The sequence below is a fragment of the Phocoena phocoena genome, chromosome 15 (genome assembly GCF_963924675.1).
Source record: "Phocoena phocoena chromosome 15, mPhoPho1.1, whole genome shotgun sequence".
NCBI lineage: Eukaryota > Metazoa > Chordata > Mammalia > Artiodactyla > Phocoenidae > Phocoena > Phocoena phocoena.
This window is the reverse complement of record NC_089233.1, coordinates 71,291,466-71,394,346: the sequence shown is the minus strand read 5'-3', so window position 1 is coordinate 71,394,346 and position 102,881 is coordinate 71,291,466. Positions and strand designations below refer to the sequence as shown.

Below are 102,881 nucleotides of genomic sequence, written 5' to 3'. Positions count from 1 at the left end.
TTTGGAGTCCTCTTCACCACGTGTTTAGCAGGTGATGCTCGTACAGGTTGGGACCTCTGGCTGTTGGCCAGAACATCTATACGTGGCATATCCACGTAGCCTATCCAGGTGGCCGCAGACTTGTATGGAGGCTCCGAGTGCCCCAAGTGAACCAGGCAGAAGCTGTATAGCCTTTTATGACCTAGCCTCAGAAGTCACAGTGTCAGTAACATAGTGCCAGATTGAGAGGGAGGGAACAGAGATCTCACCTCTCAATGGCAGGAGAACCAAAACCACAGTGTAAGAGAAGAGCACATGGGAAGGGAGGTAATTGTTGAGCACATTTTTGGAATGTATTCCAAATACATTTCCATGACACTCCCTGCTGTTCCACAGCTGCTTGTTCTCAGCTGGCCCCCAGGTCTGCCCTTTGAGCAAAGTGGCCTCCCCCATCCCTAACACTGTGTTCTGGCTTGGCTACTCTGAATAAGCCCTGCACTAGGGCTTCAGTGTCAGAGAATGGAAGCCTACAGAGCCTTAACATGAAAAAATCATTTGAAATTCAGGATGTGACTTGAGCCTTTCTCCCCAAGGTTTTAAATTTCCAAAAATGTATAAAATAGATAACTAATGAGAACCTACTATATAGCACAGGGAACTCTACTGAATGCTCTGTGGTGACCCAAATGGGAAGGAAATCTAAAAAAGAGGAGATATATGTATACGTATAAGTATTCACTTGGCTGTACAGCAGAAACTAACACAACACTGTAAAGCAACTAGACTCCAATACAAATTTCAAAAAATGAAATTCCAAAAATGTTAATTCCTCGACAGACTATTTTCCTGGCTTCAATTATCCAACTCCATGTGAACAACTCAGGTCTTGAGACTGGACACCTTTCCTAAGCCTTAGTTAGGTATTTCTAGCTATTTACTGGTTATTACCACTTGCACGTATTGCCAGTGTCTCAGCTCACGCTTCAGAATCCCCGTCTTCCAAAAACTCCACCACTGTCCCAGGCAGTCGGGCTCAAAATCTTGCCACCCTGACCTCTAACGCCCAGACCAAATCTATTTCAGAATGCCACCTCTCCTACAACAGCATCTTAAATCCGCACTCTCGTTACTTCCTCTTGGAGTTATATGACACTCCCCCTAAGGGCCTTCCTTCCAAAGTTCTATCTTTACAGAACCCACCAGCTAAGCTATTCCCATTGCACCATACCCCTTACACACTGGCAGTGGTTTTGCAATCTTCTATCTGGCTTTCAGGCTTTCCCCAAAGCTGGTTCTCAGTGTATCCAGTACATTTGCACAATGCACAAATGCTGTGCATTTCCACATCAACTGCTCCATTCAAGCAGGTACAGTCTCTCCCATTGTCCTCGGGACAGATGATCACATTTTGCCCTGCATTATAACCTAAAACGATGATAGAACTGAGTGGCAGGAGCTCAGAGGAGAGGGACAAAGTGTGGGTGAAGGCAACAGCCTCCAAATGGTTGTGCCTGTGTACAGCTGGGAGATGAAGGAGTGAGTAAGCTATGTAAAGAAGATACCTATCAACTATTTTACCTTTTTCATTAGGTACAGTGGGGCAAACAGACTGTGGGTTAAGTTTGTTTTCTATCCTTTTGAGCTAGTCCAAAAGCTGTACAGTATTCATAAGCTTGAGAGTTATTTATGCTTCTGATAAAAGAGACTCAAATCTAGAACTGGAGTCGAAAGAAAAGACTTCAATGAAAGACTGATGCATAAATTATAAAAATACAGATTCAAACAGATTTAATTTAAAAAATGGAACATGCCTTACAGAAGTTAGAAATGTTATCCCTCTCTGGGCACTACAGAAGATGCACAGACCTTCCACAGCTCATAGAAGAAAGACTGTATAGACAATTTTGATAAAGAATTGAGGGACAATTCAAAAAGAGTTTATAAAGAGAGAATCTGGAGGCAGAAAATGCTTGAAGAGGCTTGGTCCTCAGAAATTGTTCTGGAATGCCGTTTCACTTGTATCAATATCATGTTCCTGGATGAGGGAATAAGACAGAGAATTTTAGAATTTCAGTTCAAAACCTGAAATGTGAACTCTTTGTTGTTTTGGACTTTGATTAGAGATTCTAAATCATCATTGATTGGGACACACAGCTAATCTCTGGGCTTTAAGGCTAAATCCAGCCCGAGGATTAAGTTTTCACGACCAGGAGAAGGCTTTGACCACAGCCTACCACCCACCATGATGAATGGGGAGCAAATACATTTGAAGGTACTGATGCAGACACCACACCAGACTTCTTACCTTGGCCTTAGGGGCCTGACTCTGCCTTGCCACCAAGGTAAGTACTGCTGGGAATCTGCCTGGCCCCCACCCCACATTTCAGTGCTGAGCAAGGATACCAATACCTTGCCTCTGAGTTGCTTTCCTGGTACTGATCTCAGAGCACTCTAATTGCCCAAATGTTCCTGTCTCGCTCCACGTAGCTCAGGCAGACAGCAACGACAGCATTCACCGCCACAGCGCTGACATCTAGCACCAGGCCGGCACATACGAGGCATATATTATGAGTACACAGCAGAGCCAGCCCCCGCCAATAGTGGCTCAGATCCTAATCAGTCTTTCTGTTCAGCATCTAAAATCGTGTGTGTGTGTGTGTGTGTGTTGTGTGTGTATGAAAGATGGACATTCTCTTTATACTGTTTTATAGTCCTTTCCCCCCACCCCATTTACTGTATCATGAATGTCTTCCTAAATCCTTAAACATCCTTCTAAACATTCTTAATCTTATGGATGCACCCTAGGTACTTGTTCCCTACTGATGAAAGTTTTTCTTCAGTTAAAACAGTGCTTCACTGAGCATCCTGACTGGTAAATCTGCACACATTCAGGAATATGTATATATATTTTGGCCATGCCACATGGCATGCAGGATCTTAGTTCCCCGCCCAGGGATTGAATCTGTGCCCCCTGCAGTGGAAGTGTGGAGTCTTAGCCACTGGGCCACCAGGGAAATCCCAGGATTATATTATTAAGACAAATTCTAAGCATTAGAATTGCTGGGTCAAAGGTATATATATATATATATATATATATATATATATATATATATTTAGGGCTTCTGAACGATATTATAAAAAATATCTCCATAAAAGTGGAACCAGCTTATTCTCTCATCAGTAGTATATAAATGAATGCCCATTTACCAACCTTGGTTGGACATTTAATTTTAGAAATCCTGTCCAGGGATACACAAGATGAAGGCCAGGCATAATTTTTAAGTTCTTGGTCGTCAGCCCTGGGCAAGATGATTTCTAACATAAGGTGCTGACCTCACGTCCTGCTGCTCCATCCTTGGTTCAGTTATCTCCAGCCACACAGGCATTACTGCTGTCCCTCAAACAAGCCAGGCAGAGCCCAGCCTTAGGGACTCTGCACAGGTCTTCTCTCTGCCTGGGACACTTGTCCCCCAGCTATCTCCATGGCCAACTCCCTCAACACCTTCAAGTCTTTGCTCCCATGTCAGCTTTGTAGTGTGGCCTATCCTGACCACCCTATTTAATTTAATATCACCACATTCAGCACACTGATCCCTCTGACCCTGCTCTACTTTTTAATAGCGCTTATCATCTCCTAGCATCCTATGTGATTTACTTATATATTACGTTTATTGTTTACTGTCTCCTCCAGCTAGATATATGTCCCAGAAGTGCAGGGAACATCATCTGTTTTGTTCACCTAGTAGCTAGTGAAATGCCTGCAGAATGAATGGCATGGAACACGAGAAGTCCAGTTTATGGATGATATCACCACTGGAAGGACTCCCACTTGAGTGGGGCTTCTGGGTTCTGTACCTGGTTCAATTTCTTGAATTCCACCACTTGGAAGAAGATGTGCTCGAGGATATGTTTGGCATCTTGCTGGTCCTTTGGTAGTTTATTGGTGACTCCAAGGATGTCACCACACTTCCTGATGTAGAATTCCAGGTCTTCTTCAGTACCTAAGCACAGTTGGGGCGGTTAGGTTCACCCGTGACTCTGCCCTTCCCCAAGTACAGACTTACTGTGGTTTGGGTATCCCTGTCAGGTTCCTACATCTCTCAAGATCACTCACCTCTCCCTTGGGTAATGTGACCAAAGGACTTAAACAGTGACAAACTGTAGAGATCTCTGATGTGCTGTTTTTGTAAATTAGGACAAAAGTGTGACACTCCTAATTAGAATAAAGCTAGCCAGGTTCTGGCTCGCTATTACCAGATCTGGCATTCCTACATTACAAAGAACAGGAGCCACCGGCGGGGAATCAAAGTACCATTCTCTGATTGCCGCAAGGATCATTATGTGAAGGACATATGCGTATTTTATTTTATGTATATTATTTATTTAAAAAAATTTTTTTGGCCACACCACGCAGCTTGCAGGATCTCAGTTCCCTGACCAGGGATCAAACCCGCGCCCCCAGCAGTGGAAGCGTGGAGTCTTAACCACTGTATTGCCAGGGAAGTCCCAGGGGTATTTTAAATAGCATTTACTATAGCAATATTATAGGAAAGGAAATAAAAGAAACAAAAAATCATCCATAATTCTCTGTGTAACCATCCCCAGTCCTGTATCAAGGATGGACAGCCATTACTGCCCTACTTACACTATACTGTAATTTCTTTTCTTCCCCTCTGATTTGCATTTTTAAAGTTATGATAGAAGTGTTCTCTCACTCTAGCTCTACCCCCACCAATACTTCCTAAGGTAATTACTGCCATGTATGTCTACATGTCTACATATGTGTAAAAACAGGGGATCAAACTATAATAGTTCTGTAAGTTGCTGTCATCATTTAACGATGTAACATGGACATTCCAGTCAAAGCTTATGCTCCACATCTTTCTTTTAACAGATGTATAATATTCCACTTTGTCTCATATTTTTTTAAACCAATTCTCCTACTGATAGACTATTAGACTGTTGTTGTCTATTTTTTGAATGCTACAATTAATATCTCTATATCTTTTCTGTTATGCATTTCTACTAGGATTTCTGCAGGATAAACCGCTAGAAACAGAAACGCATGGTCAAAGGGTCTGATCCTTCACAGGTCTATTATTCCCACTGGACTAATTACTAGGTCTTGCTAATTTCTGATTGCCTAGCACCTACCACAATGCCTGGCATGGGACAGAGATGCAGTAAAGGTGTCTGACATTGAACTATTTTCATTTTTGCACATTCCTTTCTGGTCTTCGAGCACATACAGATGTTCACATAGTTGGGATCCTACTCTAAGTGCAGTTTTATATCTTGCTTTCTTCATTTAGGAATCTCAGTGTCACCCCCTGGCCTTCGTAAGCCTCTTTTATAATGACTACATATCGTCCCACTGATTGAATGTGGTGCAATTTACCACCATTTCCCTGTGAGTGAACACGAAGGCTATTCCCAACTGAATTTTATTTTTTAATAAGTAATGTCGTAGTCATCTGTGTACCTTCATTTACCTCCCTAGGTTAGATTCCCAGGAGTGGGGTCCCTGCCTCAATTTTCTGTCTCCGAATCCATGTGTGCAGGCCCACCTGCTGTGCTGGAGGAAGGGCATGTCAGGAGGAGCACGGGGCTGAGAGTCGGGAACACCACTCACCCTGCAGCTGTGCGGCCCGGAGCCTCATTTCCTCACCCACGGGTCAGGGTGGGCACACTTGACTCTCTCTAGAATCCCTTCCAATTTGAAGTCTCTGTAATTCTCTTGGCCCTGACTGAATTTTTTTATTCAACGGCTCCTGTGACCAATGGCCTAGGTTTGCTAAGAGGCAGCCAGAGTCAGAATTCATCCTGGGGTCACCCAACAGGTCAGAACTAAAGACACACAGGAATTAAAGCTGAGACCCTGGCCTCTGCCTGGCACCATGTTCTAGCTCACTGAGCTAACTGACCCCTAGGGAAACAAGCCACATCATTCACATGAAATAAACAAAAATTGTGCTTTTATACTTCCATTCATATTCTGTTCTCCCTAAACAAACTCTAAGCTTTCTTTCACGACAAATCTCAGAAATTCACAATTTAATAAAACTCACAAAAGAAAACAAACAAGAATTTGACCACACTCACACTTATTGGTGATCTGAGCAAGCCGGGCCTTCTCAGAGGAGAACGTCTCATCTAAGTCAAACAGCTCCAGCGGAGGGGGTGATAATTCCCTGAAACTAGGAGGGAAAACCTAAAAGGCAATAAAGTCTTTCATGAAAGAGCGCATCCAAAGCCATAACTGACGGTGATAAGATGTAAGGAAAATGAGACGAAGAACCGCCCAGCGCCCATCACCACCTTCCGTCCTAACCCATGAGGCCACAGCAAGCAAGACGGCGGCCCAGTGCAAGCAACCCAGTAGAACCAGCTCCAAGCACGCCGCCAAACTCGCCAAGCTGATGTACCAGCGTCCTTGCATGTACCAACTCATGCAAGGACACACAGCTTGGGGCTTATCTGGCTTATTTGCATTTTGTGCAAATTTGTGTTGAACACTTGATTGCATGAGTCGTTTCTCATCTGATGATGAGTTCTTCAGGGACAGAAACTGGGGAAACAGATGTAGATTAATGTAGAAAGTGCTGAACTTATAGCCAGAATTTGTGCAGGTATGAGGCAGTGGTGTGCTGATAAATGTTGAGCTATCACTCAAAACAAGAGGCCTCATCTGTAGCATTTGTCATTTCCTGTTTTGTAAACACTTCCGCTGTGGCCAATTTTCAGGTTACCAAGGTGAAGCCAACTGGCTCATAACCTTCCAGAATGTGGTGGGATAAGACAATTTTGAAGGCAAGTGGAGCTCACGCTGGACTGGAATGTTGAAAAATAACCTATAGACACATGACTGTCCCCTGGGCTCTTAGAACTGTGCTGTGAATCTGAATGCCCGTTGCCTGGAGAGCTCAAAGCTTTCTAGCACAAAGCTCTTCCTCCTTTTCAGCCAGGTGTTCTCATACATGCCCTTCAACCCCACAAGACAGGAAACGTTTAACAGCCAGAGAGGTCCACACCCGTGATTCCTCAGTTGGGAACTACACCAAATGGAAGTCCCTGTAGATACTAACAGGTTTGGTCTCTGTGCATGGTTTGAGCCAGAGAAACATGACCCCATGAGGAAGCCAGCCCCACACGAGGCCAGCTGGTGAGGGAGGGGCAAACAGCAGGGCTCCGCGGCAGGATGGCCCCCACACACCCACTGACCGCTGGCTGAAGGGCTGGCAGCGGCGTCTCAAACTGAGGTTGGATGAGCTGGAGAGGTTCATGTTTCACGTTTAGCTGTTCGTGAGCCCTGTGTTAAGAAGAAGATAAAAAAGCAGGAATCAAGATGAGACGCTGATGCAAAGCATGTCTAACTGATCTCACGGTGCTCGTCTCCAACGATCAGGAGGCTCAGCACTTTGGCAAAAAAATAAAAATCACACAAAATGTATTGTTACACGTAATGTAATGATCCTTTCAGGAATCTTCTCTACTGCAACAGACGGCATGACTTTATTGAGAACTGAAAGGGAAAGTTCATTCAAGTTTCCTATCGGGCTTCTCCTAAATAGGCTTTTAATTTGTACCCACTGGACACCGTGAATCTTGTAACTCACTGTGTTTCCTTATTTGTTTTCACCATCAAGAGACAGGAGTCAAATCTGAAGTCTGCTTCTGGCGACTGAACAGATCCACAGGATATGCACTTCTGTGTGCTCATTCACTCCACAAACATCTACTGAACACCTACTGTGTACCAGGCAGTTTTATCTGCCAGGAGTACGGCAGCAGGGGAGAAAAGAGACCAAGGCAGGCCCTCGTGGGACTGACATTCTAGCGGAAGAGAGACACACAATAAACAAAAGACAAGATGCCAGGGATTAATAAGCATTAGGAAGAAAAGCAAATCTGCAGAGAGGGACAGAGACAGGGAAGGGGCAGGGAGTGGGGCTTTGCCAGAGCAGCCCTGAGTGAGGGGAGGGGCAGGTCGGGCAGTCTCCCTCAGAGGCGTCCCAGGCAGAGGCCAGAGCAAGAAGAGGGAAAGGGGAGCGAGACATTTTCACGGAACAGCGGGGCAGCCAGAGCAGCTGTGGTGGAGTGAGGACGGCACGAAGGAGTTAATGGAGTCAAGGGCTGACCTTCCCCTACGGTAGTTTTTTTATTGCGGCTTCCCCTTTGCCTCCGTCCTCCCAAACCTTAATTTGACCTTCTGCATCGGGGTATAGATTGTACAAGCTCTGTGACCTCCTCTGGGAATGAGGCAAATTAAAATATACTCACTCACCCAACTTAAATTGTGTGCTCATTTGTGGCCTTTCAAAATTCATCTAAGCAAGCAAATGCCAAGGGATGTGGACAAAGTTCATGACTGTTTCTCTGTAGGGGTGCTTTGAGAAAGGAGACAGGTCTATGACCGCAGAAAGATGGCTAGCTGGGCTTCCCTGGTGGTGCAGTGGTTGAGAGTCTGCCTGCCGATGCAGGGGACACGGGTTCGTGCCTCAGTCCGGGAAGATCCCACATGCTGCGGAGCGGCTGGGCCCATGAGCCATGGCCGCTGAGCCTGCGCGTCCGGAGCCTGTGCTCCGCAACGGGAGAGGCCACAACAGTGAGAGGCCCGCGTACCGCAAAAAAAAAAAAAAAAAAAAAGAAAGATGGCTAGCTGAGCTTATGCCGTCACCACCTCCACTAGTCCAAGATGCTTGGGGAGCGTCTATCCTAGCAATGAGCAGATGATCCCCATGGAGAGAAGAGAAATAACTTTTCTTGAGCATCTACAACATGCCACATGCTGTACCTGACCCTGTACGAGGCACTTATTTAATGTAACCCTCAAAACAGCCCTGGACAGTGGGTGTAATCTCTTACAGAAGAGGAAACAGGTATAGAGTTGAAGTAGCTCCCCAAGGTCGTGTGCTTAGGAAGCAACAAAGGCAAGGTCAGAACTCAGACCTGGCTAATCCCTGCCAACCAGAAGCCCCGCGACTAAGTCTACTCAGATGGCAGAATTAGAGGCAGTTCTAAGCTAAAGGTTCTAGTACCCACACACAAAGAACCCTGATGCCAAGTCCTGGCCTTGGTCATTCTAGCCATGACATTCTGTTTTCTGTCCCTAGGTAGAGCTGACTGTGCTGGAGCCCTGTGTAAGTAATAAAATAAATTCCATTAAGCCTTCCCTTTCTCCACTCGGCTCACCACCTGCCCAAATCGTCCTCCTACTAGTAGCCAACATGTACTTGATGGGGGTGGGGAATGGGTGGAGAAACTAATCTTAAAAGCAAGCAAAACCTAATTCAGAAAGATGATCAATATGAGAAAAGGGCAAGAATAAATGCTATTGCTATACACAAATCTGTGAAATGGGGCTGCTCTATATTCCAGAATACTTTGGCCTGACCTTTGGTGGTGCATTTTCACCGCCCATGTCTCACTCTCCATCCCACCATGAACTCTGAGGGCAGGGACCGCCACACTGTTTATCTCTACCTCACACCCCACAGGCATCAATAAATACCCTGGACAAATGAAGTCACTTCAGAGCAATACCCTACAGCTGACATAAATATTTAATGACGAATGCAATTTTTATTCAAAAAGAGAAACTGCATTCAAAAGTTGTTACATGCGAATAAAAATACCTAAGAGCTCCATACAGAAACTGTAAACCAGTAACTCCTGCCCTTTGCTGTGGTATGAAAGACAAATACAATTAAAGGAGCCATCCAAGCCTCTGAAACATCCACCACCTGACTCTGCCGACACTAAAATAGCAGACAGTTCCAATCAGTCCCTCATTCAACACTGAAGAATGGTCGTGATGGCCTGGTTCACCTGCATCAGGAGAGAAGCAGGTCAAAACGGCAGAAGCCGGTCGGACTGGAAGCAGCCAGCGGAGCAGCCTGATGGAACTTTTGTTATCCTAAGAAAAGCCCTGAGTTAGAAGGAGAACATCAGAGCTCAAAACCAAAGTGCAAATGAAGAGCCAAATGTGCAGGCAGGATTTACAACCTGGCTGTCACCCGCAGGCTGCAGGTGGTGAGGGGGTGACAGAGATGCCCTGGCAGCTCTGGGGGTGTCAGTGTTGTCCTCTTTTTCAGAGACTCTCTAACTTCCTACAGTAATATATCTCCAGATAATTTCTTCCCAGGTTCAGGGTTAAGATTGGCTGGATTCAAATTCAGGTACCACCAAAAACTAGCCGTGTGACCTGAAGCAACTCACTTATTTTTTCTGTGCCTCAGTGTCCTCATATGTAAAACAGGGATAATAACTGTATTATGATTAGTACATGATAAAGCAACGTACATAAAAAAATTAACATGGTACTTGTTAAAGGAGTCAAGGCTAAATGCAGTTCAAATGGCAACTAGGAATGAACTTCCTTGCCTGGACATACCCTGCCTTTGCTCAGAAAGCAACCTTCCTGCAGAATGTTCTCTCCCAACACCCCAAACCATCTCCTGAAATCCTCTCACCCCTTAAAGTGTGCCATCCATCAGAGGGCCAAGTCACCCAGAAATGTTTTTTGAAATCCTCAATGCCTGGCTAAAATGGCCCCTCTTTCTTAAAGCCTTCCCTGCTTACCCCAGTCGGAATCGAATTCTCTTTCCTCATTATGCCATGGCCTCCAGTTTTACATTTCACATTTAGCATTGGATTAACCTTGCATCACAGCTTTTGTCTGTCTCCTCCCTACAACCATACACTTTAGATACGGCGCTCAGCACAGTCAGAGCTCTGTGAGTGCTTCATGACCTTGGACATAAGTACAGGGCCAGGACGCTAGACAATCATCTGTAGCTGTGCCTTCAGCCTTTGGTTTATCCAGATGTCGATCCTGTGCCAGGCCAGAGATGCTCAAAAATGTTAGGCCCTGCCCCTGTTGTTAGGGATGCAGAACACCACCAACAAAGCCGGCATGAAACAGAGTCAAGGACTGGCCTGAAAGACACTCAGGCCTGGCTTGAGATCCCTGCTCCCACCGTGGGAGAATCCTTTCCCTCTCTAAACCTGTTTCCTCAGCTGGAAGTGAGGCAGGTAACTCAGAGGACCACTGAAAGTATTAAATGAAGGCACAGTGTGGAGTGCTTACAGGGTGACTGCCCCCCTCGGTTTACTGAGGGGGGTCTCTGGGACGTGGGGCTCTCTGTGCTCAGACCAGGAATGTCCTGGGTAAACCGGACAAGCTGGTTTCTCTAAATGTCCAATACAGAGCCTGGAACACAGCAGGAACTGACAAGTGCTGGCAGTTCCCTCTGTACCGAGCCCCGCCCCGGACTCCCAGCTGTCTCGGCCAACCTCCTCACAGGTCTGAGAACACGTTCTGCACACCGCACTGGCCGTGCCCCTAACTCCCGCCCCCAGGCCAGTGTTTTCAAACCGAACACTCAATGGAGTGCAGAGCAGCTGAGAGAGCCGAGGTACTGACTTGATGACCTTGGGGAGGGAAGTGGTATCCAGCTGGTAGATGGACAGGTCGAAGAGGGTGGTGAAGTCCCGAGGGTTCTCATCGCCCTCCTGGAGACACACTCGCAGCCGCTCGGACAGGGTGGCCGTGTCGGGCAGCATCATGTAGTCGGAAATCTGAAAGCCACAAGAGGGTTCCTTTCAGCACAGCAGGGGCAAGAATTTACTCTGTCTGGTCTCCAGTGCCTCAGGTCTAAATCTGCGATATTTCTACTCTCTTGCTAAGACATCTCACTGTTCATGATCACTGACAACTAAAGCTTAAATAAGTCACTCTCGGTGGAAAGAAGGACAAAGGTCACCTGGGTAATCCCCAACGCTGACAAAACCCAGTTCTGCAATGATTCATGCTGGTCCGCACACAGCTGAATATGGCTGGAGAAACGCACAACCCTGCTGACTGGTCTCCTTTTCATTACACACTGATCTTGAGTGCTCAGCCATCAATTAAATTCTCAAGTTCATTCCCTTTTCCCATTCTCGTAGGCAACACTTTCCTTCTGTCACTTCAACCATCTAATATGATTTTCTATCTCTTAATTTTAGCTGATGACCTTATTTTCTACATCAGTGAGAAAACAGACACAATCATAAAAGAAAGTCCACAAGCTACCATTTCAACATCTATCCTCTCTCCACCCACTAGCATCTGGGCCGTACGCTCTGCTTTCTCTCCTGTCCTGTGTACGAACCACCTGTGACCCCAGCACAGACAACCCCTCCTTGGACACTAGACCCCAGCCCTTCTCACCTAGCCGAGGACATGCCTGCAGCACTGCTGAGAACCCTTAATGATGACATGTGCTGTCTGTTGGTAAAAGACTGGGAAAACCTAAATGACCATCAATAGGAGACTGGTTAAATATACCACAGTACAAATAATAGAAAATTCAGTTTTCAAAAAACAATCAAAAGAAAGCTCTTTATGAATAAGTATGGAAAAACCTCCAAGACATACTGGTAATTGTAAAAAGCAAGGTGCTAGACAGTGTGTATACAAAGCGTACATAGCACCATTTGGGTAAAACAAGGGGGAAGGAGAGCATACACATATGCATATTTGCTTATCTCTATATAAAATCTCTCTGGAAGAACATACAAGAAACTGCTAAGACTGCTGTCACTGGGGAAGGGAACCAAGTGGCTGGGCAAAGACAGAAGGAAGACTGTTCATTGCATATGCTTTTGAATTCCAAACTATGTGAAGGCATTACCTAGTCGAGCAATAAATTGAAGTTTAAATAAATGCATGCTGGCAACCAGGAGTCTGTGTATTCCTAATTTCCCTTTGAACTGCTTTTAGCCTTGACTTCTAACAAGGCCAACTTGGTGATAGTTTTAAAAACTGGTCTCTGAAGTCACCCACAACATACTGTTCCACATTCTCCAGAGCCAGAACTTGGGGAAACGTGCCTGAGCGTGACGGAAATGAGACGTCAAGACAAACAGGCTCACTTTTCCCTATATCCCAAGCGTCGAAAACTCCCCCAATTCTCAAAGTTTTTTTTTTAGACAAGAAACAGGAGAGAAGCATCAACAAATAAATGCCCTTCCTAGCACTATTTGGCTGTTGTAGAGGCTTCAACCCTCTAATAGGACAGGGATGAAGGTGAGAGCAGTAACAAGGGCGCTGACTATGGCAGAACATACACCTGGGTCACAGCACAGAGGTAAGTATGGGCCCAGCAGTCCCAAAGGTCCCGTGGCTAATTCTTAGCTCCGCACAGAAGCCTGCTACAAAATCCTAGTTCAGACAAGTAGCAAGGACTTAGATGTCCAGACAGAAACATAAAAAGAGCGCTCCCCAGGAGATCAGCTTGGTGCTTTGTGACCACCTAGAGGGGTGGGATAGGGAGGGTGGGAGGGAGATGCAAGAGGGAGGAGATATGGGGATATATGTATATGTATAGCTGAGTCACTTTGTTATAAAGCAGAAACTAACACACCATTGTAAAGCAATTATACTCCAATAAAGGTGTTAAAATAAATAAATAAATAAAAATAAATAAAAAGAGTGCTCCCAAGACCACGGGTTTTCATGACTTCCTGGCAGATTTTGAGGTTAAAACTTGTTATGTAAATTCCTTCAGCTCTTTATCAAACTATTATTTTATTAAATATCATTTGAAACTGGGCTACTGTCTGGGTTTGAAACCCATTCCAACATAATAAGATTTGACCTGAAATCACAGGAAGTTTAGATTTTCAGAATTTCTTACTGTACAATGTTACTGGGTCCAGTGTTTTACTTTCCAAAGCCTTACAATACAAAGAATGTTTTTCACCAGGTCTCACAACTGGAAGATATATGAAACTGCACGGTTTTCGAGAAAGGCCTTAACAACACTCCCCTCCTCTGGTTTCTACTGATGCTTCTTCCCTTTGGAACCAGCCCAATGTCACACGTGGTGGAGTGTGAACAACAGAGCAGTAGAAAAGGCTCAGGCTCCGGAATCAGCCTGAAGTGGGCGTTAAGAATGGCTTGAGCAGGTATTAATCGAAGTGGGAACCTTGGAGAATTTACTTACTTCAGCTTCCTCAGCTAGAAAACAGGAATGACAGAAACTTAGCAGGAGCAAAGCGGCCACACAGGACACGAGCAGATGCAGCACCTCTTAGCGCTGCTTCCCTCAACCCACGACACTCTAAGTAGGATTGGCGGCTGTCAAAGATGCCGTCCACTCAGAGTTGGGTCCTGTGAGACCTGAAAAGCGAATTCCTGGCTGTACCCCAATTCTTCTGTTTTGGGGGCGAACATCACTTTTCAGGAGAAATTTAAGCAAAATACCTCCACACTTAATGTTTCCATGTAAGGGAGTATTTTAGACATAGGGCTCTCGCGTTTGCTAACCCTAGTCAGGCCCTGGGTTTCCCAGAGAAGTCAGTCCTCAGCTGAGGGCAGAAGCAGTCAGTGGGCAGCCATTTCTGAGGGCCTCTGCCCACCTCCTGCTACCCATCGCCAAGAAATCATTTTCCTGACATTTCAGAGTTTAAGAAACACAGAACTAAAGGAAGAACGAGTAGACTTTGAATTAGGAGACCTGGGTTTGAGTCCCAGCTCTGTAATTGCTTGCTCTTTGGGCATATTACAATCCTGCAGAATTTCAGTTTCCTCATCTGTAAAATAAGAATAAGACCATCTACCTCCCAGGGCTGTGGTGAGGTTTAAACAGGATGATTTATGTGGAAGTACATGATATACAGTGCTTGGTAGATAAAAAATACAAGAATTTTTTTTAAAGTCTTGATAGATATATAGCCCTTTTTACAGCCTTTAGTTTAACAAGTAAATTTACATCTATTCATTTAGGCCTCACAATTATCCTGTGAGACAAAGAACACAGGTGTTAGTGTCCCCAAAACTAATGAGAAAACTAAGATGAAAAAGGTCCGAAATAACCTGCTTAAGGTCCCAGGGCTCATGGTGGAGCGGGACCTAGAATGTAGTTACTGGTTCCTAGTCCAGTGCTGGTCTCACCACTCTGATTTGTCTGATAAGTATTATCATAATGCCCTTAGGATTGTTATTCCTAAAGGCAACAAAATGATAGCTTGAAACTTAAATTCTGATGATCTTTGTTTCTTCATGAAAAAATTATTTTTATTATCATTCATATTTTTGAAAGAAGTATTTCTCTACAGATACTGACTCTGAAAGTTTGGGCCAGACAGCATACATTAAATTCCAATTATTACATATACAGAGAGCGGCTCCCACCCCACTGAACTCTACGACGAATTACATAACTCATTGATTATTTTTTTACAACATGGCCTTCGTCTCGCCAAAAAGCATCACTTCTTGGGCTTCCCTGGTGGCGCAGTGGTTGAGAATCTGCCTGCTAATGCAGGGGACATGGGTTCGAGCCCTGGTCTGGGATGATCCCACATGCCGTGGAGCAACTGGGCCTGTGAGCCACACCTACCGAGCCTGCGCGTCTGGAGCCTGTGCTCCACGAGAAAAGAGGCTGCGATAGTGAGTGGCCCCCGCTTGCCACAACTAGAGAAAGCCCTCGCACAGAAACGAAGACCCAACACAGCCAAAAATAAATAAATAAATTTAAAAAGCATCACTTCTTGCCATTTGTCTAACAGATAAAGTAAGAGATAGATATTCTTTTGGAACTGTTAGAAGTGGTGCTGAGAAGCTGGACCCATTTTTCATTTCAAAGTTTTTTTTTAATGATTCACAACCTCCTACCTCTGGGTCCTCAGCATCAATCTGGTTTAGGTGGATGTCTCCTGTTGTGAGCCACTGGAAAACAACATCCTAAATTTAAAAAAATAAACACAGAATTACCCATTTGGTTATTTGAGAAAGCTGAGGGCAGGACTAGAGAATAAAACCAATCAAGAAAAATGATAAAGGGAAAGAGAATACACACCAGTGATTTGAAAAAGGGTAGCCACCCTTATCTTGGTGAAATCATATGAAAACTGCAAAGTTTTCCTTACCCTAGTGCCATTTTTATTAATGGAAATTTATCATTTATCTTAGGGCACTCTAACCTTTAATCACCAGCCAGAATTTATTAAAATTTGTTCACTGTTCTGACACAATCCCTGTGTAATGTGCTGATGACAGTCTGGACTTAAAAAGTATAATATAGGGCTTCCCTGGTGGCGCAGTGGTTGAGAGTCCACCTGCCGATGTGGGGGACACGGGTTCGTGCCCCGGTCCGGGAAGATCCCACATGCTGCAGAGCGGCTAGGCCCGTGAGCCATGGCCGCTGAGCCTGCGCGTCCGGAGCCTGTGCTCCGCAACGGGAGAGGCCACAATAGTGAGAGGCCCGCGTACCAAAAAAAAAAAAAAAAGGTACAATATAACAAGATGCCCCCAGAATGTGATAAACATGTTGGAACTTTGTATAGATTCTACAGAAACAAGATCCTTTTTTTTTTTTTTTGGCCGCAGCTCTCAGCTTGTGGGATCTTAGTTCCCCAACCAGGGACTGAAACCAAGCCCTCGGCAGTGAAAGTGCAGAGTCCTAACCACTGGACCGCCAGGGAATTCCCGGAAACGAGATCTTAAATCAATCTCTCAATAAGACAATAATCCTTAAGGCTGAAGGAACTTACTTCATTAATGAGAAAGCTCAGCAGGACCTTCTCCCTCTGGTTGAGTGAGTCACCGGCATCACGCCAACATCCAGCTCTGGCCTGCACCCCATCACCCTTCACAGGACATGTTTCCTTTGCACTTACCATGCCTTATCCTCCTTCCCCGCCTCAATCAGGGACAGACCTATCATAACCCCTCCTAAATCCCACTCGTGCTGGCCAGCCCCTCCTCCCACTCACACCTTCCCTGCCTTCATTCAGGTCCTTGTTCCTTCTCTGCCAGCCTCCTAACTGGCTCCAGATTGCCCTCTCCCTTCCATCTTCTGCACTCACAGATCTGACTATGCCCAAGGCTGCTGGACCCTCTACAAGGGCTCTCCGTGGCTTTTCGAAGAAAGTTTGAGTTCCTAGGCTCTATACGGGAGGCCCTGCTTGGGTCTGCTCCTCCCCACTTCTCCAGGGTGGCTCCCAGCCCGGGGTGGTGTGCTTAGAAACGCTCGCCACGGCCTTCTGGATTTAATTCTCTGTCTCTCACATTCTGTCTCAGTGTCCTATATACTTTTTTAGAGCAGAGACTATGCCTGACTCATCTTTGTATCCTTAGTGCCTGGTGTATAACGGGTTCTGAATAGCTGGTTTTAAATGACTAGATGAACTCAGCAGTACTTTTTTTTTTTTTAATGACAGGAAAATCATACATATTATTCATTAGATAAAAGAGAAGAGGGCTTCCCTGGTGGCGCAGTGGTTGAGAGTCTGCCTGCCGATGCAGGGGACATGGGTTCGTGCCCCGGTCCGGGAAGATCCCACATGCCATGGAGCTGCTGGGCCCGTGAGCCATGGACGCTGAGCCTGCGCGTCCGGAGCCTGTGCTCCGCAACGGGAGAGGCCACAACAGTGAGAGGCCCACGTACCGCAAAAAAAAAAAAAAAAAAAAAAAAAGAGAAGAGCTTACCATGATTTTGCTGTTTTCTTCTTTATCCAAATATTGGTCACTGAACATGTGACATGAGCCAAGCACTGCCAGTTTCCCACCTTGGTTCTGTTGATGACAAAGCAGTGTCAGATATTCAGATCCCAAAATGTACCACGTGCATTTCAGTCCCCAAACACTTATCATTACAACCATGTGAGCAAATGTCTTATATACTGAGAAATGCCAATTCACATGGGTATTTTAATGGTCTAGAAATGTCAATTATGATAACAACTATATTCCAGCCTGCTTCTCAATTTAGACACTTCTATACCCTTCAATTTGACATTAATAGAAAGCAGTGTGAATTCATTCGACAGTATTTTCCCATTGTTAGTGAAATTCTAAATGAATATCATAATCTTAAAGGAAAAAACAGACAAATCCATAGATAATCTATAAAGATTTAGACATTTATGAATACCAAAAAACAGTATTTAAGATCCAAACAGAAAACTAAGCCACAAGCATGAAAAATTCACAAAAGAAACAACTGGTTAATAATAAAAAATTTAATATTAGTAATTTTTAAAAATCAAAACAAAGTATTTTTTCCTCAGATTAATAAGAAAAACATGACTACAAACAGTGTTGGTCAGGTTTAGTGAAGTAACTTCTTTGACACAACGCTGCTGAAACTGTCAACAAATGCAACAAAGCAGTATAAAATATACCAAACACTCTGCACAACTTTATAGTCATAATCACAAAAGATTAGAAACAAATCCAAATGTCCACCCACAGAAATATGGTTAAGAATAATGGAACCTCCCCCAGTTGTTAAATTATATATTAGAAAGGTTTCTCAATAATACGGGAAAATGCTTCTGTCATAACATTAGGCTAAAAGAAAAGTGTACCATCAGTTGTACAGCTATTGGAGTTTAAAGCCTGTGAGGCAAGTAAACAAAAATGAGGCACAAGCAAAAGTGGGAGAAAATGATCAAAACGTCAGCCTGGGCTGCCTCAGAGTACTGCATCTCTGCATTTAAAAATTTTCTGCAATGAGCATATATTATTTTTGTAATGAGAAAAAAAACAGTGCAATATTAAAAACACAAAATGAAATCAGATTTTCTAGCAACATCGCATACAGAGAACAGGCACAACTGCAACCACGCTGGGAAAGAATGACACCTAAGCAGAGTTGTTGAGCTACAAATGCACAAATTCTGTAAATAAAACAAAATTTGCAAAACAAACTCTGACCTGTCCCACATTAAAAGCAAATGCTTCAGAGGAAAAATAATACGATTACTATACCATAACCACTGCAAACAGATAGGTTACTGAGAATAGGAAGTGAATTGGGTGGAATTCTATAGAAATAGCCGGGACGTGACTAAATGAACTGGGCTGCGATTTGAATCCCTGTAGGTGAGTAAACACCTAGACCTCTACTCACAGTCAGATTTATAGTATCTTTTCCTTAGTATACAGTTGACCCTTGAACAACATGGGTTTGAACGGCATGGGCCACTTACTAGCGAATTTTTTCAATAGTAAAGAGTACTGTACCGCACATGGGTTTGAACTGCATGGGCCACTTACTAGCGAATATTTTCAATAGTAAAGAGTACTGTACCGCACAATCCGTGGCTGGTTGAACTCGCAGATGCACACCGCATATACAGAGGACTGACTCTGTAACACACGATTTTCCACTGTGCAGAGGGCTGGCACCTCAAACCCCTGCACTGCTCAAGAGTCAACTGTATTTTCTTTTCCCTACCTCATTTATTTCAAATAGATTATACATCGTCTTTTAATCCCTTTATTCTGTCCTGACTGATTCTACCATTGTCTTCAGCTTCCTTTACCAGCATCTGTCTATAATTTGTTCCAATTATTTAATTATAAGAGTATGTCTACTCAAGGACCAATTTGCTCCTTCAATGTTAATGAGTCTATCCCAGTAAACCAAAGACCTAGAAAGGACCATGATAAGCTCAAGGAAGGCAATGGCCCTGGGCAAGGAGGCAGAACGCCCCCCGGTGCTAGCCTGGCGCTGCTATGGGTTCCAGATGGAGCTTCTCCCTGGGATCACTGCTTCTTCTCACCAACAAGAGTGACAGGCAACAACCTCTCTGAAAGATTGTGTTTATAAGGCAGGACTGAAAGCCTATCAGGAGGAGAAAATGGGCTTTAAATAGCTAGGCAATGAGCACATGATAATCTCATGCATTCTAGAAGAATCACCACACTTAGCACAGAATTCTGTACCCAACAGATGCTCCATATAAATCCACTGATTAAGCCAGGTAAAATCTCTGTGCACAGTTAGAAAATCAAATAATTACAACAGTTCTAGTATTATACTGCCAGAGGCCCCTTAAGATGGTGTCTCATTACTTTTGTGCCTATAAACAGACATTTAATGTAAACAGTTATTTCCACGTCTTGAATCATTTAACAACACGTTAATTTGGTTTTTTTTGGCCGTGCCGTGGGGCATGCGGGATCTTAGTTCCCGGACCAGGGATCGAACCTGTGCCCCTTGCAGTGGAAGCACAGAGTCTTAATCACTAGACCACCAGGGAAGTCCAATAACAGTTTAATTTTAAAACAGTATTTCCTGCTGTTTAGGAGAGACTAACTACCATTAATAGCTATACCAATTTTGTCTAAATATCATCTTTCAAACACAGCATAGACATTTATTTACTTCCTAATAAAAATGACGTCAGAGCTTTTAAATATGAGAGGGAAAAGTAATACTTAGGTCCCACAAAGAAAAACAGAATCATGTGTAGCTAGAGACATGCAAGTCTCTGGAGAAAAACTGAGAGGTCAGCTGGTGAATTCCAAGTCTTGGTAGACAGATGAAGGTGAATTCAGCAAACATGAATTCAAAGGCCGTGGATACGTGGGGTGATAATGAGGATGGCTGTGTCCTCTGGGACCACCTGTTCCCACATTTTGTGGGGTTTCCAGGATGAGAACTGAACAACTAGTCTTCTGGTATGTCTTCCTGGGATGCACTAAAATACCAGCAGCACAATTCTGTGCACTGTGGTACAGTTGCTAACTCAACCTTTCTCTGAATGGATTCTCTTACACTGAGGGTGAGAGCTGGTAGTCAGAGACAGTTATACTACAGTGGCCTCATGCTACAGTGGAAAGGCTTTGGATCTAGAATAAGAGCTAGGTGTAGTCTTGATTCCATCAATGACTGGACAATCCACTGTTTCCCCATAAGTAAAACGTAGTTCATTGAAATCCTACTTCACAGGACTATTGTGAAGACCAATGAGAAAATATGGGAGTTCCCTGGTGGTCCAGTGTTTAGGACTCCAAGCTTCCACTGCAGGGGGCATGAGTTCAATAGCTGGTCGGGGAACTAAGATCCCACATAGTGGCGCAGCCAAAGAAAAAAAGAGAAAATATATGAAACCCCATGGAAACTAAAGTAGTTCTTACTATTTCAGTAATAAAAATTACATATCCACCCTTATCTAAGAAAGGCTGTACCTTCGAGTGATAGAAAGCCAGGATGGGTCTGTTAAGTGGGAAACAGACAGAGCCTGTGGACAGAACAGCCACTGCTGGTTTCATGACACTCAATGTGGCACCAAAAGGATAGACAAAGGTGAGAGCCCTGAAAGAAATAAAGAAATATTCAAGGTTTTTTTTTAATGAATAAAAATTTTTTGAAGGTAATCTCAGTGTTTCTTGAGCAAGTCACAAACAAACAGAAAATATTCTATAAGCTTTGGTTTGTTAACTTAAAATTAGTATCACTCTAGCTACAGGTTTAATAAAGCATTTTAAGAAATGTGAGTATAAATTAACAATTTACAATCGTACGTGTAAATGACTGTAACTAGAAGAACTAAAGTAGCCCCAACAGAGGAAGAGGAAGAAGAGGGGGCCTCATCTAAGAACTGAACCAGAGCTATACATGAGCCTGCCCTGTGTAACAATGTCTTAGATGTAAATACTTTCCTCTCCCTTATAAATTTGACTGATGTTATCTCTAAGAATGAGTATCTGTCATCAGAAGGGTATGCTACCTGTTGAGTGCTTCTATCAATAGAGGCATATATTTATCTCACATTGGACACTTTTACACAGACCTGCTTTGGAGTCCCTCCTCTACTCTCCACTGTCCTAGCAAAGACTGCGAGTGTCTTGAGTGAATCAGTACTTGGGGCAATGTACTCCTAGAAAGGGTGTGGGATGGAGGGGATAAGGGTGGGGTGCAGACCTAGAGGAGGTCAACCCCTGCAGGAGGGGCTAGGGTTTTAGTGAAAGAAAAATGGAGCTCTGCAAAGGTATTTGTTTGAAGGAAGTGTCCTCAGAAAGGAAAGAAACGAGAATCTTAAAACCAAAGCATACAACTGGAAACCAGGGCAGGGGGGAGGGGGAATGGGCAGAGGGAATACCCATGAAAAGTTCCTTATGAAGATTTTAATTTTCCTTTCTCTTAGACCATTCTTTTTAGCTTAAGTTTTAAATTATTTCCTTCCAGTGTTAGTTTTCCCCATCCCTTCAGTAAAGTCTCACCTACCGCTATGACTTCTGTGTCTCATCATGGTTGAGAAGTGGTACCTGCCCCATGTTCCCCATTCTCCTCCTTCCGCCCCTACCCCAGTAGTATCCCAGTAAGGGGGGTGCAGCCCATGATTTCCAGGACAAGAACAGAAAAAAATGAGCAATTGCCAAGGAGGAAGAAAAGGTAAGTGGGAGAAATAGTTCTGTGGATGTCAGGGCACATTCTTCCCCACACCTTCCCCAAATGCACTCAAGGGAGATAATTCTTAAGGAGGAAGGTAGAATGATTATATGACAGAAATTGTCAAGCTATTATTTACACTCCTCTATTTCTTTTATTATTACTAAGAAATCAATCAGACTGACATTTTGATAAGACTTTAAGCATAAGGTTAAACACCCACCCCCAAAACAAATACAGGAGTTTTTCTAACCAAGTGTGAGTGAGTAAGATTAGCTGGGAGAGTATATTCCTGGAAGAGGGAGCAGATATGTGAAGGCCCTAAGGTGAGACAGAGCTTGGCATACTTACGGAATTAGAACAAAGTCAGTGCGGCTACGGCTGAGTAAGAGAAGGAAAAAGGGACATGATAAAAAATGGGGCTAAATGAGAGCTTGAGACTCCATTAGGTCAAGATATTTCAAAGCACAAAGCAGGACTACTTATCCCACCTCAAAGCCTCCCAAGACACTGTGCTGCTTCCGGGATGACCCAGGAAATTAACAACCTGCCATCTGCCCTTCACGACAACTACTGAGGAAGTAATGATGGTCACATCACAGGTAAGGTACAATGCCCTCTACCTTACAGAGCACTTCCACACATACTGCCACACTGGAGTTTCCCAAGAACTTTGTAAGATTAATACTGTCCCCATTACACAGATATGGCAACTGAAGCTAAGAGTTACTTTGCCCTGGGTCACGCTGCAAGTAAGGCATGAAGTCAGGAACTTCTAAATCCTTCTAACTCCAAGTCCACAGTTCTTTCACTTATTCACCAAGAATCAGATTGTGATTCTTGAATGTCAAAAATGTCAACTTATGATATATGTTGCTATACATTTTCCTCTTTATGACTTTACCTTGGTTTCATACTAAGAAAGGTCTTTTGTACTCTAAGATTACAAAACATTCACCTATAGTTTCTTTTAGTGCTTTTTATGGTTTCATTTTTAATATTTAAAGATTTAATCCATCTGAAATATATTTTGGGGCGTGGCATGAAAATGGAAATGTTTTTCCAAATGATTAGCCAAAATTATACCAGGGCTTCCCTGGTGGCACAGTGGTTGAGAGTCCACCTGCCAATGCAGGGGACATGGGTTCGTGCCCCGGTCCGGGAAGATCCCACATGCTGCAGAGCGGCTGGGCCCGTGAGCCATGGCCACTGAGCCTGCGCGTCTGGAGCCTGTGCTCCGCAACAGGAAAGGCCACACAGTGAGAGGGCCACGTACAGCAAAAAAAAAAAAAAAAAAAAAAATCATTCATTCCCCAATAATTTGAAATGTCACTTTAACTATAAACTAATAACCCCTACCTTCCACATATTTTGGATCTGATTCTAATTTTTAAATTTATTTTTCACTATTTCTGTATTAGTATCACATTATTCTAACTACTAGAGCTTTGTAATATGCTTTAATTATACAAAAACATTCAACTTCTATGGGGCAAAATACCCCAAAGTAAAAAGGTAAACTGGGAAAAACATTTGCAACACATGGAGGTCTTATAAGTGAATAAGAAAGACAAACCACCAATAGAAAAACAGGCAAAAAAGCAGTGAGCAGGAAATTCACAGAATAAATACAATCAGCCAGTAGACTTTAAAAGCCATCCCGTTCATAATAATCAAAGAATTGGGGCTTCCCTGGTGGCGCAGTGGTTAAGAATCCGCCTGCCAACGCAGGGGACATGGGTTTGAGCCCTGGCCCAGGAAGATCCCACATACCGCGGAGCAACTAATCCCGTGCACCACAACTACTGAGCCTGCGCTCTAGAGCCCACGTGCCTAGAGCCTGTGCTCCCAACAAGAGAAGCCACCGCAATGAGAAGCCCGCGCACCGCAACGAAGAGTAGCCCCCGCTCTCCGCAACTAGAGAAAGCCCACGAACAGCAACGAAGACCCAACGTAGCCAAAAATAAAATAAATAAATGTATTAAAAAAAAGAAAAAAGAATTGCAAGTTAAAATAAAGTGGTATCATTTTCAACAGAATATTCCATGCTGGCAAGAGAGGGAAAAGGGGCACGTTCATAGGGACTGTAAATGTTACAAAAGCCTGGAGGGTGACTTGGCAATGCATCACATTTGGTAATGCTAAGAATCTGGCCTACTAAGATATTAGCATTAAGTGCACAAATTGTACATACAAAGACGTTCACTTTGTGCTTCGTTATTTATGATAATATAAAACTGTTTATAATAACAGTAAGGAAAAGAAGTTAAGAGTACAGGCCCTAGAGCAGACTGCCTAGGTTTGAAACTCAGTTCTGACACTTACTAGTCAAGTGAGCTTGGGCAATTAAACTGTTATCTTGTCAACAACCTTATAGGTTGTTGTGAGGATTAAATGAGGTAATAATACATGCCTGTGACACAGTAAGTGCTCAATGAATGTTAGGTGGTATTATTAAACCAAAATATTATAAACTACCTAAATGTTCAATAATAGGAGATTGAGTAGATTAGGATACATCTAGTTTAATCCAGTCATAAAAAGGATAAAGTACCTAACTCTATTTTTATATATGAAAAAAAATTTTTAAATCTGAATACCTTTTTTATTTTTTTGGCCACACAGTGCGGCATGCAGGATCTTAGTTCCCTGACCAGGGATTGAACTCATGCCCCCTGCAGTGGAAGCACGGAGTCCTAACCGCTGGACCGCCAGGGAATTCCCGAAAAAAATCTAAATACTGTTAAGAAGGATTATCTTTGGGGAGAGGGGCATGGATTTACGCCAGAGGACTTCTATTTTCTTCCTTTTGAACTGATCAATCTGGTTTTTGGTGAGAATTACTTTTGTAATGAGAAATGAAAATGCTTCGCTTTGAAAAAGAAAACTCTTCAAATGGCAAATACGTCCTCTTCAGGTGGCCTCAGAAAACACTCACTGGGCATTGTTTCCACTGCTCTCTTCTTCAATGATCCCAGGCACTGCCTTCCCTGCAGCTCGGCTAATTTCCCTTGAAGAAAAAAATTAAAATCTAGTAAACAAAAAAATTTAGGAATTTCACAATCCATTCATTAATAGTAACTATGAATTAGATAAAAGTACTGTGCAGACTTGTTCAAAATACCATTCTTAAAAATCAAATAAAGGTACTCCTACACACCTACAGCTCTTTTGGGAAGCCTGCAAAAGTGAACATGAAAATATAAGAATCAGTTCCTCTTTCTTGAGTCCTGAGGGAAAGGTCCATATATGTACTAGACCCGCATTCTAGTCCTGTGTTCTAGACTCTCTATCTTCAGACCGAGCAGAGTACCTGGCAAGTTCAAGTGTGGAATGAATCATTTGGAATATAGGGAAAAGCTCCCAGAAGGCCCCTGTTGTTGCCCCCTCATGCATTCATTTCTCACTTTCTCAAATCTCTTATGTATTAGGATCCAATGGATGAGAAAAAACTGACTTCATCCTAGGTTCCAGGGGTGGAGAATATGACATAACTGTGCCACCAGGGCATTCTATGCCTTCTGTCACAGCAAACCCCAGGTCTACTATTGCTGGGAATGCTGGGACCAAGGCATATGCTCTTGCCCTAAATGGTGTGGCATGAGGATACAGATTTGGGAACTGTTAAAACTAGTCAGCTCCCCCACAACAGGAGAGCAGAGCCAAGAGAACTGCAGAGAAATGGAACTGGAGCCCTGATGACCTTATGAATATTACAGTCAATCCATACCCAAAGCCTGCCCTAGTTCTCGACTTTTCAATGACATGAATCAATAAAGTCTCTGTATTGTTTAATCCCATCCAAATAGGGTTTTCTTTACTTGCAACTGAATATATCCTAATCGTCAAAAAGGTGATGTGGAGTAAGCTTTCAAAAGATAGGAGGAATGTAATTTGATGGATGAGAAGTAATATAATAAAATAAACTATGATATAATAAAATTTTTAGAAAAGGCAAGAAAGGAAAAAGGGCCAGAGAAAAGAATGTGTGAGAGGGAGAAGGGAAGAGTCATGTAGGAAAGGGGAGAGTCATTGGCAAAGTCATTTCTGTTTTCAATATGCTTACCTATTCAAGACTCCATTGGAAACTAGAGCTTCTTTAGGATGGAAATACTTATAATATACATTTCTAACCACAGCATCTTTAAGGGAAAAAGAGAGGAAGGCATTTCTTAGATTAGAAGTAAGTTTGATATTATAGACACATACAAATTTTGACCTGAAAGGAATCCTGGAACTATATTCCAATCTCTCTCATTTTATAAATGGAAGAAGCCTAGCACTAGAAAATTCAGACTGCCAGTGAGGCCAGAATCCTGGACCATGCACCCTCACAGCCCAGGGCTTTTTCCATTGTACTACTAGGCCCAGAGGACTACGATATAAATAATAAACAGGAAATTACTGCCTCTATTAAAACAACAATAATAATTACCGTTATTAACCATGATTCCATATTCTTCTAGGAGAAAGTTAATGTTGGTGTCAAATCTGGATTCCCCACCCTCTCCTAGCATTACAAGGATATCTCCACCGCCATCAAGGTACTTCTTCAGGACTTCAAACTACACAAAGAAAAAGAAACAATCTATGAATATACCTTGAAGACTCTTATCCAAACTACTATGAATAAGACCTTAACTAGGGACTTCCCTGGTGGCAGAGTGGTTAAGAATCTGCCTGCCAATGCAGGGGACACGGGTTCGAGCCCTGGTCCGAGAAGATCCCACATGCCACGGAGCAACTAAGCCCATGCGCCACAACTACTGACACCGCACGCCACGACTACTGAAGCCCGTGTACCCTAGAGCCCGTGCTCTGCAACAAGAGAAGCCACCGCAATGAGAAGCCTGTGCACCGCAATGAAGAGCAGCCCTCACCTGCTGCAACTAGAGAAAGCCCGCACGCAGCAACGAAGACCCAACACAGCCAAAAAAAAAAAAAAAGGCCTGGGCTTCCCTGGTGGCGCAGTGGTTGAGAATCTGCCTGCCGATGCAGGGGACACGGGTTCGAGCCCTGGTCCGGGAAGATCCCACATGCCGCGGAGCAACTGGGCCCGTGAGCCACAACTACTGAGCCTGCGCGTCTGGAGCTTGTGCTCCACAACAAGAGAGGCTGCGATAGTGAGAGGCCCGCGCACCGCGATGAAGAGTGGCCCCCGCTCGCCACAACTAGAGAAAGCCCGCGAAAAGAAACGAAGACCCAACACAGCCAAAAATAAATAAATAAAAATTAAAAAAAAAAAAAAAAAAGAAAGGCCTTAACTAGATGAAAAAGAAACAACTTCAAATCTATAAAGGCACTTAAACGTAAATCTATATTAAGATAATATAAAATTTACTCTCTGTGTAGGATTTCCACACTTGTCTTTAGTATAAAGCTCCAAAATACTCAAACTGAAATGACATTTTCCAAGTTGACTATCTGGACAGCAAACTAAAAGTGGAAAACTATTAGCTAAAGGAAGCTCACAGGTCTCCTCCAATCAGCAGCATCCCTGGTCTTTACCTACTAGATGCTAGTTGTACCTACCCTCTCTGGACAATCAAAAATGTCTCCAGATGTTGCCAAATGTCCCCGGGGGTTGGGGGAGGGGGTGTGAAGTGAGCAAAACCATCCCTGTTTGAAAACTACTGATAGAGATCATACCTCTTCCTCACTGCCAGCCAAGGATATCAGGATAAAGGCATTTCATACCATCTCTCAGGGACAAATTCTGTTCAAGTCACTGACTGATCAAACCACATAAGAAAGGCATGCTGTCTACCTATCTCTTGGAAAGCTCTCTTGCTTTCACAAAGCTGGGGAGAGAAGAAAATCTAGGGCTGATTTTGTTGACCTAGCCTAAGAACACCTGGGGTGGGCGGTCTAGACCAACAGTCTCTCAACTTTCTTCAAGCACCCCATTAGGAAAAAATTTGAATGTGCGCTCCAATATGTATAGAAAGTATGTATATTTATATCATTACAAAATACTCTCCCCAGGGAATTCCCTGGCAGTCCAGTGGTTAGGACTCGGCGCTTTCACTGCCGAGGGCCCAGGTTTAATCCCTGGTTGGGGAACTAAGATCTTGCAAGCCGCACGGCGTGGCCAAAAACAAAAACTCCCCAAAAGGACCTTTTTAAGGATGATAAAGATATGAATAATTTCCTTCTGGCACCCCAGTGGTTCATCACACGCATCCCACTTGGGAAACCACTGTCCCAAAGCAGCTCTGCTACAGCATGGCCCTCTTCCTCTTGCACACAACCTGGATTTGCTTCTCTCCCCCAACCCCCTAAATATAGAAAATACAGGGCAACAGTTAACATCGCCAAGATGGCTTGCTCCCAAATGAGACAAAACTTCACTGATTCTGGACTCCACACAACAGGCTGTCCCATTCATGGTGATTCTGTATACTTAGATTTACAGTTAGCCTTTGTTTCAAGATGGCAAATGTAAAGAAGTGTTCTAACTGTATGTAAGTTCAAGGATTAACACACTAAAACATACATATTCTTCTAGAGTATATATGCCCATACATTTACAATTTGAAATTCATATTTTTTTAAATAAATCATCTCCCTTTAATATAGTTAGAGCATCAACTTTTTTTTTAAACGGTGATGAGTTATATTATCTATGCTTTTCAATTCAGTATGATAAAGGGGCATTTGTAATAAGGTGGCCCTTGATCTGACGGGGTTGGGAAGCATGGCGTGGGCTGCTGGAGATAACTGAATACCACCACTAAGCGAGTGCGATGAGCCCGTGGAGGTGAGGTGGGAAACAGGGGAAGACTCTGAATTCAGCCTCGCCTCTAGCTTGATTCTTGCATCTAATGTCAGACATATGATGTCTGTCCTGTCACAGAAGTTTCTGGAGGACAACATCAAAGAGGGATTACATAGCCCTTGAGGTGTGAACTGACCCTTTACGAGTCCTCAGAGACCAGCAACGATAACCAGGAAAGCGGTGATCTCTGCCCTGGATGAAGACCTCTGCTGACCACTACAATCAGCCCAGTGGAAGCATAAAAACACAAGAGGATGTTTGTTCTTAGGCAGAAGCTAAACACTTTTCTCCCTTTCCTTCCCGCCTCACTCCAACTCGAAAGAGAAAACATGGTGCCGGGGCTGGTCTGGTGAGAGAACATTAGGCTAAAGTTCCAAAGAACAAAATCTGCCTCTCAAGGAACCCTTGTCTTTTGGAAGCCACTTCCCATCCCTGAAAGCCTGAAAAAAGGTTTGGCCTGGCGCTCATCTCCTCTTGGAAAAAGGCCCAGGCGTGGGTCTCTGGCCCTTTCTCTGGATGCCCCGGCTTTCCTGAGGCTGCTTGCTCCTTGGCCCAGATGGGGACACCTCTCTTTCCTCCCTAGCTGGAGAAGGGAGGTGGAAGAGAAACTATCAGAGTGTGGGACCAAAGCCCAACAGTATTCCTTTGCAGGCCACTGCCCGCTGTGTGTACTTTCCGAGGGGTCTCATGGGGTAGGAGTGGCTGGTCACCTCCACATTCCCGATGATAATCCCTGCTCCTCCTCTCAATTAACCTGATTAAATAGTTATGTCTCCCTCCATGCCCCTCCCAGATGAGAGGGTGGCCTTGCAGTCAGGTTGAGAAAAAAAAGGACGACAGGGGCTTCCCTGGTGGCGCAGTGGTTGAGAATCTGCCTGCTAATGCAGGGGACACGGGTTCGAGCCCTGGTCTGGGAAGATCCCGCATGCCGCAGAGCAACTAGGCCCGTGAGCCGCAACTACTGAGCCTGCGCATCTAGAGCCTGTGCTCTGCAACAAGAAAGGCCGCGATAGTGAGGGGCCCACGCACTGCGATGAAGAGTGGCCCCCGCTTGCCGCAACTAGAGAAAGCCCTCGCACAGAAACGAAGGCCCAACGCAGCAAAAATTAATTAATTAATTAATAAACTCCTACCCCCAACATCTAAAAAAAAAGGACAACAGGAATGCTCCCCTGTGGACCCCTCCCCGTGGCCTCACCCAAAGTAAGAGAAGGAGACCTTGGACACCTAAGTCTAAGGACCACACCGGCCCCACCCTGCCTCTACTCCCTCCGTCCTCCCCACAACCCTCCCTGAACACCAAGCACTTCCAAGTCTCTGTGAGAAAGGCTCTTGCTATGTTCCGGGTTTTCTGCTTTTTTAACTGTGGTAAAATATACATAATATACAATCTACCCTCTTAACTACTTTTAAGTGTACAGTTCAGTAAAGTTAAGTACATTCACAATGTTGTACAAACAATCTACAGAACTCTTCACCTTGCAAAACAAAACCTTCATACCCATTACAAAATAACTCCGTCTCCCTCCTCCCCCTAGGTCCTGGCAACTACCACTTTAACTTTCTATGAATTTGATTACCCTAGGTACACCATATGAATGGTACCATACAGCGTTTGCCCTTTTGTAACTGGCTTATTTCACTTTGCATAATGTCCTCAAGATTCATGCATGTCGCGGCAAGTACCGGAACTGCCTTCTTTCTTAAGACTGAATAATAATTCATTGACGTATTGATCCCATTTTATTTATCATCTGTTGGTGGACACCTGCGTTGCTTCTACCTTTTGGCTACTGTGAATAATGCTGTGATGAACATGGGTGTACAAACACCTCTTTGAGATGCTGCTTTCCATTCTTTTGACTATATATATCCAGAAGTGGGATTGCTGGATCATATAATTCTATTATTAATTTTTTGAGGAACCGCCATACTGTTTTCCATAGTGGCTGCACCATTTTACCTTTCCACCAATAGTGCACAAGGGTTCCCATTTCTCCACATCTTTGCCAATACTTGTTATTTATTTATTACTATTTTTGCGGTACACGGGCCTCTCACTGTTGTGGCCTCTTCCGTTGTGGAGCTGCTCCGCAGTATGTGGGATCTTCCCGGACCGGGGCACAAACCCGTGTCCCCTGCATCGGCAGGCGGACTCTCAGCCACTGCGCCATCAGGGAAGCCCAACACTTGTTATTTTTGTTTGGGTTTTACACTTAACGATTCTTTGTCTGTCCATGAAACAGAATAAAAAACAGTTTAATTTTAAATGGAATTTTCCTATTTTTAAAGCAAAAACATGGCAAAGAAGTATGGTTAATATTGAGTTAGCCTGCGCTATGTGTCTGGCACTTATCATGCATTAACTCAGTTAATCATCACAACTCCATGATGAAGAAAGAGATGAAGTGACCACCTTAAGGCAGTCAAGTGGTGAAGAGGGATTTAAGCCCGGGATTTCAGAGCCCATGCTCCTAACTACCTCACTACATTTCTTCTTTATGGATATTTCTTACCTCAGCTGCAGTAAATTTTTCCCTTGGCCCCGCTGTAATCCACAGCTTCACTCCAGTTAGCTTCTCAGATGTAATTTCATCTTTTAAGCTAGAAATATGATTTTAAAAGCAAGTGTTAGATCCATTATTTAAACCAATTTATAAGCTATTTTAGTGTCTAGACTGTATGGAATCAGAGGCACAGGAATGAAGGGATTTAGAGGTACCTGGTCTAGCCTCTCTCCCAAAGTGAGAATCCCCTCTAATAGGTCTGCCCCAGTCATCAGCCTGTGCTCAAGCACTACCTATAAGCCAAGGTGTCCAAATTAAACCACACTAGAGCATAAAGAAGTCCTCCAACTACTAATTCAATCAGCTCTACCATTAGCTTGTATGATTACACATCCTTTACCCATTAACAAAAACCACACACACACACACATACACGGATATTTTCATTTTTCCTTTCCCTAAACTAAAGTACTGACCCAAGTTAAAATATGGGGAAAGCCTCTAACCTCTTAAAAACTTGCATATGTATAACTGGAATAATTACTTGATTTGTGATTTGGGGGGACCACTTAATAATATGCTAATTGCCAATTTTTGAAAGATATGTTTTAATAATCATTTATTTTTTTCTGAACGACCTTTAAATGGAATTCCTCCCACCTAAACAATCTATTTTACATAAGAAAATAAGACGTTTCAGTGTTATAAGCAGGCTGTCATCATCACTTAGAAGGGAAAACAATTCACTCGATCACCTCTGAATCTTCCAATTACTCCGAAGTCTTTTCTGCATGGATTTATAGCCATTGCTGGTGGTAAATACTTCCTTTTTGTATGCATTGAAAAGAATGGTGCTCCGAAGCTCTTTCTCCATGGTCACCTTATGGAAAAAAGAAGGGATCAGAAAAAAGGGAAACAATAAACAATATTCCAAAAGAAAGACCCTAAAAGGAACCAACAGTCTACTTCTTATAATTCATTAAGAAAAGGTGGGCTTCCCTGGTGGCGCAGTGGTTAAGAATCCTCCTGCCAATGCAGGGAACACGGGTTCAAGCCCTGGTCTGGGAAGATCCCACATGCCGCGGAGCAACTAAGCCCATGCACCACAACTACTGAGCCTGTGCTCTAGAGCCTGCGAGCCACAACTACTGAAGCCCACGCGCCTAGAGCCCGTGCTCCACAACAAGAGAAGCCACCACAGTGAGAAACCCGCGCAACTCAACGAAGAGTAGCCCCTGCTCAGCTCAACTAGAGAAAGCCCGTGCACAGCAACGAAGACCCAACGGAGCCAAAAAATAAACAAATTAATTAATTAAATAAATGTATTTTTTAAAAAGGTACACTGCTGCAACTTAGCTACAATTTCCCTACAATTCAAAGGCTGAAAGTGAAATGAATAATCACGGCTGCAGAAACCCAAGGCAAACCCTGGGCTTCCCATCAGCCCACTTCCATGGCCCTGCCCTGCCATCACGCTACAATGTGGGGAACCATGTTTCCAACCTGATTCCTCACTGCTAACTACTGTTAAATGTGGGGTATAGTTTTCTAAATTCTTTTTATACATATGGTAACTTATAGTTTTATTTACTAAATAGGACCATATGCACTATTCTGCAACACACTTTTTTCACCTAACCGGGACCTTTCATATCTTTCCATGTCACTATACACGGATCTACCACTTTTCTTTTTAAACTGCTGCACAGCATTCCATTTTATGGATGTACTGAAATTTACATAACCACTCACATACCAATTGACATGTTTTTTCCCCCAAATTTTTGCTAGTAAAAGAATACTACAAACATCATCTTTGAACATGATGTTTTTGTGCACTTTGCATATCTATAAATTCTTACCTGTTGAATGACTAAGTAAATTATTTCCAAATTGCCCTCCAAAATATTGTACTAATTTTTACTTCCATTAATGCTAATATATTTCTGTTTCCACACAATCTTATTTTTAATTTTTTTAATCTTTGCTAATAAGATAGGCAAAAAAAATCCTTATTATTTTAATTTGCACTTTGAAATTAGTGAGATGGCCATCTTTCACTGTTTATATTGGCCACTTGTATTTTTTCTGTTTTTCTTGTTCATATACTCTGCTATTGGGTTTAAAATTTTTCTAATTGATCATTAAATAAAGACTTCCATAAGTTTATTTGTCTTTAGACTTAGCTGCTGGTAGTTTTGGTTTAGTTTGCTTGAATTTTGCAGGCCACACAGCAAGTTTTAAATTTTATAGAGTCGAAAGCATTAATCTTTTCCTTTCTGGCTTCTGGATTGCATGATATATTTAGAAGAGTTTTTATTTTTTTAATAAATTAATTAATTAATTAATTTATGGCTGCGTTGGGCCTTCGTTGCTGTACGCGGGCTTCCTCTAGTTGTGGCAAGTGGGGGCTACTCTTCGTTGCGGTGCGCCGGCTTCTCATTGCGGTGGCTTCTCTTGTTGCAGAGCATGAGCTCTAGGCACATGGGCTTCAGTAGTTGCAGCACATGAGCTCAGTAGTTGTGGCACATGGGCTTAGTTGCTCCACGGCATGTGGGATCTTCCCGGACCAGGGCTTGAACCTGTGTCCCCTGCATCGGCAGGCAGGTTCTTAACCACTGAGCCACCAGGGAAGCCCTTTAGAAGAGTTTTTACCATGCTAAGATTATAAATACATCCAACAATGCTTTCTCCTAGTACTTTTATGATGTCAAAATTTTTAAGACTTAAATTTTAGTCCATTTGGACTTTATTTTGGTGCTTTAATTTTGTTATTGTTTTAATTACTAGCAAGCTGCCTGACACCAATCCATCCCTTCTATGCTAATTTAAAATACCACCTTGCCTATATAATCCCTAAAAACTGAATTTTATCATGAATTCTATATATCCTATCTGCCTGTAAGTTCCTGCCCAGTTCCATACTATTTTAATTACTACAGGTTTATAATATGTATGTTATAATACTTGGTGGTGCTGATACGAGCTAATCTCTCTTATTCCTCTTAAGTTTTAGAATTTTTCTTGTTAGTCCCACATATTTATTTTTTAGGTTGAACTTTAAAATCATTTTGTCAGGTTAAAAAAAAAAAAATCCCCCCATGATCCCACCACAGCTATCTTTTCATGTTCCATTCCATCCATGTCTATGCTTATTTTCACAGTGTGTACATACAACATTGTATTCTGCCTTCTGATTAGGTTAGTGGTTGCGTGGTTATGCCATAATAAACTCAATCTTCATGAGCATCTTTTCAATTTTTTGCCATCGTAGATCCTACTGAAATGTACATATTTCTGCTTCTGCCATTAATCATTTTTGCCGTAGGACAGATTCCTAAGAGCAGGATTCCTAGAAAAAGGGGATGGAACTAGGATGTCACATTATGGTTTCTTGTCCAATGCTCTTTCATACTCAGCAGGATGACTAAACATCTCCCAGCCGAAGGCGAGTTAGATTCGAGCCCAGTCTGAGGTCCGGGATCCGGGGCTATATCTGCGCCCCCCACCCCCACTTTTATTTTACCCTAGCGCACCTCGATTTTCTCTAAGACAGGCCCAGCGGCCTCGCGGACAGTCCGTCGAGGCCCTCGCCAATTCCCAACACCTCGGCCGGCCCACCGCGGTCGGAGTCCGTCTTACCTGAAGCCCAGTGACCACCATCTTCACCTGACGCCGCCCAGCATCCTGCGGCCTGGTATCCAAGGCCGCTTAGCAACTGCGGAGGCGAAGCTGCGCGCTGCAAGGGCGTGGACCCGAGCGTGGAACTACCTCCGGAGCGACGTGATGACGACAGGACGGAAGAGGCCGATTTACCTAGCCAGCGAGGAGGGAGAAGTATGGGTGGGGGCAGGGGGCGGGACTAATGTGGGACTGTACCATTATTTTAGATGAGGGGTAAATCCAAATAGAATGTGGATTAACTTTAGGCCAAAGATAAACTCATTTCATTTTCTCCTTTAATACCCAGTCTCATTAAAGCCTGATAAAAATGATAGGCCCCAAGGGCCCAAACTTCGCCCCACCCTGAGGGAGGAGACTAGTGGAGGCTTCCGGCGGAGAGTGCGGAAGGCCCAGCCTTGATCCCAAGGGCGCAGGCGCAGAGCGGTGACCCGACGCGGGGCGGGGCTTTGCGGCTGAGGCTGCGGCTGCTCTTGTGGGTCGGTGTCACCCTTTTTAGAACGCGGGACTCTAGGCACGGCGCGCATTATAGGAGGGTTTCAGCGCCCTGGAAGACCGGGGAGGTCCAGACTGGAGGGTGGGCAGGTGTAGTGGTGAGGATGGGAATATGAGATAATTCTTTCTGTTTGATTAGCCCCGCATCTCTGAGCGCAACAGTGCCACGCCCAGGATGTGGCGGTGAACCAGCCTCTGGGCATCCCCTGGCGGCGAGTTAGACCTGACCAGATTCTACCAAAAAATAAAAATATAAACTGTTTTAAGGGAGCTGTGAGAGGCCGAAGCTGGGCAGACAGGGGTCCCCGTTGAGCAGAAAAGTGAGAGAAGAATGGTTCATTAAGGCAAGGGTTGGGGAAGGGCATTTGGGCAGAAGGAACTGCTTATGCGGAAGAGCCATCGCCAAGTACGGTCTGCCCTGCTGTCGCCGTGAAAATGAGAAACCAGACGCCGATAACCACAAACAGGCAACCCCTCTCCCCAGGGGAGGGCTCAGTGCCTGCCCTGAGGGAGCGTGGACGTGTGTGCAATGCAGCTGTCTCGCTGGCTCAAACCGATGTGAGCAGAGACTAGAATTTTTGTTAGTCTTCAACGGGTACAGAGTAGTCGGAGTTTTAGGGTCTTAAAACACACAAACTACTCCTGTTGCTTTTTCACAACTACTGTGACTGCAAAGTTAAAAAGTGAAGAAGAGGGTGATTGTGATTTCTCTTCCTGAGGATGCTGTCGTTTGGTACCAAATTGGGTGAATACAGTTTGCAGTCAGGCTTTGCCGGAAGACCAAAAAAGCTGCCCAGAGCACTTCTTCCACTATTGGAGGTTGTAGACAGAGCAAGGGCCTTAGAATCAGCTGCCACCAAGTTCAGTTCCTGGCTGTGCCTTGTACCATCTGGGTGACCTTGGGCAAGTTGCTTACTATCTCTGAGTGAAAGTTTCTTACCTGGAAAGTCAAGTTAATAACTTCTAAATGCTGGCTTATTGTGAGGATTGTAGATAATGCACATGTGGCTCAGAATGTGCTCAATAAACCGAGGTGTGAACATATCTGTTCTGATATTGAACAGATCAATTCAAGATTCATAATTTATCATTTTTATTTCCTCTCCTGGTGAAAATTTTGTGATTTTACAGTCTTAGAGCAGATAGAACCATTACGTGTTTCACAACCCATAGCAGGTTGTATACTTTGACAATACTATCACATTTCTGACAACTACGCTCTGTTGCTTTTTGCTTTGGGAAGTTGGGGGGATTTTGGCTTCGCCTTCATCACAGTTCACATTTGTCTATTAGCAGACGCTATTAAGATGGAAATCAAATCATAGTGTTTCGCTCAGAATTCACAGCACATATCAAAGGATAATAGTAGCTCTTCTTGACTCAGCTTTGATCCCCAGTAGGTCAGTGTCAGTGTCACTGGTGTGTTTTCCATGGTCTTCCAGCTTCATCCCCCGTAATTCCTGGGGCAGGGGGCTGGATAAACAAAAATGTAAGGCAAAGAGTGGGACTGAGTTAAGAGGAAAAGGCAGTAAAATCACCAGCACACACTGATATTAAGAAAGTTCTTATTCACAAATCAGAAAGCTAATGAGACCACCATGAAGTAGGTGATGAACCACAAGCTTGTGAAAAAGACTTTTGTTGCACTGAAATAAGGCAGCAAGATCCATCAGATAAGTGCAGGGTGTCCTGGACTCATGGGGTGTTATATGCTCACATTCTGTCCAATCAGAATTGCTTTTAGAAATGGCTAATCCCCAGGACTGTACCAGCCCCAGCCTGGGCTCCCTATGGCCCTAGACCTGCCAAACATACGGAGGTATGTGAGGTAGAGCATAGCATGAACTTGGCAGCCAGGCTCAGACGATGAGCATCCAGTTGAATGCCTCCTCTTCAAGACCCCGTTTCCCATAACCCGGCTTGGCTCTCCTTAGAGATTTTGAAAGTCATTCTGCTTGGATCTAACAGAGTGAGAGGCAGACCAGCACAGAGGTTACCTGTGAGAGCCCCAGAGTCAGCTTATATGGCTCCAAGTCCCAGCTCTGGCCCTTATTAGCTATGTGACCTCCAGGCAAGGTACAACTTCTCTCTGTTTCTTCATTGGTAAAAAGGGGATAGTTGCTACCTTGGGGTTGTTTTGATGAAAACTGAGACTTGCAAAAGTCTAGCACAGAAACTGGTTCAGCATAGGCAGACGTTCTCAAGCTGACTTTGACCAGTTAAGCAAAAAAGAAGTGGTTAACAGGATCAGAATCTCTCAAAATCATTGGGAAAACTAGAGAATAAGACTCAAGGATTCCCAGGAATGACAGGAATGACGCTGCAGCACCGATCTGATGAGGAAACTGATGCTGCCAACAAGTACCAATTGCTATATCGTTGCCACTTCTACACCAGGAGCTCAGTTTTGTGGGTGTTGTTACCGCAGCTACCACATGAAAGAGAGCTCCCAGTTCCTTCCTTGAGTCAAAAATCTGGCACAGGTGCATCCTGAGGCCACATGCCTGGCCTGAGCCGCAGGGTGGGCTGGGAAAGTTAGTATCTAGTATTTTCAGCTACTGTAAGTGGAGGTAGTTATTGCCTCTCATTATGGCTCATAAAACAGGAGATTCCCTGAATACAGCAAGAGGTTCAGACAGGCAGACAAACCTAACAAATGTGCAATCCACCCACCCAAAGAAAGACATCATCGACACAGAAAAATAAGAGGGTGTTGGGTGATACCCTATAGGCTTGTTACATCTCCGTCATTTTACACATTGAGATCAAACTCCAAACACCAAGAGACCCTCTGGTAAAGAGGTGCTGGTTGCCTACCCAACATTTCCCCCTTCTCTCTTAGTGTTGGAACCCCTGTGTTGTTGTGGGGAGTAATGTGCCCAGTTAATCAGACATATATCCCAACCTCCATTACAGGTAGGGTGGACGGTTACTGAGATGCAAGCAGAAGTCATTGGGTGGGGCTTCTGGGGAAGCTCTATAAAGGTGCCCTTTTGCCGTTTCCTCCTTTTTCCCTGCCCAGGACACAGAAGCAGTGGTTAGAGCTCCAGCATCATCTTATGATAATATAACAATCCTAATAGTAGAAACCACTTGCTAAGGAAGGCAGAGCAGAAATACAGAAAGCCTCTGATGACCTGTCATACCAGCCCTGCACCACCTAACATCACCCTTCTTTTATGGGCTGGGAAAAAAAAAAAATCTTATTTAAGCCATCGTTACTCTGGGTCACTGTGACTAGCAGCTGAAGGTAATTCTTACAGATACAAGCTGGCTTCAGTGGTTTCACAGGTGCTTCTCTTCTAGCAATCTAAGATGGCGTCATCCTCCGGTGCATAGGAAAATCCCAGGAAGGCACTTGAGGCCCCGGAACTGCTGGCCATAGTGTCGGGAGTGCAGCCAATGGACTTTGACACAGCTTCTTGGGTGAACTCTGGGTCAAAGTGTTTCAAGTCAGCAGGTCCTGCCTGTGAATATAAGCCAATGATAAGAAGGGAACACTGGGGTCAGAGCTGCCAAAGGAGCCCACAGCCATGAGAGAGATGTCAATGCTCCCCTCTGAGTGCCCCAGGGGCATCCTTACTTAATTGTCACTTATTTATGCATTTACATTGGTCATTGTACTCCATGAGGTCCAATAACAATCTATCAATTCCTTCATCCCCCACCCCAGCACCCTACCTGCTCCACATCAACCCTCCAGACGCTGCTGGTAGGAAGTAGATTGTGACATAAATGCAGTATGAATCAAGGACATAAAAAATGTGCACAACGGTGCTTCCCTGGTGGCGCAGTGGTTGAGAGTCCGCCTGCCGATGCAGGGGACACGGGTTCGTGCCCCGGTCCGGGAAGATCCCACATGCCGCGGAGCGGCTGGGCCCGTGAGCCATGGCCGCTGAGCCTGCGTGTCTGGAGCCTGTGCTCCACAAGGGGAGAGGCCACAACAGTGAGAGTGGCCCACGTACCACAAAAAAAAAAAAGTTCACAACAGATACAGTACAGAGAACAAGCTAGTGGTTCCCAGAGGGGAAAGGGGTGGGAGGAAGGGCAAAATAGGTGAAGGGGATTAAGAGGTACAAACTACTAGGTATAAAATAAATAAGTTACAAGGATATAATGGACAGCACAGGGAATATAGTAATGCTTTATAATAACATCGTATGGAGTATAATGTATAAAAATATCAAATTACTATGTTGTACACCTGAAACTAATGTAATACTGTAAGTCAACTATATCTCAATAATAAATAAATAAATAAAAATACATTCACATTCTTTGACTTGGTAATTCCCCAATTGGAATCCATCTTAAGGAAATAATCACAATTGTGGGCATAGATATACACTTAAAGCTATTAATCGGTCCATTATGATAAAGAAAAAACGGTAATAACCTAAAGTTCACCATTAGGAATGTGGTAGAATAAATTATGTTGCCAACATAGGGCTGAAATATTATACAGCCACTTAAAATCATACTTATAATGTCTTATATGACTTAGGGAAATAATGACATAGTTTTTAGCAAAAAGAAAGAGGGGAGAGATGATATTTATATATATGAAGTGTGACCTATGTAAAAAACATAGAAAAGACTTGAAGGAAACATGCCAGTGGTGCTTTCTCTTGGGTAGTGAGAGAATAAGCTTTTTCTCCTTGATGCTTTAAACATCTGTTTTACACACTTTCTAGAAAGAATACATGTCATTTTTATTATAAGGAAAAAAGCTAAACATAGAGAGAAAATCTTTACAGGGCTTGGCTCTGTCTGGGTGTGCTCCATGACACAGCACTTTAAAAACTGTAAAGAGCTCTGCGATGAGGGTTATTGGCGCTAAAAGTAAAGAAGTGCAGCCTGGCTCCTCACACAGAGCTGAACTGGCGGTCAGGACTTCTGGGCTCTAGACCCAATTCTGTGTCTAACTTATGGGGTGGCCTTGGACAAATCACTGAGCCTCTTAGACCCTTGGTTCTCCCATCTGTAGAAAGACAGCAGGCTCAGATAACCTCCCCAGATACCCTCCAAGCTTCCATCAGCCCTGGGAATCCAGAATCTAGAATGTGAAGACCTCTTACCACATTAGGGTTGAAGGGTGGAGTCAGCCTCTTGTGGTACAAGTCGTCCCAGTTTATGGGGCTGAAGAATACATGGTTCTTTATCTCAAGCTGCAGGAAGAAGGCGCTGATCAGAAGTAGCCCTTTCCATTGGCGTTCCCACCCCACCTCACATGCCTTGGAGCTCCAACTCTATTGGCAACTGGTTGTCAAGCCCTAAACTCTTTACCAGGAAAGTAACTTGCTGTTCTGGCTGGTTTCCTGGGACAAAGGAGTGTCTGCAGTTAGACTTCTCCCCTTCGCCATTATCTCGAACTCCAGCTCTCTCCTCGTAGCAGTTGTTTATTCCACAGCTATTTAGTGAGCACCTACTCTGTACCATACTAGGCTGTAGAGGTATGTCAGTGAACAAGACAGCAGGACCTGCTCTTGGGGGCCCCAGAGGATCTTGGGGACCCCCTGCCCCCCATTCTGCTTCAGTGCATCCTGACTCTTCCAGAATTCTAACCAGAGAAATAGAGCAAATCGACTCACTATGGAAGATTTGGGAAATAAAACCCCAAGAAAAGCTGCAGTTTCCCAAAGATCCAGAATTTAGGATTCAGCCCTGGGCGTGATTCACCACTCCTTTCCTAATCCAAACCAGTGCTGGCACGAACTTCCACCTGTTCCAGCAGGACCCTCTCTCTACCTGTGTTTCTCAAAGAATGATTCTCTGGCTCCATATCAAAACCCCCCGGGGGGTTGCTACAAAGCCAGATCAAAACTATTTCCAGACGAACACCCAAGAAACTGGTAACACTCATTGCCCCCAAATTTTAAAAACCCAGTGGCTGGAGGGACTTTTTCTGAATATCCTTTGGGCTCTGATCTATGGGAATGTATACCTTATTTTAAAAATCATACATATTTTTTAAGATGCAAATTTCCTCTGGAAAGGAGGGGACCTGTCTTCATGAAAGCCCTGTTCTTTAAGCTGTTCAGGGATGGGTAGGCAAATGCCCTAAATGTTGTTATACTTCACAGTACCTGGCATATAGGGCACTTTGTAAAAGCACTACGTGCTAGACACTGGCCTAGGTGTTTGTATATATTATTTAATCTTCATAAGAGCTATGAGCTGGCTGCTGTTATTACAGATGGGGAAACAGGCGCACAGAGAGAGGTTAGCCATGTGCCCAGGGTCCTGCGCCTAGTAATTGGTAGAGGAGGGGTCTGAACCCACGTAGTCTGTCTCACAATCCATGCATCTCAGCTTCTACGCTAGAAGAGCAAGCTTCTAGGGAGCATGCACAGTTGGGACAAATTATGAACCATAAGATACAAAAAGGCCAAAAACCAACTGTCACTTCTGAGGTGCTGGGAGCAAAAGCAGGATACCGGGCATGAGCCCTGCACACACCACCACCAAGGGGGTGGGCAGACAACCTAAGCCACCCCTCCTGCCCAACCCACAGATCTGCCCCTACTCTCACCGCATTTAAGGAATGAGTCCACCCTCCTCAGAGAGCAAGCAAGGGCACCTGTTACTTTCTTTTGCCCCCTTGCGCTGTATAGCACAAGTCCCAGTAAAGCCCTGCCTGAATTCCTGTCTGGCCTCTCATCGTATTGTCACCCTGTGTAATAATTTGTGTTTGTTTGTCTGCCTTCCCCTCATAAACTTAATAAGGGCAGAGACCCAGTCTAACGAATCCCTAGCATTTAGCTCAATGCCTGGCACATAGTAGGTGTTCCATAAGTACTGGTTGAATAAAAGCGTTAGAATGAAGGAAATAAGTAGGCAGCTGTGAATCTCCAAATGCGTGAATTAGCTGTGCCTGGTTTTAGAAAATAGCTGGATGCATGTCACTGCTTCTGGGTTGCCTCTGCAGGAAGCTGAGAGCCCCACGAGGGGCCAGTGCTCCGCTAGCAGGTCACTTACAAAGTCTGTTTGGGAGCCCAGCCGCTGCCTCTGGTCCTTGTGAAGAAGGGCTTGCAGGAGGTCACAGGCGGCCACTGTCAGACCCCCAGGGATCCGTAGTGGCTGGTTCAGAATGTTCTCATACATCTGGGATAAATCTTGGCTGTAGAAGGGCGGCTGGTGAGAGAGAGAGAGAGAGAGAGACGGGAGGATCATCCGTGCTAAAGTGGGCACAGTTCTCAGGGATACTTGGAGCAAAGTGGGCAGCTGGAAGGATTCAGCCAGACCTGTGTCTGTGTGATGGCTCACATGGCAGATGGGAGAGAGACAGAGACCTAAGGGCATCCAGCACAGTGGACAGGCTGTTGGGAAGGCCGAGAAGTCTCTTCCCACCAGTGTGAGGCTTGTGGATCCCCCAGGTGCCTCCTCTATCCCATGTCTCTTAATCCAGCTTGTGCAACGACTTTGCACTTTGCAAAGTTAACAGTTTCCTGTCATCATTTCATCCCAGCCTCACAACCATCCTTTGAGACAGGTTGTAATTTTTCAGATGAGAAGAGCAGGCAGCCTAGGATTGGGTCCAGGGGCCGGTTCCATAACCTGCCAGCACTGTGACCTTTCTGGGTCTCAGTTTCCTTGTCATGTGGCACCACAGGAGTAACATGTGAGATGGTATACTGTAAAGTGCGGAACTGACTTTATTGAAAAAATATATCTAATCCTTGTATTCACTTTGGCATCATCTTTTTTCAGCTTGGAGAGGAGTGATGGCTCATTCAGTTCCTCAAGGAGCCTGAGGAGGCCACACAAGGGACAGATCCACCCCCATCTCTTCCAGAGTCCGCTATACCCCACTCACCAGGCCGTGCAGCATCTCGTAGAGAACGGCCCCCAAGGACCACCAATCCACTGCCCGATCATAAGGCTCTTTACGAAGCACTTCTGGAGCCAGGTACTGTTGAGGGGAAATACATTTATCTGAAAGACACTCAGCCTCGGGCTTCCCTGGTGGCGCAGTGGTTGAGAGTCCGCCTGCCGATGCAGGGGACGCGGGTTCGTGCCCCGGTCTGGGAGGATCCCACATGCCGCGGAGCGGCTGGGCCCGTGAGCCATGGCCGCTGGGCCTGCGCGTCCGGAGCCTGTCCTCCGCAACGGGAAGAGGCCACAACAGTGAGAGGCCCGCGTAACGCATAAAAAAAAAAAAAAAAAAAAGACACTCAGCCTCTGTCTCCCCATTTGTAAGCAAGGCACTTGGAGGAAAAACTCAACAGGGGTTGATCCTGCTGTGATATTTACTTGTCTGTGCCTATGTTTATTCAGCATCCATTTGTCAAAGACCTGATTTGCGGGGGCTCTTTGCCAGTGTGCTAGGGACATAGAGGAGATCAGGCAGGACTGCCCTGTACAGTTGTATGTGTTGTGCATCACGCAAAAGTACCAACCAAAGGGGTAAAAGGGGCTGCAAGCCTGGCTATGAACAACTTACCAAGCCATATAGGGGTGCATCTGACAACTGACATATATTTATTTTTAAATTTTATTTATTTATTTTTGGCCATGTTGGGTCTTTGTTGCTGCTCAGGCTTTCTCTAGCTGCAGTAAGTGGGGGCTACTCTTTGCTGTGGTGCACGGGCTTCTCATTGAGGTGGCTTCTCCTGTTGTGGACCACAGACTCTAGGTGTGCGGGCTTCAGTAGTTGTGGCATGTGGGCTTAGTTGTTACGTGGCGTGTGGGATCTTCCTGAATCAGGGCTCGAATCTGTGTCCCCTGTATTGGCAGGTGGATTCTTAACCACTGTGCCACCAGGGAAGTCCCAACTGACATATATTTAAAGGGAAAACTTTTTCTAATTAGTCTGCCCAAAGTAGGTGCCTTTATCAAATTTTCTCAAAAGCATCCAATCAGTGTCTTGGGACTAGGAAAGCCCTAGGGATACTCACGGGGCAGTGGGAAGACTAACGGATAAAGTGTAAGTCAGTGTGGCACATACTTGCTCTGGAAATCTTAGTAACAGATGAATGGAAAGGAGTCAGGAAAGAGGAGGTGGCACTTGCGTTCCTCCTGACAGCTGAATGCATGCCTTGCGCAAGGAGAGAACCTGAGGCAGAGCTGTGCTTCCCGCCAAACCCGAGGGCTTAGTGGCCTCTTAGCCTGGTGTCTCTGCCACTGAGGAAAGGGGTCTCAGCAACAGACAAAGCCACTTCGAGAGACTGTGCGTGCGGAGAGGGGCAGGGAATTACGCAGACCTGAGCCCTACTGGGTGTGTGGTCACAAGCAGGTCATTGAACCTCCTAGAACCTTGGTTTCCTCATCCACATAATGGGACCGCAGAATCCCTCTCTAGGGGCTGTGTTAAGGACACATGCTAACATATGTGTTACCCCTTGAACAATGGGAGCAACTGTGGTTACTCCTGTCTGTGCTCCCAGCACCATGGCAGTGGCTGAGTCATGGAAGAGACTCGTCAGGGCCACATGTCTCCGACACAATCCAAGGTGCCGTATCCCCTCCTCGCCTCAGCAGTGTCCAAGGAAGGGACGGCTACGCTTTTAGGCTTTGCGAGGCCAGTTCTGTCTGAGGACACCCTGCCATACCCAAACACTAGACAATAGCTCCTGCTTAGAGAGGCTGTCTGTCCATCAGCTCCCCTAAAACCAAATTGAGGAGACAGCTGAAATCTGAGACCCAGATTCTCAAGCACATGGAGAAAAACAAAAGCTAAGTTCCTGTCCCATGCCAGTTCGGGAGGACTTGCCAGCCCTGCAGCCTCAGTCCCCCACCCCCAATCCAGACATCTGTCCAAGCAGCTGGGAAACCCTTTGGACCCAAGGTCTAAGGAGTTTAAGGAAAGGTTTTTAACCCCAAAGCTGCAGGGAGGCCTTGGCAGGACAGAGAGATGTATGTGAATTACTGCTGAAACTCGCAAATTTTAACCCTCCAGGATCTTGGTGGCTGGAAGAAGGAGGTAGACCAGTGTCTTTACCCTTGCAAACCTTGATCTTAACTGTCAGGCCAGGGCCTCCTGTGGCACATGGACTTCACCCTGTAGGGCAGTGCTGTCCAATACAGTAGCCACTAGCCACGCGTGACTGCCGAACATTTGAAATGTGGCTGATCTGAGCTGAGAGGGACCATAAGTATAAAAGGCATACCAGATCAAAGACTTACTTAGAAAAAAAGAATAAAGTATTTCAACAATTTTATGTGGATTGTATGCTGACATGATACTACTTTGCCTGTGTTGGGTTAAATAAAATATATTATTAAAATTGATTTCTCCTCTTTCTTTTTTCTTTTTAAATGTGCTTGCTGGAAATTTTTTAACTGCATATATGGTTTGCATTTCTGTTTCTATTTCTATCGGACAGCACTACTGCAGAGTTTCACCAGCCGGGTCCCAGCAGCCCCTAGAGCTGGTGCCCCCATGACACGGAGGAGGGAACCAAGGCTGAGTGTACAGCCAGCTTGGGGAAGTGCTTGGGTGGAAGAAGTGAGTCCCTCTGATATAAGCTGGTGGCCCTAATCAGGAGCTGTGGTCTCATCCACTCCCAGCCTTGCGCCTCCCAGGAGGTTTAGCTTACCTCTGGGGTGCCACAAAATGTGGACGTGGTCTCCTCAGGCTCTACACCTTCCTTGCAGAGGCCAAAATCCGTCAGCACCACGTGTCCCTATAGAGGAGGGAGGGCAGGGGTGGGAGGGTGGTCTGAGCCAAAGGTATACCCGGGTCTATCCCCAAAGCCCAGATGCCATATCTGGGGCAGCGGCTGTGGGGTCTGTTGTCCCTGGCAAAGGCACGAGCTGGCGGCTCCACTCAGAGACTCAGCGCTTCTAACCTGGATGCTAAGAGCAGCACAGGGGCCAGGTGGGGAGATGGCATTGCACTGTCTACCCCCAGCTCATCACAAACTCAGATCGACAACCTACAACAGCAACAGTTCCAGAATGTTCTCGCTGGAGGGGCCTAGTGTCAGCAGCCCCCTTAACAGAGGGCTGGGGACCCAGAAAGCATGCCTTGTGGCAGCTGAGCGAGAGGGTGGTTGGTAGAGCAGGGAGTGGATGCTGCGGGGCTCTGTCCAGATCCCCTCTTTAGGAGCTGTCCAGCCCATCCCCCTATGCTGGGCTATTGCCCTCATCCAAAGTCATGCCCCCTCTCAGGGGCAATCCCCATCCAATGACTGGTCAGTGTAGGGGCACAGATGCCCAGCCTCCTTGCCTCAGTTTAGGACAGTTCTAGCTCAGGCCCACCCCACCCCTGTACGATCAGCTGAGGAGGCCTCACTTGCAACCACAAGGCAGGCGAGCTGCTTCCGCTGCCCAGTCCTGCCTCCTCAGCCCCTTAAACGTGGATCTCTTGAGACTGTTCCCCAGGAAGCTTCTGCACCCAGTGGTCCATCTCAGAGTCTATTTCCAGGGAACACAGTCTGTGCCACGGAAGGACTACAAAATCCTCGAGCCTCCACATGGCTCCACCCCTGCCCCCCACCCCGTATACACGTACACACACATGGATACGTAGCCACGTGTACACATAACGCACATGCGTGTACATATATGTGTGTATGTGCGTATACAGGCATAGGCACACATGTGCACACATACTTGAATGCATCCCTAGCCCCATGCAGGCATGCGTAATGCGTGCACACACACGGGCACACAGCACACACGTGCGCACGCACACACACATACCCACCAACCTGGCCGTCCAAAAGAATGTTCTCTGGTTTCAGGTCCCTGCAGAAAACGAGAGAAACGGGCTTAGTGACGTGAGCTGGGGACCGGGGTCCTGCAAGAGGACTCTTCATGGAGATGCAGAGATGCACAGGGAGAGCCCGAGGAGGATGGGCACTCAATTCCAGGAAGGAGGAGGCCCCCACTCGCTGGCGGGCCCTCCTCCTCAGACAGAGGACCGGGTTCACCAGGATTTCAGCAGGGTCTGGGGGTCCATACGACGCCTGGCTGTTGGGGCAGAAGGGCCAGGCCTAGCTCTGAGCCACAGGCAGGCCTCACCTGTAAATGATGTTGAGGGAGTGCAGGTAGCCAATGGCGCTGGCCACCTCGGCGGCGTAAAACCGGGCCCGGGGCTCCAGGAACCGGCGCTCCCGCTGCAGATGGAAGAAGAGCTGGAGGGGGAGGAGACAGGTGAGCGGGTTCCTGGGGGGCTCCAGCTCCTCGAGAGTGGGGTGGGGGGCAGCTGGCCAAGTGACCCACTCTCTAAGCTGCAATGTCCTCATACAAGGAAGGGCATGCTGGTCCCTGCCCCACAGAGCGGGCAAAGTGTCAGCAGGAAAGATGAATTAGCAGGGGTGGACCACCTACTGAGTTTCAGGCTCCAGCCAGACCCTCTCACGTCTCTAATCTCCTTTAATCTTCCTGACTACCTTCCAGGTATCAAGTAGGAGGCCAGTTTCACAGAAAAGGAAACTGGAAGAGTCAGAGCAGTCAGGTGACTTGCCCAAGGTCACGTACTGTAGGCAGAGCTGTGATGTGAACCCGGGTGCGTCAAAGATGTGCTTTTCCTCCAACCCAGGTGATAAAATGATTATGATGGTCAAACTGAGCCTAGGTTAGATCTGCTCCCGGGCCAGTTGCTTTGGTCTATTTGGCTGGCGAAGAAAGCCCTTTACCTCCACCAGGGAATTTACGGATGCAGGACGAAAACTTCCCTCTTGGCATCAGGCTAAGGAGCATGAGGTCACACAGGTTAAATCTGGGGAACTGAGAAGGGCCATCTTGTCATCTTGATCAGAGAGGCAGAAGAGGGAGCCCAGCTTATCCCAGCTGTGCTTCTGGGGCACCAGGTGGCCTCAGGTCATTCCCACAGGGACTGGTCACTCCCATGGAGTGGTCTTTGGTGTAAGATGGGGGCATTAGAAATACTGACCACAGAGCTCCTTTAACATTGACTTTTCCCAGGTCCACTGAAGGGATTCTGGGCAGCTCTGCTTGGAAGTCAAGTAATGATGATGGCTGGGAGTTCGATAGACCTGCCTTCAAATCCTGGCTCTGCCAGGTACAGGCTGAGTGGCCTTGAGCAAGTGAGTTACCTGCCCGAGCCTCGGATTTTTTCAGCTGCAGAATGGGTCTGTTGTAAGGATGAGGGGAGATTGTTCCAGAACCTGGGGCATCATGAGCATGTGGGATGGGAAGCTCCTGCCGAGGGCCGGGCAGGGAAGGCGCCAGGTGGACCTATACCCACCTCTCCCCCGTTGACATAGTCCAGCACAAAGTAGAGCTTCTCCGGCGTCTGGAAGGAGTAGCGCAGGCCCACGAGGAAGGGGTGGCACACGTTCTTCAGGAGCACGCTGCGCTCCGCCATGATGTGGCTCTGCTACAGAGTCACACAGACGGGCTGTGTCACCGCCTACACGGCCACCTCACCCAGGACCTTCTCGTGCCCCTGCTCAGACACCCACCGTGACTCCTCGCTGCCCTCAGAGCCAAGCCCAGGCTCCTTGCTTAGTATCCAGGACTCTGCGGTCTACCTCATCCCTGACCAGTCCACGTGGGTGCACCTCCAGCCCTGGATCCAAATGCCCTGCCCCCCTCCCTGGGACAGTAAGCAAAGCTATGTTAATACCGCATAAATGAGTCCCAAGGACAATCTTGCAGAGGGAGAAGCTGAGCGTTATCCACATTCAGCCTTGGTTGCTGTCCCCCTGCCTGGATGCCATTTTCAGACCATCAAAATCCTATCTTCAAGGCCAACGGCAAGGCCACCTCCTTCAGCTTTCTGAAGGACACCTTCCCTTCGACGTACTTGTTAACATTAATTCCCTCTCCTGAGTCCTCCAACTTGACATCCAGTTCTCTCTCAGGGCCCGCTCTGTCCTTCTTAGGGAGTTGGTGTTAAGAGACTCAAGTCAGCCAAAGTATCTAGAACTCCCCGTTGGCTGTAGCTTGAAGTGCCTTTGGAGCGCCTGAAGTGTGACCCCCACGTTGCACAGATGGGGAGGCCGGCACCTGACAGAGCAGAGGACTGGTCCACCATGGAGCCCTGAATCTTTAGGGGAAAGCAGAGAGCCGGGCCGGGTCACCTGCAGGCCCTTGGGGTAAGGCGGTTAGCCTGCCTTCCTGGAGAAGGGTCAGCATCCCAGGCACCACCTGGCCCCCCTGCTGGGCCACTCTGTGCCCAGAGTTGGGACGCATCTTTGGAATCCACCTGAGGCTGGGGGCGGGGGGCCGTCAAGAAGCAGGAGAGGGGATGCCTGGGCCCAAGCCCTGGTACCTCTTTCTTCTTTAAGATGGACTTTTTCTGTAGCACCTTCACTGCGTAGAACATCCCGTCGGACTTGTGCTTGGCCAGTAGGACCTGAGCAGAAAGACAAATGCAGAACCCGTGGTGACTACTCCTCCAGGCTTTGTATTTCTCGATGGCAGTGCAGGCCTCCAGCCCCTGCCCTGCGCCCGTGATTCTGCAGGTTGTAAGCCCCCTCTCTGCACGTGCAGGTAACAGCAGGGAGCAGAAGAGGCCAGAGAAGGGGAGACCCAGGGCTTCCATGCTCATGGGTCACTCACCTTCCCGTAGTTTCCTTTGCCAATGACTTTGAGGAAGTCGAAGTCGGTGGGCCGGGCACTGGGGGATGAGGGAGGGACACGGGTCAGCATTTGCAAGCTTGGGGAACTTGATGCTTTAGTTCAAATCAGAGCTTCTTTTTAACTTTGAAGCTGGAGAAGGCAGGGAGCTTTCTAAGAACGCCACGTTCTCCCAGCCAGGAGGGTCTTATAAGACTGGCCCCTGCCCCTGGGGATCTCACAATCGTGTAAAAACAGACAAGGTCGGGAGAAAACCAGACGCAACAGCATAGAAGGCAAAGGAATCTGACCTCCGAAGACTGAGAAGGGCCTGGAGGGTGGGGAGCTGCTAGTAATGCAGACTTTGGGGGGAATACTTCAGCCACAGGGCTCAGCATGGGCAGAGGCTGGGGAATTAGTGGGAGATGAAGCTAGGGACCGGTCCTAGGCCCAGATGACAGAGGACCTTGACGCTGGACCAGAGAATTGGATTATATTCCCAAGGTGAGGGGGGAGCCAGGGAGGAAAGTTATATGAGAGATGAGAACTCACTTTGGGTTGGCCGAAGGCCCCAGGTTGATATTCCCATTGGCCCTTGGGGGCTAAAGACATTTAAAGAAAAAGTGATTAAAGTCAGAGGGTCCCTAGGCCTTGGCTCCCTCTCTTTCCCCTGGTCCAAGCCCTGCTCCTTTTCCAGTATCTCTACTAGGCTTCTTCCCTCCCCCCTCCCTCCTCCCTGCCTCCCTCCCTCCTCTCTCCCTCCCCCATTCCCCTCCCTCCTCTCTCCCTCCCTCCCTCCCCCCTCCCCCTCCCCCCCTCCCTCCCTCCCTCCCTCCCTTCCTTCCTTCTTTCCGTCCACCTGCCAACCCACCCACCATCTCACCTGCTTCACACAACAGCCTTGGGAGGCTGCTGGCCGTTGTACCAAATGTGAGCGTGAGGAAACTGAAGCCCAGAGAAGAGCCATCCAAGGACTTCCAGGATGCCCCACTGGCCTGAGAACGCAGGTGTCCTCAGGGCCAATCCCATGATTTTCCACCCCATTTACTTCTTGAAGCCCTTGCCCAAGTCTCTTCTCTCTTTACCCCGCAAACGGCCCAGTTCTGTGGGCTCACAGTGACCCCTGCGGGCACCCCCAGTCCTGGGACCGCCCACGCGGCTGACTGGGACTTCCAGGGCTTTCCTCAGCCTTGGGAGGAAGTGAGCCCCCTGGTGGTGGGTGGGGGAACCAAGACCCACTCACCTGCAGACTGCGGGTCCCAGCCGGGCTAGAGTCCATCTTGTAACAGTGATCAGGTGGGCTCTGGGGACACAAGGAGAAGCAGGATGAGATAGCTGATGTTGGGGAATTAGTGTCACCTGTCTGGGGCCTTAGGCACCACTGCCTTCTCCACCCTTCCCCAACCCAGACACCTGCCCGAGGTCAGCAACCCCTGCGTGGGACAAGAAATGATATCCCCTGGACCCAGCCTCTCCCATCAAACATCTCAGGAGGGAGAGGGAGGATGGTCAGCGGTGGCCCCTCCCAGGCTGAGTCCTTTCAAGGGTTGAGGATGGCCAGGGCAGCAAGATCCCTGTGAGCCAGGGCAACTCTGGATATCTGGGGTGGCCAAGGCTGGAAGGAGACTTGCAGAGCATGAAGTCTGAACCCTTCCCCCCATTTCACTGGTGGATAGTCTGAGGCCCAGAAAGGGACTTGCCTAGGGTCCCACAGCTTCTGAGGGGCAGGCTGGGCTCCCCTGGATCCCTGTGGACGGCGCCGGGCTGGGCTCTGTGCTGACTATTATCTCTCTGTCACAGAGACTTCCACCTAATGTCCCTGGAAGGGCAGCTGTCCTGGGGACCTTGGGCCAGAGCCACGGACAGACCCACTGACCTATGTCTGTTTGAGATGAAACAGTGGAGAGTGTGACCAACAGTCTATGTGGCCAGGAGCATATGTCTTCCCTGCCCCCAGCCTGCAGGGTGGGGGAGGCCGGTATGTCCAGGCCCTGGCTCAGCGTGCCCAGGACCCCATAGCCCTATCCCTGCTTGGATGGTCAAGGCCAAGAACCGAGATCTCACCTGAGAACCCAGTTGCTCGTGCAGGCCGCTGGGCACTGTGCATGCCAGGACCACAGCTTTGGCCTACTGTGGGACCTGGGTTGCAGTAGAGACCACCCGTCTTTACAAGGGGGTCCCTGGAGCAATCACCCCCTGGCCTTCTTGGGAGCTGACAAAGTGACCACAGGGGAAGCGAGGGAATGGGCCAGCCCTGTGGAGCCCTGAGAGAGTGAGCCACAGAACTGCCCAGATAGGGAGTGCAGCCTGGCTTCAGCCAGTGCCCTGTGTCTGTGCTCCCGCAGACAGCCCACACGCCCCCCTGGCCTGGCCCTGACAGCCCCTCTGCCAGGCCCCGGCCTCCCCAGCCCCACGTACCTGCACAGCCTGAGGAGAGGCCGCTGGGAGAACCAGTGGTTGGAGCCGGAGGATGGGCAGTGGACAAGAGAGCCTCTCTCTGTTCTCCCAACAAGGGCCGAAGTGTCTGTGCCTGGCGCCGGCCCGGCCCCGGCACCCAGCTCGGAACTCCCGGCCGCAGCAAGGGGGCTGTTGATGTCACGCGGGAGCCAGCGGGGCTTAAGAAGGGACCGAAGACCTCTGTTCCCTCGGGGACGTCGCCTCCCCCTGGGGGGTGTGGGTGGAAGGCGGTGAGCGGCAGCTGCCAGAGAGCCCGGGTGACGCTGGGGCTTGCTAGAATGCGTGTGAAAGTGTGGGGCAAGGAGTGTGTGTGCAGGTTTTCGTGCAGAAATGTGTGTCAGTGTGTCTGTCTGTCTGGTGTATCAGTGTGTCCCTGTATGTCAGGGTATTTGTGCATCAGTGTGACCGCGTTTGTATAATTTTGTCCGTGTGTCTGTACACCTGTGACTCTCTGTTCTCACTGTGTGGAGATGTGCTTCAATGAGTCTCTGTGTAGTGTAGTGTGTGGACATGGCAGTGTGTACCTCTATATGTTAATGTGCTGTGTGTATGTGTATAAGTGTGAGTCTGTGTGATACCTGTGTGTGACAGTCATCATTGTGTGTCTGTGTTCATATCGGTGTATATCAGTAAATTGTGTGTGTGTGTGTTGTGTGTGTGTGTGTGTGTGTGTGTGTGTAGGGGGCCTGTCTGTGAGGAGACATGTTCCCCAGGGCCTACCAAGGCCTGGTGCAGACCATCTAGGGCTGAAGATGAGGTTCCAGAGACCTCACTGTGGCAGCCGAGAGCCCTTTGCCTCCCAAGAACCTGCAGGTGTTTCAGAGCCCAGGTGTCTGGTTCAGTCAGCGTGGCCTTGGTCTTTGCCGAACACCTGGCCCTTTGGGCCTTTCCCTGCCGGCCCTCCGGGGCTCTGGCCGCTGTCTCCAGGGCAGCGCTGGTTGGCTGTGTAAGAGCCAGGAAGCAGGGTCCCGGTGGCACCCTGGTGCATGAAGGCCTTGCTGCCTGGTGCGATAATCAGGTACTCACAGGGTCCCTTCCTCTCTCTCGCGGAGGTTACATGGGGCGTTCTGGGGAATGAAGGAGTTGACAGGGCCTGACTAAGCTCCTATCCTTCTGGAACTTTCTATGTGGTTACCACATGCCACACCCAGACCTCTGCAGTTCACCACAGGGTGGGTATCTGTGCAGCTGGGGCCGAGGGGGCTGGTCAGGGAGGGACCAGTGGCCTTGGGGGTTCTCTGTGGGCTCTGAAGCGGGGGTGTCATACGAGGAAAACCCAAGAACAGTATCAGAGCTCTCCATTTTTTAAGAACAGAAATGTTGAACCAATACACAGATGGACAGGATATCATGTTGGCAAAACAAATGCCCAGAACAAGGACATTTCTTTTCAATGATGAGACACTGATGCAGCCTTCATTTAGGAGCACTGCTTAGAACAGGAAAACAATAATAAAAATAATAATAACCTCAGTGTCCCACAGTAGGGCACTTCAGAACACCCGCCGGCTGTAATAGCTCCCTCTCTGGAACTTACATCCCTCTTGAGAGACTGTCCCACTGCTATGTTCGCTTCTCAGTTAAAGTCCTTGAAAGAGTTGTCTGGACTTGGTCCCCACTCCCCCTCCTTTTCTCTCTTGAACCCATTCCCAAGAGGCTGTCATCCCAACATGCCTCCAGAAGAGTGGACCAATGACCTCCTGTACCAGAGCCAGCGATGGATTCTTTGTCCTCATCTAAGTCAGTGTCTCTGAGGACATAACCTGTTTTGCACAGCTGGCTTTAGGATCTCCCGGTTTCCCTCCTGCCTCGAGGATTGCTATTTCTTCAGATCTTCCGCTGGATTCCCCTCTTTTTTACCCTGAAACACTGGCCCGGCCTCTATCTATACTTGTTCCCCAGTTGACCACAACCAGTTTCATGGTTTTAAGTGTCGACTAAACGCCACGATTTCCAAACTCATCTCTCTAGTTCTGCTTCTCTCCTGACTCTGGCTTCTCCGACACTTCACTAGTTAGATGCCTAGAGGCGCTTCACTCTTAACATGTCCAAAAGGAAAGTCTTGAACCTTATTCCTTCCACTCTGCCCCAGACTACTCCTCCCTCTGACATCCATCTCAGTAATGGTACTACCACCTACTCAAAAGTTCAAGCCACCAACTCGGAATTCATTCTAGAAACTCTGTACCCTCCTCCCTCCTCCATTCCACCATGAAATCCCATTAGACTCCACCTTCAAAATATATCCAGAAACTACTGCAACCACCCTGTCCTGAGCCACCATTATCACTTGCATGGATTATTGCCCTAGCATCCCTACTGTGTCCCTATTTCTTTTTTTTTTTAATTAATTTTTATTGGAGTAGAGTTGCTTTACAATATTGGCTTAGTTTCTGCTCTACAGCAAAGTGAATCAGTTATATGTATACATTTATCCCCTCCTTTTTGGATTTCCTTCCCATTTAGGTCAGCACAGATCATTGAGTAAACAGTAGGTTCTCATTACTTATTTATTTTATACATAGTAGTATATATATGTCGATCCCAATCTCCCAATTCGTCCCACCCCTCTCTTCCCTCCTTGGTATCCATAAGTTTGTTCTCTACATCTGTAATTCTATTTCTGCTTTGCCAATAAGTTCATCTCTACTATTTTTCTAGATTCAGCATATAAGCGATATCACACAATGTTTGTTTTTCTCTTTCTGACTTACTTCACTCTGTATGACACTCTCTAGGTCCATCCACGTCTCTGCAAATGACACTATATCGTTCCTTTTTATGGCTGAGTAATATTCCATTGTATATATGCCTGTGTCCCTATTTCTATCTTAAGCCTCTAGAATCTTTCTTCACCAAAGCCAGAGTGACTCTTTAAAACTAGAAATCAGATCATGTGACTTTGTTGCTCAAAAACTCCATTGTTCTTCCCACCACACTTAGGATTCAGATCCAAAGTCTTTACCACAGTCAACAAGATTCCATGTGAACCGGCTCCCATCTCCATCTCCACCTGGGTCTCCAGGCGCTCCCTCTCACTACACTAGAACCTGTCTGGCCTTTTTGCTGTTCCTCAAACACACAGAGCGCCCTCTAGACTCCTGTCCCTTGCACTTACGTTTCCCTCTGCTTAGAATTCTTCCCCCAGATGTCTGCATGGCTGGCTTCCACTAACATCACAGAAGTCTCTGCTCAAATGTCACCTCTCGGAGAGGACTTTTCTGATTGCGCATGACTGATTGTCCCAGTTTGTCTTGGACCCTAGGGGTGTCCTGGGATGTGAGACTTTCAGTGCTTAAACCAGTACAGTCCTGGGCAAACCAGGATGGTTGGCCACACTGCAATACAAGTCCCACCGGTTCCCCATCCGGTGTAACACATCACTCTCTGACACTTTATCCTGCAACTCTTTGTTTATTTTCTGTCTTGAACTAGAACATCGGCTCTGCAAGTGCAAAGTCTTTTCTTGTTCACTGTTGAATCTCCAGCATCTAGATCAGAACCTGGAATACGGTTGGTGCTCAGTACCTATTTGACTAATGAATCAAGGGATGAACTGATAAGATAAATTATAGTACATACATAAAATGGAAAATTACCCAGCTGAAAAATGGTATACAAGGGCTTCCCTGGTGGTACAGTGGTTAAGAATACTCCTGCCAATGCAGGGGACACAGGTTCGAGCCCTGGTCCCGGAAGATCCCACATGCTGTGGAGCAACTAAACCCCGTGCGCCACAGCTACTGAGCCTGTACTCTAGAGCCCACAAGCCACAATTACTGAAGCCCGTGCGCCTAGAGCCCGTGCTCCACAACAAGAGAAGCCACCGCAATGAGAAGCCTGTGCACTGCAATGAAGAGTCGCCCCCCGCTCACTACAACTAGAGAAAGCCCGCAGCAACGAAGACCCAACGCAGCCAAAAATAAATAAATAAAATAAATTAATTTATTTAAAAAATGGTATACAAGCTTATGTGAATCAAAACGGGAACATACGTGTGATACAATGTCAAGGCAAAAAGCAGGTTTCCAAATGGTAGGTGACCAGGAATACCATCTTTGTAAAGAAAGTATAGACATGCAAATAACCATCAAAAAAATGGCTGGAGGGACATGACCCAAGGTGACGGTGGGTTATGTTCCTTTTTATCTTTGTACCACTGTGTAAAAATTCTCAAAGTGTTGCTGTTCACTTAATACTTAGGTACTAAGTCCTGGTGGGAGCTTTGACATTGTTGCTGCCCCCAAACACACTCTCCCATCACCTTGACTGTGACTCTCACACCTGAGCAAACTCTCAGCATCTTTCTCTCCTGGTACCACTGCCCTCTGATTTTTCTGGCCAGAGGCTGAATGAACATCGATACTTTTTCCCTGACTCTTCAGACCTACAGAGACCCCTGCAAACTCCCGGCGGGGGGTAGTCCAAGCTCCTCCGTGAACCCTCCAGCCTGTTCCACCCCTAACTTGCCCCAGCCTAGACTTGCATCCCTCTGCCCCATCACTACACTCACCTGCCCCCATCTCCCTGGACCTGCTGAATGCGGTGGGAGTGTGGGTGGTGTCACACAGCTCCCTCTTCTTGGAACACTCCCCTGACCAATCTGGTCTGCTCAGCTAACCTTTGCACCTGTCCTCACTCGCCTTCCCCAGAAGCCCCGCCAGACCACCCCCAGTGCCATGAACCCTAGCTCCCTTCCTTGGGCCCACTTCTGTTATTACACTGCCTTCACGCTACTGTCATTTATTCCTTTACAAGCCTGCCTGCCCAGTGCCTAGCAATGACATACCAATAACAGTGCATACCAACCGGGTCTCATTTCGTTCCTGCAGTGCCACGGGTTAGGAACTATCACCATTGCTGTTTTAAAGAGGAGGAAACAGGCATGGAGAGGCGAAGTGACTTGACTGAGACATCTAGGTAGTAAATGATATAACTAGGTTTTGAACCCAGGCAGTCTGACTCCAAAGCCCGTGGCCTGGAATTTCAGGAAGAAGTTAGGAATTTAGAAAAGAAAGGAATGAAGTTAGTGGGAAGGAAGTTAGGATTAAATGGGTTAGTTAGGAAGGAAGAAAATTAGGCAGCTGAGAAGGCAGAGAATTAGTTGAGAGAGAAGGAAGGAAAGGAGCAAAGAAGGGATGGAGGGGGACTTCCCCGGCGGTCCAGTGGTTAAGACTCTGCGCTTCCACTGCAGGGGGTGTGGCTTTGATCTCTGGTCGGGGAACTAAAGATCCTACAAAAAAAGGAAGAAAAAGGAAGGGAGGAGGGAAATGACAGAAAAAATGAAGGAAGGGAGTTAGCAAGGAGGGTGTTAGGAAGGAAAGAAGTCCATAGGGTAGTTAGAAAGGAACTTAGCTAGGTAACTAGTTCCCCAGTTTGGTAGACCAACAGGCCGGCAGGCAGGTGCTCTGCTCACAGCTGAGCCGCTCACCTGAGAAGGCTGGATCCCAGCTCAGGTCCTGGGCAGCAGTCCCGTGCCCAGCTCTGCCTTCCGGCCTCTCTGCATGGTCCCTCTGACCTGAAACCCAACCCTGACTTGCCGGACGACCTTCCTGGTCAGGAGCGACCTGTCACCCACTCGCTCAGGCTCCCAAACCAGCTGAAGTTCAACCTCCCAGCCCTGCTGGCTGGCTGGGAACCGGCTGGGAGGGCTTTCCAGTTACTAATTAACCGCTGGACCTGAATCACGATGCTGGCTGCTCCCACTGGCTCCTCCACGGGGCCCTGCCCTGGGGACCCTTTTGAAAAAGGTACAGCACAGCTTAAGTTGTGTGACCTTGGGCAAGCGACTCCAGCTCCCTGAGCCTCATGTGAATCGGTGATGACAGTGTGTGTTCTGCCTTACAGGGAGGCGCTCTGAAGTCCCTTTAACACTGTCACATTTCACTCTCTGAAATCTTCCCTCCGCCCCCCTCCACCGAACCCCACCTCCAATTCCAGCTCAGATGCTGATTCTCCCACATAGCCTTCCCTGATTCCATCAGCGGAGTCACTTTCCCTTTGTCTTAGAGCCTGGAGAACTGACCATTGAAAGGGCTTGTCTTGCACAGCCTCCCTGATGGGGACCACCCGCCTCTGGGATTAGCCCAATCGTGGATCCATCGAGGGAGGGGCAGCTCATTCCCTCCGGAGCCAACCTCATCACCTGATACCTTTGGCAGTCTCTTGTGTTGAGCCAGAGCCGGGGCACAGAGCTCACCTGGTCTTGCACTGCCTGGGCACCGTCCTGGGAGGAGAACCATGGCTGAGCTGAGACCCGTGCCCCGCTCGGCTTTTTGGAGAACTGAGGCTCAGGCACCAGGGCTCAGCTCGCCCCAGGTTTTCTCCTGCTTGATCTGAAGCTGCCCAGACCAAGGGTTCTAACTCAGGGAAGGCGTAGGGCCAGGCCTGCTGGACAGGTGAGAAAACCTCCACCCAGTGCCCCCTTCTTAGCAGGCAACTCAAGAGTCTGACTGCCATGCTGCCTCCTTCGCTGCTTTTTTATTAAAATGTCAACAATTTCCCAGTGCCTTAGAAACTGGCTGCTCTAATGTGCTCTGGAGGAACCCTGCACACCTCATTCCCAGCCTCCGCCAACACACAGCGGCAGGTGTCTGGCTCCTGCCCCGAGAGAAGTGGTGGCTGGCCAAGGGCACCAAGCAAACCAGGACAGAGCCCCGGGTCCTGCCCCTTTCCGGACAGAGCTGCGCCTGCTCTGCCAAGCTCCTCCTCCCCTACATCCCTCCTCCCACACACTCGCAAAGCCAGTTAAAAAAAAAAACAACAACCCACATAATGGTGTTGCATAAACTGTAGGGAAGAATTCCAACATACCGAAGACTTTGAAATAAACAGTGAAAGCTTCTCCTCCAACCCACCTTCAATCTCATTGCCAGGGGTAACTGCTGTTAACAAAACGGTGATTCTCCTTCCAGACTTTTGTCTGCGCCCTCAGCTACATATCGCATCCATTTTCCCCCCAGAAAAATGCGCCGTACTATACATATTGTTCAGCAACTCACTTTCTTCCCCTCACATACAGCTTTCCATGTCAACACATACAACATTTTAAAAAACATCTGTATCACATTGCATATTGTGGGATTAATTTCCCATTCATATTTCCTATTCACTGTTCCTTTGCTGATGGACATTCAAACTGTTACCAAAATCACAGTAATTCTCAGCGGGGCGCAGAGAACATCTTTGTGTTAATATCCTGTGACCTTGGGCAAGCGTTTCTGTCTGATAAACTCCTGCAAGTGGGAATGCTGGGTTAATTTTGACCTATCTACCAAATTACTGTAACGAGCTGTACCAACTGACATGGCCATCGGCAGTGCTTAAACTTGCCCATTCCCCTCAAAATACTGCAGAAAATAGCCAAGGCCACCCCTACCCTGATGCCACTGCAGTAAGGCAATCCCTTCCCATCTTCATCTTCCTTCTTCTTTCCCCTTCCAATCTCCCTGTCTCTTCTCTCTCAGCTGGCTGGATTCTGTAGTTTGGGTGTGAAGGTCAAAGGTTTGTTCTCAGGGATGAGAAGGGGAAACGAGAGCCTGAACCAATAGGAACCCACCTCCGTGAATATTCCCTCCACCTTGACATTCCTCAGCCCACTTTTCTGTGCTTTACTGGTCCCCTGTCCCTACTCCCACCAAATACCCTACACTTGCACACACCCTCTCACACCTGCAGATTCATCCATAGGCCGAGGGAATAACAGGCATTGGACTGAAAAACCTGTTACCCAAGTGGGCTGGGCGCAGGACGCTTGGGCCAACATCGTTTACACACAGGCCAGAGATGAGCCCCCTAGTTTTCTCTTAGGAAAAAAGATTTTTAGAAAGTGATAAATGTACAAAATTTTAAAAATCAAGCTGGACTATGAGGTGGATAATGAAAAAGTTCAGTTCCTTGTCTCATTCCTCACCGACAAGGAACGCACTTTAGCTGCTTCCTTTGGTAAAATCACGTCCACGTGTCTAAGTAGCATGATTATACTGTGATTCCTCCATCTGTTACTTTTAGAAATTCTCAAGTGGCTTCCTTCTTTTTCTTTTTCTTTTTTTAACACCTTTATTGGAGTATAATTGCTTTACAATGCTGTGTTAGTTTCTGCTGTGTAACAAAGTGAATCAGCTAGACATTTACATATATCCCCAGATCTCCTCCCTCTTGCGTCTCCCTCCCACCCTCCCTATCCCACCCCTCTAGGTGGTCACAAAGCACCGAGCTGATCTCCCTGTGCTATGCGGCTGCTTCCCACTAGCTATCTACTTTACATTTGGTAGTGTATATATGTCCATGCCACTCTCTCACTTTGTCCCAGCTTACCCTTCCCCCTCCCCGTGTCCTCAAGTCCACTCTACGTCTGCGTCTTTATTCCTGTCCTGCCCCTAGGTTCTTCAGAACCTTTTTTTTTTTTTTTTAGATTCCATATATATGTGTTAGCATATGGTATTTATTTTTCTCTCTGTGTGTCCTCTTTTTTCTTTAATCTTTAAAATTGTGGTCAAATCTATATAAATAAAATTTGCCATTTTAACCATTATGAAGTGGACAATTCAGTACCATTAAGTTCTTTCAGTGTTGTACAACCACCTTCATTATCTATTTCCAAAACTTTTTCATCACCCAAAGAGAAACTCTGTAGCTATTAAGCAGTAACTCCCACGTCCCCCTTCACCACAGCCCCTGGTAACCTCTAATCTACTTTCTGTCTCTATTGCCTATTCTAGATACTTCATATAAGTGGAATCATACAATATTTGTCCTTTTGTACCTGGCTTATATCACTTAGCAAAATGTTCATCCATGTTGCTTAGTCCATTTTATGGTTGAATAATATTCCATTGTATGGATGGATATACCAGTTTTTGTCTACCTATTCATCTATATTTTGTCTACCTATTCATCTATCAGTGGACACTTGGGTTGTTTCTACCTTTTGGCCATTGTGAATAATGCTTCAATGAACACTGGCATACAAATAATCCATTTTCACATCTTTTAGGTGTATATACTTAGGAGTGAAATTGCTGGGTAATATGGTAATTCTATATTTAGCTTTCTGAGGAACCAAACTTCTCCTTGAAGAGCCAAAATTTTCATGGTGGCTGCATCACTTTACATTCTGACCAGCAGTTTCTCCACATCCTTGCCAACAATTATTATTTTTCTTTTTTTTTTTTCGATTAAGGCATCCTAGTGAATGTGACATGGTATCTCATTGTGGTTTTTTTCTTTTTCTTTTTTCCTGCTGTACGTGGGCCTCTCACTGTCGTGGCCTCTCCCATTGCGGAGCACAGGCTCTGGACGCGCAGGCTCAGCGGCCATGGCTCACGGGCCCAGCCGCTCTGCGGCATGTGGGATCTTCCCGGACCGGGGCACGAACCCGCATCCCCTGCATCGGCAGGCGGACTCTCAACCACTGCGCCACCAGGGAAGCCCTCTCATTGTGGTTTTGATTTGCATTTTTCCAATGACTAACGGTGTTGATCATCTTCCCATGTGTTTATTAGCCATTTGTGTCAATGTATCTTCTTTGGAGAAATGTCTAGTCAAGTCCTCTGCCACTTTTTATTTGGGTCGCTTGTCTTTTTGTTGTTTAGTTTTAGGAATTCTTTATATATTCTGGATATTAAACTATTGTCAGATATAAAATTTGCACCTATTCTCTCCCTGCAGGTTTTCTTCTCACTTTTTTGATAATGTCCTTTGATAGACAAAAGTTTTTCATTTTTAAAAATAAATTTATTTATTGTGGTTTCTTTTGTTGCAGAGCACGGGCTATAGGCACGCGGGCTTCAGGAGTTGTGGCTCGTGGGCTCTAGAGCGCAGGCTCAGGAGTTGTGGCACACGGGCTTAGTTGCTCCGCAGCATGTGGGATCTTCCCGGAGCAGGGCTCGAACCTGTCTCCTGCATTGGCAGGCAGATTCTTAACCACTGTGCCACCAGGTAAGTCCCCAAAGTTTTTAATTTTGATGAAGTTCAACTTATCTATTTTTTTTTCTTTTGTTGCTTGTACTTTTCGTGTCACATCTAGAATCCATTGTCAATTCCAAGGTCATAAAGATTTACCTCTATGTTTTCTTCTAAGGGTTTTATGGTTTTAGCTCTTACATTTGGGTCATCGATCCATTTTGAGTTCATTTTTTATATAGTGTAAGGTAGGCATCGAACTTCACTTTTTTCACATGTGGAAATCCTATTGTCCTGTTCTTATCCTTATTGAATGGACCTGACACTCATCAAAAATCAATTGGCTGGGGCTTCTGTGGTGGCGCTGTGGTTAAGAATCCGCCTGCCGATGCAGGGGACATTGGTTTGAGCCCTGGTCCGGGAAGATCCCACATACTGCGGAGGAACTAAGCCCGTGCGCCACAACTACTGAGCCTGCATGCCTAGAGCCCATGCTCCGCAACAAGAGAAGCCACTGCAATGAGAAGCCCGCGCACTGCAACGAAGAGTAGCCCCCGTGTGCTGCAAGTAGAGAAAGCCTGCATGCTGCAACTAGAGAAAGCCCACATGCAGCAACGAAGACCCAACACAGCCAAAAATAAAAATAAATAAAATAAATAAATTTATTAAAAATATCAATTGGCCATAAATATATGGGTTTATTTCTGGACTCACAGTTCTATTCAATTGGCCGTTAGGTCTGCCTTTATGTCAGTATCATACATGTTGATTACATTATCTTTGCCGTCAGTTTTGAAATCACAAAGTGTGAGTCCTCCAACTTTGTTCCTTTTCAAGATTGTTTTGGCTTTTGGGAGCTCCTCGCAATTCCATACAAACATAAGAATCAGATGTTACATTCCTGCAAAAAAGGCCATTGGAATTTTGATAGGGTTTGCACCGACCCTATAGATCACTTTGGGTAGTATTGACATCTTAACAATATTGTCTTCCTACCCACGAATATTAATTCTTTCCATTTGTCATGTTGAGGAGGTTCCCTTCTATTCTTAGTTTTCTGACAGTTTTTATTGTGAAAAGGTGTTGGATTTTTGTCAAATGCCTTTTCTGCATCAATTCAGATGATCATATGTTTTCCCCCTTCATTCTAGTAAGGTGGCCTATTATATAGATTGGTTTTCTTATGTTGAAAAGACATATCCTTGCATTCCTGGGATCTTCCTCCTTTTTTATATACTCTCTCATTTTGATGGAACACACCCTCCGGTGGCTTCCTGAGGGAAGGTGCATAGGAGGTAAAAGTTTGAAACCTTGTACGTTTGAAAATGTTCTGCTTTCATATTTGACCGATAGCTTGGCTGGGTACAGAATTCTAGGGTAGAAATAATTTTCCTTTGGAATTGTGAAGACATTGCTCCTTTGTCTTGCTTCCAGCATAGCTATTGAGACGTTCAGTGCTAATTCATGTTCCTTTCGATGTGACCTGTCTTATTCCCGCTGGAAGCTTTTAGATCTTCTCTTTGTTCTCATTATTCTGACATCTCACTGTAATGAGGCTTGGTATCATTCCTTTTACATCCATTGTGCTGGGCATTCAGTGTGATTTTTTAATTTGTCTCTCTGTGAAATTTCCTTTTTTTTTTTTAAGTTTGTTTTTGTTTCATATAATTTGTTTTCTCTGTTCTCTCTTAATGGCATTCCTGTTAGTTGTATATTGGACTTCTAGTTAGTCCTCTAATTTTCTTATTCTTTCCCATTTTCATCTCTTTTTTTATTCCACTTTTGCGGCAATATCAACTTTATCTTTCAACACTTGTATTGAATTATCTCTGCAATCACATTTGAAATTTCCAAAAGTCCCTACTCATCACTCAGTGTTTCTTTTCCTTTTTTTTTTTTTTTTTGCGGGCCTCTCACTGTTGCGGCCTCTCCCGTTGCGGAGCACAGGCTCCGGACGCGCAGGCTCAGCAGCCGTCTCACGGGCCCAGCCTCTTCCCGGACCGGCGCACGAACCCGCGTCCCCTGCATCGGCAGGCGGACTCTCAACCACTGCGCCACCAGGGAAGCCCCTCTTTTCCTTTTATAGCAGCCATGGCTGGTAGACGATTAACTTTGGACAAATGGAAGGATCAATTATTCCGCTATGATAGCAGGAAAGAAGGAAGGATGGATGTAGGTAGGAGGGGACTGGAAGATGAGGTGGCTGGAAGGTGGGGTATTCCTTCTGAGGACCCCCATTTTCTCTGTGACATAGATGGTGAGGACATCTATTGAGACAAGTAGGAAGGTGATGGGGTAGGAGGTTTGAGGAGCATGAAAAGGGAAGTCAAACCTAATCCACCACCCGCCCTCCAAATTCCAGCTGCTTCCTGGGCAGCCCTAAGGGTTGACACTGAAGCCAGAGATCATCAGGTAACCATGGCACAAATCGACTCGGTAAGGTAAGTTCCTGGTTAAGGTGTGGAGAAGATGGGCTCTTGGACAGCTCCATGGCTGGTATTCTAGCCAAGCAGTCTGGCTAAAGCAGTGGGGCAGAGGAATTAAGGATGCTGACAGAAAGGCGTTGATGTGATTGAATTTTTCTGCCACTTTCCCATCAGCTCATACTATCTCTGGGAACCTTAACAAATTCTAACTGTTCAGTTTGACATTTCCACACCCCAAAATTTGAGGTTATTTTAAAAACCAGAGGCTTCATTGAATTTTCTGCCCTTGACCATTTATAAACTGTCAAGGATCAGGCCATTTTCACACTGTTTTCAGGGGGTTTCCATTGTTTACATTTCTCAGTGTTGACAAGTATACCCATTTATCTTTATCCTTTGTTTTTTATCTTTAAAATAGAATAAAAATCAGGCTCTTTAGGACCCCTAACAGCAAACAGAATGCTTTATTCTCTTCAGTGATGGCAAAATATTCATCTTGTGTTTTCTGGATGTTGGATCATGAAAAGAGAAGCAGACTCAGAGCAAATCATCCCATTCTTCAGGTTTATTTATGTTGTTTCAATACACTGACAAAATACACCACATTTTGTTTGTCACTTTTTCTCTCTCAAGAGTCAAGAGTGACTTTATCTTTAACCAGAGGATTCTCTTAAAGAACACGCACATATGCGTGCACACACGAACACACGCGCACTCTCTCTCTCTCTCTCTCTCTCTCGTGAGGCAAGTACAAAAAACATTAACTCCACCAAAGTGCATGTGAATGAAAGTGCAAACAGGCTTCATTTTTGAACTCTGGGATCATTCTCTCTGCTTCATAAATTAAACAGAAAGCGTCTCACTGCCCTAGGCCGGGGCTGGGCAAGGGCTGGGAGAGGCTGCCGGGGCCAAAGGGTATGTGGTTCCTGCCGCTGGAGAGCAGGGCGGAGGGCACAGGGCAGCGGTGCCAACTCCCTCCCCTCACCCCTCACCGCACGTGCCCAGGTCAAGGTGCAATGATCTCATTGGGGAAGGGATAGGGGTGAAGCGGCAGCGGGGTCGACGGAAGGCAGATTTCTTTCCCCCTTTTTTATGATTTGGTTTCTTTCCAGAGTTTGATGTTGGCGCAGACAGTGCTGAGGCCTCCAAGTTCGGAGGCCTGGGGGCCCTTTTCTCCGAGGCCCTTGGTCCATCCTGTCTCTCCTGTAGACAAGTATTAGGATGGTGGTGGACAGACCCACATGGCACAGCCGTCCCAGCGGCACTCCTTAGAAGCGGAGAGGCCCCACAGCACAGCTGTGTGTACTTGCTGTCTTCTCCTCACACCAGAGTCAACGAGCATCTCTCCCCAGTTTCACAAGGAGCAGACGAGGCCACGGAGCTGGTGGGATTTACTGCCACCCAAGCAACCAAGAGAGAGAGGCTCAGCTTGCTCCACCTTACTCCTGGCCAAGGGGGCCCCAAGCCTCTGTAAATCCAACCCCCAGCCCGAGGCAGGGCCTGGCCGAGCCCTCCCAGGAAGGTAGGGCCTCTGAGGACCGTCTGCGGCCCTGCGGCAGCTCAGCTGGGGGAGTTGAATGGCTGCCCTGGCCAAGCTGCCTCTGTGAGAGAAGGTTCCCTCCTGGACTGGGGCAGGAACTCAACAGAGCTTTGGGTTTCCCAAAGATAAAGCTTCATATTTTAACAATAATAGCCCTTGACATTTTCCCAGCACCAAGGCTCACACCTGCACCCTGTCAAACACTTCCAAGAGTGCCCTACACGCACCCGCACGTACACATCACATGATGGACAGGAGGGGTCTGGGGAAGGCCCCTGGCTCCACAGGAGCTTGGCGGTGGCTCCGCACCTCCATGTGTGGGGCTGGCTCTTGCCGTGGCCTCTGCCCCGCCCCTGTAGGCTGGGAGGCGGGTTTGGCAGTGGCTCAGCAGAGGCTAGGCCCCCTCCTGGACAGAAAGGTCAAAGTCCCAGAGCCCTGGCAGGCACCTGGCTGGCAGTGCAAGACAGATGGAGAGTGGTAAGAGAGGCTTAAGGGACATGGAGACATCGAAGATAGAATTCACCTTCTTCGCAACTCCCAACTTCAAGGGGTGTTTGTAAGACTCCCCAAGAGCAAGACATTTAAGGGACAGGTTGATTGTGATGCCATGGGGCGTATGTGCCAGGTAGCATGCTACATGCCCACGGCAGGAGGCCTGGCAGGCATAGGGCCCTCACCCCCCAGGCAACACGTTGGCTGAGACCCATGGCTGCAAAGAAGGATGCTATACCCAGCTTTGAAAGCCACCATGCCTGCCGGACTGCCCTGCTGGCCCAAGGCCCGAGGTTATATGATGTACCCTAGGGCTGGCCTCAGCCACCTAGCCAGCCAGGGTGCCTCTTCTCCACACTTGACACAGAAGGGGTGTAAGGGGGACATCGTAGAACCTTAACCTCTGCTACAGAAGTTAAACAGGTTCTAACCACCCGCTCTACTGGAAACAGGACAGGGCATGGGACACTAAAATACCATGTGGTCCAGAATTGGGCGTGTTGAAGAAGGCATCCTGGCTCAGAATCCCCCACTTCCAGGCAAAAAAGAGAGAAAGGCAGTCAAAGCCTCCCAATGGATCCTATGAAGACATATCTCTGGGGCTCACCTGTCTAAGGGGGAAGAGCCAGCGGGGTCTGGCTGGGCCGCGCCCAGGAAACCAGACAGCAGAATGTGGGCAGCAAAACCAGCAGACAGACAGAGGGGGGGTGTCTTTTTGAATAAATACATTTTCGGCAGGGTCGCTTCCTGATAGGAGGAAAGGAAGCAAGAGCGCAGAGAGATGCCAAAGAGAAAAGGGCCTCAGATTGGAGGACTCCTGTTCTACCAGACTGTTCTTAACGGCTGAGAGAAAGACCCTTTGGTGATGAAACAAGTCACTGGAGATGCGGGGCCGCCATGGGTGGGGCACCTTCAAACTTCTCCATCAGTGGCGCTCCCCCCGCCCAGTCTCACCCTCACCGGTGTGCCCGGTGGCAGATGAGCTCTAGGGCTCGGGGGCTAGGACTCCATCCTCCCCAGGGCTCCTCTGCTTCCCTGGACCTTGTACAAGGCAGCCCCGGAGAGAAGGACCACCCCTGATAAGGGACAGAGGGTGGCAGGGGCACGGATGGGATGTGAGGAACTCGAGCCGGGAAGGAAGCAGCAGCTGCAGAGGGAGATAAATTAAGAGACCAGCCCTGAGCCGGTCACTTTAAGGTGTCGTCGGCGTTTTTGAACATGAGAATGGCGTTATAGATCTTCAAGGCTGGGCCCAGCTTGACACTCATGATCTTCACAATGTCCGCCTGTGTCAGCAAAAGGAAGGCCTCGCCGTCAATCATCTGAGGAGTTGCGGGAGGGAGGTGGAAAGCGGAGAAGGTGGAGAGGGTCACGGGGAAGGAGGGGGTGTGTGTGGGGAGTGGAGAGGGAGAAAGAAAATAGGAGTAAAGGACAGATGGGGGGAAGGGAAACAGGAGGGAGGGGGAGAGGGAGGAGAAAGGACAAGGGAGGGAGGAAGGAAAAAAGGAAGACAGCAATGGGGAGAGAGAAGGAAAGAAAGATATCCACTGGTTTCCCCACGTCCACACACAGACACACAGACACACACACACACACACACACGCACGCACACGTGCTCTAGCTCTGTCTCTTTCTTCTGGCTGGTCTGGATTTCAGTATGTGTTTACATAATGTCCTCTGAGTCCTCACTGACAGTGGCTTCAAAATACCTGCTGTTGCTGTGCCCACATATGCTGTTGCTGTGCCCACATAAGGGTCAATCTTGGCACTGCGAATAGTAAATAAGCAGACACCGAGGGCATTCCCACGTGCTGCAGGCTGAGCGCTACCATGTTACCTATGAGCTATTCCTGAGAAGGAAGGGGCAGCGGGGAAGGAAGAGAGGAAGAGAGAAAAAGAGAGATTAAATCTGAATCTAACCAACCTCTGCACCTGACATCCAGTTTATAAGAAACACAGGGGAGAGTGGACTTAGTCAAACGACACCACGAGGAAGCAGTGAGACAGATCTAGAAGTTCACATTCACCAAGACTGTTTCCAATGTCACACACACACAAATAAAAAAAAGGAGAGGAAACTATTCTAGAATAGAAGATATTTAAGAGACATAACAACCCAAACCAACTGTGCGGACCTTGCTTGGGTCCTGGCTCAAAAACACCAACTGCAAAAGATACTCTGGGCATGAGCAGAGAAATTTGAGTACAGGCTGGGTATTAGGTGATATAAAGGAGCTACTGTCCACTTGTTCAGTGGGATAACAAGGTTGTGGTTATGCGGAGAAAGACCTTAGTTTTTAGAGATGCGTGCTGAAGTACTCAGGGGTGAAATGTCATGATGGCCATTATCTGCTTAAAACTACTTCATCTGGGACTTCCCTGGTGGCGCAGTGGTTAAGAATCCGCCTGCCAATGCAGGGGACATGGCTTCGAGCCCTGGTCCGGGAGGATCCCACGTGCCGCGGAGCAACTAAGCCCACGAGCCACGACTACTGAAGCCCGTGAGCCTGGAGCCCGTGCTCCACAACAAGAGAAGCCACCGCGATGAGAAGCCCACGCACTGCAACGAAGAGCAGTCCCTGCTCGCCGCAACTAGAGAAAGCCCGCGTGCAGCACCAAAGACCCAATGCAGCCCTAAATAAATAAATAAAATAACCTTTCTTAAAAAAAAACAAAAAAACCCTGCTTCATCTAAAAATAGGTGAAGCAGGGCTTCCCTGGTGGCACAGTGGTTGAGAGTCTGCCTGCCGATGCAGGGGACACGGGTTCGTGCCCCGGGCTGGGAAGATCCCACATGCCGCGGAGCGGCTGGGCCCGTGAGCCATGGCCGCTGAGCCTGCGCGTCCGGAGCCTGTGCTCCGCAACGGGAGAGGCCACAACAGTGAGAGGCCCGCGTACCGCAAAAAAAAAAAAAAAAAAAAAAAAAAGGTGAAGCAAATAATCGTTAATTCTCTGGGATAGGGAGATGGGTAGGGAAAGGCAGGGGAGAAGCCCATTGTGGAGGAGGGAAAGAGATGCAGACAGCCAGGGCGGGAGATGGGGCTAGGGGTGGGGTATGGTGAGCACAAGGGCCTTTTCTCTTAGCGGGTGGGCCTGGCTGGGCTGCGGAGCCTCTGGGCAGGAGGGCCATGTGGCTCCTGGTCCCACCATTTGGCCTGAAGAATCCCCTCCTCTGGGTACTGGGACCCCTTTTTTGAAAAGGTATCATCCCTCCTATGCTCCCTCCTTAAGAATCATGGCAAACAAAACACTTCTATGGTGTTTCTTATATGGCCAACACTGTTCTTAAACACTTTTCGTATATTAACTGATTTAATAATTCTCACAACACCCCTCTGAAGCAGTACCAGTATTAATTACCCCCATTTTACAGGTGAGGAAACTGAGGCAGAAAGACTAAGGAATTTGTCCTCATCACATGACGCTGGGCCAGGCACACAGCAGACTTCAATAATTATTTGCCGAGTAAATTAAACAAATACATGAGAGCTACAATAAAGGTGACAAAGGGAGGACTGGGCAGACTTTTCTTAGGCCCATCAGTGCCAGCCACCAGACTGAACAGACTACCCCTAAGACCATCTATCCGATATGCTCTAATTTCTCACTCATGAAGCATCCCTCTAATGAACGGTCTGTGTCCTGGCTGGAAAGAATCCTGACTCATGTCCCTGAAATCATCAGTTCAGCCAGAGAAAGCCCATTCCTTGGAGCACGGTCCTCCCTGGACCGTGGATGACATGGACCAGATCCCGGAGAAGGTAATCCTCAGACCCTGCAAAGGTCCTCCTCCACCCTGAGACTCTATGTGATGCCCGTGGGCCACCAGCACACCTTCCCCGCTTTTGCCATTGCTTTTTTGTTTCACAGATCATGCTGAACTGAGATACACAGCAGATGTTCCTGGGAGAGATAGACCTTTTCCTAAAAAGGGGAGGATGCCCAAGGATCAAACTCTGGGGTGATTCCACAGCTGGCTAAACCACTGCACTCAAAGAGCGTTGATTTGTGACCTGCTCTCACCTACAGGAAGATCTCTAATGGGTGTCACGTGCTTCTGCTCTGTCTCATTAAACACATGCGGTGAAGACTTGGTGGAAGACACAGAAAGCTTAGCTTTCAAATGTACAAGTTGTGTGAGGCTGGAAAGCCCTATGAATATCAGAGATGACAGAATCAAGATTTAAAACAATGAGACTATGAAACCAACGAGAGAACATTTAATAGGGATAAATGTAAAGTTTTACATTAGGCTAAAAACAAACCAAAAAAAAACCCCCAGTGGTACAAGGAACACACTGGAAAATTTGGTTAGACTATAATAGATAATTGACAGAAAAGGCACTTGGGGGACTTTGATGAACTCCAAACTGGTGTGATGTGGCTGTAATAAAGCTAGTGCAAACTTAAGTTTTGCCAACAAAAACATAGGGTTCAAATCTGGAGACGGAGAAAACAATGCCAATGCCCACTAACAGAACTGTGGGATTTTCATAAAACAGAGCACTTCTCAGAAATAAAAAGGAGCTAATTGCTGGTATACACCATAACACGCATGAACCTGCAAAACATTACACTGAAGAGAGACAGACGCAAACGAGTACGTGCTGTATGATTCCACTTATGTGAAGTTCAAGGACAGGTAAAACTAATTTATGGCGCTAGAAATGAGAACAGTGGTTGCCTATGAGAGCTGACGAAAGGGGCCAGGAAAGAACTTTCCGGTGTGATGGAAATGTTTTATATCTTGATTGACATGTTGGGCTTGGGGTGTGCACAGTTCACAAAACTTGTAGAACTTTTAAGATGTGTGCATTTCACTCCGTGCATATTTTACCTCCATTAAGAAAACAAAGCATCTAGGTGTCAGTTCATAGGTTGTAACAAAGGTCCCACTCTGGTGGGGATGCTGACAATGGGGGAGGTTGTGCATGTGCAGGGGGCAGGCGGTACGTGGGAACTCTCTGTACCTTCCTCTCAATTTTCCTTGAACCTAAAACTGCTCTAAAAAAAAACAAAGTCTTTTTAAAAACAAAAGCATCAGACACACAGGGGAGCAGCAGCCCAGTGTGTTCTGTGTTGGTCAGACGGCGTCTGAAACTTGGGGCATCGACACATTCTGATAAGAAGATCATCAACCCAGAAGGCAAGCACCCAGAGTGGGGAGGAGTTTGGGAGCGCCACCACCCAAGGGGCAATGAAGAAACTGGCTGTGTTGGGCCTGGATAAAGAGATTCTTTCAGGGAAAGAGGAATATACTTCTTTCTCCTGGGCACCTGACCTGGAGGTGGCATCTATGGGGAGCTGAAACCACACTCTCTTGGGTTAAGGGGGGTATGTGTATTCTTTGGAAGGAAGACCTAAACAAACTGAAAGGTCCCTTCCTATTTCAAACTCTACGAATTAGGCGAGTCATGATAAAGCTCTTTATTTGAGGACAACTACACATTGAAAGCCAGAAACACCATGGATTGAGCTCTCCCTGTATCAGGCATGTGGCTATAGTGATGTGATTTGTATATTACTCTACAGCATTGGTAGATAATAATATAGATGCTGATGATATAGTTACACTAGACATTCTGGTATAGTGATCCACTCATCATTTCCAGCGCTCACATGGCCCTGCAAGGCAGTCATTATTACACCCATTTTATCTCTATTTTTTTGGCCATGCTGCATGGCTTATGGGATCTCAGTTCTCCAATCAGGGATTGATTCTGGGCCATGACAGTGAAAGCACCAAATCCTAACCACTAGACCACCAGGGAACTCCCCACCTCTATCTCACGGATGAGAAGATGCAGACTCAAAAGAGCTCCAACCAGCAGAACTAGGATTCAAATCCACCTGTCCACAAAACTAGTGGTCTTTCACCTACGGTTCACTGCTTCTCAACTTTGGTAAGCTTTCGGGTCTTAATTTTAAGTGTGTGTTAGGATGCTTGCAGTAAATGGCAATGGCTATGCCAGTGAAAATACACTTTAATTGACTGCCATTGAGGAAGCTAAGTTTGGAAAACAGAAGTTCGAGCAGAGAGCACAATTTCTGTTGTGAATGGAATCCTGTTTCCAGGATGGTTTCCCTTCCTGAGGACGGTCTGAACAGAGGGTTTGGTTCCCAAGCTGGGCCATGGTGTGTACCAGATTTTTCCCAGAGACGTGGGTCACTATGACTGGTCCCCCTAGGTGGGACGACAGAGGGCCCTCTCTAGCTGGGGGCAGTGCTGGGGAGGGCTCCTGCATCCTGCTATCTCAACGATGGTGACCCTCCTCTGTCCCCACCCTGGGCTTTGCACCTTACCTCATCTTTGAAGAGCCGTGCTTGGTCCTCACAACCTGTCAGGGTCTGAACAAAGCCGAAGACCTTGGAAACCAAAGAAGATGTGTTGCCAAGGCGACGGGGCTTGGGAGAGGAGGGAGGAGGCCGGCCTACCCGGCCTTGGTGCCTCCTGGGCTATGGCAGTGTTGCTTTTTCTTATCAGCCTAAGAGGATCTTGCATCTCTGTGCTGCTGAGTGAGCGAGGTGGGGCCCCTTGCTCCCGAGGCCCGGGCCTGAGCCTGTCTCTCCTGCTAGACTAGCAGCACGCCCTCCTCCCCATGCACTAGGATGGGCCTATCAGACAGTCCCTCAGTCCCCCCCAAGGCCCCCACTGAGCAGCTGGGAGGGACCGTGGACCGCAGGAGGTTGAGTCAGGAGCAGTGTGGGCCTCTGCCCGACAGGGGCCTTTCCTGAGCCCTCCTGCCAGGGTGCGGTGAGGGCAAAGCAGAGGAGGAGGAAGAGGGAGGGGTCCTCACCTCATTGATGGTCCACTTGGCGACTGTCGAGGCCGAGATGCCCGCCACTCCTGGTAGGAGCTTGCGGTGCTGCTCCCAGCACGCTGACAGTGACCGGTCGGGGTGGGCCGACAGGGCCGACATGAAGAGGGACTGGTGCATGACGTCAGTGGTCAGTGCTGGAAGGCAGAGGCAGAGGCAGAAGCAGAGGCTGGCGGCCAAGGCCGAAGGCTAACCTGGTCTCTGAAGCCCGCTCATCCCCAGGCCACCTGAGAGACTGGCTGGCAGAGTGGGCAGGACCATGGCCCCTTTCGGATAGCCCTGCAGAGCCAAGAGGGTGATCCGGACCTCCTGACTCATCCAGGGCTCGCCCCTTGGGGTAAAGTGGGTTCCTCACGTTACAGACTGTGTAGGATGACCCCACCCCCAACCTTCTGAGGCTGCATCACCCTGGGCCCTTCGAGGATGCTCTTCTCTCCTGGATCTGCTGTAGCATCCCAGAAACACCACTAGATACCTTGCATCAAAATGGCCCCCAACATCCAAGCAACCTCAGCCCAGATATCAAAAGTCCATTCTGGGGCTTCCCTGGTGGCGCAGTGGTTGAGAGTCCGCCTGCCGATGCAGGGGACACGGGTTCGTGCCCCGGTCTGGGAAGATCCCACATGCCGCGGAGCGGCTGGGCCCGTGAGCCATGGCCGCTGAGCCTGCGCATCCGGAGCCTGTGCTCCGCAACGGGAGAGGCCGCAACAGTGAGAGGCCCGCGTACCGCAAAAAAAAAAAAAAAAAAAAAAAAAAAAGTCCATTCTGCTTGTCCTCCTTTTCCTAAGTCCTTTTGGGCCCCCATTCTTGCAGCCTCAGGGGGATCCTGTTTGAGAATCAGGATCAGCCTGCCCAGCCTGACACGCACCTGCTACCTGCTGCCTCTGTCTCAAGCTCCACTCCTCCCCACTACGTCCCCAGCTGGGTCTACTTTATTCTCTGCGTACCAGACCCCGGTCTACTCAGGCACATCTGGGGTGACCCCTGACCCACTCGGCATGCTGCCTGTCCCTCTGCTTCCTGATCTGTTCCTGGAACCTCTGGCTCCCGACTCCAGCCTCCAAGCGGCTCTTCGATTTGGTGAGTGACCCTGTTCTACCTGGCTTCCTCTTTGGCCAGGCTTGGTGGCTGTCTGCTTGGACTTCATCTACTTCTGGCCGCTCTGGCAAACCTGGTCCCTACCCACCTTACCTGCCTTGGATGGGCCACATGGCCACTGTCCCATGGGGCTTGCCCTGCCTCTGCCCAGAATCCAAGACAGCTGGCTCTATCCTGTTCAGGTGGTAACTCTAGACTCTCGTGAATGCGGCCCCCCACTGCCCTCCTCTTGCAGGCCCACCCTGCTCATCACATTGTCCTTGCATCCCTCCTCTTCACGTCAGCCTTTCACCCTGACTCCTTGCACCTCACAATCATCCTCAGAATCTCTGGGATCCCGTTTCCAGCCCCACTGACTGTTCTTCTGTAACTCAGCCCGCCTGCGGCCTCTCTGCTCATCAGCTCAAACCCATTTGGGGTGCACCCCGGACCTCCCGTGACAGCTACTGCGACCAGCGCTTCATTTACCTGCCCTCAGGTCTGGCCTCCTGTCCACCAGGTGCCCCTCTCTGAAGCCCTGTGTCTGGTGCTCCGTGTACGCTGGCAAGGAATCTGGGAGCTGTGCTGCTCCTTATCTTTCTTCCCCAGAGCACAGGGCAGGAGCTTTTGCAGGCACCCGTGATATTTTATCTAACTGCAAAACATCTAGCTGCAGGTCAGAAACAGCTCCTCTTGTTCTTTTTTTTTTTTTTTGGCTTAAAAGCAACAGAAATGTATTCCTCACGGTACCACAGGCTGGAAGTCCCAGATCAAGGCACCAACAGATTCGATATCTGGTGAAGGTCTGCTTCCTGAGCCACAGGCTGCCATCTTCTCACTGTGTCTTCACATGGCAGAAGGGGCAAGGGGTCTCTTATAAGGGCACTAATCCCATTCTCAAGGGCTCCATCCTCATGACCTAATCATCTCCCAAATGCCCCACCCCATATACCATGATACTGGGGATTAGGTTTCAACATATGAATTTGGGGGGGATACAGACGTTCAGTCTATAGCACTATTATTATTGGAGGTTAATAACGGTGTGCTGGATAGGCACTGCGGAAAGGCAGGGGAACCACGGTGAGGGGGGCAGTGGGGTTAATGCAATATAATAGAAAACACAAACTGGACTCAGAATCAGGAAATGGGGTTAGTTCCTTACTAACTTGCTCTTTAGTCCTGGGCAGGTCATTTAACATGGGCCTCAGTTTCTCCATCTGTAAATAAACTGGTTGGGTAAGGAAATCACTGCTGTTTCCTCATTCCTTCCAACAGTTGACACTCATGGGGCGTGAATGGTCCTGCAAACAGAGTGAGCACAGCTGAGGCCTGTCCTCTCCAGGCAGTCTCCCCCAGGGAGCTGTTTCCCAGCAAACCCACAGGGAGGAGGTCTACCCACAGATGCGTGAGAAGATTCTTCCGGAATGAAATCCAGAGTGACAAGTGTCCCCTCTGGGAGAGCCAGCTGGTGGAATGGGGAGCTCTGCCCAGAGGTCAGAGGCCTGGGCTCTGTCCCCCACCCTGTCCCTGAAGTGCTTCAGGCCTTGGGTGAGTCCTTCCCGGTCCAACCTGGGCCACAGCCTCAGTCTGTGGGAAGAGTTCTCAGGATAATTCTGGAATGAACACAGTAGGCAAGAGCCCTCTGGCAGTCAGAACATGGAAGCCAACAAGGTGTACCAGGATGGGATAGAAGAGGTGCCCACGGCAGTCCCATCTCTGAAAGTCCCCACTCTGAGGGCCGGGAGGCAGGCCAAGACCCGCCTCACTCAGGCCTGAGGCTGCGGGAATTGCCTTCTGTTTCTACCAAGAGGAAACAGTATGGAATAGCAGCAAGAGGGAGTCAGGCAAGACATCAGGACTAATGATTCCTGCAGGTTATCGAGCACTTCACATGGACCACCTCATTTAAGCCTCTCACCACCTTTTAAGATTGGCACTATTATTATTAGCATTTTACAGATGAGGAAGCTGAGGCTCGGAGAGGTGGCTTCTGCTCAAGCTCTCACAGCATGTAAAAGACAGTCTGCCTTGAGGTTGTGCTTTAAATCTCTGTGCTAATACTGCCCGGGTTACAGAGACTGTTCCTGAAGAACTGGAATAGCCTGGGTCCTGCCCAGAAATTGTGCATTGATCCAGGTGATTTCTCAAGGTCTCTTCTTGCCTTAAAGTGATGTGCATTCAGGGAATTCCCTGGTGGTCCAGTGGTTAGGACTCTGTGCTTCCACTGCAAGGGGCCCAGGTCGATCCCTCGTCGGGGAACTAAGATCCCGTGTGCCCCCAGGCGTGGCCAAAAAAATTATCTATCTAACAAAAAACATGATGCGCATTCAACTCAACTGAAACAAGATCCCCAGCATCCCTGCTGTGTATCAGGACCTATGCCGGTGGCTGAAGATATAGATGAATTCATCATGCAGTAGAGGGCTCGGTCACCTTGTCCCTCCCCTTGGAGCCATGGGCTTGAGCTGTGTCCCATGCCCCTTAAAATTGATATGTTAAAGCTCTAATCTCCAGTACCTCAGAATGCGACTGTATTTGGAGAAAGGGCCTTTAAAGAGGTGATTAAGTTAAAATGAGGCTGATAAGGTGGACCCTAATCCAATCTGTCTGGTATCCTTATAAGAAAAGGAATTTTGGAGACATGGAGAGACCCTGGGGACACACAGGCATAGAGCAAAGACCATGTGGGACACAAGCAGGAAGGTGGCTGTCTGTACGCCAAGGAGAGAGGCCTCAGAAGAAACCAAACCTGTTGATCCTTTGAGCTTGGGCCTCCAGCCTCCAGAAGTGTGAGAAAGTACACTTCTGTTGAAGCCACCCAGTCTGTGGTACTTGGCTGTTGCCGCCAAGTTAAGACAAAGGAGGTGGAAAAGTGAACTGATGTATGGGTCAGATAATTTACGTCTGTTGTACCAGCAGCGATAGCAGGAGAAGTCAGACCTGAGTTTGAAGCCCAGCTCAGCCCCTTATGAGGCGAATGACCTTGGGCAAATGACCTCACTCTACCAACCTCTCACTCCTCTTCTCTCAGGAGAGAATGACATCTATGTTACAGACCACTTGTGAGAGTCAGCAACAGTATAGGTAAAGCATCTGAAATGGTGCTGGGCCCATAGTAGGTGCTCAATAAACAGCAAAGTAGCCACTGTTATTTCAGGTAATTGACACCAGAAAGGCAGATATTATTCATGTTTTCAAATGAGGAAACTGAAGCTCAGAGACGTTAACTAAGTTGCTCAAGCCCACACAGCTAGAAAGTGACAGCCATGGCCTCCCTCCCTGGAAGCCTAGATTGAGAAAAGCAGAGCTGGAGGCATCATCCCACCTTACAGTGAACCAGAAGTCCAGAGAGGCTCTGCGCCTTTCCTGGAAAATCACAGCAAAACCAGGGATGAAAAGGGGCTGGAATCCGAGGTCGCTCAAGGCCCTACCCTGTGGTCTTGCCACTGCTCTGTATCCCCAAGTATCTCGAATGCAGAGGTGGCCTGCCTGCCAGCTTCTCCGGCTCTGGGCACCCCTGGTGACTCCTCCCACCAATTACTAAGTACTCATTGTGAATGCGGCGGAGGACACAGGAATAAATGGCCCAGGACTCACTCGGGAAATCTTCCTGTGGGATCTTCTGATACTTTGGAGGGCGTCCAATCCTGGAGAGAGAGGGACCAGGTCCATGGCAGGGAATCAGGGCCTGGCCTGGCCCAGGAGGACTCGAGGCCCTGCACCCTTGCCCTCCGCACCGGCTGTGATGGCGAGGCTTCTTCCTTAGGGAGAAGCCCGAGAGGTTCCTCTTACGGGCCAAGGCCTCCGTGTCGGACAGCTCTGCCTTCAGCCGGCTCTGGTTCCTCTCGGCCAGTGGGCAGCCCGAGAGGCAGTGGTGGGCTGTGAACTTGCCTGTGACGTGGCCAGAGCCATCACAACCAGGAGTGGGGCACTTTCTGGAGAAGAAGAAGGCTTAAGATGGGCTGAATCTGATAGTTCCCACTTAGCTCTTCCCAACCCTGGCCCCATTAGGAGAGCGGCTGGGTGGGCCCTGGTCGGCCACCCATAGTGGGTATAAAACAGACCCTCTCTGAGCAACAATGCCCGAGGGTCTCTTAGCAGGAGCCCTTCACTCACCGGTGGTGAAAGCTGTACTTGGAGGTCCTGGTCTGTGGCAGGCTTCGACAGCTGAGAGGGGGACAGCCCCCAGGGGAGGCTGAGCTGGGCTCTCTGGGTCCTGGAGGGGCAGGAAGAAAAGGGTCAGCACAGGGCGGTGGGGGCGGGGCTGGGAGAGGAGTCATGCAGGGCAGGGAAGGTCAGCTCCCTGACTAGGAACCAGTTCCCCAGGTGCAAGGGGCCCTGAACCAGGCTGGGACACCACTTCCTGGATGGATATGGATGTCAGCCCCTCTTGGGGGAATGAGGGCTTGGCTCTCATACACTCTGTGGAAACCTGCAGGCCATACTCTCTGAAAGGAGGAGAACCCTTGGGGAGAGCAACTTAGAGCCGGTGTGGGCACAGCTGCCCCGGAAAGCCACATCAGGCAGATTTTCATGTTATTCTTGTTTCTCAGTTTTACCCCCAAGACTTTGGTGACCTTTTTTAGGCTCTGCCCATGTGCAGAGAACAATCAAGAAGAATCAACACCACATGTGAAACAGATGTGGGTGACCTCTAACCCCTGCCTGCTGAGGGGACCAGGATTCGATTTAGGGAGCCACACTGCCTTAGCAAACACAGCACATGCTCGGTGTGGCTCTGCTATTCGCTGAGAGAACTCCCCAGGGGTACAACTACCTCCTAAGCATATGCTCCCAAGTGAGCTTGGCCTTCACACCTCCAGGCTCCAAACCCCACAAACTGGGGAGGCCAGAGGCACCGCTATGTGTAGCAAAGACCCCTGAGGTGGGGAGGATGAGGGACCCCAGAGCTCACTGTGGGCATGCTATAGAAGGGGGAGGGGTGCCAGAGCTCGGGGGCAGGGCCGGACATCAGGAGGAGAGGGTCAGAGGGCCCCAGGGGTACACACGGAGAGGAGGCTGCAGGGGATGCCCTGTCTTGGAGCACCAGCCCGCGGGGTGGATGTCAGGGTGATCGGCATCGATCCAAAAGTCATAGGCGTGACTCCAGCCATCAAAGTGGAGCTGGGGAGGAAAGACCCTTGGAGGTCAGGTGCTCCTTGTGGAGCCCAGCTCAGCCAGGAGGTCCTCCAGGCTCCAGGAGGCTCTCCCCATCCCTGGGGCCCGTCAGAAGCAAGATCCTGGATTGGAAGAACCAAGGGGCCCACCCCACAGTAGTCTGTCTTGGCCACCACACTTCCCAAGGGTTTCACCCTTTAAGTTAGTGGTATCTCCCATCAATCCTTGGATAGGACAAGGATTATTAGGCCCATTTTATAGGCTCAGAGAGTGGACGTGACTTGTCCAGACTCACAAAAGTAAGTCACAGATGAGGCCAGACTGAGACCCAAGATCTTCGGCCTCAGGTTTAGAGCTCCCTTCCCTGCAACGCACAGCCTCCCTCAAGTCTGGCTCATGCCATGCCCTTGACCTCAACCCAGCCTACAGAAGTCCTGCCCAACTGGCCTGTCCACTCCGCCAGCCCAAGGAGCCCAGAGCCACCTTTATCCGATGGTCCTCAACATCCTCCACGCTGGCCACACGAATTAGGGCTGGGTTCCTGCGGTCCACGGCCTCCAGTTTCATGTTGACCAGGAAGCTGTGCGGGGGTCGCTGCGGGGGGACAGCAGCCTTCAGGCTGAGGCCCAGTTCAGCAGAGCTGAATCCCCAAGAGGGGAGCCCAGGTGCTGTGCCTGGGGAAACCACAGCCAAAGGGGGTAGGCCAGGGCCCCATCCTGGCTGGCCGAGGGCTCCTCGCCTTCCCGAGCTCAGCTCGGGGCGGGGAGAGATGACTCACCACCTTGAAGGCCCAGGCGGGCACAGCAGAGGCCCCAGTTTCTTCCAGATATTTCTCCCAACAGAAGCTGTCAGGGTCTGGGTAGTCTGGAGGAGAGGATGAGCGTAATGTCTAGGCACCCAGGTGTACTGGGGGAGCTCTCCCCTCCAAGAAGGCCCAGGGGCATGGAAAGGACAAAGGCCCGTGCAGAGAAGTCCCCTGGCATCACCACAGCCTGCTCCTTGCAGGGGGCTCCTGAGGCAGAGGGGTGCCAGGCAGAAGCAAGCACACCACCTCACAGCTCACAGGGCTTTCTGGGAACCCTGGCCCCTAGCCCCCTCCTTGGCTCTGTTGCTCCAGCCCCAGTCCCATCTGAACCCCTACTGCGTGTGGGCCAGCGTAACACCCCGACAGGGAAGGATACACTTTCGTTGTTCTGGACTCCTGCTCCCTTGCTGAGGGGGGGGTCAACTAACTTTCTTCCCTTCAACCTTAACAGAGTCAGGGTTTGACAGGCCTCTCCTAAGATCAGAGGGTTCTCAACTCCCAGGCAAAGAAGCTAAGGCTCCAGGCCACATCTGTCCCCTCCCCCTGCCCCCTAAAGACCCAGCTAATGAGATACTGGTAGGGGACCAGGGAGAGGGGAGCTTGGCTCAGGCTGCAGGGTCACCTTGTGGAGGGGTGAGGGGCTTTCCTTGCTTCTGGCACCAACCCACCGGGTGGATGTAGGGGCTGCTGGGATCACACCTGAAAGGCAAGAATTATTCACTGTCCCAAGAATCAATCTTGTGAAAATGACTCTACTACCCAAAGCAATCTACAGATTCAGTGCAATCCCTATCAAATTACCAGTGGCATTTTTTACAGAACTAGAACAAAAAATCTTAAAATTTGTATGGAGACACAAAAGACCCCGAATAGCCAAAGCAGTCTTGAGGGGAAAAAAATGGAGCGGGAGGAATCAGACTTCCTGACTTCAGACTATACTACAAAGCTACAGTAATCAAGACAATATGGTATTGGCACAAAAACAGAAATATAGATCAACGGAACAGGATAGAAAGCCCAGAGATAAACCCACGCACCTATGGTCAACTAATCTATGACAAAGGAGGCAAGGATATACAATGGAGAAAAGACAGTCTCTTCAATAAGTGGTGCTGGGAAAACTGGACAGCTACATGTAAAAGAATGAAATCAGAATGCTCCCTAACACCATACACAAAAATAAACTCCAAATGGATTAGAGACCTAAATGTAAGACCAGACACTATAAAACTCTTAGAGGAAAACATAGGAAGAACACTCTTTGACATAAATCACAGCAAGATCTTTTTTGATCCACCTCCTAGAGTAATGGAAATAAAAACAAAAATAAACAAATGGGACCTAATGAAACTTAAAAACTTTTGCAAAGCAAAGGAAACTACAAACAAGACAAAAAAAAACCCCCTCAGAATGGGAGAAAATATTTGCAAATGAATCAATGGACAAAGGATTAATCTCAAAATATATAAACAGCTCATGCAGCTCAATATTAAAAAAACAAACAACCCAATCCAAAAATGGGCAGAAGACCTAAACAGACATTTCTCCAAAGAAGACATACAGATGGCCAAGAGGCACATGAAAAGCTGCTCAACATCACTAATTATTAGAGAAATGCAAATCAAAACTACAATGAGGTATCACCTCACACCAGTTAGAATGGGCATCAACAGAAAATCTACTACAACAAATGCTGGAGAGGGTGTGGAGAAAAGGGAACCCTCTTGCACTGTTGGTGGGAATGTAAATTGATACAGCCACTATGGAGAACAGTATGGAGGGTCCTTAGAAAACTAAAAATAGAATTACCATATGACCCAGCAATCCCACTACTGGGCATATACCCAGAGAAAACCATAATTCAAAAAGACACATGCACCCCAGTGTTCATTGCAGCACTATTTACAATAGCCAGGTCATGGAAGCAACCTAAATGTCCATCAACATACGAAGGGATAAAGATGATGTGGCACATATATACAATGGAATATTACTCAGCCATAAAAAGGAACAAAATTGGGTCATCTGTAGAGACGTGGATGGATCTAGAGACTGTCATACAGAGTGAAGTAAGTCAGAAAGAGAAAAACAAATATCGTGTATCCACGCATATATGTGGAACCTAGAAAAATGGTACAGATGAACCTGTTTGCAGGGCAGAAAGAGAGAGACAGATGTAGAGAACAAATGTATGGACACCACGGGGGGAAAGTGGCGGGGGTGGTGGTGGTGGGATGAATTGGGAGATTGGGATGGACATGTATACACTAATGTGTATAAAATGGATGACTAATAAGAACCTACTGTATAAAAAAATAAATAAAATAAAAATTAAAAAAAGAATTATTCACTGTCCCAGATGAAACTTCGAGGTCCTAAATCTGCTATCCTATGAGATCATGGCGACAGGGCACACCCTCATGTTACTTCTGAGTGAGAGTGAGACAAATGAGGTGAGAAAGTCAGAAAATTCCAACAGTAACTAAAAACTCTAACAGCACCTTAATATCTCAGGGACAATCATGGGTCACAGGGGTTTGCTCGTCTTAACCTTGGTACTTTTAGATGAAATATTTAATTGCCATCATAATTAATAAATGATGTAGATCAAATCCACAGGGCAGTCAATTGTCCCCCGAGCAATATGTCAGGGCTGGGCTGGGTCTATGTGAAGCCTCCCGCCCCCGCCATCCCCTCCCCATCCCCGTCCCCACCCCCCAGGGCCAAGTCTGGGTCCTCCCACTACCAGTAGTCATAAGTGTCATCCCAGTTGTCAAAGTGCACCAGGAAGCGGCTGTCCACCACGTCGGTCACACTGGCCACACAGATGAGGGATGGGTTCATGCGGTCCACGGCCTCCAGCTTCATGCCCACCTGGAAGCCCAGGGGTGGGGGACTCTGGGGGCAAGAAGAGGGGCTGCCACGGCCAGGCCCAGGCTGGCTTGTGCTGGCCCAGGACCCACCGGCAAAGGAAGAGGAGTAGGTTCCCTGGGGGTCATGCCTGGTGGGTGGGCAGGGAGGAGGGCGGGACAAAGAGGCTGAGAAAGAGGGTCCCTCCAGGGCAGGATCACCAACCTCAGCCCTGAGCCACTCAGGAATTTCTGGCCTCCAAGGGACTCTCAGAGGAAGCCTCACTGTGGCAGAAGATGACTGACTATCACGAGGCTACACACTCACCCAAAGAGCCTGCCAGGCTGAGCACAAGCCTCCCCTCCCCAGACAAGCCTGGCCCAGCTTGGGCCGAGGCAGGTGGGTCCACAGAGGGGTGGCAGAGAAAGAGGAGTTGACATGTGAGGCAGGGAGCGGCGGGGGCAGGGCAGGGAGGCACCTGCCACGTGTCGGGCATGAACTCCAAAACCCATCACCTCCCTCAATCTTTACCAAAGCCCTAGGGAGATGGGTATTATCACCCCCATTTTATAAATTAAGTGACTTGCCCAGGACCACAAAGCTGGTCAATGGTGGGGACAGGACTTAAACAGTTTGATTTAAAAATCTGCATCCCCCGTCACAATAGCTGGTAGAAGCCCACCGGTCACATGGGAACCTCAAAGTATGATCTCTGGGGCTGGACTGGGGCTGGGGGTACCTGCCCGTTCCTGGACAGCATGGTACAGCCCCTGGCCCATGGGGACCCTGGGCTTTCCAGATGGTAACAGTTGTACTGGGAGTTCCCTATATATCTCTCAAACCTTTTGCTTGGGATTAGGAGATATTTTAGCTGCGGGATAAAGTTGCCGGCTGCCTTGAACAGAGAGAAAGACAAGGGGTGAGTGTTGGAACCAAATGGGAAAGCCTCAATGTTGGTCAAAAGGAAGGAAAAAGCCACTCCCACAATACAGGCTTAGACCTGACACCAAGAACTGCAGAGAAACCCAAGCCAAAAAGAAGAATGACACCTCAGTGCCCAGGCTTGGAGGGGGATGTGCGGAGGAGAGGATTTCAGCGGTAGGGAGGAGGGAGGGAACTGGGGGAACCCCATAATCGGCTTCCTCCTCTGGCCCTGGGCCTGCCCAGTGGGCCCCTCCCATCTGGTGAGGACCAGAGCCCAGCTGGGGGCACCAGGAGATGAGTGCTTGTCTGCTGAGTCAGAAAGCCTGGCCGGCTGCAGTGACTCTATCCTGGTAAGCACATGTCCGCTCGTTCAGGGGCACTCACGTGGCTCTGGCTCACAAACAGGTGCTTGGGGGCAGCCTGGGTTCTTGTGCTGCGCAGGTAATGGCTCCAGCTGAACTCCTCCTCCTTGTAACCTGGGCCCCTCGGGGGGGAAGAACAGAGCACCGTGCAGACAGAGGCTGGGCCATGGCGTGCGCACCCCACACTGAAGCAGCAGAATCAGGCAGGCCTGAGGACCCCACAAGCCTCGAGAACCTGCCCAGGGAACCCCTGCCGAAGCAGAACACAACCGGGGTGGACGTCCGCTCAAAGGGCAAAGGGCAAAGCAGAAGCCCTGGGGCCGAGGCGTAGCAGGATGAGACGCAGAGAGGCTGGCTGTGCAATGGGAACAGGGAAGGAGCTACCACCAGGAAGGGGTGGGGGCAGGTCTGGGAGGCTCACTGTTGCTCACTGGGACCAACCCAGCTAGGCCTTACCTTTGGGGGGCTGCAGCTTGTGCCCCGTCTTCTCGAACCAGCCAGCGGGATGAATGTCAGGGGAACTGGCATTGATCCAGAAGTCGTGGCACTCGGAATACCCATCGAAGTGCAGACGTAGGCGGTAGCCACATACCTGGCCCCATGACGGGGAGGGAGGGAAACAGTTGCTGCACTCCCCTTCCCTCACCTCTCCTGGCCCAGCCTGGTGTCTCAGGGGCTCTGGCAGGTCCCCCACTCCACCCCTCCTCACCCCCAGGTTTCCCTGCACCCTGCACTTTGCCCCACACCCTCCCATCCTGCAGTGAGGATGGTTCACGTACCCACGAGCCCTGAGCTCTGGGCACAAGACAGGTAGATTCTAAGGCACTCTCTGGCCCCTCTGAACCCTGGATAGAATCCCAAGGGCAGTGACCAAGGCTCAGGCCTGCTCAGGGCCCCCGGGGACCTTTCCTTCTGCTACCTTCTCTCACTGCTCAGACCTCAGCAAGCTGATGGCGGCTCCTTGAGCACGGCGCCCTTGAACGTGGCATTCCATGCCTCAGTGCTTCCGCTCGCTTTGCCTCTTGTGCCTGGAACATCCTATTCATTCACAACTCATCTCTCGAGACTCAGCAATGGAGGCCCTTCCTCTCTGAAGCCGCTCCTGTCCCCTCAGTGCCCCCCTGCTCACATCTGTCATCACCCCTGTGGGCTGTGGCCGTTTATCTGGCTGATTCCCACACAACGGTGAGCTCCTAAGAGGACAAGGACCTTGTTGGACTCGTGCCACCATCCCCGCCCTCAGGAGCGCTCCTCCTCGGTAACATCACCACCCCGACCCTTCGCCTGCCTTTTGTCCTATTTTTAGCTTTCTGCGCCTTCCCCTCCCCTTTCTGAGGGCAGTGCAGTGCCCCCCTCATCTGAGTTCGGGCCCTCCGTGCCCCTGGCTGGCTCCTTCAAGCCATCCTGAGAGGCATCACCAGGATGGGGGTGCCAGTCTCAGCTCACCTCAGCCACGGTGAGGATGAAGTACATGCTTGGGTGCTGAGGGTCAATGCCTTCCAACTTCATGCCCGGTTTGAAGCCATTCTTGTTATGAGTGACCACCTGGTACTGTCAACGCACAGATGGAAAAGGGCTCAGCTTCCCTCCAGCCTTACCCTTGCTTAGTGCGCTCGGGGCAAAGGAACTGCCTTTGGGCTCCACCCACCCAGTACTACCAAAGGGGTAACTTATTTGGAGATCTTTAGTGCAGGGATCCAAAGCAGGACCGACTAGCTCCTAGGTCCCTCGAACAATGGATTGCAGGGCTCTCTCTTACCCAAGTCATGGAAAGATCAGAATTGATTAGAAAGCACCAGAATTCAAAAGTCTGCAGGCCCAGTGATGGGTGAGCCTGGGTCCCACTTCCCTGTTTCTTCCCACCGAGGAAGCCCCTTACAGTGAGCCCTTTTCTACTCTGGGCCCCTAACGAGTCTTTCCACCTTCTATTCTGCAAGTCCTTTGAGGGATGTCAGACACAGAAAACACCAGAAGGCCTGAGTTTGGTGGTGAGTCCCTGGACTGGGAAGACAAGCTCTTCCTAGGAGGAAAGTATGTGACTCACATCCTGGAAGAGGCTGACGGGGGCAGTGACGGCCTTCTGTTCCTCAAGGTAGGATTCCCACGACCAGCCTTCCTTCTTCTCCCCTGAGGCTGTGGGCAGGAGACAGACAGGCTGACCCCTGGGCTGCTCCTCAAATACCATCTTCCAACCCAACTCTACCTTAACCTCCAAAACAAACTTTTGTCTGTGATTACGTGCTGCCCTCTGGTCCCACTCAGCCATGAGGTGCCGCACACAGCGGGCTGTACCAAATTCTGTCCGCCCCGTCCCACCCCAGCCCACTGTCAGCAAAAGCACTTCGGATTAGGGAGCGACTAACCGAGGTTAGAGTCTCAACCACAGAGGGACAAAGCTGCGTGACAAATCCTGAGCCAGAGGACTTAATCACAGCAACACCTAAGCTCACCGGGAAAGAAGAGGAAAAAGAGAGATGGGAGGAAAACATGCAATGAGGAAGAAACAGAAGAGACCACACAGAAAGAAGAAACCCCCTTTTCCCGATTCTTCTTCCTCTGAGCACTGACTGACAGGCTCACACAGAGACACAATGTATGTATGTGTGCTTGGCGTGCCCACAGAGTAGAGACTGATTACACACACACACACCAGACATACACACAGAGTGCACACAAACACACACTCACACACACGTACTTTGGTCAGAGCCTACAGCCCTCGGAGTCTCCAGGTCCTGGGGAGGGGGAGCTGAATCCCCCTGTGGGACCTTCAATTTAGCCTGAGATGGAGTCCTGGCCTCCAACACAGAGGCGAAACATCCTTTAAAGATGGGAAAAGCTAAAAAAAAAAGATGGGAAAAGCTGGCAACATGTAAGGTAAGCTCCCAACGTCAGCCTGAAAAAATTTGCCACAATCAATTCATATCGCTTGGGTGAATAGCTCCAGCTTCTTCTAGAAACTTCCGTGCCTCAATTTTGTCATCTGTCAAATGCAGATCGCTTTGTCTACCCGAGAGGGTCATCAGGAAGAGCAAGTGAGATGCTGTGAGTAAAAGATCCTTATGAGATACTGGATCCTTCCCAGGTCTCCACGAAGGCCGTCTGGTCTGGATTCTCGCTCTGCCTAGCTCTGGCTCGCTTGGTGATTGCTCTGGGTCATTCTGGTGTGGAGTGGTTTGTCACTCAGGAAGAAGCTTTTTCCTTAATTGGAACCTACATGGCTCCTAGGAGCTGCCTAAGTTCACCAGTCACTCCACTGAATCTTGAGATCCCAACCATCTAACCCAGATGGGCCAAAGCAGGTATTTTCTTCACCAACAGATCAACTAAGCCAGGAAACTCTGAGACCTACACCGACACAGCAACCTAGAGCACTGCTCTTCCAACTCCCCTTTGTCCAGAGTGAAACCTGGGTCGCCCCTTAGAATAGCGGTCCCCAACCTTTTTGGCACCAGGGACCGGGTTTCGTGGAAGAGTTTTTCCATGGAGGGGGGTAGGGGCGATGGTTCAGGTGGTAATGTGAGCGATGGGGGGGGGGTAAGGGGAGCGGCAGATGAAGCTTCGCTCGCTTGCCTGCCATTCACCTCCTGCTCTGCAGCCCAGTTCCTAGCAGGCCGAAGACCGGACCGGGGGTTGAGAACCCCTGCCTTAGAACACATCACCCACTACGGTCCCTCAAGAAACTCTCACTGTTCCCATTCGGTCCTCATCTGGACTTACGGTGTAGGGGGAGGGGCAGGGAGGAGACTTCAGGATGCCAGGCTTAGCATCACCTTGCTGTTTCTGGCCACTGGCATTCCACATCATCCTGCATAATACCTGTTTTTTCAAATCACCAGTACTATTTACCAATCCCTTTACAGCACCCAGTTCTCTGTGGATGACATCTAGCTTTTTGTCTCACTCTTCCCAAACTATAACACAAGCCAAGGAGCTGATTAGCTGTCAGATTCCTCATCTCAGGCACCTCGGCCCCGCCTCGGCTCTTTCATTCCAAGTTCATTTCTCTTTAGCCATACTCCAACATGGCCAAGCTCTAAGCCCCTCATGCCATAGTAGAGACCTCTGACATCTTCACCTGCCATCCCTCACACTCCCATCCTTACCCTCCCATCCTCCCCGCCACTTCCCTCCCTGGGCCTTTATTACCTGGATTCTCTCATAGTCATAACGCATCTTTACAGTTTACCATCGCCCACCACTTCCTTCTACCTCAACCATTCCTTTTATCATGTAGGGGTACCTCCCATGCACCATGTCTGGTGCCAGAAACTGGGGGTACAGGGATGGTTCAGAGACTTCATATACGTGGTCCCCTTTAATCCTAACATTGTCTGGACATGATAGGCAGGGCTGGTAGTAATCCTTTTCACAGATGAGAAAAGAGATTAAACGTAATCCACTAGAGAGAGGCCTGACCACTAAACCTTTTAGTAATGACTAGACTCCCTCGCTGACCAAGCCTCCAGCCTCCTCCAGTTTCCTGCATCCTTTTTCCATGGTGAACAACTGGCTGAAACTTTAGGTAAATCCCCAAGCTCAAGTAAGTCCCAAAGCTCCCGTGCATGTTTGTATAGTTTGTGTACCATACATAGGTGCCCAGCCAAGAGGGTGAATGGGGGCTGAAATCTAGCGTGGCTCCTTGCCAGGCGACGTGGCTTAGTCTGCTATGAAGACAGGTTGCCTTTTTCTAATTGGTCTGTTCTGAAGGGGCACCTTTTTATAATTTGCACAAAGGCACCATATAGGCTGGCTGTAGCACCAATCCTCCCTTGATTTCCAGAAATGCTCCTTTGCTTATTTCTGCTCCCTTAGACTAGATGCCCCTGGCTAGCATTTTCTTAGCAAGGTCAGGCTGTCCAAAACCAAACTCGCAACTTCTCTGCCAAAGCTTCTGCCCCTCTCAGTATTCTCTATCCTAGTCAACAGCACCACACCATTCATCCAGTCATGCAAGCTGGAAGCTTGGAAGGGATCCTTTACATTTCTTTTTTTACTCCCCAGGATTCTTTAGTGCCTGAGTCCTACTGATGCCAACTCCTAGCTATCTCTTGACTATATCTCCACTTCTCCATGTTCTCTGTCCTTCTTGTTTTGAACCTAGTCCTAGAGCCTCTTAATTTACTGTGCCTAAAACTCAGTCTGTTGCCAGAATATCTCTAAAATAAAAATTAGTTTGTTATTTTTTTGCTTTGAGGTCCTCAACGGCTTTGGATTTCCAATCAAAAACCAAAAATCCAAATACACATACAAACCCCCTAGTGAACTAGCCTCATCCTGCATTTCCATGCCTCTGTGCCTTTGCACATGCTGATCCCTCTGTCTCAGAGATTCTGTCACCACCCTGTCCCATCCTCCTATCTTTTTCTCATCCTTCAAGACCCAGCCATATCTCTGGCACCTAGCATAGGGCTTTTTTCTTTTTTTTTTTTTTCCGGTACGTGGGCCTCTCAAAGCTGGGAAAAAAAAGAAACAGAGAGAAGGCACACGTAATAATAGGAGAAATTTTAAAAGGGATATCACTACATATCCTGCAGACTTCAAAAAGATAAAGGGATATTATGAAGAACTTTAACATTCTTTTGACGAATTCCCTTCGTAATCACCCAGTCTTAAGCCTACTTCTACACACTAAGGAAATTGCTCTCTTGAGTCACCAGGGCCACAATCCAATGATCTTGTCTTATTACTCAACTCTCTTGATCTCCATGTGCTACCAACCACCTGTTCCATCTCAGCATTTCCTTCTTGCTGTACTTTCTTGGCTGTATCTTCCGCCTCTTCTACTTCCATTACCAGTTTTTCTTTCTCCCACCCTAACCCTGCTCATTAATGGTGGATCCCTAGAAATCAATATAGTACTTCCCTCCCATCTTCTCTCTGGAAGCTTCTTCAGCATGGCTTCAGCTTTTCAGTAGATAATTCCCAAATGAATGGTTCTAGCCAGACCTTCCACTGGAAGGTCAACAGGAAAGACAAAAAAATGTAAAGAGAAGAACAGAACACCATGGTTCAAGAACAACCGATGACAAGCAGTCATCAGGATGCCACCATTGGCTGGCTCTTTTCATTTTAAATTGCTACAGATACATCTCTGTATTTATCTACTTCTTATAGAGCATGGTTAGCCAATTCATAATCAGTTCATTTTAAGACAGAATGCTTAATGAAGAGCCTGTCACTTGTGTTCCAAAAGTATAAGGGATCTATGCCTGGGAATACCAGACTCAAGAGGTTGGGCTCCATAATGCTGTGCTCTACTGTTTATCCAGCCCTCAGTTTCTACGGAGTATAAATGGACTCTTTTCAAAGTCTAATGAAAGCCATGGGCCACCTCCCCAGGAAAATGAGCAATTCACAGAATTTTGCATGTAAATTTAAGAGGGCACTGCTGCAAGCGGCATACTGATCAATGTCTTGTACTGAATCATACACTTATATTCTCAACTTGTTCCCCAACTCTGCATGGCACTCCTTGTATTTTGATAGGAAACGTGTTTCTTATAACCAATTTGAAAACGGCAAGGATCTGAATAAATATTTCTCCAAAGAGAATATATAAATGGCCAACAAGCATATGAAAAGATGTTCAACATCATTAGCCATCAGGGAAATGCAAATCAAAACCACAAGGAGAGGAACTTCCCCGGTGGTGCAGTGGTTAAGAATCTGCCTGCCAAAGCAGGGGACATGGTTCAAGCTCTGGTCCGGGAAGATCCCACATACCACGGAGCAAGTAAACCCGTGCACTGCAATTACTGAGCCTGTGCTCTAGAGCCTGTGAGCCACAACTACTGAGCCCACGTGCCACAACTACTGAAGCCCACGCACCTAGAGCCCGTGTTCCGCAACAAGAGAAGCCACCGCAATGAGAAGCCCACGCAATGCAATGAAGAGTAGCCCCCACTCACTGCAACTAGAGAAAGCCTGCGTGCGACAACGAAGACCCAACACAGCCAAAAACAAACAAACAAATAAATAAATAAATTTATTTAAAAAAAGAACACACAAAGAGATACCACTCCATACCCACTATGATGGCTATAATCAAGAAGACAGTTAGTAACAAGGCTTGGTGAGAATGTGGATAAACTGGAACCCTTATATGCTACTGGTGGGTATATAAAATGGTACAGCCACTTTGGAACACAGACTAGTAGTTCCTTAAAAGGCCCAACATAGGGTTACCATATGACCCAGCAATTCCACTCCTAGGTATATACCCAAGAGAAATGAACACTTATGTCCAGACAAAACTTGCACACAGATGTTCATATCAGCATTATTCATAATAGCCCCAAAGTGGAAACAACCCACATATATTCATCAATTGATAAATAAAGTGTGATCTATCCATACAATATTGTTCAGCAATGAAACAGAGATGGAAAGAAAAGGGAAGAAGTACTGATGCGTGCTACAACACGGATAAACCATGAGAACACTGTGCTAAGCGAAAGAAGCCAGTCACAGAGGACCACATGTTATATGATCCCATTTATATGAAATGCCCAGAATAGGCAAATCCATATATACAGAAAATAGATTGGTGGTTGCCTACGGCTGGATGGGAATTGGTGGTTTGGGGGGAATGTCAATTAATGGGTACGGGGTTTCTCTTTGGAGTGATGAAAATGTTTTAAAATTGATTGTGATAATGGCTATACAACTCTGTGAATCAACTAAAAACCACTGAATTGTACACTTCAAATGAGTGGACTATATGGTATGTGAATTATATCTCTCTAAACCTATTAAAAAGTTGTTTCTTGGGAGTGCCCTGGTGGCCTAATGGTTAGGATTCCTAGCTTTCACTGCCATGGCCCAGTTCGATCCCTGGTCGGGGAACTGAGATCCCACAAGGCGTGCATCGTGGCAAAAAAAAAAAGCTGTTTCTTGTAAAAATATGTATAAAGCACTAACTGTAAAAAAATGGATATGTTAGACATCATCAAAATGAAAACTTTCTATTCCTCAAAAGACATCATTCAGAAGAAAACAAAAAAGCTAGCCAAAAACTGGGAGAAAATATTTGTAATATATACATCTGACAAAGGACTTGTATCCAGAATAAAGAATTAATGACAATTAATTCAAATAATTAAGACAATAACTCAATTCAAAATGGGTAAAAATATATGTCTAAAGTAACTATAAGGAAATAGAACAGGATTTCTCTGAACCTGAAAAGGCTATAATAACAAGTTGACCCCAAAGAGTGCCACTGCAGATACTTGACCTGGATGTGGGCAGGATGAGAGATGAAATGAGAATATCAGTAACTGTTAAAATTATCAGAATAGCTATTAACGACTATATAAATTATTAAGACTTTTGCAATGGTGTGTTAGAAAATGATGCTTCATTGGACTTCCCTGGTGGTGCAGTGGTTAAGAATCTGCCTGCCAATGTAGGGGACATGGGTTTGAGCCCTGGTCCGGGAAGATCCCACATGCCATGGAACAATTAAGCCCGCGAGCCACAACTACTGAAGCCTGCGCACCTAGAGCCCGTGCTCCACAACAAGAGAAGACACAGCAATGAGAAGCCCACGCACCGCAACAAAGAGTAGCCCCTGCTCGCCGCAACTAGAGAAAGCCCGCAGGCAGCAACAAAGACCCAAAGCAGCCAAAAAATAAATAAATTTAAAAAAAGAAAATGATGCTTCACACAAAACAATCGAAAAGGTGAAGGAGATATATGGGAGAGAAGGCTGAGTGTGTGTACATGAGTTACATGGTTCTAACTCTTAAACTATTGGAACATTCCATCAGGACTAGATACGTCAGGTCTGTAGAACATGAATCCAATAGGGTAGCCATCAAACTACCAAATAGAATGTAGATAAAATACAGATTATCCTCACACACAGGACATGCAAGCAGCCCTGCCACCTCCACCTCTACCCCAAAATTCTTCTCCCAAAAGATCCCAAAAATGAGTGGAAAAAGATTTTAGCCATAAATGCAAACTTCTGTCTACTGACAAAGTTTCTTCCCTTGAAAAAAGGCGGAAGGGAGAAAATATCCAGAAACAAATGCCACACTAATGTTCACAGTTGAGATGGTGAAATGTATGAATCAAAAGATAACTTTAGACTGGTCAACGGGAGCCAGCTAAAAAAATGCTGGTTTAAGAATGTATTTCTGGGGAGGGAATTCCCTGGAGATCCAGTGGTTAGGACTCTGTGCTCTCACTGCCGATGGCCCAGCTTCGATACCTGGTCAGGGAACTAAGATCCCACAAGCCACACAGTGCGGCCCCAAAAAACAAAAAAAGAATGTATTTCCTTAAGAAAGATAGAGCAGTTGAGCCAACAGCAGTTAGACACTAACTCCTTCCTCTATTTAAGACTTAAGATGCCATAAACCAATGAGAGCTAAGACTTTGGCTTCTGATGTGACAGCCTCGGGTGAAAGAGAGAGCGGTGAAAATCTGGTTTGGCTAAGATGGGCAAAATATGGAATAGGCACTATAGAGTTCAGAGCCCTGGACACAGACTGCACTCTTCTGTATGGCACTGGATCCATCAAGGCAGAATGATGCCCTAGAACTGACCTTGCTCTCTGGTTCTCTCTGGGACAGGAAAGACAGTGACTCATGCAACTGAGCCATGGTCCAAGAGGAAGCACCAACATACAACTCCTCCATTCATCCACTGAACAAACACATTTATTGACAGTGTACTCCACACCAGCCTCTGGACTAAGGACCAGGGATACAAATGCTTAGTAGAAGAAGATTCGGTTTTGAGGGAGGAAGACAGACATTGCTCCCCAGTATCTAGGTGATTATAAGTGTGATAAACGTTACTTGGCTCCAGTTGGCTGTTGTCACATGGCAATGTGGAGATGGTAATGGAGAAGACCTGAGGGCCAGAGCTAACTATGAATGACCTTCGTTCCATTTTTCTTAGAACTGAAGGGTCAGAATGGGGGCCCAAATAGCAAGGTCAGACCAATGACCACTACGGACTTGCTCACACCACCACATGGTGCCATTAAAGGCTGCTCAAATCTTTGGATATTGTGAGGCCTACTCACAACTGGATAAACAAACACATGATATAAGCCCCAAGAACACACATATACTGATGCACAAACCAAAAACACCGTCTCTCTCTCTCTCTCTCTCTCTCTCATTCTCTCTGTCACACACATGCTAACTTATGGTTATCTGTATATGTACAACACACTATCACAATGGTAACCCACACTCCCAGCCTCACACTTCCGAAGGTGTATACACACATGAATATAATATATACACGGGCCATCATACCAGGCTGGCTGCTGTTCCACTCCTCACTTTCTGGGGTGCTAGTGGTGGGCTGTCCCTCTGAATCCTTTCCTTCTTCCTGCTTCTCCTGTGGAAGGCAAGCCAGATCCCAGCTTCCTGTCCTCATGGATTGGCGTGAAGCCTCAGCCTCTATTCCTGGCCCCTGCCTAGCTCTCTGGTCACATGGTGCTCTTCCCCAAACAGATGGATATTCTTCTAGGCTACCAGCAGGAACACAGCTCTGGCAGACAGTCCCTTACCACATGGGCAGAGACTCACATTAGCACACCCCCCCTAGTTACACAGCCTGACTACAACTGTCCTCATTCCCAGGTGGGGAAACTGAGGACACAAATACTTGCCCTGTGCCAATTTTGCCTGCCCAGTGGAACTTTCATGCTCTGTCTTTTCCAGCTTCTCTGCAACTAGAGCCCTGTGCTCCCTGGCCTCTGGCTCAGAGATGGGGCTCCAGTGATGAAGCTTTCCATCTGCCTGCACATCTACTTGGTTACTGATTCATGTCAATGTGACTTAGCCCTGCCACTAGACTGAGATGGGAGCTCTAGAAAAACAGGAGAGCGGTTTATTTATTTCCCTCCAACCAAGTACAGGATCTGACTCAGGGTGGGACCCCAAAATATGATGAGTGAGTCACTATGTGTCTTCTCTAGCCCAGCCCCACGATCTGGATTAATGGAGGGGATAGTGGAATTGAGGTATAGCCTCTAGCCTCCCCCTCCCCTCCCCATGCCCTCTTCCTACCATGGCCTCCGGCTCCGAATCCTCCTCAGATAGGCTCTGATATTCCCTATGCTTCCTTTTCTTCATGGGTTTGAGGAGCTCAGAAGCGCTGGTGCAGGAGTTGTTCTGGCCTGAAGAGTTCTCCACTATGACTGACCTGAGGGAGGGGCAGCCTGAGGGAAAGAACTACCCACCCTGCACCATCCACACCCTCTCCTAAGCCCTGAACAGGCGTGGGGCTTTGAGGCCCGCAGGCAGAGAAGAAGAGGTGAATTCCCTCCCCCCTTACCGCTCCTGGAACAGCTGGGGGCAGCCATCATTGGAGGCACCAGGATCTGGACCAGCGCCTTGCTGAGGCCCACACGCCTGGCATTGGCAGGTGCCATCATCCTCTGGCGGTTCCTGAGGGTTATCTTCTGGAGGGTCCTGGGGGACGTCTTCTGCAGGGGGCCAAAAGGGTCTCAGGCCTCCCACCCATCACTTCCACTCTCAGGCTCCGCCCACCTCGGAGCCCACGCTTGGCCTCCCCTTTGGTCCCCCCACCTTGGGCTCCCCTACTGGATAGCCCCATCTACTTCCCCTCCCACCCCACCCCACAGCCTTCTCCGCCCCAAGACCGACCCGCGGGCGTGGGCACACCTGCTGGCATCCGGGCCACGCCCCCTCGGGCCACGCCCCTGGCCTTGGCTCCTCAGGGAGTTCAGGGCTCCCCCTACTCCCACAGGGGCCCAGCTTCGGGCCTTGGGCTCCTACCCGGCTGTTGGGGGCCCGCATCGCCACCTCCCGCCAGGGCCTCGCCATCTTCGTACTCGGCCACGCCTTCCCGCCGCAGCTCGGGGCTTGGGGGCTGCTCCGCTCCTACCATGTTCGGCGGTGAGTATTCGCTTATCTGAAACTGGAGTGCGGAGGGTCAGAGGACCACGGCTCCTGTACTGGCCCTTGACCCACCCCTAGTCAGCATGGTCCCTCTCCAGCCGCCTCACTGCAAGCCACGCCCCCGGAATCCATTCCCCATAAGCCACGCCCCTAGGGCTCCGCAAATGTCTCGTTTGGGGAGGTCTGCACTCCAAGCCACGCCCCCAGAGTCCCTCACTCCAAGTCCCACCCCCAGAATCCTTCCTCTCGGCCAGCTTCCACACCTTCCGCCTCAGGCCCCGCCTCCAGGCCCGCAGGCCCCGCCCCGCAGCTGCGGCTCGCTGGACCCCCCCAATCCTCACAGATACTGACCCGCAGGCCACTTCTAGAAGGCGGGGCCGCGGCCTCGGTCCACTCCAGGAGCCGCACTGTGCTGGCGCTGGGGCTGGCCGCCGGCCCAGCGCTTAACTGTGGCAGAACGGTGGCGGTGACAGGTACGCTGCCAGCCACTCGTTCTGAGGTGCCCACATGGATCTGCTCCCGCGGAAAGCAGGACACATCCAGGGCACTGCTGGGCAGACCAAGGGTGGCCGAGCTGGCTGCGAACAGATACACGGACAGACACGACACAGATGAGCCTGGTGGCCCTGCCCCAATCTGGCCATGCATGTGTGCAGGCAGGTGAGAAGTATCATCTCCTCCCCAGGACCCACACCTGCTTGGGCAGGTATGTGGGTGCTTCTCTTCCCCAGACCCCTGGCTATGCCCACCTGGAATGATAAAGGCAGCAGCGGGCAGGTGAGAGCCTGAACCTGGGCTGTCTCTGGCCACCAGGTGCACGCTGACCTCCCCTGTGGAGGGTCCCTTCAGTGTCCTCAGCATCTCTATTTCAGCATGCCCCTCCATCCTGGTAGGCCTACAAAAGGAACGCAGCCCCCAAGGTGATCAGGGAGGTAAGAGGCCTCCTTGAGGAGGAGCTGCCCACCCACAGAGAAAAGCCTCAGTGCTGAGGGGAGTAGGGTGTTTTAGGAGCCCAGCATCAAGTTTGGCTCCTGGCTCTATCCAGGTCACTCAGGTGAGGGCTCTGGCCAGGCCCTGCACCTCCCCCAGTCTCTGTAAGATGGGCATGTGTGAGGGTGCTTTGTAAACTGACGTGCACACTCTAGGGAGTCGCAGGCAGTGTGTTTCAGGCCAAGGTTCTGTCTGGCCAGCTGTCTCAGCCAGCTGTCTCATGGCACAGCCCAGGCCAAGTCCAAACTCCCCCTCTTTCTCAACCCCCACCTCCATCCCCAACAGAATCACTCCCTTCTCCCTCTGGGGATTCAGAGCCTTCAAGTACCAGATTCTCCTTCACTCATACACGTTCATTTTCCTGGGAGATGATCTTTCCTGTTCGTGTTCTTTTATGCCCCCTGTCCACCACTCCCTCCAATCCCAAGCACAGAGTAGGCACTCAAACATCTGTTGAAGAAATGTATGCATCTGAAGAGCAAAGAGGTAGTGTATGAGAACGCAGGCAGTGCATGATTTTGCTTTAATCAAGCCAGGGCAGCAGAGACATTCAATAAAGAGTTAGTTGAACAGGTAAGTTTATAAGAAAGAAGACCTAGTGACATAACAAATGGGCTTAATACCTATCATTTACTTAACTCCTAAAATGTGTCGGCCACTGTCCTAGATGCCCTCCCAGCACCGTCCAGTAGAATTTTCTGTGATGATGGAAATGTCCTATACCTATACTGTCCAACACAGTAGCCACTAGCCACATGAGGCTACTCAGCACTTGAAATGTGGCTCATATGTCTGAGGAACTGAATTGTAAATTTCGTTTAACTGTACTTAAATTTAAGTGGCTACCGGGGCTGGCCATAGCTATTGTTTAGCACAGAACGACTTTATACATTTTCTTTTTTTTTTTTTGGCTGCACAGCACGTGGGATCTTAGTTCCCCAACCAGGGTTCGAACCCGCCCCCCCCTGCAGTGGAAGCGAGAAGTCTTAACCGCTGGACCACCAGGGAAGTCCCTACATATTCTAATTAGCCTGTCACCTCCACCTCCAAAACACATCTCAGAGTCTGACCACTTCCCCCCATCTCCATCACCACCATGCTAGTCCCAACCACCATCAGCTCTCCTTGGACTTCTGAAATTGCCTCCTAATTCATCTCCCTGCTTCCTCTCCAGCCCCTGCTACAGTCTATTCTCCACTAAGAGCAACTTTAAAATTTTTCTTTTTTTTTTTTTTGCGGTACGTGGGCCTCTCACTGTTGTGGCCTCTCCCGTTGCGGAGCACAGGCTCTGGACGTGCAGGCCCAGCGGCCATGGCTCACGGGCCCAGCTGCTCCGCGGCATGTGGGATCTTCCCGGACCGGGGCACGAACCCGTGTCCCCTGCATCGGCAGGCGGACTCTCAACCACTGCGCCACCAGGGAAGCCCTAAGAGCAATCTTTAACAATGTAAACCAAATCACAAAATTTCCCTATCTACAATTCCCCAAGGGCTCTTGGCTGCCCTTAGAATAAAATCGAAGTGCTTTACGGTATAGAATCCAACCTCTGCCTCCCTCTCTGACCTCATCCTCCACCACCCTTCACCTTGTTCTCTACCCTTGATAGATTCTGGTTTTCTTCTATTGCTTGACAAACGTTTGCACCTCAGAGCCTTTGCCCTTGCTGTTCCTTCCACCTGGAATGCTCTTCTCCCAGCTCTACGTTTGGCCGCCTCCTTCCCCTTCAGCAGGCCTCAGCTCAGCGGTCACGTCCCCAGAAGAGGTCTTTCCTGATCACTCAGTTTAAAGCACCATGCCCATCACCCTATCTCTTATCTCATAACTGTGTTGATTTCCTTTATGTCCATCGTTATGATCAATAATGATCTTCATTTATTTATTTGTGTTTGATCAGTCATCCCCACATAAATGTAAGTTCCACAAGGGCAGACACTTTATCTGTCTTGTCCATTGCTATATCCCTAGCACTTAGAATAGTCCCTGGCACACAGTATGTACTGTGTTGGATTTCAGTAATTTGAACTTGTTAATAAAAAGCAGTATAGGGGGGCTTCCCTGGTGGCGCAGTGGTTAAGAGTTCGCCTGCCAGTGCAGGGGACACGGGTTCGTACCCCGGTCCGGGAAGATCCCACATGCCGCAGAGCAACTAAGCCCATGCGCCACAACTACTGAGCCTGTGCTCTAGAGCCTGCGTGTCATGACTACTGAAGCCCGCATGCGTAGAGCCCGTGCTCCGCAGCAAGAGAAGCCACAGCAATGAAAGGCCTGCACATCACTAGAGAAAGCCCGCGTGCAGCAACGAAGACCCAACGCACCCAAAAATAAATACATAAATAAATTTATTAAAGAAAAAAAGCAAAAAAAAGCAAAAAAAAAAAAAAAAAAAAAAAAAAAAGAAAAAAAGCAGTATAGGGAATTCCCTGGTGGTCCAGTGCTTAGGATCCATGATTCCACTGCTGGGGGCCGTGTTCAGTCCCCGATCGGGGAACAAAGATCCCACAAGCTGGCAGTGCAGGCAAAAAAAAAAGCAAAAAGGAGTGTATGAGTAAGTGATAGTTGGTTGCTTTAAGGTGTTAGCAGGGCTTGACAATGGCTTTTGGCATACAGCTTAAAGGAAAGAACATAGATGTAGGCTTAAGACAGACAAGTCAGTTTGAATCTCAGCTCCCCCTTAATACCTGTGATTCTGAGTAAGTAGCTTACCTTCCCTGAGCCTCAGTTTCCTCATGTGTAAAATGAAGGGGGTAATGGTATCTATCTTGAAGGGCTCTGATGAAGGTTAAATGGAAAAAATATGGAAAGTCTTGATATCGGCAGGCCTTCAATAAATACCAATTCACTCCCTTTTAACAGAAATTTTGAGGAGCTTGGTAGCTCTAGTAACAAATAAGCTGCTTGCTGGCAAAATCAGCTTGCAATGGTTGCTATCTTTCCCACCCTTCATTCCTCCCTCCTGCTGTTCTTGAGCACTGATTTATCTTCCAGCTTTTCCTCCCTAAAATACAGAGTACCTCCTATATAGTATATAGAGAGTGTATATTCAGGTAGGCAAAGGCTTAAACATATAACCTGATGAATTAAGGCAACAGTCAAACCAAGGTTTGTTCTCCCCCCTTCCCCCCCTTCAAAAAAATGTTAAAATATAATAGCATTCGCTGAATTTCAATTCCAATTATTTTGCTTTGCACAGCTGACACAGTTGTACCATTTTAAGTTCTTTTAAATAGAGTTAACCTTTTTATTCAAAACATTGGCAGTCATTAGGAGTGAATATGGTTACTCCTGAAAGAATTCCATTCCGTCTGAAAGCCCATCATATATTTCAGGTCTATGAAGGGAGGGTGGTTGAGAGAGCTGCCCTTCTCTGTTCAGGTTTCTGCCCTTTTTTCAGCAGACACTGGAGGGCCAACTAGGTATCAGCATCCTTCTGTGCCCTGCGAATAGTCTCAAACAAGAGAAAGTGCTCTCATGAAGCCTACATTCTAGAAATAAGGGATAAAGTTAAGGCTGGAGTTATAATTTAAAAACCATCCTGTACAGACGGGAGGGAAAAATTATAGTGCCGAGTATAAAGAAAAAGGTGGGAGGCTTGGAGCTCACCAAAATTTATAGGTTGGGAAGAGGAAGAAGATCTAGCCAAAGAGACTGAGAAGGAGCTTGCAATGAGATCAAAGGGCAACCAGAAGCATCTGGGCTCCTGGAGGGATTTCTGGAAGAAAGTTTTCTAGAAAGAGGGACTGCTCAGTGGTGTTCAATGCCACTGACAGATCAAGTCAGATGAGAGCTGAGCGTTGACCATTTTAGCAATAAAGAAATCACCAGAAATCTTGACGAGTGCCATTTCAGAGGAGCTGTGGACACAAAAACTTGATCAGAGTGGGTTCTAGAGAGAAATCATTGATTAGTTCAATATTTATTGAGCATCTACTATGTGCCAGGCACTGTTCTAGGCAATGCAGACTTGTAATGAGCAAAACAGACAAAAACCTCCATTATGGAGTCTGCATTCTAGTGGGGAAACTGACAGTAAGAATTGGTCCTTGTAGGGGGATTGGAGAAAAGGTAGTGGGAACAACAAGACTAACAACTCTTTCAAGGAGTTGTGACGGGAAGGAGAACATGGATGTGGGGAATGGTATTTGGAGAGTGATGAGCTCTCAGGGAAGGGGGAGTTTGTTTTGTTTTTTAAATAGAAGATGCTACAGCATGTTTGTAGTTGATGAAAATGAGCCTATAAAGGAAGAAACTGACAGAGCAGGGGAAAAAGAATAATTCTAGAAGACAAGTCCTTGACAGTGCAGGAGGGGAGAGGATCCAGGGCACCTGTGATGTTTGGGACCCATCGCATGTGGCTGTGGGCTCCTGGCTAGCAGCACCAACTGTGTGTGTTTTTTCCCCAGCTGGACCATTAACTTCTCCGAGGCCTGGAACTACCTTCTCTGTGATTTGGATTCACTTCTCCTCTACCACTACCAGCCCCCAAATTTGCAGCTCACACAGAATTTTCATAAGCTTTGTCCCTCTAGGTCCACACAGCAACACAACCAGTCTGACACGGCTCCCAGGCCTGAGCCAGATGCCAGGAATCCATCCACTCCCCGCTGCAGCTTGGTCACAGCTTCAGAACCCCACTTCTGTGGCCTTCTATGTGCACGTGCTGATCCTTCTGCTTGGTACCTTACCAGATCCCATATGTCTGGAAAATTCCTGATCATCCTTCAAGATCCAGCTTGATACCTCTTCTGTGAAAGGCCCAGAATCCACCCCCCAAAACAAAGTTCATCGCTCCCTCTACTGTTCTCCACTACACCACAATCTAACTGTACATTAACTTGTGTCTTCCCCTGGGACAGAACAAAGCACCAAAGAGCCTGATCCAGAGCCTGCACCCACAAATAGTCAGTGAATGAATGAAAGAGAGATGGGAGTAAAGAGTGATCAATAACATAAGAAGAAACACATATTTCTGAAATCCATAAATGGCTTAGCCATTCTTGCCTTAGGGGCTAGAATACTATTTCCTCCTTCTGTGTCTCTCAGAGCCTGGAAGAGAAGGGGATAGAGTGGGAGGCCCGGGCTACTGTGAAGGTTGTCACTGGCAGCCCTCAGCTGTCAGCTCCTCTCTGAGCTGCCC

The 102,881-nt window shown here is 47.9% G+C and overlaps 3 protein-coding genes across 4 annotated transcripts; all 3 read right to left on the bottom strand.

Annotated features, from left to right (window-relative positions):
- Positions 1 to 1,750: 1,750 nt before the first annotated feature.
- Positions 1,751 to 35,139, bottom strand: IFT52 (intraflagellar transport 52). The gene is made up of 14 exons (XM_065892892.1): positions 35,082 to 35,139; positions 32,195 to 32,319; positions 31,449 to 31,536; positions 26,590 to 26,719; positions 26,221 to 26,296; positions 25,093 to 25,164; positions 20,951 to 21,077; positions 17,459 to 17,545; positions 15,644 to 15,712; positions 11,405 to 11,559; positions 7,201 to 7,288; positions 6,082 to 6,190; positions 3,835 to 3,980; positions 1,751 to 2,014 (listed from the first exon to the last, which is right to left on the bottom strand). Exons 1-14 carry the CDS (start codon positions 35,100 to 35,102, stop codon positions 1,967 to 1,969), a joined length of 1,341 nt encoding a protein of 446 aa, XP_065748964.1. The 5' UTR covers positions 35,103 to 35,139; the 3' UTR covers positions 1,751 to 1,966.
- A 1,548-nt stretch (positions 35,140 to 36,687) lies between these two features.
- SGK2 (serum/glucocorticoid regulated kinase 2) lies at positions 36,688 to 52,657 on the bottom strand. The gene is made up of 14 exons (XM_065893705.1): positions 52,506 to 52,657; positions 51,331 to 51,390; positions 50,640 to 50,689; positions 50,091 to 50,148; positions 49,801 to 49,884; positions 48,772 to 48,903; positions 47,583 to 47,695; positions 47,270 to 47,306; positions 46,154 to 46,240; positions 43,432 to 43,527; positions 42,594 to 42,749; positions 40,694 to 40,783; positions 38,877 to 39,082; positions 36,688 to 37,088 (listed from the first exon to the last, which is right to left on the bottom strand). Exons 2-13 carry the CDS (start codon positions 51,364 to 51,366, stop codon positions 38,918 to 38,920), a joined length of 1,104 nt encoding a protein of 367 aa, XP_065749777.1. The 5' UTR covers positions 51,367 to 51,390; positions 52,506 to 52,657; the 3' UTR covers positions 36,688 to 37,088; positions 38,877 to 38,917.
- A 15,435-nt stretch (positions 52,658 to 68,092) lies between these two features.
- Positions 68,093 to 97,642, bottom strand: L3MBTL1 (L3MBTL histone methyl-lysine binding protein 1). Of its 2 annotated transcripts, XM_065891812.1 has the most exons (20): positions 97,507 to 97,642; positions 97,109 to 97,335; positions 96,635 to 96,776; positions 96,171 to 96,321; positions 95,903 to 96,038; positions 95,144 to 95,228; positions 86,907 to 86,995; positions 86,309 to 86,413; positions 85,319 to 85,454; positions 84,885 to 84,976; positions 83,473 to 83,624; positions 81,349 to 81,425; positions 80,700 to 80,785; positions 80,405 to 80,515; positions 79,813 to 79,927; positions 78,920 to 79,019; positions 78,541 to 78,738; positions 78,401 to 78,450; positions 73,703 to 73,860; positions 68,093 to 68,227 (listed from the first exon to the last, which is right to left on the bottom strand). In XM_065891812.1, exons 1-20 carry the CDS (start codon positions 97,640 to 97,642, stop codon positions 68,093 to 68,095), a joined length of 2,481 nt encoding a protein of 826 aa, XP_065747884.1. The 2 variants fall into 2 exon arrangements, with proteins under 2 accessions (XP_065747884.1, XP_065747885.1); XM_065891813.1 differs by lacking the exons at positions 97,109 to 97,335; positions 97,507 to 97,642 and adding an exon at positions 73,209 to 73,271 and having other exon boundaries at positions 96,635 to 96,823.
- Between the last annotated feature and the right edge of the window lie 5,239 nt (positions 97,643 to 102,881).

Excerpts from the sequence above, each read along its gene's own strand:
- IFT52 (XM_065892892.1), bottom strand. The coding sequence starts at position 35,102 with ATGGTGGTCACTGGGCTTCAG. Across the intron at positions 11,560-15,643 it reads TTGATGCTGAGGACCCAGAG|ATTTCCGACTACATGATGCT; the intron begins GTAGGAGGTTGT and ends TGTGGCTTTCAG. Across the intron at positions 2,015-3,834 it reads AATTCAAGAAATTGAACCAG|GAACATGATATTGATACAAG; the intron begins GTACAGAACCCA and ends TCCCTCATCCAG.
- SGK2 (XM_065893705.1), bottom strand. The coding sequence starts at position 51,366 with ATGGACTCTAGCCCGGCTGGGACCCGCAGTCTGCAG. Across the intron at positions 49,885-50,090 it reads GCAAAGGAAACTACGGGAAG|GTCCTACTGGCCAAGCACAA; the intron begins GTGAGTGACCCA and ends CTTTCTGCTCAG. Across the intron at positions 47,307-47,582 it reads TCCCTCAACATCATTTACAG|GGACCTGAAACCAGAGAACA; the intron begins GTGAGGCCTGCC and ends CGTTTTCTGCAG.
- L3MBTL1 (XM_065891812.1), bottom strand. The coding sequence starts at position 97,642 with ATGGAGGGGCATGCTGAAATAGAGATGCTGAGGACACTGAAGGGACCC. Across the intron at positions 97,336-97,506 it reads TGCTGCCTTTATCATTCCAG|CCAGCTCGGCCACCCTTGGT; the intron begins GTGGGCATAGCC and ends ATCTGTTCGCAG. Across the intron at positions 78,739-78,919 it reads AAGTACAGCTTTCACCACCG|AAAGTGCCCCACTCCTGGTT; the intron begins GTGAGTGAAGGG and ends CTTCTTCTCCAG.